This window comes from Telmatherina bonti (assembly GCF_933228915.1).
Source record: "Telmatherina bonti genome assembly, chromosome: 7".
NCBI classification, from domain to species: Eukaryota; Metazoa; Chordata; class Actinopteri; order Atheriniformes; family Telmatherinidae; genus Telmatherina; species Telmatherina bonti.
Window position 1 is genome coordinate 29,715,168 of NC_136625.1, and position 144,179 is coordinate 29,859,346.

At 39.6% G+C, this 144,179-nt stretch overlaps 1 protein-coding gene across 1 annotated transcript; it reads right to left on the bottom strand.

Moving 5' to 3' along the window:
- Nucleotides 1-7,778: 7,778 nt before the first annotated feature.
- On the bottom strand, nt 7,779-105,935 carry carmil3 (capping protein regulator and myosin 1 linker 3; the record flags this gene model as incomplete). The annotated part of the gene is made up of 40 exons (XM_079243146.1): nt 105,863-105,935; nt 100,960-101,054; nt 85,464-85,514; nt 82,288-82,347; nt 82,087-82,208; nt 80,037-80,131; nt 79,529-79,599; nt 79,321-79,394; nt 71,749-71,824; nt 69,442-69,530; nt 65,990-66,084; nt 64,765-64,851; nt 59,295-59,404; nt 56,355-56,432; nt 50,922-50,998; nt 47,614-47,718; nt 41,791-41,860; nt 41,602-41,683; nt 36,675-36,771; nt 36,543-36,597; nt 33,361-33,533; nt 32,486-32,554; nt 32,013-32,106; nt 29,799-29,897; nt 29,582-29,701; nt 26,114-26,227; nt 25,413-25,588; nt 25,235-25,322; nt 22,276-22,401; nt 20,337-20,403; nt 19,664-19,851; nt 18,880-18,959; nt 15,873-15,992; nt 15,060-15,228; nt 12,173-12,512; nt 10,998-11,101; nt 10,706-10,919; nt 10,405-10,482; nt 9,990-10,109; nt 7,779-7,819 (listed from the first exon to the last, which is right to left on the bottom strand). Exons 1-40 carry the CDS (start codon nt 105,918-105,920, stop codon nt 7,779-7,781), a joined length of 4,227 nt encoding a protein of 1,408 aa, XP_079099272.1. The 5' UTR covers nt 105,921-105,935.
- Between the last annotated feature and the right edge of the window lie 38,244 nt (nt 105,936-144,179).

Below are 144,179 nucleotides of genomic sequence, written 5' to 3' on the forward strand. Positions count from 1 at the left end.
TGTATATATATATATATTTTTTTTATATCTAAATATATTATAATAAACATTTCTAACATTTTCCACATTTCCAAAGTGCCTGTCAGACATATATAATGTATGCAAACCTGTTGATGCACCAAGCTACTGCCTAATAAAAATTAAGCCTATATGGAAGTGTCAGAAATTGCAGTTCCCCACTGATTCACTACAAGGGGCTGGCTGCAGATATGGGTATATCTACCTACACTACCATGTTAAAAAGCCTATGTTTTTGTGTGTTTAAAACCATTTGGGGTACGTTTTTGGATGTGGAGTAATAACTCATTGATTTAGATGCTATTTAATCTCAAAATTTGGCAAAATCAGGGTCCTTTTTTGTGTCCTTTTAATTCAATTGCCCAATTTCTGGTGGCAAGAAGGCAGAGTGTAGCACAACCATGCGCTAAAGCATATCTTAGCTTTAGCATGCTGACTTCCGTTAGCTGGCTAGCTCCTGTTAGCTCAGGGATAGCTTGCTTAAATCTTTTGGACATGCACACATTTTGTGAACTTAATCTCTGTGTAGAAGGACTCCAATTTATGTACAATTAAACAAGTACATTTTGTCAAAAAAGTAAGTTTAAAGTGGTGTGGTTAAAGTTACAGAAACTATTTTACCTTACTGGAATTTCAACATTGCTGTTGTCTAAAAAGGAAACAAATTTTTTTCATAAGTCTCTTTAGTAAAAATGGAATACAGAAAAAAGGTCAGAAATTTATTGAGATCCTGCAACTAAATATGACCACAACCTCCATGATCCACCTGTTACACAGTGATAATTTTAGAGTCATAGATGTCACCCAAGCTTTGCTTCCTGATACCCACAATTTAAAGGTAGGCCTGTTTTATATTATATGAACTAAATAAGAAACTAAAGTCTCCACCTTTTAAAGTTAACATTTCTGATTTTAAGAACTCTGGATGCAGTTCTATGAACACTGCTTGTCTTCATGCAGATAAGGAAATATGTGTTTCTAAGAGGATTTTTTGCACAATGTAGGGTTTAATACAACAGTACCCTGCTCCAAAAGCAACATTTTCCCTCTGACACTAAGCTGCAGTCTTTTGTTGGATATAATGCTGGTAAATACAGAAGCCCGCCAAGGCATAAAACCCCTTCTTGACATCATACATAGAGAGAAGCGCATCATTTGTCAGGCTGTGTAGCGTGTTTTTGTGCTGCTCCGTAGGTGCAGAGTAAAGCACGTTGGCTTGTATAAACTCATTAGTTACCTTCCAGTGTTGACGTACTGAGTTAAATGGCTTGCTGTTGACCCATCTGCTGGAGCTGCACATGTCCAATACACACCTCCCAACAAACACTCTGGACTTGAGGTTAAAGAAATGCAGTTAACCTAACACCGTCTAATGCCCATCAGTATGAATAAATTAGAACAGTCTTTCTCTCTCACACACAGACGCACATTTTTAACAGCGGATCATTATGTTTATTCACGTGTGGACTGTGTAGGTTTACATATACTGTGATGAAACACTCAGCTGAGCATATGGTATGTGGAACATGAACCATATGGGTGTGTGTGGAAAGATAAAGAGGGAATTAGCCAAGCTTATCTTAAGGCAGACACAGAGAATGTGAATGCAACACCCCTGGCTGCGATCTGGCCTGGCAATGTGGGAGATCAGGTGACTGCATGGAGGGAATTAAAAGCTCCTCATTGTCATGACACAAACAGGCTTGTCATTGTCTGGAAAAAGCTGACGAACTGTCTAAGCCTGGGTTCACTCATTTGCAACAAGAGCAGGCAACACATGCTAATCTGCAATTCACATGTCAAACAATAGAATATGATCATGTTTATGCCGGCTGTAATTGCTGATCCTGCTCAGTGGTGAGTCTCTATTAGACCTCTGTATCATCTCATCTGAAATATTCTGTATCATAATAAGTGCCAAAACCTCCTGTTTATTACACCCTCATTATAGCAGTGACTGTTCTGGTTAATTGAAATTATGGTGCATCAAGACTTGGCAGCAGCATTACAGTAGACGGATGAGTCTGTTTCGGTCCAGATGAGCTCGCGGTCTCTGCTGCCATCTACTGCAAAGATACTGAAACTGATTTAAAGTGTGCACACAGCCAGCCATACTGTAAATGTTCCTTTACCCATGCTTTCAATCCCTCAAACAGCTCTGACTAAGGATGCACCAATTGACCTTTTAGGAGTTCCGATACCATACCGATATCTGAAATTTTAATATCTGCCGATACCTATATTTGTCGATACCAAATTTATTAATGTGAACATTATTGTGACTATGGTTATTATTGCTGTTATAACTGTGTAAGATTTTATTAAGTTGTAATAAATTACCAATCCTTTCTTAAGTTACTTCACCAATACAAATATAATAACATTACAGATCTGACTATTTCAACAAGTTTTATTTTGACTTGGCACATTTTACCCAAATACAACTATAAATGTGTGATTTTGAAACAAAGATCTAGCTTTTAGTGTAACATAAAATGTCACATTTTAAAATTCAAGGCTTTTATTTCTTTTAAAACATGTCCGAAGCATGTCATCAAATACATCTGCGCTGGCTTGACTAGTGTGGTATCGGGTATCTGTTGTGGTATCGGTATACTTTTAGTAATACCAAGTATGAGTACACACACACTGCTTTCAACCCCTCAAACAGCTCTTCTTTAATGAGGAAAGAAGAGATATGGTGCTAGATCCAGAAGCACTCCAACCTGACAGTCCTAACAGACAAGTTCATCTTTCTACGATGGTTTTCTAGCATGCTAAACCAATGATGAAGATAATCTTTTCATTTCACATTAAAGGGTGGATCTGGTAACTTTAGTCTTCAAAACTGTCACCACAAGGGGGCAGAATTTCACCAGATGGCTTTCCATGCGATCAGTTTCTTCAGACTACCAGGTGACAATAGTTGCATTTGCATGACATTTTTCATTCATTCCATCTTTCATTTTCCTAACCGCTGAATCCAATTCAGGGTCGCGGGGGAGCTGGAGCCTATCCCAGCAAACTTTGGGTGAAAGGCAGGGTACACGCTGGACAGCTCGCCAGTCCATCGCAGGGCACATTACATTTTTCACTAAAAAAAAAATATTTTTATGTTTCAACAAACAATTTTGATTTGCAGGTGTTTCCACTGAACAGTGTTCAATGGAAACACCTCAGCCATTTGACGAGATTTTCCACGTTTTCCACGTGCCACGTGGTAATATTTTGGGGTTTTCTACCTGCTGCAGAGAATTTGCTTTGGCTTTTCAAAGCTTATTTCCTCATTTTCAGTTCTAAGACTCTGAAATTTGCTGCTGTTTGCTCCATACCGCACCATCTCTACCAGAAATGGACTGGTCACAAACCCTCACATCACGTCCGGGGACACGTAAATGTGTTTCCATTACACTTTTGCGATATATTTCAATACTGAAGCATCTGGAAAAAAAAACCACCTTATGAGAGTGTAAAAACTTTTTTAGCAGTATTTGATACTTTTTTCACAATGTAGGTGTTTCAATAGGCATTTTTTTTTATTGGATTATTTAGTTTTTGCGCAATTCTATGTGTAATTGGAAACTAAGCTAATGAAAAGCAGAAAAAAAACTTTATTACCCTTGTTTTTTTTAGGTTGAAAAATATACACAAGCATACCCAGCTATAGTTAAGTTAAGCTTGGGTGAGAAGCTAAAAGGTCCTGCCAAAGCCTGAGCAAAAGTATTGTATCCCGTTTTCCAAGCCAAAATGTCACTGGATAATAAGCAAAGGGGTTTTTTTGTGTGTCTGGCGAGTGTGTTCAGCCTTGGTAATCACATATGGTGATAAGCATCTGTAAAGTTAGAATCACTGCTTTAGAAAGAGAAAGTTGCATTTTTAGATCAGATCCTGTTATGTGGCCCTGCAATGGACTGGTGGCCTGTCCATTGTGTACCCTGCCTCTTCCCTGATGTTTGCTGGGACAGGCTTCCATATGACCCTTATTTGGACTAAGCGCTATGGAGAATGAATGAATGAATGAATGAATACTGTTATGTGTCATTGGATTTTGTCAAATTTTGAAAGCACAAGTGAAATAGTAAAATCTGCTGTGAGATTATAAAGGGATAAGGAACTCTTCACAAATTACCAATTGCAAAAGTCCAGAAATGAGGCTTTATTTACATAAATATATTTTCTTACACCAAAATTAACTGTAATATAACAAGGATTCATGGTTACTTGACAAATTGTCTCCTATTGTCTGTAATGAGCAGACAGAAACCAGTGTAACCCTTGAGTCACATGTTTTTTTGTTTTGAATGCTTTAACAGGTCAATCAGGTAAAACTGGGGTAGGTAATTTTGGGGAGCTAGCAAGATTTAAAAGTAGCATCCTGTCTTGGCTCCTCCCCCTCTGGTTTTGCTTCTTCTGTGTCTTTTTTATTCGCAGCTTTTTCTACTAACGATTTTCTCTTTCTCAGCTGATGAGCAGGAGGAGCCAAAAAAAACCAAGTCGGGAATCCTGAATTTTCTCAGCCATGTTTGCCTACCGAGTTTCTTCTTCCCTACTTTGTATTTTCATCCTAACATGCTATTTATACACTGCTCAAAAAAACAAAACAAAACAAAAAAAAAAAAAAGGGAACAGCCAAACAACACAATGTAACACTAAGTCAACCACACTTCTGTGAAATTGAACTGTCTGCTTAGGAAGCAACACTGATTGACAATCAATTTCACATGCTGTTGTGCAAATGGAATAGACAACAAGTGAAAATTATAGGAAATTGGCAAGACACACCCAATAAAGGAGTGATTCTGCAGGTGGTGACCACAGACCACTTCTCAGTTCCGATGCTTTCTGGCTGATGTTTTAGTCACTTTTGAACGCTGGCGGTACTTTCACCCTAGTGGTAGCATGAGATGGATGACTTTTTGCTTCTTTTCCACTTGTGCTCTGTTATGTACATGCTCACAATAGCAGTTAACACATTTTGCATGTATTGCAAGGAACACACAAAAAAAAAAGAAGCTAATACAAAGAGAACTTAGTCAGGGTACTAGCGCAGACTAGCAGCTGGTCCAGGAGCCAATAAAACTGGTAATTAATTATGGGACTAACCTGCCAGAACCAGGTTTCTGACAGGTTGTATCATGCTAAAAAAAAATAAATGGATGGATGGATTTGAAAGAAGAGAACTATTAACAATCACTGTGAAGGAGTCTGCCATTATTGCATATACAGAAATTAATCCCTATAAAGGGCAAAAAAATTACCTTAAATGCTCTTTGACTTCCTGTTATGATTTTTATCCATTTCCCTTTAGATTTTCTCATTTGACATGCTCATCTGTGGCTTACCTGCCATTGCATTGCAAGTTTGCCATATTCTCAAGGTTTCAATGAGAGCCTTTTTCACAAATGAATTTTTTTTTTTTTTTTTTTGTCTTGATCAGCATTTAAGCAGGCAAAATGGATTTTCTGGATGCTCTATTCTGCTGGGCAAATTTACTCTGCCAAGGGAAGCATCATAGATATAATGCTCCCCTTGATATTCTGGATTTTAATTTTTTATTTTTCTATTTATTTTGCATAATTGTTTGTATTACAAAGTTTGTATTGCTGGACCGGATCGGAGAGGACAGAAGAGGGACAGAAAGAGAATCGAAAAGAAGAGAAAACAGAAAACACCTTGTAGAGAGAAAAAGAGAGAAAGGAAAAAAAAGATTGAAAAAGAGAACAACCTACATACATTTGCGTGTATATAAGCACACCTACACACCCACTTATATATGCACACATCCATACACCTATACATACTGGAGTCATGTTCCCCCTGCGGGAGGACGAAGCCATCAACTATCAGGAAAACCCAGAGCTCACAAGCTAAGTTAGACACAGGAATAAAACCAGCTGTTGTTAGTAAATGAACCTGCAGGCGACTCAGTGACTGTGTCACATGCAGAACATACAGAGTGGAACGTGTTCAGAGAAGAGTGATCATGCCAATGTGGCCCCGCCCACACGCAGGCAAGAGGAAGGCCCGGAGAACTTCGAGGCTCGAGCAGCTGGCGGCCGTCCCCAAGCACAGATCCCAACCACCCCGCTGCGGAGCCAGCTACGCATCCACTCAGGAGGTGGCAGAGGGGGGGCCCAAGCAGAGCCCCCCACGGTCAGGGGGAACAGGGGGAACAGGCCCCAGCAGGCCCGGACCGGCAAAGCCCGGATCCGCCGCCCACTGGCCACCCAGGGCAGACAGAGTGCGGGCCCCAGGACCCCAAGAGCCCGAAGGCAACCTCCCCACCCCCGTAGGCAGAAGGTACAGCCCACGTCAGTGGAGAGCCAGGACACCCAGACCGCTACTGAATGGTAGCCAGGCCGCGCTTCCTGGGCACCAAGGCCCTTTCACCTCTCCCACACTCTCATACACACACACACACACTCACATATGTGCGCACACAGTCCCTTCCTACACACACACACACACACTATCTATCCTGTTGCTTACAGACACCCCATCTCGCACTCCCCCTCTCTTCTGCCCCCACCCCATTCACACGCACACCCCATAACATCCCGCCTCACACGCTCCCCTCGACACACCCTCACACTCATCACGCACCTCCTACTCAGTCCCCCATCCACACACACACTTCTGCTTTACACTCAACCCACCCCAGTTCCCCTTATACACTGTCCCCCTATACATGCCCATACTCTGACCCCATCCCTTCACCTCACTCCACCTCTATACACCCACACACACCCCATCACATACTCCACTCTACACACATTCATACCCCCTAACCCCCTTTCCATCCGGCCTCATATTCCTTATACACAAGCACACTACATCATACACGCATATATCTCATTGTGTCCTCCCTAACATACCCCTTCCCATACCCCAGCCATCCTCATCCGCGTCCCATTGCCCACCCACTTAACTGAATTATTTCCCCCCCCCACCCACCCACAAACACACACAACTTCACCCGTTCGCTCACAGTCACCCTCCTCTCTCCTTCCCAGCATGCCCCGAGTGCGAATGAATCATTCTAACTCTACAACATCTCAGGTAATAACATAATAAATCCCACTTTTGACAGGTTATTTCCTTCTGCAAAGTCCATTTTATTAATTCTGATTCATAGAAGCATCTTTAGAAAATATACTTATTTTGAGGCCAATAAAATCAGATTAAAACGACTTACTGATTTAAATACTCCTGACGAGATGGGAGAGCTAAGTTCATGGTAAGACATTTCTCAGTCATCACTGTCAGCATACACCAAAAGCATACTTACAAAGACAGTTATCAAATTAAGTATCACAAATAAAAACATGATTGTTTACTGGTTAAGTTACCACGATGGTTAGTGCAGTTTCATATTTATTATCTACATCTCACTAGAATAAATACAGTACAAACTCACTTTTAGTAGTCACAGATTGTCAATAAAAGATTGTTGGGGGATGAAAAGATGGATTTCATTATAAATGATCTGTTCATAAGCATACTGGAGAGAGAACTACTGTGTGTTTTTATGAAACCGTATGCATGAGAAAATCAGAGTAAGTGCAAGCAGTTAAAAAAGGGGAAAAAAATGTGTACAATACATGCATTTTCAGCAACAAATGGATTAAAAGAAGAAAAAAGAAGCTGTTGTTGAATCCCTTATCAGCTGAGTCCATACAGCTTTAAAAGCTTGTCTCGCTCCAGTCCTCTGTGTTCCAGTCTTTTCTTCCCAGCAGTCTCCTCCCGGTCCTCAGGTAACGTCATAATGCATCTCTGTTACCAAGCTGAGGGCTTTCGTAACCTACAGAAGGAAAAGTAATGTAAGCGCAGCACTGTCCTCATGAAATGATAATGTTAACACTGGATCCAATGTAAAAACTCAGGAGTCTAAAGGAATAAAACATATTGAATAAATACAGGTTTAAAGTTCAGTCTCTCAGCTTTAATATGCAACAATCTGTCTCTTCAGGGGCTCAAACTTAAACAGGTCAAATGAAACCATTAATAAGATGTACTGGGGCTTGAATACTCTCCAGGCAATGATGGCCCAACATCTGAATGAGTTTCTAACTTCCTGATGCTTCGCCAGGCTTTACGCTGCAGCTGCATTCACTTAGCCAAACGATTCTCAAATGAACCATCTGACCAGACAACTGGAGAATATTCAGCACCTTTAATTTTACTGTTTAGCTTCAATCTCCATCTGTATTGTGAAACGCTATCTCAACAATCCTACTTTGGTATAATGTCTAAATCTGAACAAAAAGTTTATCCTGTCATGTGAGGTTTGGGAGAAGCTGCTCTTGATTTCTGACAATGTCCTTCCTTGTTTGAAGCACTTCATCAAAACGTAGGCAGCATTTCTTTAAAGAGCCCCTTAGAGTAGCATGTCCTAATTTCCTGGACATCTTTCTGTTGGTCTCTAGTCGTCACTGACTTTCTGGAGTAAACTTGAGCTCTAAGTTCTAGCTGATCCGATCCTCATAAGCATAAGGTGGGTGGGGGGTTGAGTTGCACCAGGAAGAGAGGTGGAACCACAAAGTTGCGTTATAATTAAGGAAAGGAGAAATGCTCCCTTAGTACATTTCCACTGAAACATGAACTGTAAACTACATTAACAAGATTTTTTTAATAATATATCTCATTTACAATTAAGTTTATATAATATTATGAGATCATCAAGCTCCATCTTTGGCCATGGTTGTCCTGCTTCTACTTGTCTGAGTTTATCATGAAAAAGATGTGGTACATTATTCCATAGTTACACCGATGACACTCAGATTTACCTGCCTTCGTACCATGACACCTCAGTTTAAATAAAACCTCGCTAAGGGAGCTTCTTAGAAAGAAAAAAAGAAGTGAGATGGCCTGAAACTTTCTGAATTCTAACAAGGATAAAACTGAAAATAATAAGTCAGTGTTGGAATGGCAGGCTATGAACAAACATCCACGCATGTGAGAGCACACCACCCCTGTACATGCTTCCCTTCACTGGCTCTCTGAAAACTTTTGGAAACACTGTTTTTTTGTTTGCTTTATTATTGCTGACTAATAAGACACTTTCTGGCTTCTTATAACCACATTTACCTTCCAGATCAATCAGATCTGCGTATCAGCCGCTTTTACTTCTGGAATAGAAGTGGGATGAACCTGGACTAAGATAGTCAATTTGTTGATGCAGCTCCAAAATGACCTTAAATCCTAATTAGATGCCAATTATTTTGTCTTCATTTTTATTTATTTTGTAGTTTTGGTGAATAATTTTCATATTTTATTAAAGTTTTTGCTTTTTATGTCAATATTTCTGATGTCTTCATTGACTTTCAACATGCAGCATTTTGGTAAACAAGCAGTTATTCACAATAAAAGTGACTTGAATAAAAACCACTTTGTTTGGCGCTGTAGGCGTTAAACTTCCTCGTAGCAGATGTCCTAAATATGCAGCTCCATATTCCAGAAATAATTGCAAGTGTTTTTGCAGTGCCGTTCGTGCCTGTTGAATTCCATGTCTTTTGGGATTTCTCATTTACTAAACTCAGAGCAGAAAGTGATGATGAATCATCTCAAGCTGGTTGACAATTATCACAATAATGGAAACAAATAAGGAACCGGCTCCATTTAAAGCATAAATACGCATTTTAAAAATATTAAAAAAAAGGTCTCATCTAATTGCTCTTATTCAGGCAGTATTGGATCCAGGGAAATAGGCTAATTATGTCTTTGAATGACATCTTATGATCGCTTCTTTCATCATCCATTTATCAAATGGTTGCACATGCATGGCCTCAATATGTAGGGTATGACTCATCCATGAACAATATCATAAAAATGACTGTGCAAACATAAAAAAGCAAGAACTATTTCGAACATTTTGCACAGCCGTAATCAATACTTAAGAGCTTTTACCCACTTTTTCTGACTGCTCAGCCGTCATACCACACATATTAGGAGGAAGTGAAACAGATACATACTCCTGGTCCCTGCAGGGTAGTCCAGAGATCTGTTTCTGTACTGGGGGAAACAGGGCTTTTTCACAGGGAATCTGTGATCTGAAGACCTGTCCAGATCGTAGGGGATGTCCTGTTCCATGCCTGAGGGGAAATGGCACGAGACATACACAGGGTGGGGTGTGGAAACTCAAAAAGGGAATACAACAGTCATACGGTACACAGCCGGGGGAGAGCATCAAAGAACAGACTCCTGCTGATTTTACTTAGGGAAAAATAACAAGGCGTGATGCTATTGTTAGGAATTGTGAACAAATGCAGCAAGGTGAGCATTTGTTTCCATGGGTTACAGCACATGCCAGCTGTCTACTCTTTACTACAATAACACAAATGAAGAACAGCAGGGATGCAGAAACAAACAGCGTTAGATGTGCGGTACCTATGTCAAAGGAATTGGACTTCCTGGAGTGATGCAACGTGGCTGGAAGTCCGTTACGACCTCCCTCCTCATCTTCAGCTGGAATGGATGGAACATAATCATCATTCATCTTTGTCTGCCCTTCTCCATTCAATAACATCTCTAACACGGTTTGTTGGGTAGATATTTGGTCATTTATCTCAGATCTGAGCTCTGAACAGACTCTTTGAAAAGAGAGAAAATCCATCTGGAAGTTTGTTAGAATTAAATGATCTCGTACGTCACAATTTCCATCCACTATCAAATCAGATCATTAGAGTACCGGGAGACATGGGAGCTGGATCGGCTGCCTCTGATCCAGGCTTCACAGATGCTACTGGACTCCCTTCCTCAGTCTCGTTGTCTTCACGGATTGGCAGAGCAGGATGCAGACCCCTCTGGTCATTGGTTTGTACTTCTGCTGTGACAGATGAGGCTTTGGGAGAAGTCTTGGTCTTTTCCGGAGAGATCTTGTCTCTGGAGAGGTCTGTGCTGGGCTGACGAAGGAGCACAGTCGGTGGTTATGTGACATCAAAATAGATTTTCTTTTCTTTCATTACACCCAGTAAACACACCTTTTTGGGAATGAGGGGACGCTGCCCCTCCGGTCCTCGGCCTCTCTGCTTCTCCTCATGCATTCTTTCGCTTTGGTCTTCTGCCTCCAGCCTTCCTGCCTCCTCTGGTAACACGAAAAGCACAGTAAAACACGCTCAATCATTCATCAGAACTTTGTAGAGAATTTTAAAGTAAACAAGGCCTGAAGCAGGAATGCCAGCCGCGTGTAGGGGTGCACATTTTATGTGCACTTGGAAATATAAACCTAGGCAAAAAAATAAAAACATGGCTAAAAAGAATCAAAGTCTACTACAAAACACCAATAGTTGTACTTTGCAGTGCTGATGTATGTCTGGATTGTGTGCTATCTGCAGCTTTAAAGAGACAAACATGCATTGTTACCTAGTCACATGTTTACAAGTAAATACCTGATTTTCTTGTGTATCTATGTTTTAATTATCCGCTCAATGAAGAGATTTTTATATCAACTTTTAGACTCAAAACAGATAACTACTTTTGATATCTTGCTGCTGTGCACATCTCTTAATCCTCTCCGAGTCTGTCCACAGTCTGGACCACTGTGTTATGCCCATTAAAAAGTCCAGATTTTAAGCAAACAGTAACTCTTAACAACCTCCCTCTCTGAAGGCAAACTCCCAGCAGGGCCAGCATACCTTAGGGACTAAACCACCATTAAAGTTCTTATTAGATTAATTAAATCCTTTAAAGTTTTTAACAGGCTTTTAAAATAACTTTTAAGCAGGTTTACTGGACTTGATAAATAAAAACAAAACTTGGCTGTGATTCTGAATTTCTTTGCTTGGCAATTATTTTTAATGCACTGGCGTGTGTGGAAAGTTATTAACTGGATGAATATGGATTTGTTTTATTTGAATCACTTGAATTGGCTTTAATTAATTATATGTGTAAAATGTCTTGACATGACTGTTGTGAATTAGCACCATATTTATCCATACGGTTATAATAGAGCAGTTATCCTCATTAGGAACAGATGTCCTATGTTTACAGTCTAAAGAAATACTTGTAAATGCCTTTAGACGATCTAGAGCATCGCTGCTCCAGACCACTTTAAAAGGTACAAACAGGTCTGGCAGCTTGGAAGCAACATATAGAGAAATGAGGAATGGCTTTTAACACAAATGTGTCAAATGTCACAGAAGTGTAGTTGCAGTACCTAAACTCTCCTGCAGGTGTCTCTGCCTCATCGCAGCCAGACTGGGCTTGGTGCTCTGTGGAGGGGGCTCTGGCCTGCCGCTGCCACTACTTTGCATGTCCTCCTCCATCTCAGTCCGTGGGTCTGTCAGAGGAACGATCCTCTCTTGTCTGCCTGTCTCCATCTGCTGCTTTAAGGACGCCACATGGCCATTACTCCGGGTATCTGTTGGGGCATCTGAAATGCCCATCAGTTTGTCAGCGTCGTTGTCAGATGCTTTAACATCACTGGTGCTGCTGCCATCAGAGTCCTCTATTTCTGCCCCAATACAGCTGTACACCATGCTGACCAGATCTGTGGACTGGATAAACACAAAAGCCATACATGCAATTAATTAAAATGATTATTAGATGAAAGCTTCATCATAAAGTCAATTTCTGTTGTGGATTCAAATATACCATCCTATGAGAAACCTCATCTTGCATGGCATGTTGTTAAAAAATATCAGTCATCACTGAGGATCTGTGGAAACTACTTAGAAGAGACAAGATTCACCAAAACATACGTGGTTCCCAGAATGTGTGAGATTTAAAATTGATTATATAGTCCTATATGTCAGACAGGCTGTACCAATGCAAGACAGGAAAAGGCTGGGAGCAGCATGTGGTGGACTCAGCATGCAGCTCTCCTCCGTGTCATTTCATATGAGAACAGGAACTGAGAAAAAGATGCTCATAATTAGAAATCCAGAATCTGAAATAGACTGGAAGAAGATCACGACCTCTTTGAAATACTTCATTTTGCTTTTGTTTTCACAGGGCTTCGAGATGCGGATTCATGCTGTCAGATTTGTCTCATATCATGGTAATGAAACAGGTTATTTAACTCTGTTCCTGAAGCCTGTTGGTGCTCTATTGCATTGCACAATAATAAAATGCTTCACAAAGATATGTGTGAAATTGAGCACACAGTTTACGCTGTCAGCGTTAACCTTTTCTCAGTCTGCTGAAACTGTCCTCAGACAACCTCGTCAGGACACAGTCAGCTTTCTCCCTACTTGTTTCTGGCACTAATAGATACTTGAAGATATTGAAAGGAAGAATGTCACTCTTATGATTTTCATTCTAAAAACAGATGCCTCTTGATTGCTGCGATGGACTGGTGACCTGTCCAGGCTGTACCCTGCCTTGCACCCAGTGATTTCTCCAGCTTCCCCGCAACTCTTGATTGGACTATACGATTAAGAAAATGGATAGATGGATGCCTCTTGATTGTAAAAGTTGTGAATTATCGAATTAAAGAATGCAATCAGACCACATGCTAAGTTTAAATCTGACTAGTGTTTTTTATAAAGTTGTATCTGGATATGTGCGGATACTGTATGTCTTCCTCCAGACAACTCCATGTCTCTGTGGTGAGTTCTCAAAAAGCTTATTTGGATGTAACATGGAAGCTCCTATAATCTTACAGATGCTGGATGTACTTTAGAATCACCATATCAGAAATCAGGACTGCACCAACATGAACATTTTAGCTGATACTGATATTAACATTGTTGTAGTATTTATCAATATCTTTTTATTTTTTGGTAGTGTTAGCAGTGTCTAGATGGGGTTTTTTCAGAAGACACATCAGTCTGGTTGTGTTAAATGAGTTGAGCTGGCATCCTCCTCATATTATTTACACTTTGTATCCTGCTTTTCGAATGTCTTTGGGCACTGTGAAAAATAAGCACACTGCTTACGTTGCCTCTTCAGTTAAAAACCCCCACAGTGCTGCGCTGCATTACTATCATGGTTTTTGGTGCTAAAAGGGCAACAAACTGTCAGAACCCTGCTTCATGAAAATGGACAAAATCAGCAGAGAAAATATTCATCGATGAATCGTCAGCAAGCTTTCCAGGAGAGTCACTTCAACACTGCAATCATTTTCATTTTTGGTGGTCCTGAGGGAGCACAGGGTAACTTTGTTGTCAATGTATCCTAAAACTTGTTGCATTGACTCAGTAGTTTCCAAACTAGGGGGGCGGGCTCCCCAGCAAGGCTAAATAAAACTTGGGAGTTTTGGCACTGAACAAATTTGTAAAAGCACTAATGATGAGTGATGATAAATCAACATCATGCAGCATATCTGCTCCTGCTTGAACAGGTAATGGTCAAGTTAAAGTAATAATCAATGATGGGTAAGGAAGAGACCACTGTCTGTAGCATGTATCAAAATATTACATTCTAATATTATGAAGTATGAAGCAAAAACAAGTTACAATGGAAATAAACCATAACATAAACTATCATATCTAACAGAGTTGTGATACTAAAACAACATCCGTCTCAAACTCGGCTCACCTGAAGAAGTTTGAAGACATTCCTGGTTTAAAACGTTTCACACTAAAGCAGAAGAATGGATCATAACACTGACACTTTAACTAGTCACTAAACAAAGGATGCATTTCTTAGTATATTTCTTTGGTTCATGTGACGAGACGGAGGGGCGGGGCTTGACATTGTCGTCGTTGATGAAAGGGGGGCCCTGCCGAAAAAGTTTGGAAACACTGCATTAACTGAATCGCAACAATCTTGAACCCAATTTTTCTTTTAAATTATTCATTTTAAAGTCAGTCTTCTGAAGGCAGATGAATCTCCATGACAGGGATGTGTCACTAGATCTCAAAGAGCCACTGTCCTGCAGGTTGAAAAGGTTTCCCTGCCTCTGCTCACCTGATTTAAATTAAATGACTCCCTCTTATAGCTTATCAAGTTCTGCACAAGCCGGTCCATGATCCAGTCACTTCAAATGAGCTGTGTTGAAACAGCAAAACTTGCAAGACAGTGGCTGGAATGGGGAAATCCCTGATCTAGAGTGTCCGTGGCTTCATGTAATCACCGTGACAGTAAAAGACACACTGTACCTGTCTTTGGGTGAGACATGGGGGGCTAGCAGCCCTCGTCCCATGAACAGGTAAACCTGGAGTTAGCCTGGGTGATGGCATGGCCCCGTTGGACCCAGAAACGGAGCTCTCTGGCCTTACAATGTCTTTCGGATGCTGGATCATCGAGTAGACGTTCTCTGAGGCGCAGCTAGAAGAGATGGAAGAAAGACCTCAGAATTATCATGTCTGTCTAGAGAGAGAGGTGATCAGTCAGCTTGTGATCAAACTGACCTACATAATTTACATAGACTAAACATCAACAATCCCTTTTTCCTTTCAGTTTCAAAACGCTGCATTTAATGGAAAATGAAAAGTCAGATGTTGTCTCACTTCCCACACACTGCGCTGCTGTTACAAGAAGAAAAAAAAACAGAAAGAAGAGGGCAGCCAAGTAGAGGCAGCAAAGCAACAAAATCTCTTTGACAGAGAAGCATCAATCTGCAGGTGAAACATCAGAAAACCCAGTCAACTGTTTTTGAAAGGATAAATTCATCATGACTGGCCTTCAAATGTCATTTCTTTTTATTTTTGACTGCTGTAAAACTCGGCCTCGAGTAATGCGTTTTTCTGCACAGTGAGTTTTTCTGTGATTTTTTTTTTCCAAAGCTGTTGCTTCATGATCAAATTTTCCAAAGTGTTTTATGTTCTATCAGTGATTTTATTCAAAATATGTCTACCAATCAACAGTCTTACATTACTGATAATACTGTTGGTTAAAGAAAAAACAACCTATTAGCAACCTAAATATTACCTCTCCTCCCTTCACACAGATCCTTGTGCCGCTTCACTTACTCTGAGTCCTGATTAGAGATGGTGGAGTTTCGGTTCTTGCGGAAGCCGGAGAAAATCGACAACACGCTGCGCCTTTTCTTCCTCCTCAGTGACTGGGTCTGATGAAGGGATGACAACTGACTGAAAGGGAAGAAGAAGAGAAAGAAGGATGAGATTATGGAACAAGAACACAACTTTTTATTTATTTTTTGTGGGAGTGATTTTTTATGTTCTGCAAAAGCCATTATCAGCAGACTGGTCTGTGTTAGACCGCGCTGCATTTCCAAACATTTTATTCTCATCTGCTTGTTAAAAGGTTTCCTGCCTTGGTGATTTTTCTGTTCTTTTGTACTGCTGTGAGCAGGACACACACATTGTTATGGCACTTGCAGCCCTTGGAGGGTTGTCTAATGTTTTCAAGTAAAAAAAAAAAAAAAAAAGCACTGCTCAGGTCTGAGTAACAAATTTCTCAGCCATTTATTATGACCTTAAAACTGCAGTAATATCAATGCTGCTCATGTACTAAAGAACAATGGGAAGCAAAATGTCAAGACATCACATTACTATCGTGGCTATAAGGTGTTGGATGGACTGACAATTAATGCCAGTGATGTCATAGATACCAAATTGATCAGGGGTTTTCTAATCTGTTCAATTGTGAAATCTGCTTCTGACAAACTTGACTTTCCCTTATAGGGCGTTGCATTTAGGTTAAATACATGAGGCCTTTTTTTATGTTTCTGAATAGAAATCCCAGTTCAAGTTAAGGTAATTTACATCATGGATGGCAAACACTTCTGATACACATAACTAAAGTAGCTCAAATATAATGGTGATCAGGAATCTAACTTCCACCTTCCACCTGCATTTCCTAAAGGTACATAAAACAAAAGCTTCAATAAGACCATATTGATGCACGAATAACTTTGACAGCCTGAATAGTGATACAACACAAATACCTAAATTTCTTGTTCCATATTTGCTGAAAACCCTTGTTGAGCAGTTCAGTTGTTTCGCTTTAGGGCCTCAATGCTGCCATTTTTCCTAAGTTTCATAACAAATAGTTTTGTTATGAAAGAAATTTAGTTTTCATTTGCAATACAAAACAAATATGTAATCTCATTTTAATTTAATGACATCAAAAAACAAAACTCCAGCTGTTTACGGATAAAAAGATTAGCATTGGTATGGCTAGCAAGTTAAAAATGATAACATTTTACACATTTTGGAAGTGCAATGTTGATATCATCGTACACCTTTCTGATGAGTGTAAATTTCATTTGTATACACCATTAAACTGATACTTTGTCTCTTCAATCATATGAAAGGCCAAGTAAGACCTTAGCAACCAAATGTTCCACTATGGTTACTGGTCGGTTGCTAACTGTATCACTGGACTTGTAGTGTTCTGTGTATTTTGAAGGCAATGTCTTTGTTTATTAGCTTGTTTTAATATACAAAAACATTTCAAAATGAAACCTGTAAGAAAAATTCAAAGAACAAAGACTCAAAAACCAAGACAACATGCTAAAACATGCTACTCTGTCGAGCTAACAGGAAGTGCATTCATATATAATCTGTGATCGATTCATGATAATCTGTGGTGGTCCTGTTCCATCGTGACTATTTTGACTTAAAACTACGTGTACAATTTTGAGCTTTGGAAAACATAGTACAGTAAGTAACCAAAGACATTAATTTATCCATTGGACTTTAATTATATTTGAATTTTACCAAAAATAAATAATGTCGTGCTTTCTGAAAACTTGTCAAAATTAATTGTTTTGAATATTATAACATACATATTTTCATTACAAAAATATTAGCCAATTTCCTTTATGGTACACAGTATTTACATCTGGATTCAATGCTTCTGTTTTGCTACTGATAATGTGCCTTCATGACATGAAAATGACACTTTTTTCATAGCCACTGTGTAGCTTAATTTAGTTATAAATTTATATGCTGAACAGCAAGAGTAAAGATAATTTAATTGGTTAATTATATGCTGAAAATTGCAGTTAGTGAATAACAGAGCTGCAAATTATCCTTGCTTTCAGTGCAAATGGTACCCTGTTACTGATCTGCTGCCCATGCGCTTCAGGAGCATGCAGCTTATTCCTCTCAGATGAAACTTGACAGAGTACATTTTCAAAGTAAAATTGCAAAGACTTTAAAAGCCTCATCATACACAACTCATAATAGCATCAAAAGAGTCTAGAACTGTGGAGACATCCAAGTGTGCCTGTGATCTATAGGCCCTGAAGCAGCCCTGCATCAAAAACAGGCATGATCCTTTTATGGCTACCGCAGCGTGGTGGGCTCAGGAACACTTCAAGAAATCAATGTGAACACAGACAAACTGTTTCACCCACAGTTTCAAATTCAGGTGCTACTAAACGAAACAAGATATGGACTGTCCAGCCGGTTAGAAAGCTGCATCTCTGATGGTATGTGGTTACATTAGTACCTGTGGAACTGACTACACATCTAGAAAAAGGCACCATAAATGCTAAAGAGTGTTTCACAATATAGCTCCCAATCCAGATGATGTTTTTTCTCCAAGAAGATCTTGTGTTTTTTAGCAAATTACATATCGAATCCATTGCAACAGCATGATTTGGAGTAGAAGAGTCCGGGGGTCCAACTGTCCTGCCTGACGTGCAGACCTTTTGCCAACTGAACACACTGAAACACAAACATGGCAAGGACTCTGGCATGTTCAGAGGCTAGAATCCTAAATAACCAGTAGGCCAAATGGGACAAAATACCTCTCCCAAAAGGTCCCAAAGCTGGCCTCTTCATTTCACATTCATTTACAGCCTATCGTTGAAGAGGAGGGGATGCTACAAAGTATGCCTCTGTCCCAAAGGTAAGCAAAAATTTTCATAAAATGAAACTAATAAAAACATAAGTTTATACTGTGACTCCCAGCTCTCATGGTGCTGTGTAACTGGTCAGGGGTCGCTGCAGTGAAGAGATTTGATGTCACTGTAGTTGCACAAAACACCACTGATTGGGATTATACCTGTCGGGTAAAACTCTCTTGCTGTAGAAATCCGGCAGTCCATCCTCCAGCATACTGACTCCTCCGTTCTCAGAGCAATGCTGCACACACACAACAAAACAAACAAACAATAAATCTGCCACAAATATAAAAAGCTGCAAGGTTTACAAATGGGTAATTACATTTCAAATGACCAGCTGGTAAACCTGAAACCACTGCAAGCACAGTTTATATTATATATATATATATATATGTATATATATATATATATAAATTTTATAAATACACACACACACACTCACATACGTGCATACATACATATACATAAAAGCTTGTTATCGTGCTGCCACTAACTGAATTTGTTCTGATTCAGAGTATCTCTGAAAAACAAACCAAACAAAAAAACCTGCTGAGTGTGTTGATACCCTGCAGCCCTCTGGGACACGGCAGTACATTATTATCATCCGAGTCACAGAGACACATGTGACAGCTTCCTACTTTGAAAGAAACTTATTTTTGGAAAGAGCCTCTGGTAACGAACATCAGATGAAAAATGTCACACAAAACAGTCAGAGAGTTGCAAAAAAACAAACAAATAATTTTAAAAAAAGAAAAAAAAACCACTCCTAACTAAACAACCACTTTCTGAACACTTTAGTGGAAACAAATGGATTGAACTACCATGCTGTGGTTTGTGTTCAGTGACCGGTCAACATGTAAAAAATAAATAAAACAAAAAAACAAACCAAAAAGAAGCAGGCTTCTGCCCACCGGAGTTCAGACGGAGGACGCCGCCTGTACTTACAGTTTCAGGAGAAAGGTGTACAGCTCTGTGTCTTCGTGGTGGGCGTGGCCGGACGTGTGTCACATGACGTAAAGGCGAACCGTTCGTGGGCAGCGTGGACAGACACTCCCATGATGCCGAGTGAGTGAGAGAAGCGGAGTGGGGAGGGGCAGATGGTGTGGGGGAGGGACTGGGCTCGTCACCTAAACCTTGGAGAAGGAAATGAGTTGTGACAAAAATCTCATTATCTTTTGACCTGCAGCACGCTGCATATTAACCCGTTTTAAGTTCAATCTTCTTTGATAAATGATGAATATGAGGTCACACCAATGGTGAAATTACTTATGAAATTACACTCCTTTTTTTTTTTTCCAAGAAATACGAGGCTTTACATTTAGAAATTAAGAAAAAAAAAGTCACGCGCTCTTCTTAGCTTCACTCTGAACAATTTATCTAAGTAGTTATTCCTTCTCATTGAAAAACATTTAACAACACTATTAACATAAGCATTAGCACAGCCGGAGGACATTCACAGTGAGATTAAATATTAAACAACACGATCACTCATATCATCGTAGCACATCTTGCACCTCTGGTGGAGAAGGAATACTCTGTCATTAATTAAAAATGAAACATCAGCTGACCCTGCGCCTGCTGTGCTTGTATATCATTATATAGAAGGCAGAAAACTCACTCAGTTTAGTGGAGACGGGGCGAATTCTTCTCGTTCTGGAGCTCCGCTTCTTGATGGCCATGGTGTCCTTTTATTAGAGAAGATAATTGCAAACTGAGAAGACTTTTTAAACACTTGTGCTTTGTCCTTGATAAATTACTTTTGATATACAAAGGTAAAAAAAACAACAAAAAAAACTGTAAAGTCTGTGAATAAGAACTGCCAATTATTAAAGAAAAACTGAGTCAAACTAAACGCCACTTGATTCAATAAGTTATAGAAGAATTTTAAGCAAAAATTGTTTGATATTGTGAGTCATTTATATCCTTGTGGAGGAATTTTACTTCACATCTTTGCTTCAGTTTGAGATTTCTAGGTACTTTTTGATAATCAAATCTGTTAAATTACAGCATTTCAGTCAAGTTGAGCTCTGGGGCTTGGTAAGATGTGTTTGTGCTGATATGTCATTTATAAACAAACGTATCCAATTTAGTCTCATTTATCCAAAAGATGTTGCTGCAGAAATCTTTATCGACATCTAACTTTATACATCAAAGCCACATGTGGTTTTTTTTTTTTTAGATAAAAACAAAAAATGTAAAGCATATCATAAAAAATATCTTCAAATACTCAGTGATGTAAAGAAAGAGGATCTTAATAATACTAGAATTTTAATTGCAGCAAGCAAGAGAACGATCAAACATCGGCTGAGTATAAATAATCTAAATGAACGGTCATGAGGAATTATCCAAGATGTTATTATATTTCACACATATAAAATCTGAAATAAATATTTACAAAGAAAATGTCACCAATGATACAAAAGTCTGAACACAACATTCTCATTAACCAAAAGTCACCAGACAGCTATTGTTCTTTATATCAGTGGTTCTCAAACTGGGGGTCGGGACCCCCTCAGGTGTCACTAGATAATTTAAGGGTTGCAAGGCAGTCATGAAAAGAAAATAGCCTACATTTATCAAATAAATTTGGAATTTTTTAAATCAGGAATGTCAAAATATAACCATTAACGCATCAATAAATCTATGAAATTACAGACTTAATTAAATAACACATAAATGCATAAACAAAGTTTTGCTCATGTGATATTAAGGATCTGAATTTGGCATTATCTCCACCAGAGAAGCTAATTTTGTGCATGTAGGCACCTTGTCACAGCAATTAGCTGAATCCACCAAGAAACAGTTTATCCTCCTTTCCCACAGAACGGCTGCAGGACGACCCATTTGACATCACACAAATGATCACTCAGTTGTCACGTTGGGGTGGGTGCTGTGAAAACCAACATATGTTGTGTCTTGGGGGGTGTGGCTTAAAAAGTTTGAGAACCACAGAAAAAGTTTTCATGAAACCTTTCAAGGTCAAACTTTAAAAAAAAAAAAAAAGATGAAAAAAATGAATAAATTTAACATCAAACATGCAAAGTGACGCCTGTAGAGTCTGAGATGTAGCTCTTAGCTCTCTGATCATTATCTGTTCTGATCTTGGACATCCATTCATAGGAAGATTGGTATTAGTTTTCAATGTTTCGTACTTGTGAATAATTTTTCTTGCTCCAACTAGCTTGACGGGCTTCTCCAAGATCCCTGCAGATGTCTTTCCTTCTTAGCATGATGTTAGCATACCTGAATGCTGCCAAAACTGCCTTTATAGAAATCTTCAAAGCGATGATTATCAATAAATTGAATTCCTGCTACTTGCTCTCTTTATAAATGTTGAATGATTATGGACCAAATCAGACTTTTTTGATTGGTTTTTGTTAAATAAATAATTACTTTTTTTATATGGCTCTATTGGTACTACAGTGGGGAAAATCAGATCATCACAAATGAATGCCCTCAGTTCAGTTGATGTATCACAAGCAGTCCAACATATATGCAGAGTTGTAGTAAAACTTTATGATTCATATTTATACTTCCTGTAGTACTCGAACACTTACAATTCCCAAGGTGACCCCAAACTCCTCATCGGGGAATTCCAGAGACTCAACAAATCTGGACTGTCTGACCGTCCTCCTGCCAGTCCCGACATCATCCCACCGCTTGACTTGAGATACCTGCCGCAGCTGATGCAACACAAACACACACAATAAAAACCACTCAACACCACATACACACATCCTTACATCAGCCAGATCATTATTCTTAGCAGTAATCTCAGATGAGTGGCATGCTTTAGAAGTTCAAAAACACACTTTACTATCATTTTAGCAAAGCTCAAGAAGAATATAAATTAGAAGCAACTTCTTGATCATCAAAGCTGAGTGAGGCATGATGGAGGACGCGCTGGTACCGCAATAACACGAGCAAAAAAAGGAGAATGAGATGTATCTTTAGAGACAGTGAAAGGAATGCAAAACAGAGCAGGTCAGAGAGTGTTATTCCCAGAGAAGACCATTTCTGTCTGCCTTTTTACTGGCTTTGTTTAAACAATTGCACTTAGAGGAGACCCTGCCAGGTCAAATCCCAGCTTCCACTCATTTAAAGCAACTTCTGCTGTCTGTGAACACAAACATGAAAGCGGGTTGTTAAATAGAGCTCTGTTCTGATGATGGTAAATCCCGTGAAAACAACAAAGTCTACTTCTAGTAATTAAACACGACTGCTTTAAGCTTATTTTCCAGCACTGGAGGTCAATACCACCAAATGCAAACAGATTCCATTTTGATGGCTTAACAGACGAAGAGAGGAAGCACTGCAGAAATATTCTGGCTTCAGTTGATTGTCTTCACTCAAATGATAAAATCTGTATGATCTGACTGTAACCATATCTGTTACAATCAGATTAGAACATGCATACAGCCAGGTGGCGCACTGGTAAACTCAGAGCGTCTAGATTTGGGGACGTCAGTCATTCATTACATCTGTTTTATCTGGGCAGTACACGTTGATAAATTCTGCTGTTAATTCACCCTAAAACAGTGGCAAAACTAAGCTTTTCAGATACTAAGTAAAAAATGCTGTAATAGTTGGTTACATTTGTCCCCAAAGTGTCTGCAAAGGTTAACCTCCATGCTGCACATTTCCCACTCATGCATTCATTTCTGATCGTATTCGGAGCAAACGCTCCAGACAAAAGCAGGACAGGTGAGGTTAGGTCAGTGATTCTCACTGTTAATTCAACAGGAGCATTCAATATACTAAGACAAGAGGAGAGCCACCCCCCCCCCCAAAAAAAAGCATTCCCATGCTGCGTATCCTTGCTACGTTGCCAAATCAGTAACATTCAGCTTTTTTAGCAAGGCATTGTTATCCTAAGTATTACACAGAGTAATGGCATTCTTATGCAACATTCTTATGTTTTTTTTCCAATATATATACAAAGCTACCGACAGTGCAGCTCTATGGTGGAGTAAATCAGCCAAAACTGGCAACTTTGACAGGGTCAGTTAGGGTCGTTGGGACAGCAAAGTTTTTGTAAGCAACCTGCAGCTCTTGTTTGTGGAGAGAAATGCACTGTTGAGGATCATTATGACTCGTTTAAATAACATTTTCAGAAATCCAGTGGTTTTTTCACGAGCCGCAAGTAAAGAGTCAGCATGCCGCGTAATGAGTAAGACTGGGTTAGGTTGTAACAACCCAGCAAACACATGAAATTCCCAGCCTTTAACCACCATGTTTAGTTATTTATCCAGCTTACTATCTTGCACTAATTTAATAGTGTCTAATGATATAACTATTTTTAATCTGATTTTCTAATATTTTTATTAACTGCAATATGTCTGCAGATCATCATCACATTACAGGTTATTCTATCCTATGATGCTCTTTCCATCACCGTATGAAGCGCTGGTATATATAGTTTGAAATTCTTATAGTCGAATTCATCGTTGTGATCCGCTTATTTTCTCTGGGAAATACAAAAACAGGACATTTTGGAGATTTTTATTGGAATCAAAATCTTCAGAGAAGCAGGATGATGTGAGACAGGAAATGTTTTTCACTGGAGAAGACAGCTAAAGAGTTATCTGTTCTGTCCTGAGACATCATTCGAGTTCATGCCAAGGTTACCAGTGTATCAGACAGCATGGAAACAAAATAAGATGCGACTTGTGGAGGGAATTAAAGACATTCAGGTTGACTGATCAGTTCAACTCAGAATTCAACTCTATCCTGCTCATTTTGCTTTCTGGACCCAGCTGCTTCCCCTCACTGCTGTCATTGATGGATTCTCTCTATATTTAAGCCTTCAACATACTTTAATGTGCTCTACATGTTGCAGTTTCGTAAAGGCCCTTCTACATGTTATAGCTTATTGCTTCCAATAGAGGACAGTCTCTGAAATAGCTGAACAGTGCCCTGAAAGAGGCCCTGCGATGGACTGGCGACCTGTCCAGGGTGCATCCCGCTTCTCACCCACAGACTGCAGGGGTAGACTGGATTAAGCAGTTCAAATAATGAATGGATGCATGAATGCCCCGGAAGAAACCAAATTCAGCCTGGACAAAGACCGACTGGAGTCCAGTGGGAACATATGTAGATCGTCCAGTGCAATTGTCTTGGTTTTCATCAGCACTTTGTTACAGTTATATTATTTTCTTTTGGCATTCCTGGCTCTAACAAGCTCGAACTACAATTAAAGTAGTCAGCATTTGATCAACTCATATCTAGAGCTTTTGTGAAGAGGTCATATCTCTTGTGATTGTGTTAAAAATGTCTGTCTAAGGTCTGATAGAAACAGACAGGTGCATCTGAAGATATAAAACAGGTTTTAGGTCTTTGGGTTGACTTTTTTTGGCTTCACTATTCATTTTCTGACTTCCTTCCTTCTCTGACTTGTTACCTCACTGGGTAAACTGATCTAAAGGGATGAGTGCTACACAAAAATGTTAAACTACAACACGACACTTTCTTCTAAAATCTAAGTGAAGTCATGCATTAAAGTGGTATTACCAGTACCAGGGTTTTATGAGTGGTGTAGAGCTCCTGCAGAATCTGATCCACGATGGAGTTGGTCAGATAGGAGACCACAGACAGCTTCACCTCCCTGATACAACAAAGAAAAACAAATCAAGTCAGTATTCACACCTAAGTTCTGACACCGGTTTGAACATTTCGGACTGCTTTGTTTTCCTACTCCAAGGCTCGGTTGATATCCTCCGCGGCTCTCTCCATCAGGGCGTTGTGGATGGCAGAGCGAGGAATGGAAACTTGTTCAGAAATGGAGGACAAAGGAGGGCTGAGTCTCTCCGCGGCTGAGCAGGACATGGGGCACAGCTCGCGACATAAAGACACCATGGAGTCCACAACCACCTGGACAGACACGACCCAACGCTTGCATCACTTTCAGTGCTGCACATTTCATCAGCTGTTCAGTTGCATTTCATTATTCCGTCTCTTTGCTAGCCTGCTTAGATTTTCACTCCTGTATAGTCTCACTCATGCAGTGCAGCAGTTCATTCAGTTGCTACGGTAACATTTCTTATGGCACACTGCTGCAGATGTTTATCTTTATCAGTGGGACATTTTTGCATCTACAAAAAAATGTGCAAATAAATAATGCATCTAAATGCAAAACAACTAGCATCGGGCATGCAAACACCAAATTCAACACAATGCACCCCTGACTGCTCCTCGGGGTAAACGCCATTTCTTCCATGTGAATTTGAACGCCACCTTTCCTTTGAAGTCAGCATACCGGCCTCGCCCTCACACAGAGTCATGCAACATTAGTGGGCTATTTAAATGCAAGCAGTTCACTACGGTTGAAAATAAAAAATGCATCAGGAAATGAGTGTTTCTGCAAACACAGAGATGGTTCAGTCCTCTTGGCCTTACCTGCAGCTCTTTGTCAGCAGCCTTGGCCAGTTCTCCGGCCAGAATGTCCAGGCGTTGTTTGACTGGGCCGTCCACTGACAACACATGGGCCAACTCACACAGAGACGGATACAGCTGATAGGGAAAAAAAACAAAACAAAACACACCATTCACTCAGCATGAAACAAATCACAAGCAGAAGTCCTACTTTAAAAATTATACAAGTAAACCTAAAAATAACTAAATATACTGTAAATATTTAAATGGAAAACCAGTTATTTTAGGGTGGCTTCTCAAAGCGATGTCACTACATCTTTATTAGACTTTTTAAATCAACACAGAGGTATGAAGGTAGCATGCAGATGCTGCAGTCAGTCGAGATGAAGCGAATGTTGCTGGATTGTACAGGAAAACTGTAATCTCACACAATAATGAGGATAATCCATCATCATTTGCACAATTTCTTCATATCATAGCAATTTCACCTAATAATATTCAGTATACATCACATGGGCTTTTTCTAAAACATACCGTTTTAAGTAGAAAAGCTGCTGACAGATGCTGCATATGATTAAAACACTGATCATGCGATCGTTTTGCTAAATAATACAGAAGTATGTTAAATAGCACCAGTATGTCCTGCTTAGAAGTGCAAAATAGCAGGAAATTATGGAAAAGCAGGTCCAAACAGGGAGCGGTGCTCCAGCTTGGCTCTTCTTTGATCGTGAGTGTAATTAGGACCAGAATTGCCCACCTTTTTGTTGATGTAAGTGTGTGACAGCACAAAGGAGAATAGAAAAAGAAAGAGGAGGAATATTTTGTGTGCAACATAAACATTAAATTCAGCCAGAAGTGGATACAAAACGAGCTGATGGCAGAGGCTCAGCAGTGGGCAGGTTTTTACTAATCACAGATGAATGGAATTAAATGTCACATTGTTTAAAAGCTGAGAGCACATGTCCGATTTATCAGCATGTTGCTGCTGCCTCTCTGCTGTCTGAGAAAGAGGCGATGCGAGGCGTGTTTTGTGTGTTAGAGGTGCAGATGTGCATATTGATATTTGGGTTATTAATTCTTCACCAGTGTGATGCCAAAACAGAATTCTTTCCAGCTTCCATTAGATGAAGCCGCTCTGCAGTGTTTGTACCTTAAAGACACGTCTGGCTCCGGCTTGTTTGCAGAATCTCCATAATTCTCATCTCCTAACTCTGCTGTGTACCTAAACAAGCTACACCATATGACATTTTTCTGTTCTTTTTCTTTGGATTTCATTTGTGTCTCATTCCAAAAGGCGATACCAGCCTCCAGTCTGAGCTGGAAAAAAAAGCTAAAAACTTTGAGGTAATTTGCAGTTGTTGCTGCAAGCTTTTTTTTTAGATCTTCAGAAGGGTGATAATGATAACTGCTGGTCTGATGGCTCAGCAGGCTGAGATTTTTATCACAACTCGGAAAGCCAAATTCTTCTAAAATGCAGCTTATTGTTCATTTAATAAAGACATTGATCAATCCCACAGGACTAATTAAGCATTATTAGGATTATTGATTAGAATTGCAAGGTTCTGTAACAGAGAATGACCCAGTTCATTTCCTGTATAGAACATGTGACCACTAAACCTTTGCTTAATGGTTTAACTTCCAGAATATTTATTAAAACGTCTTTGTTGGGACTTAAAGACATTTATTCAGCTATTGCTTTACTGTTGCCCTTTCCAGTCCTTAGTTAACATGGAGGGTCCATTTCCCAGGCAGGATTTAGCCGTTTGAGGCCAGCGCCTCCGCTCCAAAGTTGCACATCCATAATAAAATGAGTATCTTTCTGCAGCCACAATATTCATATGAATACTTCTGAAGTCATAAAGGGAACACTTGTGAGATTTGTTAGGATGTATAAATATCAGATGATGCGGAATAATTTAAGATGTCGCACAGCATACATGGAAAAAACTTTTAAACTTAAGTAAAACCAAAAAACACTTTCAGAATTAATATTCCTTTTAGATAATGCAGCTGAAGCTCCAAACTTGTATTAAATCATAACACACCATGTGAAAATAATCTCGGCAAAGGTCGACTCTGATAAAGTGAAGCAGAACAAAATCATGGAGATTTTAATGCAGAAAGTTCAGGAAAGGTTTCTAAAATGGCCATTTTGGCAGAGTTTAGTAACTTCCGTTTGTAAAGTACCCCAACTCAGGTAGGAAGAGGTTAAATAGTCTAACCCAAAGCTTTAGTCTTGAACTAACCCCAACAGTTGTTAAAAAGAGGTTACTAACACCTGGACTATCTGATCGTCAATTTAAGTCCATGTATGCAACTCTTCACTTTCCACACTGTTCCATCACAGAGAGACGCTGGTGGTGGGGTTGCTTTCATGGATGAGATGGGTAATCTTCAACTACAAGATTTTCAGATTACTTTTAAAGCACTTAAAGTATTTTCTTAATTATCAGAACTAAAGTTTTTTTTATAAAACATGGAAATGAATCCAGAAAATTCTAAAAATTCAAGACTGCTGAAGCGAATCAAGGAAAACTAACTTCACAGAGAAAAAGACGGCCGTCATAAAACATTACTGAGTCTGAGAAAACTTCTTTTTTCTTCAAATAAGCTTCAAGACACCTGGTCATTAAAAGTACCAGCAAAAATCTTAGGAAAAAATAGTCTGATGAATCCAGATGAACGGTGCTCCTGAGAGATGACCGCATCGAGCTGAAGAGCGGCAGGCAGAGTCATGCCTTCTTCCAGCAGCGCAAAGCGGTGGTCTGGTGGTGCCTCCGTTTCTCAAGTCTCAGTTCACCAACATTATGCATCAATTAAATGAAATTAGATTGTAATTTAACTAAATACCTGAAACAGGATCCAAAATCCAACTCTGAGGAGAAATGAATGTGACATTGCACATCGACTTCTGTGATCAGTTGTCACCTCATGCCAAGCAGCCTCCCCACACACAGCGCTTCATTGTAGCTTTATTATATCAAACCAATACTAAATAACTATTAACAATGCTAATGAAGATTAGTGCTCTGCACTGCAATGCAATGGATACCATGAGAGAGCATGTTTAAAAAGATTGGCATTAAACACATAGAAGTCCTGCATGAATGAGTATCCAGGATGATCCTCTGCAGCTGAATCTAGTTGAATAACTTAAAAAAAATCCCCTAGTTTACGCTGCAGGGTCAGAAATCAAGCCAATGTGCAATGTCACGTTTTTGTCAGGAAAGTGAAGCCTGTAAAAAAGCGAAGTAACCTGCAGCGCTGCTGGTCAAACAAATGCAGTAGAACACAAACAATATTTTCCACTTAGGTGTGGTGAAGTGAACATAGAGTGAAAAGCTGAGTGAACATATCTAATTGTTTTCCACCACAGCATAAAGTATGCCAGGAAAACAACACCACATATGCAGTAACACACACTACTAATCTAATGCAGTCCATCTGTAGCAGTGTGCTTTGAATCGGAACAAGTGATGGGAGTCCACTCACAGCTCTGGAGTTCCTGGCTTCCTTGAGGATTTGTCTGGCCGTCTGGACCTCCTCTCCTTCCTCGCAGCCTTTCAGGACACAAACCTGCTGCTGCACCCGCACACACAGTCGTTCCATCACCTGCACACGCACAATAAACTAATGAATAATGCACACGAAAACAATTCAATCTACAATCAGAATTGTTGACCTTATCTCCACGAGCACACAGACACACCTGTTCTGCAGTACTGGTGACGAGGCCTTGGTGCAGCCTGAGAGCCTGTTTCTGGGAGAAACGCTGAGTCTGGTTGTTTCTAAGCAGGGCGCGCTGGATCTGTTGGATGTGCGCGCACACACACACACACACACACACAGAAAACAAAGCAACAGAGATGACAGGTGTTTGCGAAGTGCGGCGTGCAGGAGACAACAGACAAGTCCATTTGCATGGTAATAAGGAGACTGAAGAAAGACTTTAGATCCCCAGAAACAAGAAAAGGACGTCTTTAATTTATTTCCTTGACTCAGCAGGTGGAAAAAGGTTCCTGCATCATCATCTTATGTACAGAAAGATGGAATCAAGCTGTCCTCAAGGACTGATGAGGTTCAGATAATGCAGAGGCAAACAAAATCATCGTGTAATTAAAAGGTTTATGTACGACATGCAGACCCTAAAGGGATTCTGCTGGAGTGAAACAATCATTAAGACCAGCTCGCATCACATCTGATCTGCTTGAACAAGGACTTGCAGTCTGAGACTCTGCACACATCCACAGCTGATGTTAGGTTTCTGACAGGTAAACATGTCCTATAAAAACACTTGCCCTGTTAACAGCAGCTTACAGTTCAGGTGACATGTGGTGCGACTGAAGTACATTACTTATGTGTGAATGAAAACTTCAGATAACATTGTTTTTTTTTTTTTTTATACTTTTGTTCCTTTACATTTGGCTGTAAAAATAAATGTTTTTTACCAAATTGTTGAAATGACATAATACAGTTAAAATGGTAAAATGGTCTGAATCTCAAACATTTTTGGCATTGCATACACAGACCAAATGGTAGAGATTGCTAGAGCAGCTTTATTTATTTATTTATTTCCAAAATTTCTAATCAAATTCATCATAGACCTTTCAAGACGCATTACGTAACTTTCTGACCTTTAAACTCTGCAATCTGGATGTGTGGGATGACACAGTTACATCTGTCATGTGCGTTTCTGGAGCTGCTGCTGCCCAGCAGGATACTGAGGCTGAAAAACTGCATAATACAACATTTTCATCCGGGACGTTTAGTTTCACACGCAGGTTAGAAAATGGATGTAAACACACTGGTGTGTGTGTTGCACCGTCGCTGATTCAGCAAAGAAATGAAAGATTAAACAAGGGAAATAGACAAAACAAGAGTCACTGTATGATCATCTTTCGCTGACGGGAGACCGCGAACAGGTCAGGTGGGATGCAGGATGGATGCTGAATTAGCCAATAGGGACACATCACTTGGAAAATGGAAAACGTTTGGTAATGTGTCTTTAAAAATTTGTTCTGCAACTGAGGTTACTGAGTGAAAGTTGCTCCACATTTTCATGTAAAAAAACAACAACAACAAAAAAAATTGCTAATGAAAGAAATATGATTGAATGCGTCTAGTTGTACTCAGTTGGTCAGAACTTTCATTTACCAAATTATCTGAAATGAAGTCAGATTATAATCGACCAGTGAAGTGATCAGAAAGTTCACTTAGAGCCCTCTGAGGAAAAATTTAAAGCAAGCACATCCTAAATGGAAAGGCAACCATGAAGAAGTTTACAGTCTATTAAAAATCTACCATATAACACCAAACTGACAAAAAGAAGGACTGGACTCTGGGCTGCTGCATGTGACCATCATGCAGATACTAAAACAGAGACAGCACGACTGAAATCAGTTCATACTGAACAGATCAAGCTGAAGCGTGTCCTCTTATACCAACAATCAATAACTAATCAATTCTTACATAAAGAAAAAAACTTCTGTTGAACCCAAAATTCGCTGCATCCTGCTTTCAAGCCTTCTGCACATGAAACTAGGTGAAGAATAATCAGTCTTTTATTGCATTTATGGCTAGAACTGATTTTTTCTTTTTGAACAATCAGCTGCTCAAGGTTAATATTCTTATCAGGCTACAACAAAAGCATCATTTATTTAAAGAAACTCTCACACACCATCCAAACAGGACTGAAAGTCTGACACGCGCATCATGGGCTCATTCAGTTTACGGATTTTTACAAACCTTTAAAATCTGAAGGCAGACCCGTTTGACATGAAATATTTTACAAAAATCTAACCATGAATGAATCCTCCCATTTATCAAACCAATGAATCAGTCTGACCCTGAGTTAATGCTGTCGTTAACCAGGAGTGTGTTTTTAACATGATACAGCAGATGGAAGAGGAAAAGGCCTCCTCACCTTGGCCAGGGCCTGATCAGTCTTCTCTGGTGCGCTGCGGTACGCCTGACTGATGTCACTGAGAGGAAGAGGCATGTACTGCAGGGTGAAGTTGCTAATTATCGGAGAGAAAAGAGGAAATGGAGGAAGAGAAGAAAAGTAACTTTACTTTTGCAAAAAGACAAACAAACAGAAGGAATCACAGTAATTAGAACAAACAAAAACTGCTCGGGGCTCTTTGTAACAGTTGTCACCAATTCCCAAATGTGCAAGTACACACCCACACGGACATTTACACACAGACACAAAGAAGAAACTTCACACCCACACGCACTTTTGACTGACACACATGTCAGAAGACTGATGAAACGCTGTGAAATAGTAAACAGTGTACAGAGATGGTTATCTGCCTTTTATATAGCCGTGTGACTGATCTGTTTCATGTGTGTATCCCCTCTTCAAAACGACGCGTGTGTGTGTTGTGTTTGGCTTACTGCTCCAGAGCTCTCGCCACGTCTTGGAAGCCTGTTGCTGTGGTGTTGTTGCGGTCCCACGTCACACTTCTGAGGGGGATCAAACCAGCAGGAAATGGGGTGAGACAGACTCACAGATGAGGAAGAGGAGGATCAGTCTCCTTCCAAAGCTTCTCTTTCACACACACACACACACACACACACACACACACACACACACACACACACACACACACACACACACACACACACACACACACACACACACACACACACACACACACACACACACACACTCTCTTATACAGCACTTCAGTGGCCATGCAGCTGCAAAAAGATATCTCTGACATTTTAGGATACTTGTTTGGACATTCCTTGTTTGGGCAAAGTGGTTGTGTGTGTGTGTGTGTGTGTGTGTGTGTGTAACGGAGCATTTGGAAGGCAGAAATGTCTGCTGTGCAGCTAATGAGCTTGTGTAATTTTCACTGAATAAGTCATCCACCTACACTCAACTGTCCAACTCCAGTCACACAACCCTTCTTCCCTTTAATCTATATTCCAGTTATACCTATCCTTCTGCCCCCCCACCTTGCTTTGCCCTAGAAATGTAATCATCAAAATCTCTCTCCTTAGGAGGTCTTCCTCCCCCAGCCCTTCCCATCTCACATCCCACTCTCATTTCTGTCCTCTGCTGCTTTTCCAGTTCCTACAAACTCTTTCCCATAATTGTATGAAAAATAAATTTTTTTCAGTGTCATCTTTTCTCAGTCACAGCTGATGAACCGTTGCGTCATCACCCTGATTTACCTCCATATCACTTACAATTTGCCCGTCTTCCTCTCTCCTCTTCATTTTTTAATTCATCAAAAAGAAACATCACAGGTGGAAGCACAAACCTGAGGCTTGTGTTGATCTGCAGAGCTTTGCTGAGCATTTTGGCTCCAGAGTCCTCCAGGAGGTTGCCACTGAGGTCCACCTTCCGGAGGCAGGCGTTGGAGCCCAGGGCGTTGACCAGCACCGTGCCGCGCTGGCGAAGCCTCGAGTCGGCCAGGGAGAGCGACTGTAGAGCCTGAGGAGATCATGGAAAAGGCGCAGAGACAGATTGGGAAATTTGAGAACAGATTTGAATAGAATGAATTTGTCACGACACACATGTACAACTGGAGTTTTATAGGATTTTAATGAGTGTAAGGGGGGCTAGCAATGCAGAAATGAGGAGGGTACATGTCATCCATGCACCTGAGGCTGGTTAGAAGTCACGTCTCCCATCAGCTATTTTACAAAGAAAACCACAGTTTGTAGAAGATATAGTCGATTAGAAAAATATGTTAAAATTCTAAAAGATTTCAACTTAAATGCTAAAAGATCTTGAATAAAAATCTGGTTTTAAATCAAATCCAATTTGGAATTTAACTTTTTTTTTTTTATCTACAAGTAACTTTTTGCAGCTGTTAGATTTAACCACATGGAAATGCCCAGAGGCAAGTGATTTTAACCATAGACCGTTTATACAGTCTATGGTTAAAATCCAAGAACACAGGGATTTAATCTGCGTTCTGAATTTGCTACATGTGTTCAGTGTCTCAGCAACACAAGCATGATTTAAACAATAGTCAGACATATAAAAGCAGCTTTTAAAATCATCAAGAGACAAGCAGTGTTCTCTGATCAGAGACACTGTGGGTGTCTCTGCTGGGCTGATCTCAGATCAGATCATATGAACTGCACTAACACAACAAAGTTTGAAGCTAACCACACTGCTTCCAGGAAATATTACAAAAGACACTTTACGAATGCTAAATGCTACATTTTTTGGGCAACCTTCCAGCTGTGGATTAAGCTAGCAAAGATTTTTAGACATTTAGTGTTCAATTTCATGGCATTTTTATCTTCTGCCATTGGCCTCTACACTGTTGGTGTAGCTGAAGTTGTTGTGTATCATTAACCAAAGCTGTTGCAGTCTAGGTTTGTAAAATTTCCAGCAAATTAAGTCTGGTTTTGGTGATTCTTAACTCTTTATCAGCATTGCTTTGCATGAACTCAGAGGTCACCCTTTCGTTTATCCCTCTAACCCCTGAAACAGTAGTTTCAGCAAGTAGAAACACAAAACAGCAACTCTTCAATCCAAACAGCATAAATCTGATTATTTGAGCTGATGTGTAGCTCCTCACATCTTTTTAAACTAACTTTGTTTGTAGAGCACTTTGACACAACAACAGCTGAAACAAAGAGCTGAACACAAAAATAAATCAATTTTAAATTAATTTGCACCTGCAGTTTAAGTAGCTCAAATTCAGCTAATTCTGGCAATTGTAGGATACAACCATTAGCTAGCTGTCAGACACACACAGCTAGCTGATGTAGTAACATCTTATGACATCAGCGTTGGGGATGGGACATGGTTAGCCTTAAATCCTAGTCTGTTGCATCAAGGATTTCAGACTACCCCGAATAATATTAAAAAAATGTAATTAATTGCACCACCACAGTTGCTATTTAGCTTTTTTTTTTTTTTTTTTTGGTTGTTTTAAGAAACAATTTTCCACACCTTTGTTGTGGAAATTTTATGTTCTTAGATTTTCACATATTTCATAATCCTTAGCATATATTAATTTCTGATTATGGCTCTGTGGGCTTTCTGTAAAAGTCACGATGAACTTAAGAACTTAAGCTTAGCTACACAGTGTCTATTTATTCCCCTTACAGACATAGTTAATGTGTAGAGGCCCTGAGATGTCTGCATTCAGACGCCTGGGATCTGATTAATTAGAACACTCTTCCTTTGAAGAGTTTTACAGCTAAGGAGTCAGATACCACGGTGCCATTAGCGAGATTAGAACTTAGGGTTCAGTCTGACCTAACCTTTTAAGCAACAACAGACATTTCTTGTTTATAATAACAGGTTTATGACATGCGATTGACGTATTGTAGGCGAGGGCTTAAAAAGTAGTTTTGTGTAGAACTTTTCAGAGCATTTCAGACTTTCCACCCCATCGGACCTCTGAACTGTCTCTCCAAACTGCAGTTTGTATTATTTTGTTCATTCTTATTTTCTGTTCAATAAATTCGTAATCTTTTTCACTTCAGAACCAGACTCCTCGTGATTGACAACATTGTTTCCACAACACCTGATGACATTTCCATTCAAATATCCAATTTTATCTTTACTTAGGCTTCAAGTCTCTTAATAATCCAAGTTTTTAATTCACACTTCAATGACATCCTAAGCAATCCTCATTTCTTTGCATAACTTAAAGATCAATATTTTTCTTATCATGTCAAAGAAAAAAAAAAAAACAGCATTAAGATGCAGCAGAAGTTTGCTTTGAGCCCAAAAACATGGGAGAAATTTGCTTATAGACAACTACAGTCTATTTACTAGCTTACAAAGTACTGTGTATGCAGGCTAACAGTCTTCTAGCTGTAAAATCTTGCTTCCAGAAAGTTTTTGTGCAGTTTAAAAATATATTTCATTCCATTAAAATTGTGTTTTTCTTGTTGTCTTTCTTCACATGGAGCTCACAGCAATAAAAAAAAATGTCTTCAGGGTGCATTCAACTGATTTTGGAGTTTGCGTTGCCATCACTTACTGCACAAGATGACTAACCAAGATCTGACAAACTAGTTATGCACTTCCTTCAAGTGTGTGCTTCTGCACCCGTGCCTGTGTTTGTGCACATGCACAAAAGTATCAGTTTGCAGTCTGTGAAAGAGCTCCGTTGTGAGCCATCACCATCAACAGTGGTAAATAATTGAGTAAGCATCTTGTCACGCTGGATTTGCAGAGCGGAGAAAGCCTCGGGAGTCTCGCAAATAAACCGAGACCAAATGAATCATTCTTCATGCTTACAAATCTGACTTCTGTGCACGTTTGCACCTTGCATGTGGCAGGTGGAAGATTGAAACTGAACAAACATGAATGGGGACTAAGCATGCTTTTATATGTGTGTGTGTGTGTGTGTGTGTGTGTGTGTGTGTGTGTGGTGACAAATCTGTGAGGCTTGTGTAGGCGTGCATCTGTGCATAACACCACGGAGAGTACATGTGTGTCTACAATATGTTACATAATCAAACTCACACACTCTTCCTCTTGCACCAGATGAACTAGTTTCTGCAGGATTTCATCCAGCGCCCTGAGGAGGCAGAAACAGAAGGAAAACATTCATCATCTGCATCTTCAAAACCGTCTGGATCCAAGCCTGGTCCGTACCTGCCCTTGATGTTGAAGTTCTTCCCCAACATCAGGTGTTTGAGAGAGGGGTGCCGGGAGAGCGCTGGGATGACAGCCAGCAAGTCGGCATCCAAACCTAATCCCCACACAAACACACACACAAACACACACACACACACACGTTACTGGAGTACAAATGCAACGCCAGCAGTCTTATGCTCTGTGGATAAAATCCTGCATCAGAGTTGACCTTTAATTACATCATTCCGAACACAAATAAAATATGAGAGCAGGCATGAAACTGGGAGAGACTTGGTCTGAACTCCAAAAGCCCAGATATAGATGGCTACATGGAACAGAAAGTCATATTTTTCCCACTTAAAACTGACAGTTTCTGGGCTCCGTAGCGGTCCTGGGCGACGCACCCAGCGGTGACTCATCATTTACTCTGCCAGGTGTGAACGTTTCTTGCACACAAAGCGCTCTGTCTTCTTTCCCTTGTACTTCATTCTGGAAGAAAAATCTCACTTCCCACTGAAATTCCAAAACATTCCCAATGATCTCCCACTCTCACGCCCACTCACCTTTTCAAAAAAAAAAAAAAAAAATGCTAAAAAGAGAGGAAGCTGTAACCATGACGAGATACGTCTGCTTGTTTGGAGCACTAAAACGCCTCATTCAGAGAGAAAATATATCTGTGGAGAAATAAGCTCAAGTGCTTTTACAGAGATGCGAGGCAAGTTTATTCCCTGTAACAACAGATCAGGAAGAGCGAGACGGACTGCATGAATGGATAGTTCTGGGAAAAACACATTAATGCTACTGATAAAAAGCACATGAATTAACTGCTGTTCAGGGGGTACGATGGTCAGTTTGAACCCATTTGCTTGTTTTTTTTTAGTCAGGAAGTTAAAAGCTACAAAAGCCAAGCAGTTCTGAATGCTACAACCTCACTCAGTATGTTGCAGCTTCACAGTGGGGGGGCAATTCTTTACAACATTTCAGAATGAACGTAACAGTGGGGGGGGGGGGGGGGGGGGGGGGTTGCATCCAATATACCAGGAGTAGCAGTGTTTGACGAAATAGATAAAACACTGGACGTTTACTATACCAGGGGCTACAGGAGCCGGCACGACTCACTTTTTTTCCTTTGTTTTCTGGAAACTAACAGTAACGCATCACATGAAAGCTCTAAAACTGACAACAACAACTCAAACATAAAGAGATGCAATAAACCAGTTTGACCAGCTGACAGTGTACGCTTCGTGTCAACAGGAGGGGCAAAGTCAAGCAACGTCAGCAAAAATAGATTTTTAAGCACAAATTTGTGCTTGTCAGAAGCTGTGGGCCAACATGATCTGTAGGACACAATGTGATGAAACTGCTTCATGTTATTGTTGCTTTAAGGCTGATTTGTTTGATCTTATTGGCATAAATCTAATTTCATACGCGTCCTCTGGGATCTGGGGATGGTAGTAGTTACTGAATCTACTCTAAGTGATGCTTCCACTGGTGGTGAAAAATCATTTTAAAGGCTTGTTGTAGCAGGTGCATCTGCATTTACAAGCAAGAATCATCATTCTAGAGAGATTCAGGATGTTTCTTTTTACAGTTACGGTGCGCTAATTGTTTACACTGCTGAAGCAATTTGGAACAGATTACTCACATTTGGTGTTCAAAGCATAGAGTGGAGCAAAGGACTGTGATCCCAATTAAGCCTTGGCTGGCTACGATGATAATGATGTTAAATTAGTTACAAAAAAAACAAAAAAAACCAAAACAGCTCTAAAAATCATTTATGAAGAATTTGGGGAAATGAGGTCAACCAAAAAAAGACCAGCCTTTATATATATATATAGAGATGAATAAATATTTAGCTGTCTGTTCCAAGACGTCATCTCATATTTATACTACGTTTTAAAAAGAAGCTGGGGACACCCAATGATGATTTACAAACTTATAAACCAATATTTGATTCACAATTGAACATAGAAACCAAATGAAATGGTAGGAGTAGTATATTTTTACTATTTCTAAGTAAAACTGGAAAAATGTCTAAAAAAACAAAAAAAAAACAAAAAACAAAAAAAAAAACTAGGATATAAACTGCAATATGCTGGAATGGAAGTAGACAAAACAGGAAACCAGGTCAATGAAATGATTGGTTATTAAAAAAAACAGAGGTAGAGTCTCATGGGAGTAAAGCTGTGCAGCGATTTCACAATATACAAAAAAATCTAAACATTCTAAAACAACTTCAGAATAATATTCCCTTGAAGAAACATATAAAAGTGTTTGATGTTTCATTATATAAAGCGTAGAATATCATCAAAACATCCAGTGGATGTGGGAACATCTCTGTGTACAAGCTGCATGGTAAAAATCTGTATTAGATGCCTTTAATCTTCAGCTACTCTAGCAACTCTGTATTATATATAAATATAAAGATTATTTTGTCATGGAAATAACAACATGGGACACTTCCAGATATTATGTTTGTATAAACATGTTGCCATGCCACAAACAAATCCAGGCTAAAGCTCTGTCATGCAAAGAAGCCATATGTGAACATGATCCAGTGACGCTGTGAAACCCTCCGTGAGATGGACTGAGGCGGAGTGGAAAGAAGACTGATCATAACATCCTCTACATTACAGAGGTGATGGACCATACAGTTTGTTGTAAGTTCAAAAGCCAACATCTTTGATGGCACGATGGGGTGAAATGTAGCTTTGGAACTGGCAACTTGCAAATCTGAAAAGCCACTATGCAGATTTTAAAGATATTTCTTGTCCATTTCTGCAAGACAACACTAAACCACATATTGCTCCTGTTATCTGAACATGGCTTAGTAGTACAAAAGTCTGGAGGCTGGACTGATCATCCCCAAAATGTTCCTCATTTTATTTCTGAGATTTCCTGATAATTTAATTCAAATCTGTCTAAAACCTTGAGTTATGTTGCTAAGAGACAGACAAGCCAGCGCTGCCACATACAAGACCGCTGCCATGGCAGGGGTAATAAAACTTTCCTCTCCCAAAAGTATTCTATTTATCTTCTGTTTCCGTAGGTTTACACGTTGTTGGTAAAAGAAAGGATGCTTCCCAGTTAAAAAAAACAAACACCGTCAGTGTCACAGCTTTTTAAAGATGCGTTATTGCCAGGTAAGTCAAGATGAACTCTGTTGTTCCTAAAAAATGTAAATGTCTTGCAACATTTGATGTTTGCCTTTTATGAATAAAATTTTAGTATGAGATTTAAAAATAATTTCTTAATGCAAACATTTGTAAGAACAAAATTTTGAAACATAAATTTGCTGCAATTCCTGCAATAAATTGCTTATTTGAAAAAAACATGTTATGAGTTCTTTGGGGACTGAAAACCATAAATAATTCTGACTTACAGCCTGACATTCAATAATCATAACTACTATAGCAAGCTTCACATACATCTGTTAAAACAAAGTTATGGGGGCTTTCCGTTTGCAAAACAAAAGATGACAGAGAAAGTTCCGTTTAACACATTCAACACAAAAACCAATGTTACAAAAACATTCACTAATGTTACATAAACTGTTCACAAAGCAGCAGAACTCGTAAACAAGGAACAAGACATCTTGACCAATTTAAAAAAACAACAACAAAAAAAAAAAACACACCAAGGTAATCTCAACCAAAATTATATTGATCCGTAAAGCTCGAAGGATTACATCATACCCTGTTACTCTTGGCCAGTGGGAATTTCAAGCATAAGCAGCCATAACTGTAAGATGTGTGATTTTAAGCCCTCCGTGTAACATTTCACTGTTGCTGAAGGCTTCTGCACACCACTGATTCTTTTGTCTGAACAGATAAGTCGTCCCGGTTAGTAGTATGTTACAGCAGGTGTTTTCTGCACAGCCAATGAAACGGCATCAAATCATAAACAACATATGCATCACGTGTGTTTAATAACTGTGGTCTCAAGCTGTGATAAACATAAATCTGTCTTTATGACAGTCAAATGAATTTTATTGTTTTATTAAACCAGCAGATCCCTCAAACACCCCACATCTTCCCCTTTTTCACTTCTGTTGTACGTGATTTAACTAAAATGGTTGCATTTGATTGTTTGGGGAACATTTGCTCTCTCAACATAAACCCTGTTGTAAGTTTATTTTCCTGAAATGCAGATGACTTGATCTTTAAATTCATGCACATGATACAGGCTAAAGCCACCACTGTTCAATTGTATTACATATCTAACATTCTTGTGTCATAAATACACAATTTTTGTCCTCAAATAACTTCATGTGCATCTGTACGTCTGCATTATTATTTACTTTATGACAAAACGCAGGAATCAGCTAAATTTCTTTCCTTTGCTTCTGACTCCTGTAGACAATGTTAAGCTTAGCAAATAGCTTAAGAGTAGGTCCAGTAAATAAAAAAAAAAAAAAGAACAAGAATCTGTTCTCTCTCATTGTGTCTGTATTCCTCTGGTGAATCAGGGTTTTGCTGCAGGTCTGTTATCTCTGTCACGTTTCCTTTAAAAGAAAAAAATCCATCTTCACTTTCCACATCGCTGCTCTCATCCATTTTTCTTTTAGCATAATTTCTGGTCCAATTAACCCCTAACCTTGGTTCTGTGAATATAATAATGATTCTGTCTTTCTGCCTATTAGATCATCTTTCCTGCTCCTCAACGCTGCAGCCGTCTAAGTCATCTCCCAACTCTACCACTAAATCCCTGAAGGCGCTGGGGCTCCATTTCTCACAATGGCACTGCCCTCTAGAGTCTAATTTCCAAAATTTCATACATTACTGTGTTTTTAACATAAAAGACTTTCTCCAAATATTCTCTCACATATTGAAATATGTTTCATTTCAAAAGCTGCATGAGGAATCCAAACAGCTGTGGGTGTAAATCACGCAAACCGTCCATCGAAAGGAACCCTTGTGGGTTTGTGTACAGAAATGTTTCCTACCATTGTCAGAGATGTCTAAAGTCCCCACGCATGAAACTCGAGGAAACAGCTCCTGAATCACTCCAGCACCTGCTGACCTCAACTGTGGGAGGAAGACAGAGGCAGGAGGAACATGATGGGATAACCACAAGTGTTAATCTGCAGAGATGATGAGTGAATATACCTGCAGCCAAGACTTATGGAGCCTACCTCACAGCCGCTGATGTCCAGGTGTAAGTCAGAGATATGAGGGTTATTAGACAAACCCAGGAACAGAGCCCTGAAGGAACACACAAGCAGGTTAAGACTGGAAAGAGAGACTGCATGAAACACAAAGGCCACTGGGCAAAAAAAAAAAAAAGAAGTGCAATAACAGAAATAGGAAAAGAGAGAAAGGTTTTAGTTGGTTAAATGTGGATTAACAGTCAATTAGGGAAGACAGGCAAGTGAAAAGTAATCAAAGCAAAGTACCCACTCCCACTTAAATCCAGCAGTTTCTTTCATTCCTAAGGACCTAAATGGGATCAGCCAACCCAACCTGCCGTTTCATCCTGTTTTACATTCTCCTTGTGTACAACTAAAAGTTTTAGAGCCACAGTAAAAAAACCCAAAAAAAAACCAGATTAGTGAAAAGAAGCTTCTATGAAGATTCATCGCTCATTAAGTCCCCGACAGAAATCACCTGCAAAGCTTTCAATATCCATTCAGGAGAAGCTGCCAGGTGTTTTGTACTTAAACTCGTGTACACAAGCTCTGCTGGCAGGAAAAAAATTGGAGAAAAGTGCATTTGCACATCGTGGCCCTGCTGGGCATCACATCTAAGAGTTGAGCACCATGAGAAGGTAATGAGGAGAAGTAGTAAGGGGGGAGGCCACTCCATCCATTTTGGCTCGGATCCAACGTGCAGCTCGCAACATCGACTGCTAGGAAGTCTGTTTTCTCTGCTGCTGATTGTGTGTGTTTTTGGCTATAGGTAGTTAACAGCAGGCCATTCACCTTGCAGAGAAACTTTGAAATTGCAATGTTCCATTTATCCCTGCAGGGAAACAGGATTCTTTTTGCTTGGCTGTCTGTGAGCAGGCTGAAAGACAGATTTCCTGGAGCTGGTGAGAAAACAGAGACCTGCACAGAAACGAGTCAGCAGGATGGAAGATGGCTAACAGGGAGGCTTCAGTCTGTGTCTTCTGACTGAAGTCCGGCCTTTAAAGATGTTCGGTGACTGGCTAAACAAAAACATTTAAAGCCTAATGCGCACCTTGATGAGTCAGTCTCACTGGTGGTTTGGATGCAAGCGACACTCCATATGGCACAAACTATTTTAGTATTTAAACCCATGACAATGAGAGAGAAAAAAAACCCAACACCTCTGTTCTGTAAACAGAGTGGTTCTGCTCAAAGTGAGGGCGGATTACAACACTTTTCTCAAGGCTATTGTGTACCAGCTATGTGTACAAGCCAGAACAGCCAGGATATAAAAGTTAAAGGCCCTTAGCAGTGAAACTTTACCTGCTACACCCGTCAGCCACATGGGTGGATATATTTTTAACATGAGCAGCTTCAAGTTTGAAACATTAAACATTCTCTGTGGCAGTAATTCTTCCTGACACAAAGAGGAGGCATCACTCAAACCTGCTGCCAACAAAAGGGTGCTGGTTAAAAATAGGATTCACATGTTATTTTAGTGACTATTTATAAAGAACCGCACATCATTGTGAGTCTGAGTTTAACATTATTCTTCATGAATGCAAGTCAGGTTTATATGATCAGAAACCTGCTGGACCAAACAAATGCCAAAATGGAAATTAGCAATGAACCATTCAGATTGCTTTTGATGTCCAGGTGTGTTATATAAAAGCTATCTGGATGCAAGAGGGGAGAGTGTTGGGTGGTGGTGGTGGGTGGGTGTCTGGTTAAACAGTGTTTTACACAGGAACCTCCCTCACTGAACAAAATAACCCTGCAGTATCTGAGCAGGAGCAGTTCTACTTCGCTCAATGCTGATGACGATATGCTTTAGTCCTGATTTGATTTTTATTTTTTTGGGTGCTGATATGATTTCAATTGCGATTCTCACAATTTCTCAATATTGCTGATTTTGTAGACTAAAAACATGCAAAAAAAAAAAATGTACAAAACTTTTTTTTGCTTGTCATTTTTCTTGATTACAATGATGGAAAAACACCACAGCAGCCAGACCATCATTCTGCTGCTGCAATACCAAGGAAGACAAGTAAAAAGATCAATAAAAACAATAAAAATGAGAAAAATTTTATAAAAACAAATCAATTTAAAAATTGTGAAGCAAAAAATCCCAAATATTTGGGTTTGATTCGGTTTCCCACCCCCATTACTTAAGTTCTGCTTGAACACAGGATGCACTGGAGCATCCTGGATAAAAGAAAGGAGGCAAATCCATCCCACACTTTATGTAAAATATTTACTAAACATGTGCAAGTTTAGTGCTTGGTTGCTCCTCATTGGAGCACTGCCATCTTCGCCAACGTTCCTTCAAATTTCTGCCATTTTCCATTAACTGTAATATTCGTCAATGAGGCCACAGAAAAGAGGTAAGGAAAAGACGATGGGGGGGTTTCTATTTGACGACACCTCAGGGCTTGTGATTGGCTAACCCAGTCAAGGCTGTATGGAAATCTCAAAACCCAAGTTTAATGATAAAACAAAGTGCTTTCACACCCACTTCTTCATCGTTCGAACTTTTGGAGGAAATCCCAACAGTCTTTTTTTAAGCCAACACCACAAGAATTAAGATTGATTGCAATGCCTAAAGCGCCTTTCATGGAGTCTTTCTTGTTTTTAGCTGCTGTGTAGAACCTTTTCTGGCATGTGGGGAGCCTAAACTAAACAGATTACATGAAAATCTATGAAGTGTTGATCAGATATTAGCAGTTGTTAGCATTAGTCTCTACTAAATACAGATTAACAGTGTGAGAGAGAATCTCTGGGCTTGCTGAGCTGGTAGGCAACAGATTCATCCCAACATAAATTAGATTAAACCATCTGCTGCTGGATAGATGCTACACCACTTCAGTGATCTGTTTGTGGTCTAAATGCCACCTGAGAAAAAAAAACAAAAAAACAAAAAAACAAAAAAAACCAAAACATAAAAGTGTGTGAAACCAGGCTCATAATCCTTAGAGACCCCAAAGAACACTTATTAGGCTCTATTAAATTTAATTTCTTTACTGGATTACTTTACAGATATTATTACAGTCATTACAACATATTTGCAATAAATTTAATGCACAAAGTTATTCAAAACATTTATAGAAATAATTCAGAAATAATTCCAAGACGAATCCTAAGCCTCGCTGTTACGGTCTCACTACACTACAGCCAGATTTTGCTGATATTTAGTAGCAGTGGGTGACTATTCAATGATATTTTATGTGCTTCTCCATCCAATGATCTAAGCAGTACTTTGATTTAATTGCTCAACTACACTGTATACACCAAAAGGACAGAAAAATTAGAGAGTGGTTAAAACAGTTTATTCTACTAACTTTGTACGCAAGATTTCCCAAATGAAGGTTTTTTTGTTTGTTTTTTTTGGGTTTTTTTACCAACTGGTTTTGACAGATTTAAGACAAATTTGAATTAAACAATCGTCAGAACAACATAGTCAGCAGAATATTTATAATACAGCAACACTAGGAAGGCCTGACTCATCAGTATACAGTATATACACAACACAAACAGGATGCGCTTACACAACGAGGAAGTGCTGCTGGCTATCATCCACTGTACAGTCAGGAGTGATGGGTTCATTATTTTTGTCTTTAAATACTAATTATTACTTTAATTCACAGTGTCTGGCTCTTTTACTGTTATCCCTCCATTTTCTTGTTTGGCTTGTTACTACAGCAGCTGTGGATCTCACTTTAACACGAACCCAGACCATAAAAACACTTTATGGGCCGAAAACATTGTGATGGCATCATGATAAAGACACTTTCCAGTTTGGCACATCAGATCCAGACATCTCTAAAGGTCAGGTAAGTCTGCCCACCACAGAGACTCCCTCCATTATTGGGCCTCTTGTTACTGGGACCTAAAACGCAACTTCCCACGATGCTTTGGCACCTTCACTGCAGATGTGCTCTGCACTGATAATGAATTTATGTGTCACTTGATAGAAGACAAAATCCCCGCATCACTTTATTTGTTATAACTGGCCTTTGAAAAGATAAAAGCTTCTCACTGCCTCTACGAATGTTATTTTGACGTCTTACTTGGGGCTCGTAATGTATTTATAAGGATGCACATTTATATTTGCGGTTCAGCACGAGGACAAGTTGGAACGCAAGAATGAAACTGCCTTCAGAGCAGAGTATATTTGAGTCATACAACAAGATGTTGAATCTATTTTATGAGTCATGATGGGGACGGAAATTTGCTTTTCAGCCACTGTTGGATCGGCAAAATCAAAGCCAGTGATTGAACCCCTTAAGGCCTGTATCCAAAATATAATGGACAAAAAAGCAGAAAAGTTTTTATTTGACCCTTTAACAAACTGTAAAATTACTTTTGTGTGCGTATGTGTGTGGATTGTTACTGTTTGTTTTATTAGATCCCCATTAGCTGCTGACCTTTCACAGCAGTTATTCTTCCTGACTAAAATCAGCAGCTGATTTATAAATCTCAAATTAAAACACAAACATACAAGCTCACAACAGCCTATCAGAGAACAGACAAAATGACACCTGCTCAAAATCTAAAAATAATATTAACAATGGTTCTCCGGGCCTGCCTCTTGCCTGCGTGTGGGCGGGGCCACATTGGCATGATCACTCTTCTCTGAACACGTTCCACTCTGTATGTTCTGCATGTGACACAGTCACTGAGTCGCCTGCAGGGTCATTTACTAACAACGACTGGTTTTATTTCTGTGTGTCTAATTTAGCTTTTGAGCTCTGGGTTTTCTTGATAGTTGATGGGGGAACATGACTCCAGTGTGTATAGGTGTATGGATGTGTGTATATATAAGTGGGTGTTTATGTGTGCTTATATACAAGCAAATGTATGTAGGCTGTTCTCTTTTTCAATCTTTTTTTTTCTCCTTTCTCTCTCTCTTTTTCTCTGTACAAGGTGTTTTCTGCTTTCTCTTCTTTTTGATTCTCTTTCTGTCCCTCTTCTGTCCTCTCCAGTCCGGTCCAGCAATACAAAACTTTGTAATATAAACAATTATGCAAAATAAATAGAAAAATAAAATTAAAATCCAGAATATCAAGGGGAGCATTATATCTAGGTGCTTCCCTTGCCCAGCAGAATAGATCATCCAGAAAATCCATTTTGCCTGCTTAAATGCTGGACAAGACAAAAAAAATCTAAAAATAACATTAACAATGGTGCAACCAGCATAATGTACCTGCACATTCTCACGTTTAAGGAGCTACATCATCTCACCACTTGCAGCAGCCCACGTCTAAACAGGCATTGTAATTCTCACTAAAAGAGTAAAACTAAAACAAAAAGCTCGCCATATTATTATTCATTATCTAAAGCCAAGAAGTGTGTCTGGCGGTTAATTCCATGCCTCCATTACTTTGTAATTCACTGTTGTCTGTTTTAAATGGGTTCGACACAAGGACAACAGAAAACGACCTGCTGACGTCTGCCTCATGACGTGATTTTCTGTTTTCTAGTGCTAACGGTGGATACGGTTAGCACTACAACAAGGCGTAAAGCGGTTAAGGAAACTAAATGAACTGGTAGACACACACCCTTTACATTTATTAAACAGCACCATGTGTTCTGTCAGAGGATTCTTCAGCTTGAATCTACAATGAACAGTACAAGACTGTTAAAAATATATTTTCTAATGATGATTATTAGTTTATTTAAAATGCAGCTGCTGACTTCCATTCTGGGCTTAATAAAGTAAAATTTATTTATGTTCAGTTCAAATCATTTTGTAACACAAAAAAAGTCCTTTTCAGTTCAGACCATACAAGCGACTTGCACGTCGATATGTGATGGTATTTCTGTAAATCCTTTCCTGCGACTGTGACTCACCTCAGTGAATCAGGGGGGACCTTCATAGAGGCCAGGCTGACATGGGTCAGGCTGAATGCGGAGCTGAAGAACTGTCGGAAAGTTGGCAGAGAGTCTCTCGCTTTTCTGGAAAGAACAAAACAAAGAATAGAAAGTTGTTCAAAAAGGAGGTGGGGGGGAGGGGAGGAGCATTAAAGATGGATCGCATCCAGGCAGTTAGCATGTAAAAGGCAGTAAGAGAGTGATTAGAGCAGATAAAAGACTAAAGCAGAAAAGGATGATGGAAGGACATGATGAAGCGAGATGGAAAGTTTGCATCAGATGAGGACGAAAGTCACAAATGAAAAAGAACATAGAAGGGAGAATGAAGCGGACAGATGCTAGCTGTGACATTTAGGTCAGCATTACATTAAGTCACTACCATGAAGTGGTAAAGTTGGCATTTACTACAGCAGGATCAAGCATATCACTAATCATCCAAACATCTGTTTGGCAACTGGCATAAATTAGCCCATCATCAGGGAAAAGACAGTCAGCGCGGATGTTTGATGTGTCCTCTGAGTCAGACAAAGGACCATACTGCGATGAATGTTGTGATCTGTGTTTAGCAATTGTCAAGCAGCCAATCTGCCACTTCAGCCTCCTCTCTACAAATAATTCACCACCGGGATGATGACGAAGGGAGTCTGGAGAGAGGATGAAGTAATGAGTGGCAGGGACAAGAAAAAAAAAAGCACGAGGGAGGGATGAATTCATCCTTGCAGAACGATAAGGTTTGCTTCTTCAGGAAACGATTACCCGCTACCTGTCCCAGCAGTCCGTGATGTTTACTTGTGCAAGAAGGCTTTTTTTTTTTTTTTTTTCCCTTCCCTTTTACACTTCGCAGCTTTTCCATCCTCAGCCTGACAGACAATTTGTTTACAAATTATATTACAAATTATACAAAGGATAGAATAATCAGAATTAGTCTCTCCTGCCATATACCAAAAAAAAAAAAAAAAAAAAAAGGAGGTTTTTAGGGGCACGAGCAGAAACCGCTTGGATTAGCAGGGAAATGAAAAAAAAAAAAAAACTCATAAGAATTAGTCTCTTGCAATAAAAAAAAGAGGAAACCAGGTGGTATACACTAGATACTGAGCAAATAATGCAGGATCTGATACTACCCAAGGAGAAACCTGGTAATATATAGTACCAATCAAATGTTTGGACACACCTATGTATTCAAGTTTAAAGGGTGTGTCCATATCTTTGACTTGTACTACATGCTAAAAAGTGAAAACTAATGAAATGAAAGTAAAATTTCTAACCATGAACAGTGCAAATCAGATATTACTCCCTCAGTATATGCACTAAAGGATCAGGTACCAATCAAAGAAAACCTGACAATATATACAGAAGAAGTAATTAGCTGTTTGGAAGCTGGTGTTTTTCAAGGGCAGCAACAAAACACAGAAGAAATGCAGTTAAAATGGAAGGAAGTAAAATCAAGGTGCATCAGGTAAACTAATTTACTTGTCATAAAAGAAGAAAATATAAAACATATCCTGGATTCCTAAGTTATAACACTAAAACTAAGAAACAAAAACTCAACAGAAGCCCACTTAAAATTAGATGAATCCAAATGTGACTTTTCAGCCTGTAAGTTGGCCTGAACTGAAAATAAAACTGCAAACCCTGCATGCTCGTATGCAAACACACACACACACACACACACACACACACACACACACACACACACACACACACACACACACACACACACACACACACAGAAAGGAGAAAGTTTTTATATATCTTGTTAGGAATGCTGCACCATTTCTCCAACACAGAGAAAACCACATTAACTCGGCAGCGTGATAAAACCAAAGAAGGGAGTCTGTGAGATAAAGTTGAGAAAAAAAATAAGAGTAAATTAATTTATGTAGGAAAAAAAAATCAAGATAAAGAAATGTAAAAGGTCAAAAGTAAAAAGAAGATGAAGACATTAAGACGGCAGCGGAGGGAGAGCAGGCAGCTCGCTGCCAGAGCGATAACCTCCCAGTGTGTGGAACACCAGCTCTTCTTTGGCCCATTTGTAATGATTAGCATATAGCCTGTCGAGCCTCCGCAGCTACAGAACGGCTTCTGTCGCATAAGCAGATACGGTGTCAACGTCTCTCTCACATAACACTCTCTGGAGAGCTGTATCAGCAGCTTACAAGCACACGTGTGAGTAACAGTATCTACGTGGACTGCTCATTGTCTCTCCAAAGTGCAGACATCTGTACATGTACAGATGAGTGAGGAAGCAGGCGATTCTATATTCATGAGCAGTCGAGCTGTTCTTATCGGCTCCGTTCAGCTTTGTGACTCCATGTCGTCACCGTAACGCTGCAGCCGTCTGACAGGCAGCTCTGACCCAGCATGCATTTAATACCAGAGGACTGGTGGGAGGTGGGATGGACAGAGAGGTGGAGGGGGTGAAAAGAAAGAAGATGATGAAAGGTGAAGCAAGGAAAAAATGAAAGAGTGGTAAGGAGACAGAAAGGGGGAGAGAGGTGTGTAATAGAAGGGTGAGGGGAAAGGAATAGGGAATAGGAGGCATGGGAAGGACAAGAGGATGGACGCGCCAGGTGTCGCCAGACAAAAGCAAAGAATTAAAAGATGGATGGAGATATACTGTAGATACAAAGAAACAGACAGAGCTAGTACAATAATGCCGACATGGGAGCCTGGGGATTAGAACAATAATTCTCATCTAAAATTAGCCTTATTTTTCACTAACTTCTCTCTTTCTCTCTCTCTCTCTCTCTAATTCTGTAATGTAATATGCTGAGCAGGGAGGCTCCTGGGCTCCTGTGGGACATGACATGATGAGAGGCAGAACTCTGCCTTCTAGCTAGGTAAACCAAGACACACACATTCAGCCAATGCACACATGAAGAAATGAAGGGGAAAAAAAAAAAAAAAAAAGGGGACTTTTGGGCATGCAAACAAGCTCCTGACAGACAACTTGTTAGTAAACAGAGACGTGTACATGTACACACATATGCAGCAAGGCAGAACGAATGAGGGACACGAGGCGTGCGAGTAAGTACGGCAATCTGTGAGCGAGGTCCAGGGCTAAACGCTAAGCTACAGGAGAAAACAAACTGATGATGATGATGATGATGATGGTTGCTTCCCTCCATGCCTCCCAGCTGGAATTTCTCTAGAGCTGCTTGGCTGAGTCATAACAAGCAAACAAATGTGTTTGTGTACTTTTTTCTTTTTTATCTTTTTTTTTTCCTCCCATGAAAATCAAAAACAAAAAAAAGAAAGATGTATTTACTTCCGAGGTTTCTGCTCACCTGTGAGAGAAGCAATTCTTGGAGAGGTTCAGGTAGGAGAGGTCAGCACAGCAGCCTCGCAGCAAGGCCCCGAACAACTGGCAGGGACACACAAGACACACATTTTTGGGATTTTTGTCCTCAAAGCCAACATGATCACGTTGTGTTAACAGTTATTTTGGTTCCACACAAATTATTATGGGAGAAGATTAAAGCTGGCATGAATTAAAAATGAACAGACTAAAGAAAAATAACTATTTCCTGTTTCAGGCAAAAGCCTTTTAAATGAATATATTCCTTCGTGTATAATGCAGACATTATTGGAGAAGAATTTGAGACTTGGCAGGCTGTCTGAAAGACAGAAAACAGAATGAGACGCTACAGCTTGTCAAAACGGGAACAAAAACAGGGTTTTCCATCTATTCTAAGATTTATTTCACCATTTCTGTCTAACACAGCAGCTGCTTGTATAGAATAATAAAGAGTTTGAGTATTTTGGTTACTTTATTAGCTGTTGTCTGATTTCTAAGAAATATGAACGAGGGACAAATTCAATGAAAGTCTATAATACAGCGCTGTGCTGGCTGTAAACAAAGCAATACAATACATGTATGAACTAATTGATGAAGATTTGCTGTGACTCCAGAGAAACAGCCGTCTTTATTATAGGAGCAGGATTAATGCACAGGCAATAAGGTCTAAATATAAGGTGCTTAAGTTTAAGTGGGGAATGCCGACAGAGTTTCTGCTCTGGTAATAATTGTATTTTTGTCTACAGTCAGCTGCATGCAGCTGTGCGCTGCAGCAACATAATCACCATTCTCATGTATGGAGGTGCTTGATTGAATTTCTTTTAATACTTTGACCTATTTGACAGCTACAATTAAAATGTAAAAAGTATTCTCACTATGAAGATGGACTATTAAGAGGGACTGAATTGATTAGCCTGGAAGCTAAAACATCAATTTATAGAGAATTTTATTCTGAGTGATAAATAGCCAAAACACATTTCACTTCAACTGAAAGAAACTGAAAGTGCTGAGGTGAGTTTTATGCTCAGAAAAGTGGTTTTCTTCATTATAAGCATAAATAAGATCAATGTCCAAAACTGACAGATAATGGTCATATGCTTCTTGTGAGTAGCTAAGACTTATTTTCCTTAATTATTTCAACATTCCTGCCTATTGGAGGGTTAATGCCTCCGAGCTCCAGCAGCCAGTGTTACTACTAATCTCACAAAGTGTGTTCGGAAAGTGCTCATCTGTCAGAGAAGTCCTCTACTTCCCCACAGCAGGAGCGAATGGGCAATAAGAAGTGTAATTGCATTGCACTGAATCAAAGTCAAGCTGAAGCTTTAGCAAGGAAAAATAATTACTTACTGTTCTTCAATTTGTTATCGTGCATATTCATCAAGTTTCACATTAAAAATGGGAGAAGGGTTCAGAGGACATCACATCAAGTATGCACAGCCACATACACTTCCCCTGCTTATGTGATCAGTGTACCATCATGCAGACGTCCGCCATCCATCAATGCACATTTCAAACTGAACACTCATCTTGTGAAGACATGCCCAACTTTCAAATACATGAAGCTTTGAGGAGCATTAAACTGTACAGGGACCCAATTACTCTACATATAAAGTGATTTAAAAAAAAAACAAAAACAAACACATTTGTTGGACACGAGAAGAAAACATGACAGCGATGAAACCCTTTCAAGACTTTTTAAGTGTAGTCTCATCACCAGCAAGAGGTTACACTATCGGACACATCCATTTTTCCCTCCTCGACAGTGTGATCCATCTCGGATTGATCAAGTGTCGTGTGAACATCAGCATGGATTAAAAACAGAAACCTATTAATAATTCAGTGCAACAAGCCAACACGAAGAAAAGCCTCCCTTTGATCGTTCTGCTTTAAAAGGATAAATAACAATTAGAAAAACAACAATGTGCTTCTCACAGAGAGAACTCTTAGCCCTGTGAAGAAAATTTGACAAAGATAGAAAACAAAAACAGATGCTGTGTTTCTAATTCATGGTAATAATCCTGAACCAAGTTCTTGGCCCCCATTAAGAGAAAGTAAACAAACAGGCTCCTGCTTACACTGCTCAGGTGAGGTGGAGACCAGCAAACGGCTCAAAGAAACCAAAGACTCCTGAGGCAGAGGACGTATTAAGATGCTTCTCCTAAAAAGTAGAGAAATGGGGCGGCAGGTGGCTCCGCCGGTTGGGTGGGTGCTCGATTGGCCGGGACCGGGACTCCAGTCTCGAAACTAAAATAACCTACCATATAAAACATAATATTGTGGTGAATAAAATGGGGGGGGGAAAGGAGGAATGAATAAGATAACTGAAAAAAAATTCTTTATATAGCACAGGAAAGGAGAAGGCAGGCAAAATCTGCAGAATAATGTGGAATTATTTAAGATGTCACGATTATGTTATTTCTATCAGTCACAGTATCAAACGCCACAATTAATCATTGAGCTCCCTCATTGTTCCATAAAAGATCATGCCTGAACCACGTTGGCGGATCAGCGTAACTTCAACATGGAATAAAAAACTAAATCACACCATATCTGCTTGCTTTCACGCGAGTTGCAGTGGAGGTGCATATCTGTGGGACACCAGTAGAGGAAGAGTTATTACCTCCAAACAAACTGATTAAGTCATCCTTATGGTGTCTTGGTGGTTACAAAGGTGTCATTATGGACTCTTCAGCTTGTAAAGAGGTCATAAAAACGCTGCAGTGAAAGAGGAAATGCACTGAATAGGTTTCACCACCTGCAGGGTCATCAACCAAATTCTTTACCAAATGTAAAACTGAAATGAAACGTGTCATTTGCAACTTTCTTTTTATTATGACTGTTAGGCGGGAGCCAGACTCCCTCCACACCTTTAAGATCGAGCTGAAAACCTTCCTTTTTCATGATTCTTATAGTTAGGATATGAGTATCTCCTGAGTTGGAGTCTGCATGTACGGGACCCAACTGTCCAGGTTATGCTCATTGCTCTTAATAGTTATGGGTAGTCTAGCCATCCATTACTTATGTAGCAATGGGGATGTCACCTGATGTACTGAGAAGTACCTCGCTCTATTACTCTAATATATTAATGTATAAATATATACCAACATTGCCGTCTCTAACTTATTTCTCCTTTTTTCCGCAGGTCTTCCTGAATAAGTGCAATTGTACATGTTGATCTGTCTTTCTTGTCCTCTCCACCCCAACCAGTCGAGGCAGATGGCTGCCCTCCCTGAGCCGGGTTCTGCCGGAGGTTTTCTTCCTGTTAAAAGGGAGTTTTTTCCTTCCCACTGTCGCCTCGTGCAGCTCAGGATGGGGGATTGGATCGAAGTCATGATTCGGCTATGTATGAATTGGCTTGAAATGATGTTTATGTAAAGTGCCCTGTGACAACATTGTTGTTAAGTGGCGCTATATAAATAAAGCTGAATTGAATTGGACTTGGAGGAGGTTTGATGCTTCTTAGTCGTCTGTGTACACTGGTTTGTTTAATTTAAGAAGTTTTTTTTTTAAGTCTTTTTTTTTCCTTTTTCCCTGTTCTAGTATTACTTAAGTCTCAAGTGGCAGCTACTCTGCAAGCTAGGTGCTTCTGTTTCTCTGTTCAGTAAATAAATAAACATTTTTGCAATGTAATTTCCAGTAAGAAGGTTCCTAGGTCCAGAAAGAGGTCCTGCAGCCTTTTCCATCTGTACGATTTTCTTACCGTTTAGAGTCGAGATGTTCTTGTTGGAACAGGGCTTCTCGTTACTTTACTTTGCTGCAATGTACTTATTATATTGGCATCAAAATATATCAATAAAAAATACTTAAAACCTATAAGTCTATGTGATTTTATACTTTTATTGAGCACATATTAATCATAATAATCAGAACAATCAGATCCTTAATGGAAACCGTGCCATCTTGCCCCGTAACAAACTGATCTGGGAATAATTAGAGTCTGAATGATTCGACACACATAAGCCAGTAATTATAAATACTCAGTGGCAAGGTAACATGAAAAGAAACAACTCAAGCAGCTCACGGATGCACTTTCAATGAAGGCATCATACCTCACAGACACTTTCACTCAGTATAAGACCAGCAGGCTATGGAACCAAACAATGTTCAGGAGAAGGATGCTCTCCATCTGCAAACTGGGGTAGAGTTTGGTGGATGACCAGTTCCACTGCAGGTGAAACAGCCCATTCATCCAGTGTATAAACATCCTTCATGTGAAGTCACTACTTTTTTCAGATGTTTATTCAGGCTTTATTAAAGAAACCATGAGTGCTGGAGCTTGACATTTCTAGCCTCGAGGACGTGGAACACCTCAACTATTAAAATTAACTTTTTAAATCATTAATTATTCAGTTTCACAGTCATGTTTGGAGCACGTTCAAAAAGCTTTGTTATGAGAGGACACACTGGACAAACAATTTTGAGGCTGATTTTTCCCATTTTATTTACTTTTCTTTATTCAAGTTTTATTTACACTTTAGAAAATGTGGGAATGCTTTGCGAATATGCATGTCATTTTATTTAAGTGAAAGAAAAAGTGACTGGTTGTTCTGGAATACAGGGTAAATATATTGGAAAAATATTTTGAAATAAAATGCAAAAACTTGAACAAAGGCCTGACATCACATCAACAGTAAAGTGCAGCACAAAGACTGTCTTACTGAGAAATTGCTGAACAAGAGCCGAGTTCAGCGTAAATCTGTAGCTGACACTGATCTCTAACCTCACTGCAGAGGAGAGAACAATAAAAAGGACAGCTTTGATGGGCTTCAGGATCAGGCTCAATACCACAAAACAGAAGTAAAACAAAGCACTATAGTTGTAGTTTTACTGAGTCTCAAATACTCACAAAGTACCAACCAGTAAAGCCATCTAAGCAGTAACCTACAACAGGAGACACTCTACCTGCAGTCTCAACTCCTCTCAGGCGGCGTCCTCATAACTGTGAGCAAACCCACTAATGCAGCAAGAGGCTGAATTTTCATGTTGGCACATGACCTGCTAAATTTAGATGCAGTAAGACCACAACAGTGACTCTTTATAGCAATAATGCATTATACTAATACTTAATTCATCCATCTTTCTCTATTTGTCCTGCTGAGGGCTGCAGCTGGAGGTTGCAGCCGACTGCTGCTGACATTAGCTGAGAGGCGGGGTACACCCTGGACAGATATTTCTGTGTTTTTCATCAGAATTTCTCTATAGTTTTTATTTTAGTACTTCCTACGAGCTTTCAGCATCATTTGCATCCCTGCACACAAGAAGAGACCTGAGACAAAGTCAGCAGAGGCTTTGCATGATGAGCATTTTACATGCAGGACACAAGGCTCCTGTTTTTTTGGCCTGCATCCCGTCCTGGGGATGAAATCAGAAAGTGAAGGCTGGATAGGGATTGCAAATAAAAATCAAAAATAGGAGTACTAACCGAGTCCACAGTGCAGTCTGTCCCAGACAGGTCTAAATGGACCAGGCAGTTGGGCTGGGCCAGGAACAGGTACAGGTTCTGGATAAAAAACACAAAGACATTGTCTGTTATTAAGGAAAGGGTTATTATTTTCCCCTAAATTTATTTATTATATTATTGAACAATGTGAAAGAAGCAATGTTTTTATATTTAGGTGAACAATACAAAAGGCTGACTGATGTTACCATAGAAACAGTTGTCTTCAAGGAATATGAGCTCCACACAAACCTAATATAAGCAGTACATATTAGTACAAGTAATTACAACAGTTCCATTAATTCAAAACAACTAAATAACCTGAGCTACAGAAAAAAAAAAATCTGTTATATGTTTATTGTATTTAGACGAAGGGTGGGACTCAGTTTCAGAAAAAATGTATCTAATTATTTACAGGCTTTGTAACTAATTAATATTAATGTCACATTTTAAATCGCATAACAGTATTTGCCCAAGAAAGAAACATTTTCATTTAAATGGATTTTAGTTGATGACTAAACCAAATATTTGACAGACATTATAAACTACAGCTCTAGTATTGTCTGAAAAAAACTGCATTTAATTTTAAAACAGTAAATACAAGAAAAAGTTAAATAGTCATTTTAAGTACTTTAACACAACTTTAGCTGTTTTCTAAACATCTCTACAACATGTTACAGTTCTTTTCACTTTTTAAATATTTATGTCCACACTCTTCATTAATAGTTATTAAAATATGTCAGTAAACCAAGACAGGGTCAGTCAGTTTCATCTTCACTCTGGTCATGCGATGGAGGTGATCACCTCCTGTTCTGACTGCGGCTTGAAGCTGGATGCTGCGTGAGGACCAAGCTTCTTGTGTGTTCTTCTGGACGGGGGAGGGGCTCATGCAGCAGTCGCTTCTGCTCAGAGAGTAAACTATACGTGCTTTCATGTTACTCACCAAAAGAAAGTCTCCAATATTACATTGCTAGACTTATTAACAGTTGCTTTTTCTTCAAATAGAGTCGCTAGAGGGGTCTGAAAACTGTCCTAATTTAGCACAACTGTTGCTAAGTTATTAGCGGAAGTCTACATCAGTGTAACTGGTGTACCAGGAAATCATACACTGACAAACGTTCTGAGATCTGTGAGTAAATAATTTTTTAATCGTTTAATTTCACTGTAATTAATTCATTGTAATTAACACATTAAAGTCGCACGGTTAGTAAAGACATCCAATTTAAGTCAAATTTTTTCTTGTTAGCAGCGTAGAAATACTTCTCACAGCAGATCTACTAAAATGTGATTGAAAAAAATGAGGTGGTACATTTCCAAGTTAGTGGATCTTTGATAAAAATTTTAATCCAAGAATACAATGGCATCAAACCTTGGTGAGAGAGAGGTAGACAAGGTATGGAGACATTGGAGCGTGTTCAGGCAGCACTGAGCCTCCGAGGGTCAGCCTGAAGAGGCTGGCTGGTTGCGTCTCATTTTATTGTTATATGGGGTGTTCTTTAACACCCAGCTTTAGGTTTTTTAAAAGCCATGTGGAAAAGAAAAAAAAAAAAAAAGCTATAACATGTAACTAAAAGTGGAACTTCCGTGCTTCAAGTTGAAGTAAATTCATGCTGGAGGCAGAAAAGAGTAACCATAGTGATTAATGCAAGTTTGACGAGGGGGTGTAATCTGATTATTCAGCGCGAGAGGTAGTCGTCATAGCGCCAGACCAGTCAGAGTTCCCACGCTGTCCTGCATCCACAGTGGAAAGCATGAACGAGACGTTCATGAGCTTCAGAGCTGGACTTCAAAGTTATGAAAAATGGTGGTCTGGTCCAGTTAATTATGTTTTGTGGAGTCGGTCATAAAGTCCTAACTCATCAAGGGCAACATGATTGATGCGTTTAATGTTCTGCTGAAAAACCTGTCAGACATTTATTTGGGTTTTTCTCTAAGAACAAAGAACTGCACTTTATCAGATTTGGACACTGTTGTGTCCCCTTGCAACGGCTAATTCTGCTATCCATCTTGCATCCTGTCTCTGCTCTGAGCTCTACCCAGCCAGTAAAAGTCAGTCTAATGTTGATTCAACTCTTGCTGGCCCTTCTTTCTCTTTCACTTCCTCCAAGAATGGCCTCTTTTTTTTTTTTTTTTTGCCAAATCAGTCATGGTGGACATTCAACACAACTAAATGGGTAATAGTTGCTGGTGTGCAACATGGTGTAGTGAAGAATTGTGGTGTGTCAGTCTCCAGATGCTGCAGGAATCTACATGATCATTCTCAGTATGACATCAAACCAAGTCAGAAGCACAGAGTTTTAAGGTTGGAAAGGTATGATGGGATGCTATGACCCATAAAACCCATTAATCACCACCTGATGGCTTCTTTCAGCAAGATAATGTGCCCCTGCGACACCACAGAAATGGTTCAGGAATGTTTTGAAGTACATGAGCTTCAGAGGTTAACTTGGCATCCCAAATTGGCAGATTTCAATCCAATCACGCGTTTACAAGAACTCAAACTCATGAAGGTCTCATTTTAGTGTAGCTCCATATCTTCAGAGGTCTAGTCGAGTCCCTGCCGGAACAAGTCAGGTCTGATTTGGCAGCAAAAAGAGGGACTAATCCTCCTGCCAGTTGCCATTACGCCTTTGTAGAGAGAGGGTACAAGCAATTTATGTGATCAGAAGACCACCGATCAAACACCAAACACATGAGAAAAACATGGTGTTTAGACCTTGAAGGTTCATCTACTACTCCGAGCAAATATCAGCTTTAAAGTCAGATTACTTCATGATTTATTCAGCAAATCTGCTCCGTCTGTTACAGTGCAAATTTTCTTCATTTCCATGCACCAACTATACAGCCTCAGCCGAGTGCAAAATGGCTTTTTCAGGAGTTTTTCTTGAAACCCTCTCCTTATTATACGTGCTACATGTCACTTACCGTGGCATCCTCTCCAGACAGAACTCCAGGGTTTTTGCTGAGGTCCAGGTGCAACAGAGAATTGGAGTAGTCATCACTTGAACACAAAGCCTGAGACAAAGAGACAACACCTAACGGAGGGAAGGAAGAGGTGATCATCAGAAAAGCAGAAGAGGTGCATCATTATGTAATTTTACCATCTGACAGTCACAGACACTTTTCTGTGGGCTAATTAGGTGCTGCTGATGGGACTTAATAGTAACTATTGAACATGGGACTGTATAATGATGGACTATGAGAGAACTTTGGAGGAGAATAAAATAATTGAGCTGAAACTTGTGAGCTCAGGTGGCAGGCTTGCATAAAAAAAAAGCCCAAGAAGCCAGCCATCTCCGTTTCCAAGTGAACTGTGAAACCCAAACAAAAAAACGCTTCTCTCAAATCAGATCATACCACAATTACACCCACAGGCCTGATGGAACCCCTCATTAAAATCCTCCACTCTGCAACACTGATGCAAAACACAGCACATCATAGCAGGTGGAGGATTGAATTTAAATACTGGAGCAAAACAGCAGAGATTTCTAGTAGTGGAAGAACATATAAAATGTACAACCGTTATTAGTTTGTGTCCTGCTCAGGGAACATAAATCAGCGACTGCAGGAAATGCATTCTGCTCTGCTGCTATGGAGAACTAGCATAGTGCTAATCTCTTCATCCCTAATTTGTAGCGATTAAGAAGGAAATGAGGGTAAGAGGGGACAGGGTGTCTAATCCTCCCTCTCTCCATTGTTTCCATTAGCTGCTTTTGGAAATCATCCAGTCAGTGTGACATTGTGATATGTGTGTGTGTGTAAGACAGTAAAGGATGACCGGTGCATTTATGTTTATAGCAAACCTGTGACTGTGAGGGCACACATGGAAGTGTTTGAGACAGAAGGAAGGGAGCAGGAAAAAAGGAGAAATCTATAAATATTCAACAAGTGTCCAGTCCCTGCAAAGTCACACCAACACCCACCACTCAAGGTCAGAACCATCGTAGCGTTCCTGCTGAGCAATTGTGTCATCTCAATGCCTTTTAAAATGATACCTATTCCCAATCAAAACACACACACTAACACGGTATGAAGGTCATTGTCTGTGACATATGCTGCATTACACTTTTGGCATTATGTGTTGTCAACATGTCCTCATCCAAACTGCCACGCAGAGACACAAGGAAGTGAAGAAAAAAAGTAAATCATATTCAAGCGTTGTTTCTTCCTTTTCTTCCATCTGTCATCTAAAAATGCATCAATACATTACAATCTTTAAATTAATCTTTCAGAACGTCAAGATAATCTAATTTAGTTTTCTTCTTGACTGCTGTAATGGAGTTTTTACAGGTCTGGAAAAAAAAAAGTCACAAAGATAACAGCAACTAATCTGATCTTTGCAATTGGCTTCCTCTGTGCCAAACAATGGATGTTCAAATGTTGCTTCTGGTGCACAAGGCACTCAAAACGTCTGCCCCATAAACCTGGAGATACTTGCTTGATGTCAGAATTAAGCTAAAATGCATTTTATGTGAATCACTTCAATGTTCTGGTTCAAAAACAACTCATCGAAACCATCCTCTTCATTATACCAAACACACACAAGTTACTGAAATATGTACTGTGAAAAATCACTGCCACTGTCAGCTTTTGTTTCGATAAGCGGTTTGAATTAAGTAATTAACACACTTTTATTTTACCAAAAAGTTCCACACTGATACGTCAGTGTAGCATTGAAATTTACATAAAGTTTAAAATGCCAACCGAAAGTTCCTAAATATTTGTGAGTGGGATATACGTGATCTGCCAACGCTACAAGCCAGAGCGAGCTCAGATCCACCCCGACAGGGAGCCCATCACAGGACTAACTGCTTGGGAGAATTCAGAGTTGGGGTATCCAACATCGGTCATCGAGGGTTGCTGTCCTGCAGGTTTTCAATGTATTCCTGCTTCAACACACCCGATTCAAAATATATGGACCCAACAGCCTATGAACTTCAGCACAATGCCTCATTGATTTGAGTCAGGTGTGTTTGAGCAGGGAAACATTGAAAATCTGCAGCAGGATTGTGGCCCTTGAGGAGCTGAACACCTCTGATTCAGAGTGACCAGACAAACCCACACATGCTTGTTTTCAGACTGTGGGAGGATGTTGGAGCACCGGGAGAGAAAGCATGTGTACATGGAGAGAACATGCAAACTCCACACAGAAAGGCCCGACTTGAACCGGGAACCTTGTGGCTGGGAGGCATCATCGCTAACCATCATATCACCGAGCAGCATCATGAAAAATCAAAATCACTAAAGCTTCAATCCCTAGTTCATTAAACATAGGGTTCTTAAACTACATAAGACATTTTCTTTAATAAAGCTTGACTTCATTTTCCTGAATGTGACTTCATTCGTTTCCGTGTGTGACTCGCGGTTCTTCGGTCTGAATGTCTCTTGATTATGTAAAGCAAACTGGGTTGCCTTAAGCATGAAAACAGCTTTGAATAATGCATTTATCTCGACTTGTGTGAAAAGTTTGGGGAAACAAAATCTAAATTGACATTTTTACAACATATTAAAGCAACACTCAGCTACACTCTTGTATCAAGTGGTAGTAATTACTATCTGGTTATCTTCAACCATATTTCTACAAACACTGGAACACTAAAGTATAAAAGCATGATGCAAATCTCAAATTTTTGTTTTTGCTTTAAAATGGGGCATAAAAAACATGTATCAATGAAAAGTTTGGACACATCTTCTCATGCAAAATGAATTGGTGGATATCTACAACCTTTTGATTCATTAGGCATACATTAATTTTGAATATATCATCTTGAATACATCTCAAACAAGCCAAGACAAGACAAAAAGGAAAAATAAATAGTTTTTAGACAGCTGGAGGACCATATTGCAACTGATCAGGTTAATTGACAGCAGGCCAGAAAAAGACCTTAGACAGGCAGAGTCTTTTAAAAATGAATGATAAACTTTGGTTCAGAAATTTACCAACAAACTTGTCAAGTAATTCAGAATATGTTTGTCAAAGCCATAATGCTAAAACACGCAACATTCTACTATCTAGAGTACAATTTATCTCATAGTGGAAGCAACAAAGCCAAAAATCAATATCGGATGCCCGTGATCTTCAGCCCTCAGATTATTTTACCTTCATGAATAAATGACATATTCTTTACATACGACTGCCTCGGGCGCCACGCTGCAAGGGGCACCACTGTGACATGTAAACAAAAACAAAAAGCAGTCCGACTGGTGCCTTTTCCACATGCACTATCTTGAAAAGAAAAGTGAAAAGTATTAACAATCAAAGTATTAAAACAAACAAAGTATTAAAAATCTGTTTTTACGATGACAATTAATTGAACAGACCTTTTAACATCTCTAAAACCATTATCTCGCCTTGAGCACTAGCATGGCTAGGACCTGCTCGGATTGCATATATTACATATTCCTCGTCTGATATATTTGTGTCAATTCATTTAAATAGTTATATAAGTGATGTGATCTATTAACTTCCCAGAAGGAGTGGTGCTGAGATGTATTTGAGAGGATATTTGTCGATAAAGTTGCACAACATAGTCACACCCAAATAATAATAATTCTGGGGCTTAGAATGACTTTAAACAATGAAATGCATAATTTAACTACAACCATTTCTGGTGCATTTAAATGTTTTTAATCATTACTACACCTGTAAAAATTGCTTTTTATATGAATTATTAGAGTAGTTATTTTCCATTTGCATGGATGCAGCTAAAAGCAACTTGGTGAAAAGTGAAATAAGCTTGCAGAAGGTGGTGAAACTGAATAATCTTTTTACTTTTAGAAAGAGGATCAGGCTTTTACCAGTGGTAAAAAAAAAAAAAAACATCTTAACAGCTGTGATGGACTCAGCCTGAGGACAGCTGCTGTGTAACTAATGATTTAGATATAACCAATGAAGCGTGACTGTGTGACAGCTCACCTGTCTGAGGCGAGGAAAAGTACACAGTGTCATCGGCCATTATATCCAGCTTAGATCTAGTCTTCAGGCTGGAAAAGTTCCTAATTTGAAGTAGTTAATTGGGTTACTGCTGTTGTACCACATGCAGAGACTCAGCTCCATCAGGGAAACACAGAGGAAAAAACTAAAACAGCTGCTTTCTACGACTTAGATGTTAAAATTCTTCTCAATGATTGATACCAACTTTAAGTTAAATAAAGACACAATTCATTCAGATGGGCAGTTCCAGATATGTTGCTCTCCTACTGCTTTATTATAAAGAATTATTAAGTTTGATCAGGAAAGCAGATGGTTGCATCCAGCTAAACATCCCTTCTCTCATCCTCCTCTGCCAAGCAGAACAAACAGAGCTGTGATAAAGGCTTTCTCTGAAGCCAGAGGTTGTTTTGTTCACCCTGGACTACGCTACAAACATAGAATATGTCATATGGTAAGAAAATCTGCACAATTTATCACTCGTTTAAAAAGTAAAAAGTTAAAAAGAAAGCATTATTTTCATGTGATTGCATAGAAATTTGAAGACAGTAATCAGTACAAGTTGCATTTCAGTTTTAAGACCAACCAAACTGTTCGACGCTGCAGCTTTAAGACAAGAAGGGCACCAAAAGTCTAGGTTTTATTTGTCTATTTTTATACTAGATCCATAAAACCCTGCGGAGTTGTCAGAAAACTGATTTCTTGTATTTTATCTGAGTTGTCTAAAGTGAGATTAAATAATTCTGATTTCCTAAGTGCACCTGAAGTGAGCACCAACAGAAGTATTTTCTGCTTTAAGTGTCTTCATTCAGCTGGTACAATCCTACACACTCGTTTACAAAACCTTTTTCCATCAAGGGTGGGAATTTATTTCTCACATTGTAAGTGACAATCAGAACTCAGGCTGCTGTTCACAAACGCAGTTACTATAGTTTGTTGTAGCAGCAAAATAGCTCAGTTTTTGCAACCAGGCAACTAAAATTCACTCCTGCTTAATCTCAACCTTGCTAATAAAGCTGAAATATGGTTTTGTTTATTTTATTTTTTTTGGAAAGAGGCTATAAATATAAGGATTGGCATCTGTATCAGTCAAATCCCTCTTCTAACGAAATATGAGCGAATGGCTGTGATTTTTAACTGGGACGCTGCACTAATGCGTGTATAGGATTTTAGGGAAAAACCGATCAACTACTTATGGTTCTGACCCGATTATCATGTGGCAGATGGATCATATTCATTGGTTTGAGCAAATGCAGCTGCATTTAGGGCAGAAATGTTTGAGACTGTGCATGGCACAAACCAAGCTGATTTCAAATCTTGAGATTCCCTTCAGTGTTTTTGATCAAATGTAGTTTTGCAATTATTCTGCACAGAAATCTTTACCATTTAATTAACTATAAATTGTCTCTCTGTGGAAAAAGGTCAACCACCAGTGGTTACTGTGCCTCAGAGGAGCTTGCCTACCCTTGGAGGAGAGGGAGGTCTTGGAGAGATTGAGGAGACGCAGACCCTTGTTGAGCCGGCAGATCTGTTGAATCAGGTTGGAGACCCCTGCAAAAGGAAAGAGGAGCAGAGGAGGAAATAAAACCTTAGTTTAACTACATAAATAAGACAATTAAATGATATTTTGTATCAATTTTTAAAAAGAAAATTCCACTTTTTTTTTTTTTTTTTTACTCTCAAATACAGAATCGTTCAGCACTTTAAAGATTATTCCAGGAGACCGCAACCTGAAGTTCTGATGGTCATAATTCTGTTCAAAAGGATCTCTCCAGTTAGGAAAAAGGTTGTGTCCAACAAGAGAAACCTGTTAAAAGTTGAGGAAAATGCAACTTTTTTTTCCAATACAAACCAACAAAAATTGCTGTGGTCACATGTGTTCTACAGCTAAAAAAAAAACCCAAAACACACTTTACACTCTCCCTCTCCCACACACAGTGTAAATACAAACGTATACGAGCACTTTATGTCAAGAAAGATTACATAAAGTTTTCAGTTCAGCGGTTTTATTAGAAACGCTGCAGTCACCATGATAACAAAAGACTCTGCTTTATTAAAAACAGGATTCATTGCACTGTAATGTCTACCCCCCCGTTTCCTGCATCACCTTGGCTTTCTCATTTTTTCATAATGTATGCAAACACAACTCACCTATCGCTGCAAATGTTAAGGCTGCAGCCATTTTACTGACTGTAATAACACAAGCGTTGACACACTGTTAATACAGGCAAACACACATGCAAGCAAGTCAGCAGGAAAGAGAACCGAGTCAAGTCGAAGTGACAAGTGTTAGACAGGAAGACACACATTAGCTAATGAGAAATTGGTGCTGGCGCGGCTACAAAGCCCGGCTTACATAATACACACACACATGGCATGAAATGGTTAAAACATGCTGTAACACAACTCAAATGCAGATTTGGGAAGTCAGAAGGCGTAAAACCGTTTAGAGGAGGGACAAGAGGAATGAAGCCTTCACCCCACGGATCACTTACACAGCTTGAAAAACACATTAATGGCAAAAGGAAAGCAAAGAAAAGCAGGAAATAAAGATGCATCAAGGACAGAGACTGACTTTGAATTCTTTGAAGAAAACAAAAGCTGCATGAGTCAATAGCAAAGAAACAAATCGGAGGTGCACAGAAAGAGAGAAAGTGGTGGGATGAAGGAAAGAGTTCAGAGCTGCTACCTTGGTTGTCAAGTGTGTTATGAGCCAGGTTGAGGGAGTGAATTACAGAGGCTGGATTCTCTGACAGCGCCGACGCCATCTTCTGAGGGAAATCTCTGGAGGTGACATGAGGAAAAAAAAAAAAAAAATTTGTTTTATAGCGTTACAGAAGACTTATGGGGAAACTTGTGCCTTGATTTCCCCTTGTTTCACCCAAAAGTGTCAAAACAACTTGTTGATTTGGTAAAATTCATCTAACACAATCTGTAACCAAGCGGTTTATTTCTACGGCATCTTCCAACAATGTTCAAGTTGCTTTACATTGTAAAGTCAAATACAAAACACATTAAAAACAGAGAAAGTAAAGAAAAAGTTCTAAAAGTATTAAACTAATAAAAACCAGGAGGTTTGGGAGAAAAAGCACTAAAAGGAACAGGATGCATTTAAACAAAGTACTTGAAAGCAAAAGCTCTAAATGGGTCTTGAGTTTTGCTTTGAATGGAGTCTGGTCGGTAACAGGGGAAGGATATTTCAGAATCCTGGACCTGCCACCAAAGAAAAGACAGATTTAAACTGAGTGGAGAGTTTGGGAATCTGCATTTAACAATGAAATCAATGTATTTTTCAAACACTTTAATCTGCAGCAAACTGAGCTGCTGGTGCTGAATTCTCTGTTCATTTGCTTCTTCAAATAAATTTCTTGCAAACCAATTCACATATTCTGCTGTTTGTACTGACACACCTGCAGAGAATTATTACCCAACTTATTTGCAATTTCCCTCACTTCGGCAAACACCGAACACACAGTGTGTTTACTGTGGCTAACAGGCTTGTTCACACTTTCTGCTCTCATAAATCCATTTCCAGCTCGAGTGGGAACTGAAAAAGGAAAAAACGGACACACTCAAATGTACAAACAGTCAAAGCTATGGAGAGCTCACAGCAGCTTAAGAAGCAAAGGTTCCTGAGTTAAAAGGAGTCAGAATATTTACTTATTGTCTGCTGTCCAAAGGAGAGACTCCGAATGAATTCTAATACAGATCGCTCATCAACAAGTGGCAGAACAAATCAATAATATAAAAACTGCTTTAAAGATCCCCCACAGGCATGCTGAAATATATATTCGTCTTTGAACATTTGTGTCCGTTACCTTTTTCTTATTTAAAAAGTCAGTCCATGAATATGTTAATGATTCTTCATTTCAGAAGCTTAACATGATAAGTTCTCCATCAATAAAATCAATTCTCAATGTTGTTTGCAGTACAGGCTTAAAAGAGGCATATTACAAAGAAATAAATCAGAACTTGACAGTATTTATTTGGATGTCTGATGTGATTAGGGAAAAAAACGCTCTGGGAAAAGTATTGTACCACCCTCCACTGCTAGAAACACAAATAATACCAATCATTCCACAAACATTATTTGCAGTAAATTCCCAACTCAACTAAAAGCTGGGGATGATCACATGTTGAAACCTGCGATTAACTGCATGATTATTCTTTGATTAATCACATTGTTATGTGAAAAATACAATTTTTAAATCAAAAAAAGCTTTTTGCACATTTCAGTGTGTTCAATAACCTGCCACTCAGCAGAAGCTCTCCTTCCACACTGCAGCCATTAAAATATTTTTCAAATCTCAACTTCAGCATTAAAGACATAAAATCAAATATTTGAGTAAGACGGGTGAAAATTTCAGGATTTCTTAAGACAGAGGTGTGATTTTCAAAACTGGAGGAAGTTGTGTCCTTTCTAAACACAAAGGGAACAAAAACTGGATTGACATATCAGCACTTCAGGATTAGGAGGGTGGAAATAAGGTTTTAACAGAAAATTAAGATGACAATTCACCATTCTCTTAAAAGTCTGGTTATTTAACAACAAAGGGTGAACAAGTGAAATCAGTAACAAGGAGTTTAGTAAAATAAAAACAAACAAAAAAAAAAAATCATTTTCTGAATTCAAAGTGAAAATTAAAAATAAACCTTGAGGAACTTTCAGCATTTGTTGTTAAAGGCAAATGTTTGAAGAAAATATGGAACAACTTTGTAAAATGTAAAACATTAAAATAAAGAGAAAACTGTAAAACAAATACATTTATGCTGTTTTTATTTTCCATTTTAACTCTGTGAAAGGAGCGCAGTATTTTAGGAACAAGTTTTCCGCACATGCATGCTTCTTTCTGTCCGTCGGTGTGCTCAGACTGAGTGGCGTGCAAAGAAATAATCTGTTAATTAATCAATTATTGTATCAATACAACAACACATTCGCCAGCCATACTAACTGATCCTAAGGCTCAGATCCTAACTTAAGTTGGGAAATGGTGAAACAAAACAGGGATGAACGGTATGAACCAAGTTTTCTGAACCGGAATGAGGAATTAAGATGCAGTTTCTGGATGAAGTACTTGCAGCGTCACATAGAAAATGACTTTGGTCTGTATTTATTAAACAGGTAGATTTTAATAAATAAAAATGTTTTTTTGGTTTGGTTTTTGTCCTAACCAGCTTAAAGTTGTACAAAAAGACTTTACCCCTAAAGTAACAATCGCCTCTACAACTAAAACTAAATTAAAAGAAAAAAAAAAAAAAGGGTCCATCTACACAATAACTCATCAACATCCACTCCCAACAAGGAAGCGACCATTTTAAGATGGTTGAAAACGTAGGATCTCTCTTTTAAAAGGAATATTCTGCTTCTTTATAGAACAAGAACTGCCTAATACAAGAATTTAAGGTAAAGTTTAGGTCTGTCTCTGCTCTCCTTAATGCAATGTTTGGAAATAAACACAAAAAAAGGATCAAGGCAGACCCTTTGGCTCTTTGAAAAATATTTTTTAAAATGTCTTTATACCTTTGAAATGACAACTAATGTTCCATTCAAGACGAATATTTCAGTGGGCATCCTTTTAAGTCGTATAAATTGCCCTCTCCGTAGAAAGTGTTTCACCACCAGGAAATAGTAAGAAGTTCACCATTATGCAGCGGTAACTCATCCTGCCCTGAGGCAGCAAATTCTCCTCGGCTAACGCTAAATGAGGAAAATGTGTTGCTAAATGATACTAGCCGTGCAATGACGATGAAGTCTTGTCAGGTGAAGCTCACAGTTTCATGAGCGTTTCAGTGGATTCAAACCACACTTGCTGTCAACATTCAGAATGTCCTGCTGGAGCTTTTCGAGATGGGGAAGTGGAGAGTAAGAGGCGAGAAAAAGGAAGGGAAAAAAAAAAAAGAGACAGGTTGGAAAGGTCAAGGCATGAGAGGATGGGTGAAAAGTGGAGAGGTGTGGAAAAAGTGCAGAAGAGAGGTGAGGAGGTGAGACAAGAGTGGAAGTGATAAACAAGAGAAAGACTTGAGGGAAAGGACAAGAGAGGAGAGGTGAGGGTGTCTGAGAGGTGAAGGTGTGGGGAGGAAATAAAAAAGTTGAGGAAATGAGATCCAACTGGGAGGGGGTAACTGGGAGGAAAAACCTACGATTTTAGTCCTGCGTTCTCCAACGTAAGCTCCTCCAGACTGTTGGACTTGCTGATTGTGTGCAGAACCTGGTCAATCACCTCTGACCCCTGATGGGAAACACACAACACACACACTCAAGATTGAATATTTTCTATTTAAAAAAGAGGAGAAATGGTCAGTTTTCCCTGAAGTCCTACTTGCACAGAAAATTAGATTATTATGAAAAAGTTCAAAATTTTTAGTCACTCATTACAGAATGTGAAATCCACATATTTTATAGATTCAATTTACAGAGTGAAATATTTCAAACATTCATTCCTTGAAATCTTGATAATTGTGGCTTACAGGTAATGAATACCTAAAACGCAGTGTCTCAGAAAATTAGAATATTGTGAAAACCTTCAATCTTAGAAAGTCATGATGTCACACCCGAATTAACTAATTAACTAGAAACACCTGTAAAGGTATCCTGAGTATTTAAATGGTCTCTCAGTCTGGGTCAGATGGTTACACAATCATGGGGAAGACTGCTGACCTGACAGATGTCCAGAAGACGATCATTGACCCTCCACATGGAGGGAAAGCCATAAAATCTCATTTCTAAAGAAGCTGCTTGTTCACAGAGTGCTGGATCCAAGCATATTAGTGGAAAGTTGAGTGAAAGGAAAAGGTGCACCAGCAGAAGGCAGAATTATCAAGCAACATCCATTCAAGAATTTAAGGAGCTTCATAAGGAGTGGACTGAAGCTGGACTCAGCGCATCAAGAGCCGCTACGCACAGACGAATCCTAGACATGGGCTACAAATGTCACATTCCTCGTGTCAAAGCCACTCCTGAACCAGAGACAACATCAGAAGCATCTCACCTGGGCTAAGGACAAAAAGGACTGGACTGTTTCTCAGATTAAAGCAAATTTTGCATTTCATTTGGAAATCCAGGTCCCAGAGTCTGGAGGAAAAGTGGAGAGGCACAGAATCCATGTTGCTGGAAGTCCAGTGTGAAGTTTCCACAGTCAGTGAGGATTTGGGGAGCCGTGTCATCTGCTGGTGTTGCTCCACTGTGTTTTCTGAAGTGCAACAGTCAACACAGCATCTACCAGGAAACTTTAGAGCACTTCATGCTTCCTTCTGCTGACAAGCTTTATGGAGAAGCCGATTTCCTGTTCCAGCAGGACTTGGCACCTGCCTACACTGCCAAAGGTTCCAAAAGCTGCTTCAATGCCCATGGTGTTATTAAAACTCACCTGATCTGAACCCCCATAGAGAATCTGTGGGGTATTGTCAAGAGGAAGATGAGAGATACCAGACCCAACCCCTGTAGATGACCTGAAGGCTGCTATCAAAGCAACCTGGATTTCCATTACATCCGAGCAGCGCCACGAGCAGAGCGCTTCCATACCACGCCGCACTGATGCAGTAATTCATGCAAAAGGAGGCCCAACCAACTATTAAATTCATGGAAATTAACACACTTTTCAGAAACCTGATATTTCTGTTTAAAATATCCTTTTTATCCCCCCCCCCATTGATCTTATGTAATATTCTAATTTTCTGAGACACTGCATTTTGGGTTTTCATTATCTAAAAGCCACAATCACCAAAATTTCAAGAATTAAATGTATTAAATGTTTCTGTAATAATTCTACATAATATACGGGTTTCACATTCTGAAATGAGAGAATACTGAACTTTTCATATTATTCTAATTTTCTGAGATGTACCTGTATTTAATACAGATGTAGTGGAATATTAATCAGATGCATAAAACTGGACTGAGGATGGACCTTGACTGACCAGCCTCCTGCTTTGCTTTGTCAGTCTGTTTTCTAGTCTCCTATTTTAGCTTAAATGCTTTATGCACATGATGCGTAGATCCATGATGACCCAGAAAATGGGAACACACATGAAAAATAGGTCAAAAATTGATCTGATCTAGTAACTTTTGGATTATACACACCCACACTAGAATGCATTTTGCCTTATTGGACTACAGAACAATAAAAATGTTGAGAAAATGAGCTGAAATATAGACTTTAAGCTTCTTGCTAAAAATAGCATGTGAAAAGATTTAACTTTGATGTGTAACCCACAGTTATGTAACACAGTCTGCTTCTGCAATCACATGGAGGCATGATTCAGTGTCAACTATCACAACACAAACATAAATGAGGTATACTTGATGACATGATTATGAATTTTCTGAACAAGTCCAAACGTTAAAGTGGCTTAACGTTTGGATGATACATGTACAAGTAGAACAGACCAGACTGGTAGCCTACTTCTGGCAACAGCAGTTATAAATAAAGGAAAATAGAAAGATATTACGATGCGCATGTCTTTGCAGTACAGCTTGGTGAACCAGGTGTTGTAGGCAATGGATGCCACGATCACTGCCAAGTCCCTGCAATGAAGAAATACACACATATATGCACACATATTAGATATGAATTAGATTTAAATGAGCAAACTCCATCTGCTGGAAAATATTTGATGCCATTGATGTATTAATTTACATTCTCCTGGGCTCGCTTTTTCTTTGCTATTTGTGATGTAAAAAACAGTTTATCATTGTGACAGGGAGAACACCACGAGCAAGGCTGTTCCCCAAAAGATGACTGATGCTGCAGCTCCTTGGGATAAGCACAGAATGAAAGAAGAAAAAAAAAAAAAAAGATGTAGAGATCGATGGCCGGGTCAGTGGATTATTCAATAAAGCTGCACTTTGATTCCAGCAACAGACCTCAAACACGGCTATATCCAGCACTGTAGACACAGACAGAGCTCCCAGATTTTTGTGCTTGGGAGGGAGACTGTTTCAGAATCCCTGAAGGTCCAACTAAAGCCTTACTGCGGCTACACCTGCTATACATCATCTGACAAACAAGAAGCAAGAGAGTAAGGGGAGGGGGGGGGGGGGGGGGGGGGGGGGGGGGGGGGGGGGATCCAGAGGGAGACAAGAAGAAAAGATGATACAAGGGGAGTGAATGACAGAAAAACGAGAGACATAGTCTAATTTAGCCACAGAGGGTCCTTTTGCCAGTTTTGCCATTACTGACAGCAGCCTGCAGACCAGTCTGCTGTGACTAATACAGCTGAGCTCTTGTATGTGTGTTAGCAGATGATGCACATGTCAAGATTCATCATCAACACTGATTCATATTTTGACAGCAGAACATGTAATTGACCTCTGTGCTGTCTCACACAGTCATGGAGTGTGACCAAGTTTGTGTCAACTTGTACTTGTGCAGTTCGTACTGACAGAGATCACACCGTCTCTTAGGGCATGATGACGAGTGGATGGTTTTAAACAACTACATTATGATTAATACCTGTAAATACCCGTACAGTAGGGGCAGCATTGTGTAGTATAGTTCACGTGCAACATGCGAAGGGACCAAAGTAATTATGATGTATTTTATGGCCACGGCGACAATGTTCTGCCTCTTTTTAGCATCTCTTCCTCTGCCGCCATGTTTGGTATGGTATATTACCTGAAAGTGAAGTTGGAACTAAGAAAATAATTGAACACTTCACTGCCCTCTAGTGGATGTCTTACCCAACAACACCAACGTAACACACAGAAGTAGGTGGGCAGGGCGTTTGCTAACATTTATGTACAAAAAAACCAAAACAGAAGAATAAACAAGCTCTTGCCCTGTGTTTGCTTCTTGCCCTTCTCAATATGTTGTACTAAAAATCTCATCTTGAAATTTTGAAAAAAATGTTCAATTTCTAAATGCAAGAAAACATGGCTTTAAGTAACATTTCAGTAAATAGACATTTTTAGCAGGTTCTAAAAGGAGAATGTTTACCTGGTGTAAATTCCTGCTTTTAACATATTCAAAGAGTTTACAAAAAGAGGAACTTGTTTAAAGAGATGCTGACTCACCTTTAACAGATACAAGCTAGGTTATTAGCAACTCCTTAAACTTTTCTTTTTCGGCCATTTTATTAAACTATGAGGTACAAATACACTTATCTCTCCATGAATCATCTCAATGACCAAATAGAGTTTCTCTGTTGCAAATTAAAGAATGCGTCTAAAATATTGGGCAATGGCTTATCAGTTTTTTATAGTAAGTTGAGCTTTCCTAAACTAGCTTAGTGGCCTGACTAGAGGGAAACATTAGCATGGTTCAGAGTCATAATCATTACATCTCTTACATGTGACACATTTTAAGAGATGTTTACCAGAAACAATTCAAAGTACTTTTAAGCAGCTTCAAGCTGCATTTTTCTGCATGCTAAGCTAAGTGGACGCAAGTTCTTCATATTTCCTGTAAAAAGTCTATTCAGTCAAGCTCAAATTAAACTGTTTGCATTCATGTAGCTTGAAGGTTCAGGCTGCTAAAACTTTAAACATCTGTGCACACATCTGCATTTTGACTGAAATTAATAAACAAGCCGCTTATGTGCCAATTAGTGTCTGTTTTAATGGAGAGAGAATGTGCTGCTAACAACTTCTTCCAGTGTCGCCTTCAACGTGCAATTAATCATTAATAGCTAAACCTAACTTCATTTTGTTATCCTGAGGTGCTGCTGGAGGAAAGGTCCTGAGTGTGGTACAAATCAAACACACCCTGAAACATTTCACGGCAACAAGCCAAGATAATTAATTACAACACAGCAGACAATATTGAAGGACTATAATAAAGTGAAAGCAGCAGATATGTTATATTCTCTGTAGAGCACAAATGCGCCTGTTAAATGTCATCGCAATCTGTCTATTACATTGCATTTGGAGAGATGGATAAAAAGTCAACTGGTGTCACTTAAAACATTTTACATAATAACCCAATCGCTCTCTCTAGGTGGAATCTGACTAGATTCGAAACGTAAATATCTCTTAAAATTGCAATAAATCAATGCAGTCTCATGCTAAACAGGACTTCCAGGCAGCAACAGATGAGGTGAATGACAGCACCGTGGTGCAGCTTTCATGAACAAACAAGAAAAAGAAACAAAAACTGAAAAACAGTTGGACCCCTCATGGAGACTTCCATATCAGTATGTGTGCTTGCACACAGTGGATCTCCTGTCATGCCAGGAAGTGCCAAAACAAGTTCCTGAGGCAGAAAGCCGTAACCATCCTCACAAACACGCATGGAGCGCAAACAAACATACGAAAGACTAAAACTCAACTTGAACTGACACACTTTTCCCTTCTGCAACGTCAACCTGCAGGAGCCAGACAGAAAAACACACGCTGTCCGTGAGTGACTCAGCTGAGCAAAAGTAATGAGGAGAAAATTCAAAAAGTGGATGACAAGATATGAGAGACAGGCCAGCAGAAAGAGGTGTCCGCTTGCAGTCAACGGGAATAAGTAGAGAAGGAGTTTGGACGGACAGTAGTAAGCAGAAAAAGCATCACCCTGTCGCTTGTGGTAACAGCAGATGAGCTCGATCAGGACAGATGGAGGGAATGGGAAATGTGAAAAGACAGGAGAGGCAGGAAGGCTGAAATAGACCCTCCAACAACCTCCAGCAAGTGATCAAAGAAAAACTCATCCTTATGGTTCCTTTCTCTGGACTTTCCACTTTCTTCAGTTTGTTTTTGTGTTTTTGGTTTTTCTTTTGAAAGGTAAGAGCATCACTGGGAAGTAGATCATGTCCTCAAGGCAATAATATCTTTAAAGAAAATCTTAAAACAACACGGAATGCTCTCAGTAGCAACAACAAAGGCTAGGAAGAGGTTTATGGCTTTTAATATGAGACACATTAATATATTTATGACTCACTGCTGAATCACATTTCTAGGAGCTTCATCGTTTCACAGCACAGCGAGGTTTCACTCTTATGAGATGTGCTTTTTTTTTTTTATTTAGCATGGATCCCTCCTTTTCTGTAGCAAGAGCTGCTGCAACGCATGAAAAAGGAAAGAATTCATAGTCTTGTGTGTTTTTAAAGACAAAACATCAACCTTTCTTCAAAAAAAAAGAAAAAAAAAATAGAAAGAAGCCCACATGGCATCTTACAGCAGTTTTTGAGCCCTTGATCCCACCACTGACAACCATATCAATTCTCTTTTGTAAAATAACCAAGCAGCTATCAAAACCCAACAAAAGCCCAAGACAGAAAGTCAACAGCAGACTGACACACTCAACATTTCACCAAGGGAGGGTCTTCTGAAACAGAGAAATCCTCTACGGTCATGAGGACTGACAGCTGATGAGATGCACAATACCGTCTGGGAAGCATTTTGCAGAATATCATAATGCAAAGTGAAAACGGAAAGTCTTCTAAAACTTCAGTGCCGTCAGAAAGTATTTCGACAAACTTGGTTTATTATTTTGGGTTTGTGTTCCAGAGTAATAGTTATAGTTTCCTGAAATTTAGATTTAGTTACATTCACTGAGACTCCAAGCCTGGTTTACTTGGTGACACATGATAAATTAGATGTGTGTTGAACATTTAATTACACAACACTGATTAAAACAAGCGGATGATCAATACAAACTGGCATGTTTTGTTGGCTGCCTCTCACCTACGTTGTTCGCTCTGTGTGTGTGTGTGTGTGTGTGTGTGTGTGTGTGTGTGTGTGTGTGTGTGTGTGTCTGTTCCACTGGGAGAAAATTTATTTTCATGACAGATTCTTATCTTTTACCATTTATTATCAATTCCCAGAATCTTAACAAAGAGCTCCAACATATTTTTTTTTGTTACCGTGTTTCCATTCTGTGCTGGAAATGTATCCAACTGCAAGAACAGGTCGCAACTTTTTACACACAGCAATCAGCAGTTAAACATTGTCAATTTCATTACAAACTATGTGGGGGAAAAAAAGTCAGCATTTTGTGGTTTCTACAGACTCAAAGGGCCATTTCACCTGTCATTGCCCAGAGACCAAACACAGCTGAACTCTAGTCGTAAAAACTTTACAAGCTGCAAACCGGATCAAATGCAGTGGATGATCCGTTCAGTTTTACTAGACTTGTGATAATGCAATATGGATGAAGATGGGCTGCCTTGCTATGAGCTGTAGCAAAGAGGGAATTCGCCACAGCTTTGAACAATATATTAATAATGCAGTGGAGAGCCTTTATTCCAATGCATGCGCTGTAGGATCTGTTCCTGCAAATGAACTTCAACACTGAACGGCTAGTGCTTAACGCAGCAGGCTGAAGATGCTGCATCAGCGTTTATTGAACCTCAATATAACTGGATGACTTTGCCCATAATTGAGAATCCTAAAAACTCAATTAAACTCCTGTTTTTTCTTTTATTAATACACACATATACACATACAATTTGATATGGTTGATGTGTTTTAAAAGTTACAAAGCATCCGGACAATGCTTCCCCTTCCCCACCACAAACATTATTTATTGCAGTATTAGTTCTGCTACAGCACTGATGACGGTACGGTTTTTGGAGTTTTAATCGACTTATTTAAATAGTTTTTGCAATTTTCATCACACTACATTATCTTGTTGCAGACGGTATAAAAAGCGCAGCATTTCAACAATAGATAATAGTTAGGTTCTCTTTTTGAATGCGGTCTGTGCAGGAGAACAGGCAGATTTTCACTTTGGCTATAAGGAACCAAACAACTATTTGTGGTAGTAATTTTAATACAACAGGAATTAATCCGGATGTTTGGAATACCAGAAGCGAAGCAAAAGATAGTCTGAGCAGCACAGTATGTGCCAAATATCATCACAATGCTGGGATAAAAGTAAACAGTTTTCCCCCGGATGAAGGAGAAAAATACTGACTGAGCGCTAAGTTTACACCTGGACAAAGTTGTGAACTGCTAGTCAGTCTTCTTTTCTAATAGAAAGGTTTCAGCTTTGGTTTCTCCAGATTTCCTTCTCCTGTAGCCTTCTGATGTCTGCGGCAGAATCTGGAAAACAGTTTTGCTTTTTCAGACAAAGTCACACAGCTAATGTTTGGACACGCTAGGCTTTACCAATGTTGCCAACTTAGCGTGCTATATTTAGAGTTTCAGACCCCTCCAGTGACTTTTTTCACTAAAGGGGCGACAAGCAATAAAGCTAGATTTGTCTTCTACATCTTCTAAATAAGCAGCAATGATGCGCAGGACCCTCCCCCATCCAAAAGCCATTACAGGAGCTTGGTCCTCATGCAGCAGTAGCTCCCAGATGCATTCAGAACGGGAGGGGATCACCTCTGCTCTGTGACCAGACACGCAAAGCTGCCACTGGCAGATCCCTCCGGGCTTACTGTTAGATATCAATGTCTAATAACGAAGGGTGTGAACAAAAACACTAAACACCAAAAAAACACACACATATATATATATATATATATATATATATATATATATATATATATATATATATATATATATATATATATATATATATATATATATATATATATATATTTTTTTTTTTTTTTTTTTTTTTTTTTTTTTTTTTTTTTTTTCCCCCTCTCTCTGCAGGATCATTTATTACAAGTATACTACCAGGTCAATTAAATGCAAATTACACAATATTGTTTGGCAACTTCTACTGACTTTCAGGACAGCTAACAGCTACTTTCCTCATGTTTAATACTAAATCTAAAGAACACTAACTTAGTTCTGAGTTTCTACAAAATAATTTATCTTTGATAAAAAATATTCCTCTTCATCCAACACTTTTCTTGTCCGTGAACATTTATAATCTGGTCAGAGTGAAAACTCCTGTGTGGATCCATGTTTCTTATTGTTAAACTTGTAGCTTTACAGTTTTCTCCCAATGCCACGTCACCAAATTGCTTTGTTGTTTTTTGTTTCTTTTTACAATACATGGAACTCTGATTCTCAAAAACTATTTTACTTGTTATAGGAGGGCATATGCAGACATTTCCTGTCCAAAAATCTTGCTCTTTGTTCATATGGAGTCACTGGGGTTGCTGGATTTGAAACATATTGCAATAATAAACTCTGCAGTGCTCTGGTGCTGAGGTGATTTGGAAGGACTATTAAGCAAAGAGGAGAAATCTTAAGTGAACAGTTTAATTAAGCATATTTGAAAATCCTTTATCATCATGAACATCATAGTTAATCGCCTTGACATTAAGCTATCCAGCTGACTGGTCATGACCGGCAGTCGTGCAGCCGAGTCACTGTTTCTTACTATGAGACCAAAGAGGAGAGAAAATGGAAAACTGAAGCTGGCTGCAGCTCATTTTGGCAGACCATAACAAAAGATGATGCCAAATGTCTGGCTGATGTGTGTATCTGACAGACACCAGCCAGATATCAATTTTACATAATTGAAATGTATCAAATACGTCCTCGTACTATTTGCTCAGTTAACTCCTGTCCCTCTAAGTGATGAGAGTGTAAACGCCCACAAATCAACCCTTTGATGCATCGTTTCCACTACACTGGACACCTATTTAAAGGCTGTTTTCTAGTATATTCATAAGTGAGGATGGATTATTTACAATTTTGCCACTTCAGTGGACATTACAAGTCACCCAACACACTGCCGCTCACTGAAGAATAAACAAATATAGTCTAAAATTTATATATTCATGTATGTGTAATTACTAACTTTACCTCAGTGATAAACGGGACAAGAAAATGATACTAGTCAATTTTTAGAGAATATTTCTATTATATAAATATGACATTTTATAAATGTTTCTATTGAATAGATAAATAAAAGTCAAATAATATTAAACAAAGAAAACTGTTTGAAATATGGCATGTAAAAAAAAAAAGTAGCACTGATTTTAATAAATCCTGAAGTGGTAAATGAGCTTTTTAGCCGAATTTCCAAACTTCATGTTAAAATCCAGTAAGTTAACATACGGAGCTCACACTGGCTGCCCTCCCTACTGCTGATGTCCAAGTTTGGCATGAATTAGTTGTGGCTTTTGAGTCAGCGTAAGCTTGCTCCCTGTAATGAGCCCGGGTGCTAAGATGTCAGTAAACTGTGTCACCTGCTGTCAAGATGGCTGAAATCCAGCAAGTTGAACTCCCGGTTGTCCTGAGAGTGGTAAATCGTGTCCACATCCTTGAAAAGAGACAAAAAAAAAAAAAAAAAAAAGAAACAAAGCATTTGAAAACAACTATAAATGGAGGCCAACATCCTTTAAGCAAACAATAAAAGCAAACGCTGCTTTTGGAAAGTGGGTATGGCCTTCTCACCCACTGCACTTCTTCTTTGCATCCAATTCCATTGTAGTCACAAAGAGCAGCGTATGTCTCAGAAAAACCACCTTAAAACGTGGAGAAGAAAAAGATACTAATTAATCCAAACAACATCATAACAGATCAGAAATGGCAATGATGGAAGAAAAAGGGGCAGAAAAGAGCAAGAGAGAGAGAGAAGAGGGTGCAGGCCACAGATGAAAGAGACTGTGATAGTCTGCAGAAAGATTAGCTGTAAACACTGAAGAGAGATAAAAGCACAGAACAATGCCATCAAAGAGTTCTTGTAGATTAAGAGGATTACCAGCAGAAAGTGAGATCATCCCGTAACTTTAGTCTTTTGACCCAGTTAAGGACAAGTCCAAAAAATGACTGGGTGTGTGTCCTGGGGTCACTGAAGTGGTGTGTGTGTGTGTGTGTGTGTGTGTGTGTGTGTGTGTGGGTGGGTGGATGTCCCTCCACATGTCTGCACATGGTGAGGGAGACTGAATAGTAAGGGACTAACCGCAGGTTTTTGGAGGCTCCAATGATGATTCTGAACTTGGAGAAAACTTGTGACTTCCATCGGGCATGTCTTCCTCCGCTCGACATATCGGTGGACTGAAAAAGGACAAAAACAAGAAGGTAATAAACAAGACTTGGAATCAACATGGAAGCTATAAACAAGACTTGGAATCAACATGGTTCATCCAGCAAATTCTTCAGAGATCTGTGCAAGACTTAATTGAATGCGATGAAGCATTCAAGGCATTTCACTCAAAACCAAAGACACCTATGGTCTTCATCCTGGCCTCTGGGGTCACTGACAAGTGCTGCTCCGCTTTGAAGGCCTCTGATCGCCGTTGCAAGTTGTATGAAAGAAGCAGATTATTCTGTAGTTATTATCTTTCTTCCCTAAACTGTGAATGAGGTGCCCTCAAGCAAGGCATTTAAACTTCCTGCTTAAGTAGTGCCCTGAAATGCCCATTAGACTGACACAAAGCTGCTCCCAGGCTTGAATGATTTACCAAAAGCAACCTCCCATTCTGTGCGGGCGCTCCTCCTGCAAGACATCAGCATCATAATGATCCTCCGAAAAGTCCATTAATAGACAGTTAAATGGTGAGCTACTCCTCCTGTCCCCTAACACATAAAGCCCTGAAACTCATCTATTTCTATAAAATAAAAACACAAATGAATAATGTTTTTCAGATTATATGGATTTATTTGCCTTGGAAAAGTCTTATTTATGGTTGAGCAGAGGAGGATGACATAATAACTTCAATGTCAAAACTGCTTATGACATCGCTTTGGCCATAAATAAATAACAAGTAAAGTGTATGAGTGGATCTCAGAGATGCTATTTGAAGTTCTCTCCCGCAAACAAATGAAAAGGACCATATCTCTGTACAGTTCTCTAAAAACTGTCTTTTATATGTATTCTTCTTCTAAAAGGAAAAAAGGCATCCAATATCCAGTAAATTAAAGGAATGGACTCACAAACCTTAGTAAATACTGTTGTCGTGCATAATTCTGTGCTGTTTTCAAGTGTGTGAATGTGTTTTCTATTCTGGGTAGAAGAACTGAGACCATAAGATAAATGTCTAAAAATGTAACCATGCGCACATCATGCTGCGCTATACCTATTCTGCAGTTTTTGAAAGGATTACAATATCATACTTCTGAATTTAACACACATCATCCTTAATCCATTTGTCAACAAATCACATGCAATACCTGACCACATCCATGACCTTAATCCCTACCTTACCACCATCCTCATGTTATTTTTACACTACATTCATTCTGCAGTTCCACTCAGCGGCACCAATCAGTTACACGGCTGCACGATCAAACCGACAACTGCACCCCCCCTGCTCCGTTCTCTCCACTCTTTATTCTCTTTAAATGATCTCACTAGAAGCAATCATCCGCCGTCGTCCTGATGGAAAATAGCCATTCAAAAGGAGAGTACAGGGCGGAGATAGCATTGTGCAGATCAATATCAAGAGTAAAGTCAATCCCATTGCTTTTAAAATAGTGGATGAGACCCAGGAGAGGGCACGTCCTCTCTATTCTGCTCCCTACTTACACAGTTATATGATTTTAGGAGAGGAAAAAATTCCATGAGTTGAACACAATTGTATCCAGGCTTTTCTGTGATGTGTCTACCGTGCTTTGGAAGTGCAGAGGAATTCAGCGCCTAATTTAGCATTATGCAAAAAAAAAAACAAAAAAAAACAGATTCATGGCTGGAGGGTTTGAGTCAACAGCAGACATGACTATGTCTTCTGATATTCACTGCTTTTACAGAGAGTAACAGCCAACTCTTTATCAGCTGGGCAATTTAATTCAACCAATACTGGTTTTTAATGTGTCCTGTGACACAGAAATGGATTGGATGCAAAATGCAGCAAGACAAGAATCAATGTGACTGTTGTGGATGAAAACTGGTGCTACCAGCCAGCCAACGCATGGAACAGTGCCGTTATTATTAATGCTGGCCCACTTGTCTTTGTAAGTTAGCACATAAAACACAAAAGCACAAAGACTTGTTTAATTTCCAGACGGCTTACGCGTATATGGAGTTGTTGAAGACTCTGGAGAGGGCATAGTTGATGTGGCTGACCATGTGATCCAGCTGGTCCTGAGTCTGTACTCTCAGCGTGTAGGTAGTCTTGTCTGTATCGATGATGACCTGCAAATAAACAAAGAAATTATTACAACAGAAATAAAGTTATACTTTGGTCCACAAATACAGGAAGTGCGTCTCTCACCTGGTGTTCTGGGTAGGTGTTCATTGCTCTGATTTCCAAAAAGTTGAAAGTGACTTCCACCTGACAAAAGTAAAAACATTGCTTTGGTTCACTGTGACACAGACATATTCCAGCATAACATAATCCACTTCGCTCATATTTTCTTGACTTTACTTCTTTTTGGTTTTGCCAATATATGTTTGTATGCAAATGTAACCCAGGTTACTCGCGAAGTAATAAAAATTCAGATTTTTCCGGTGGTCAGTGAATGCACCACAGAGATGCAGCGTGTTCAGCGAGGTGCTGCGCCAGAACTTTCCTTTCCCTCCTGCAAAGCGGATGAGAAACGCATAGCTCCCGAGCTCTAAAACATTTTGGAACTTGGTATGTTGAGATGCATTACTGTAGACAAGTGATAAGAAACTTAAATGCTGTTATAATCAAAGTAAATGTTTAATGTGTTGTTAGAGTAAGAAGCCACGTAGCTGTGTGCTCGTGAAGCTGTGTGGAGTCCGACAGGTTGTCGCCATTACACAGACTCCTCTGGTGAGTTAGTTTCAATTGTGCATTTCTTTTGAATGTTACATGTTCATTGTGCTACAGTAGTAAGTTTAATCTACTCCTGCAATGTTTGTTTGTTCGTAGGAAACCAAATTTGTGCAGTATGTGTGGGTGTAATGTCATTAGCAAGACGACTGCCTGATTAGTAGGCCCGGTTGTCGTTAAAATGGCGGCATATGCAAATTTGACCACAGAATGTGCGTTGGTATGGTCTCTTTTGTTTTTTTTTTTCCCTCTCTCTTTTTCTTTCTCTTAAATTGTATTAATGTCCTGTTTACATTCCATGAGCAGTATTGATCTTGTAAAATTTCTGTGAATTTCTTTGTTTTATATGGATTTTCTTGTGATTGAGCAACTGAATTTGTTTAATAGGGAGTTGTGAAGTTATTTAACTCCTCTGCACACTTGTGTGCAGGTTGGTTTTTCCTTCCCCCCTTTTGCTCTTGAGTACCCGGTTCCGTGAGAAGAATTTCTACAAGACAGTCCTCATCAGATACCGCCACTGAGCCATTCTGCTCTGCGTGAAGTAATCGCCACAAGTGAATTCTACAGCTCGCTGGATGTTGTTGCTCTATGGCATCGCACTACGCTGGATGTTGTTGCTCTAAAGCATCGCACTGTTCCAAGGGAGTGGTAGGAAAAACTTAAGGGCCCCAACATTGCACTTTTATTTTTCCTGAGCTCAGATATTTTTTTGTTTTGGGGAAAAATAAAAAAAAAAAGGGATCAAGGACAATTTTTTTATTCTCAAATGGAAGATTCCTTTTATTGTTTTTTATTTAAATAAATGTTGTTGTCTAAATTGAGTGAGGTGTTCATTGTAGACTGGAAGTTCAAAGCTCTTTGTGGAGCAGCTAATACCAATCTCCTTTCGAGACCTAGTTCTGATAGTAAAGCATAATTGAATTCTTTGTAGCTCCATTAAAAAAAACTGACTGGCTTGGGTCTGAACATTGTATCGATTTTGATTTTTATAGATAGAGATTGAGTTACCCAACGTCAAGAGTTTGTTTTTAAGGTGCCTAAGCTATGGTACGGGGATAGATGCGTTACACAAACTAAGTGAGAAACTGCATAAAATGAGTAGAGAACTGAAACGTAAGTTATTGGTTGGTTTAACATACAACCACACCAAGTTAAGTTGGGACATTTGTAGCAGATAAAACGCACAACTACAGCTACTACGTAATGTGTTCATTTAAATTTGAAGTTGCCCACCATTTAAGTTACTATCGTTTATGAGGTAACTTCCAGTTTAGCAAGCGGTGAGATAATAAACTGTGCTAAAAATTCAGACATGTAATCGTACATATGAGCAGATTACAAGAACCTCTGTAGGACAACACTAGCTAACCTTCAGCTTGGTCAGCGCTGACCATGTCACCAGTTCACTGGTTTCCCTCCCACATATGGATATAAAAGTACACTACTAACAGTCTAATATGTCAGTCTGTTCAGCTTATTGTCTGAGATTTTTTTACAGACCAGAACATTTAACTTGAACAGTGTAGTTGAAGTTTTCACAAGTTGAAACAAATGGCTGACTTTAAAATAAAAATAGTGACCATGTTAAGCGTTTACTAGCTGCTAGCAGACTGTTAGCTAACAGTTAGCTGCCAACATTGATGCAACTCATGTTTTCAACAGTATTTCAAATATTTATGCTCTCTTAGGCAACAGATATATGGAGGGAAATGGCTAATATATGTTAGCTTACATGGAACAAAGTAAACTTATCTAGACCTCAACAATTTAAAGGTTGTTTTTGTTATCTTGGTTTTCTTATGACCAAAAAACAGAAATTACCAACGTTAACCATCTTCTAGGTATAGCTGTGTATTGAAATTGAAAGAGCAAGTAAAACAGCCCCTGTTTCTATATTTTTAAACAATTTTTTCCTGATTAGGTTTGGATTGTTTTTACTAAAACTCTTTCCATCCTTTGAAAACCAGTAGAAGTCTATTATATTATCAGTATTAAGAGGAGAAATAGTGAGACCAAAAGACCCAACAGTTTGAAAAGATGGCACATGGGGCTATGAAAAAAATTAAACTGCTGCCATTTTTATAACCAAAAACCAATTAAAAATTACAAAAACGCTTTTCACTTATTACAAAATTAGATCACACCTCATGCAGAATGAGTCATCAATATCCCTTTATCATTTATCCAGGAAGAGGGCGAACAACAATATTACAAAGAATACATTCAAATTTTTTTGTCCTTAGTTGTCCGGATACCAGTATAAAGGTAATGAATAATGCTGGACATGTCATATAAAAGCCTTTTAACATCAAATTTTATTTAATCTAAAATTCAAAGTGTTAAAGTGCAATTGCTTCTACCCAACTCTTGCCAAGATAGGTAATACACATATTTCACAAAATGTTTCCTGCTTCCTTAGGCTTATGAAACTTCCCACTTGTCATCTTTATAGTCATCATCATTCATTGCTGCAATTCTCCTGCAGCATTATCACAGTCATCAAGGTTACCTTCTTTCTCTCCTGTCCTGACAAATCTACATTTTTCCTTCTCCGTCTCAGCTATATCGAATTACCTCAAGATCAAGGCAGGCAAGTGAAAGCCATAAAAAGCGTCTGAGATAGTGGGGGGGGGGGGGGGGGGGGCATTTACCTTGGTGGGCACTTTGACAGCAAAGAGATACAGTCTCCATGTTGCCAGGACCTGAGGGGAGAACACATTTATTTTTCTGTCATTGAGCAGGAAATGCAAAATGCAAATCATAGCAAAAAATAGCACAGCACACACATCCCATAAAGAGAACACATCATTGCAGTTCATCCAAACGGTTTGCAAGTCATACAAGGCATTAGCAAGCAAACGACTGCGTTTGAGCATTTTTGTGGAAGAAATATGACGTTGAGATTGCAGGTCATGAGTTGTGTTGCTAAAGCTATGTAGCACATATTGAACAGATGTCTCAGGGCTAGCGAGGACAGAGATAAGAAAAAAGACAAAGAACTTGTCCCAAAAAAAAAAAAAAAAAAAAAAGAGGTGTGCTTTTTGTCAGAAAAAAAAATGCATTACCATTTTTAAGTGTCTAGGGTGAAGTCAGAGAAGCAAAATTGTGAATACATTCACATTCTGCCAATGAAATTAATCTCATTCATAATTCAGAAATCCACAATTAGTATACCCTATGCACACACTGTGCTTCTTTACCCCTCCCAGTTTGTTCTGCAACTCTTGGCCACACTTTCACTCTGCTCTTTTTCAGCCAGCTTCCAAATCCCCATCCTGCCTCATCATAATTCTCTGCCTTGCATCCTGCCATCCCTCTAAATGGTCTCATCTTCTTGGAAATGTGTTCATTTTTCCACATCTTCATCCTTAATCCCAAATCCCTCCATCTCTTTTTGCAACGCTGTCTCCTGTCTGGCTTGTTTCACTCCTTCCCCTCTTGCCCTCACACCCTCCTCCCATCTCCCTAACTCCCCTGTCTCCTTTTCCAATTCAGTTTTGCTATTCTTTTTCTGCTCTGTCGCTTTTAATTCCTCAAGGCCTCTCTGTGCTGAATGGCTAATGGCGCCCTGCTGAGAGACGGTGAGCGGAAGAAAGAAAATGAAACGTACAAAGAAGTAGCGAAGGAGAGATTGGAGGCGATAGAAAGACAGAGACGCTAGAATTCCCTCCTGATAATAGAGTCTTCAGATTCTCATCCACAGCTCCTAGAAGTTGGCCTCACAGATCAGCCTAGTGTCCCAACTATATAGACATCCAAAACAGACTCCCACAGAGCAGAGGAGCCGAATCTGACTGAAAAGATAGAGACAAAATAACTCCCACTCAGAAAAAAAAATCCTACCATTAGTTTGGGGAGGTGCCTTTGCAGAAGATTGTTACTTCTAGCCAAAGTTCATTGGTGAGTTTGAAAACAGTTATAAATCCATATGGGAGTAGAGGTGCTTGTGGAGCCCACACAGGCAGATGCACTCAAAAGCCCTGCTACCTGACAAAGGGTAGCATCGCGTAAACAAAGGCATTAATAATGCAAACCCTCCGATCTCGGGCCAGTTTGATCTTCCAATTCCGAGACGATTTAATGAGAAGACGTTCTCCTTTTCTCAATGTATCATTTGCAGTCTGTGGATGTTTCACTGACAGTCAAAAATCCTCTGCAGCTGTTTAAAAAAAAATAAAAATAAAAAAAATGAGTGGCATCAATTTATAAAAACAAAAATACATGCAGCAGAAACATGTTTAGTCATGCTACAATTCTCCTCTTTTAAATCTTTATTCTAATCTCATAGCAGCAAACAGTCCTCCATTTGAAATCAAGGCAAGAATAATGCTTTTCGCAGGTCTTTCTTCTTCTATACTTTATAATTGATCAAAAACGACTTAATAGCCGGGACCTTTTAATGACAAAGTTGTTTTTGAGTCGCATTTCAGAAATCGTAAGGCAGTAAGTGATGGTCAAAATCACGGTCCAACACTTAAACTACACATCAATATTTAAGACCGTTTCATCCAGACCTCCAACTCAGGGCTGAACATCAACTTTTTAGGACTGAATTGGAATAAATGTTCGCCCGATTTAACAGACATGAGATGACTAAATGTGATAAAATTATAAGACCATGGTTCCTCACCTGGGGAACAGTTTTTAACAACTGCACATGTTGTATTAAATGAATAAATAAGACAACTGCTGTCAAACAAAGAAACTGCATGGCGCTTATCACTTGTGTGTCTTATGAGAGTATATTAAGATCAGCTGACTGGTTAAGGATTTTTCTTTTTTTTTTTTTAAAGAAATAGACCTGGCAGACAAATTCACTCTCAAACACCTGAATTACTTTGCAGCAATTCAAGTATTTGAGCAATTTTTCCAATGAGATATGTTTGAAAATATGTTGTAGAATTAGTTTAGCACAAATTATTTTTTTTTTTTTAAAAATCAGAACTTCCTTCATCATGAAGGCATTTAATTAACCAGGTTTGTCCCATTGAGATCAAAGATCTCTTTTCCAAGGCTCCATAGGTCTTCCAGAGGTCATGGAGGATGTTCAGACAAGTTCCTTTTAAATAAGCTGCTCCCTTTATTTGTTCTCCGATACATTTCTATCAAGTAAAGATGTCTGGCTGAAGAACAAGCCTTGTACAAGAAGAAAACATCCTGCGTCTCTTGTATTTGACTCATTATTTGATGAGTTATTCTTACTGATCAGCAAACTTGGGCAGAGCTTGACATCAAACGCTACACAAGTCTGATAATTACCCACTGATTTGAGTCTGGTATGTTGCAGCAAACTTGTAGGACTGCAGACACAGAGAACCACAATTGGCCCCCTGTTCTTCTCACCATAATATACTAACCACTGGCTGCAACTTCAGATTAGCTTGTTAAAATATTTTTTAAAAAACTGAAAGGATACAAGACTCAGACATGACACTGCTTGTATTTTTTTTTTTTTTTTTTAAACAAGTCCAAATTTCAAGGTAGGAAGCCAAAATCTGTTGATGTGAGTTGTATTGACAACCGGAGGAAGCATTACAGTTAAAACTTTCAATGTGACAGCCGAGTATTACCAAGACTGTCCATAAATCCTTGCATTGTTTGGTTGCATGATTATACTGTAACACAGTAATATCCCACTTTATCTTTTGTAAAATATTGCCTCAGGCTGAAGGAAGAGATTAGGACAAGCTCAGCACTTGTTCTGCATGGTTTTCTGTGTCACACTGACGTTTTCAGACAATTGTAGAAGCTCACAGTACACACTTGTACACAGATATCAGTTCACAGAAAGTGGAAATTTGGTAACTAGTAGCCAATATAGATTTGAGGGCAGGAAACAGACAAACTAAGGTAGCAATGCAGCAAAATTAAATACTTTCATTCAGGCTTTAGGTTGTACTGTTGTAGTGTAAGCAAGCAGGATAAGTAGAGGGATTAGGGCTGCGCAATAAATCACAATAAATACATAAATGTATCATTATTTCAATATCAACATCCATATGGCCCTTGTTTTTCTCCTGCCTTGCATCAGGAGAGTCAGTATTAATTAGGGCCACATTCCAGCTAAAATAAGCTCTGATTGTTTGCATTTTATATAACCAAGTGGCACCTACAGCTGCAGAATTGGGTGCAGCACTCATTAACAACAGATTAGCAGCATACAAGCATTTGTTTAGGATTCACAAGTAACGTCACAGTGATCAGCAGGTAAACAGCTGCAGTCATTACATTCTTTTTTTACAGCACTCATCTATGTCTCTGTATTAATCATGGCTGCCACAGGGCCCTAGCATACTTTAGCTATGTGAGCAATGTGAGGCCGCTCGTGTTGACAAGGTAACATGTTGCATGCTGCACAATATGCAACATGTACAAAACAAGAACATGGGGCCAGAGGTAAACACAATGGTCGATAGTTTTAAAGAGCACCTCTCAGAATTTCTTCCCAACAATCAGCGTGTTTCTGATTTTTCACAGCAACAAACAGTGTGTCTTAACAGTTGGCAACAGGTTGGTAAACTGTTGTTCACAGAAATGCCCCAGAAACATAATATGCCTGGCAGATTGGCTTTTTCTCCATTTCAGAGTCCAGAGCTGGTTATTGCAGCAAGCAGGTTAATATCCATATACGGTACAGAATGTTAAATTGGAACTATTATGTGCATTTCAGGCTAATTTATTTTTATTTCTGAGACCAGAAGGGATGGGATTGATCGAATTATTGTCACAAATTGCTTTATTTACTTCAGACCAACCCTCTCCGTAGGCTGTCAGATCAGCCTGTGGGCAAAACGAGTGGATTGAGACTCTTCCGCATTAAGCCCCGCCTCCCGCCACTGCACTACATCGGGAGCGTGCGCCGCAACTGCTTTCGTCGTCATTGTAACATCTCATCAACAGAAGGATTAAGCCAATATGAACTCAATAAAAAAAAAAAAAAAAAATACAATGTCAACACATTGCATACAGCCCTACATGTTGGAACCTGAATCAGACCCTGAAAACGAAGTGGAAAACAGCAACCCACAGCAATGAATGCAGCAGGATGTCTCTCTTTGGTAAACTCACCAGCCATCGTTGGAAATAACTTTATCCGACGTTTTCCACCCAACTGATGTATTTGTACATGCCCTTGTTAACCAGTAGAAGGTAACCAATCACCGAACCTTATCCCCCGGGACGTCACAAGGATTTCGAAGTAGAAAAAAACTCTCTAAAACGACGCGTTTTTCGTCGCCATGGAAACCAAATGGAGAGAGTGCTGGAACTCAAACTCAAACATGCGTTTAGGTGATAAAAAACTGTCGTTTACATGTCTGATGAGGATTCAACACTGTAACACTGTAGAAAGCTCAGAAAACTCCGAATACCATAATAGGACCCCTTTAAAGTTCATGTTTATGTACACAGTAAGCATTTCACAGCACTAAAGCTACAAATAAAAAGTTAAATCTGAGTCACTTTTGCCTGAATTGTGAATGTAGCTTTATATCCATAAAGACTGTATGCTGTGTGGGATGTCACATCTTATGCTCATGTAGGTCACTTCAGGAAGGCTGAATACCCACACTGGAGATTGTTTACATCCTAATTTTAATGTGACCATCAAACACGTACAAAAAAAAAAAAAAAAAAAAATCAAAATAAGCAAGACCTCCAGTGTAAATGTTGCCTTTACCATAAGCAGTTATAGTAAAGCACCAAATGGGAACAGAAGAAAACTGCTGTGGAAAGAAAAACATTTTCAGTCATTTAAATATGGCTTCCACTTTGATATTTGTCAGTTCTACTAAAATAATTTTCCTTTTCCTTTCTTTCCTTTAAAGGTTTTTTTTTTTTTTTAAAATGTTAAAATATTAATTGAAAAATAATGTGAAATCTGAAACAATTGATACTGATAGAACATCTTATAGGACAAATATAATTTTAAATGGATTAACAAGGAAACTACTGCTGGTGCTTTAAACACACAAAGAAATAAGCAGTCATCAGTACAAAAACAGCAAGTTAAAAAAAAAAAATGATAAAGCTATTAATATTAATTAGCAGAAACAAGTGCTTTCCTCAGGAGATAATTCAAAAATCCTCGCTGGAAAATTCCCAGAGAAGGTCGACTTTCTTTATCCGGTCTGCCAAGAAACCAGCAGGTGACCATCTGAAAAAGCCAAGAGGAAGATGCAAGAAAGCGAAGAAGTGGAATGTGATGCTGATGGGATGAGGGGTACAGAGGTGCCCTTGCAGTGATGGCACAGTGTCAGAAGCTCGAGTTCAAAGAGCCAACCAGCCAGCCGGCCCCTGGAGCAAGACTTCGAGCACAGGGTGGGAGTTGTGTGCCACTCAGAGGGAGTGCATGTAGAGTGCACGCACAAAAACAACAAATTCATCATCGTCTTGTTGTGTGTGTTGCCGTGCACATGCAGCAGAGAGAGGGCAGAGGGTGGGGGCTTAAATTAATCATAAGCTCAGGCTCTGGGTCTTGCACTTCAAAAGAGATGGTGCAAATCAAAGTGTGTCTCTGGGTCGTGTGTGTGTGTGTGTGGGTGGGTGTGTGCATGCTGCTGCGTTGCCTCAGAGGGAACAAGAAGAGGATCGGTGCCAGATTTTGTCACCCAGGGTATTTTTGGCGCGGCCACAATGGCATTCTGAAGCGCACATAAAAACGAAAAGTCCATCACAAAATCAGAGACGTTTCAATACGGACTATTGGTTAAAGCCCACGCGCTGATGCTGCACACACTTTTGTGCACGTGTAAGAATGCACAGTAGCTGCTAAGCTGGCTTTGCACTACACTTGACTGTCACACGTGTGCGCACACACACGCACACGCACACGCACACACACACACACACACACACACACCAGTCAAGTGAACTTGGCTTCATAAGAAAAGCCTTCCACCAGTCAATCTGTCAGCTTTGAGTATGTGTGTGTGTGTGTGTGTGTGTGTGTATGTATGTGTAACTGACATGGGGAACTGAAAGTACAGATGCCCCAAGTTCTGCTTCATAACTGGACACTGAAGGAGGAGATCAAGAGAGAGAGAAATGAAGCCAAATGAGAGGACGGGAATGCAAAGCTCCAAAAAAAAAAAAAAAAAAAAAAAAAAAAGACAAAGTGTTCCACATTCTCCCATAAATACCAAGTCCTAAAGAGATGCCAGACAAGCACTCTGAAACCCAGCTTCTGAAACTGTGATAAAAAGGGAGGGGGGGATAAGAAATAATGAAGTTGTGTGGGATCTACTATAAAGGAGACTTAAAAAAAATGTGGAAGAAGAAATACACCTTCCTCAAGGTTTTAGGCATCCGAGAAAGAAAAAAAAAAAAAAAAGGAGCAGTGTGTGAAAAAACTCACCATATTATATTTACTTCCATATGAATGAGGGAAGGCAAGTAGAAACCATGCTGATCAAATTCTATTCTATTCTACAGTCATTTGGCAGATGCTTTTATCTGAAGCGACTCACATGTGACACGTAACAAATGCAGTTGTTTAACTGATCTTTATCAGTTAGACAACCTCTAGAAAGACTCAACTTTTAGCAGTTTGTTGGTTTGCAGCATTCAGTTGTGTTCAGTTGTCAAGGATGAAAGACATCAGCAAAGATCTTAGCCGCTTAACTGATGCTTATCAGTCCGGGAAAGGTTGTAAAGTCATTTGCAACATATTTGGAGCCAAATATTTTTAGAGAAGTAAAAATTATGCACAAGTGGAAAATATTCGAGACAATCTTGCAAATGAGTTCACCTCAAGCTCCTACTGTCCACAGTGCAGAGGAACAAAGAAAACCAAGCGCTACATCTCCGACTCTCACAGCCCTCAGTTAGCATGTTAACATTTATGACAATACAATTCAATGGAATCAAACACACTAAAGAAGTGGTTTGTTTGGAAAGGTTGCAGGAGAAAGTGTCTTTTCTCTTAAAAAAATAAAAATAAAAAAATGGGCACATTCACATCAGCCTTTTTGATTTGAATCTTAGTCCGTTTGCTTGGAAAGACCACTTCGTTTGGAGAGCTGTGAATATGCCAAACAAATTCTGATACGGACCAAAGAAGTGGACTTGGTCCGCCTACAAGCACAGGTCTCAGTCCGTTTTAAGCGGACCAAATACAGGAAGCGGACTCCAAACAAAAAAAGTCACTTTTTGCATTTGGCGTAGCATTGCATTGTGGGTAAGTACATAGCGATCGTGCCAAGAGTCCTCTGCCCCGTCTGTTAATACTGCGTCCATTGTTGCAGTGCATTCCTGCAGTATACTAGCAGAAGACAAAATATAAAACCCAAAACAGCTGAAGTTTCATGCTCTATGTGCCCCATGAGTTTTCTTCTTCATGCAGGTCTCGTCTTCTCTTTTGCTAAATACTAGTGCAGTGCCACCTTTGGTGGGAATAGGAATATATTATTGTCAAGTTTTGGAACATTTGACCAAAGTGCAGCATGAATGCAATCTTGGTCTGAACGGATACACCCCCCCTACAACTGGTCCCCAATTGGACTGAGTCTAGCTGTCTATCCTGATGTGAAAGCACCTCATGGAAACATGGAAGCATATCTTAGCTGAGAGTCCTCTGACATGATGTTTGGGCAGGTGAGGCAGAAATATTTGGTAATAAACACATAGCAGCAATATGTGTAAAATCAAACCAAAAAAATCCCCAAAACAAATTAGATATTAGCACAAAAAACACCTCATACCAATTACATAGTGAGCTCATCTTTGCAGCTACAGAACCAGGGCATGTTGAAGTCATTGTAAAATTCTTCCATGTAATTTTAAGTCTTACACCTCAGTGATAAGTCCATCTGTCTAACAGCTGCCTGACATGGTTCCAACAAAAGGGTGATCCCAAATATTGCTGCAAACTTACAGCTGGATGGCTGGAAAACAGAAAAACAAGGTGCTGCAACGACCCAAAATCCAGACTCAAAGCAGTTTAAATGCTGTGGGACATGGAGATTTACAGTACAAGTTCATGCACAGTGCTCACAAACACCTGAAGTAACAACAACAAAAAGCAAGCGACTGATAACATCTTTACAGAAAATGACTAGCTTGAGTCATTGCTGCTAAATGTTCCACAAGCTTTCGAATCGTGGAGTATACTTAATTTCCCACTGACATCTGCAGTTTTTTCAACTTTCAGAATAAATAACATGGTGTAAATGGATGGTAAATGGACTGGTGCTTATGTAACGCTCTTCCAGTCATGTCAACCACTCAAAGCACTTTACACTACATGATGCATTCACCTATTCACACACACACACACACTCATACACACACACACACACACACACACACACACACACACACACACACACCCTGATAGGCACACTAGTGTCTTGCCCAAGGATATTTAGTCAGAGGAAGCCTGGAATCGATCTCCAAACCTGCCAGCTGAGCTACATCTGCCCTGCAGCATATAATACGTCATATATTGTTGCTCAACTTGTCTGAATTTGACATGTTAGGTAAATGGATATGAACTCCTGATGTGTAAAATCTTAGAATTCTAACATGGTGTACTCCATCTGTTACATACAGCAGCTGTACCTCCTCTTGTAGAATGTCTTACTTCCATTTACAGTAAAAACAAGATTCTATAGGATTAAGCCCAGAGGGAAATAAATGGGAAGAGACAATGAAAAATCTGAGTAAATGTGACAACGTGGTATGAGATAAAGACACAGTAAGTGGAAGTGGATGAGGTCCAACAGATGAAGGCAGACACGATGGAAAGAGAGCAGTGGACAGAAGAGGATCGGGACTATAAAAGTTAAAGTGCGAGAAAGAGATGAGGATGGAAGAAAAGGGGCTATGATACTCCAAGTTGCCTTTCAGGCCTGACATACACACTCAGTTTCTCTCTCACAGGAGAAGAGAGAAGGTCAGCAGTCACACTTCACAGCCTCCCTGCCATAGGCTACCAACATGTTATGATAATCACAAGAAAGCTCGGTCCTAATTGCAGCACAGAGCCCCTTCGCCACGCATCATCACATGGTAAATCTAGATACTTACTGAGAAAATGACTATACCGACAATCTTACAGGGTAAAAGACGTAAAAGGAAATTCATGGATGTTGCTGTGGTAATGTTGGCCATTACACAAGCAAATTATGTGTTGGTGAGAGGGCGGAATGATTGCCAAGACTAAGCCACAAGCTCTGCTTTCCCTCTTTGTGCTCAGCTTTTCATCAGGGTTTGATTCTGAGCAACCAAGCCGTCTACAAGGCCCAGTTTCACCATTATAAAGTGTGTAATGCACCCAACATCTTTTTCTTTTGGCTTCGCTTACGATCACAGTTCATTTATGAGTCATCAAAAACAAGCACTCCAGCACCTGTTCACTGTTCTCTGATGACAAAAAAAACAAAAAAAAAAACAAAAAAAAACAAACAAACCATAAATTCAATAAAATCATGGGTTTGAATCAGGATTGGTCTGGTTAAACTGTATAAAGGTCATCCCAGTGGCAGCGTACATTCTGGACAGGTCACCAGTCCATGGCAGGGCCTGTTCCTCGATAAATCAGCAATTTGAAATAACTAAGATCATGCCCCAAGGGAAGGAGATCAAGTATTGGCATCAGCAGTGCACTGCATCGGTGTTTAGTGGTGAAGAAAGAGCAGAACCGAAAGGCAAACTCTTGATTTACCAGTTGATCTACCTTCCTACCTTTGCCTGTAGTCACTGGCTGTGGGTGGTGACCAGAAGAACAAGGTTATGAATGCAAGTGGTTAAAATGGGTTTCCCATGCAGAGTGGTTGGGCTCATCCTTAAGGGAAAGGGTGATAAGCCCCAGTCACCTGTGAGGGGACTCGCTGCTCCTCCACATTCAGAGGAGCCATATAAGGTGGCCTCAGGCATCTGGGGAGGATGCCTCACTGAGGAGGTTTACCCAGGTAGGTTCCACCAGGAAGAGGCCCCAGGGAAGACCCAGGATATGCTGATGGGATATGTCTCACGGCAAGAAAGTGGCTGGGGAGAGGGAATTCTGGGTTTTTCAGCTTCCTTGCTCGTAGCGACCCAACTCCAAACAATCAGAGAACGGATGGATAAAATAAAAATATGGAATAAGTTTAATTAAAAGCAAATTAACGCTCCTCAAATGAACTAAAGTTAAATTAATCTGTCACTAGAAAAGCAAGATGGTGGTACATTTGCGCAGGATGACATGAACTTGACACTGGGTGGAGTGTTAGGGCCCACATCCCAGTAAAGACCAACCTTTATAGGAGCTGTTCTAAACCCACAAGAATTGTGAAGCAGTGATTTATTTTTGTACTTGAAAGTTTTTATTTTGAGTATCCTGAGTCACAGGAAAAAAAAAAATGAGGGAAGGAACGAGCTATATGCTCTCATATAAAGACTTCCAGCACTGGTACATTAAGTTTACAGCAAAGCGGCCATTCTTGTGATGAACCTGGCTACACCATCTTGCCTCATGTGCTTCTATTTCATGACACCTAGAAAGTTGTAACGTGCTGTGAGCATTAAGAGCAGCAAAATAGCTAAGCATGCTAATGTTACACAAGCTTAAAGATTGAAAAAAAAAAAAAAAAAAAAACTGTTTACCACTTTGTGTGTTGACATTTTAACTAGTTGGCAGCTAACTTTAAAGTTTCAGTTCTTTCCTTTCTTCCAGAGTTGTGGTCTGTACTTGAGCACACATCATCCAGACTAGCTCTGCTGATACAACTTAACCAAATTCATGTCTGATTAAAATCAATAACATTTGGCTTATTTGGTTTCCTTCTGCAATATTCATGTTTGATTTGGTTTTCAGGCTGTGACATGTCAACCAATGCTTGACTCAATGCTACACTGTGAGGGATCATACATTAGAAGCAGCACACTGTAAGACTCTCATGCTACATTTCAGACACAATCAGGAATTAGCCTCTGGATACCAAGTCTGAGGCAACAGCAGTCTTTGAACCTCTCACTGTACAGTGTAGGATATCATTTTCAGCATTGATCAAAGATAACCCCACAAATTTTTCCATACTGGTTGTCTTTTATCTGAGGCACCCATTAAAACAACAAGTGGGCTAAATAGAGCTGGTATTATTTGAACTGAATCAAACAGATGTAAATTCACTGTAGCTTGAAGCTAGCTTTGGATACTTTGCAGTTATGGATAGATTTACAGACAGAACTAACCTAAATGTACATGGAGAGTTTTACATGGTGGATCACATATCCTGCTGAAGATTATGATGAACTCTAGCTTCTGAAAATCCAGAGAATGTCAATGACAGTTTTTTGTAAACAGCACAGCTAGCTAGGTAGGCTATATCAGGATAGCTAGTTAGTTTAGGTAGCTAGTATGCTTCAGTATTTATTGTGTTCAAGTTTTTTTTTGTTTGTTTTTTTTTTTGGATACATCAGAATAATTTTGCCAGTATATCTTTAAACATAATCATGAATGCACAAAATATTTTTTATGTGTAACAATCTACCTCAACAGCTCAATACAGCAAAGTTCATCTTTTCATTTTTTCTTGCTTTCTACTTTTAAAGCACGTAGAAAATGAATGCATCTTAGTCTGATGGATTGAGCTCAATTTTTTTTCTTAGTACTCCTGCTTAAAAAGCCAGTCAGTTATCCAAAATCATTCCTGTATCATATGTGATGATCTTGTCGATGTTTGGACAGCCACAGGAGGATCAGTGGCGTACCACTTTAATATTCAACAGACTTGAATTTAACACCACTGAAATATTTTGTGGTCTTGAAAATGAGTCAGCAGCATTAAAACATGATAGGAAAGAAACAGCAGCTTCACAGAATAATAATAAAATTCACTTATTTAGAAGACATGGCAGCAATACATAAAATTGCAATATTTGAAGTTAATACTGAAATAAACATAAAAATAAAACTCGGTTAAGGAAAATGAGTTATGAAGCTGACTGCAAGGCAAAATGAAGAAAATATTAAAGTTTCAAACAAATGTTGATAAATCAGCTGAACAAGCATGAGGATGTTTTACAGCACAAAAATGAAAATAAAAAGTTTGTTTCAATACTTGTAGCTTTCTTCAAAGCACATTATACTTTGTGGTGATGCTTAAGCAATTTGTTAAGTTGTCAGATTTTTGTTTTTTAATTTATAATATGCAAAATATTTTTGAATATAAAGCATTGTGTTGCTTTGTGCATGAAAAGTTCATCAATAAAATTAGATTTTTTTAACCCATTTCATTTTTATTCAGACAAATTTCTGTTCATTTTGTACAATATTTATAAAATTATATTTTAACAAATCATTAGAAATGTTGAAACCAGATTTGCAACTGTATAAAAGTGAAGATTTCACAAAAAAAGATCTACCACTTTTCATTTGATACAGAACTTCACTATTTATTTTACATAAAATAATGTGTCAACACACATGAAAGGGTGAAATACAAGTAGTTTATTTCACTTTAATGGATAAACATGATAAAAGTATAATTTCACTACAAATAAGCATTTTAATTGATTAGATCTAGTTGGTTCCATAAAAAGTGGATCAGTTTCACCTATGAATGATTTATGTGCAAGAAGGGGGGGCTTTAAAAGTGATTAAAGATCATAAATCATCATTTGACAATCACTCACCACCAATTTAATAAATCACAGCTCTGCTGTAAACACAACTCACATCTACACAGTCACCGCACACGGAGGCACGGAGGTAGGCCACATCTTCAGATAGAGTGGCAGTAACTCGACCTCACTTCTACTCCAGCCTCATTCGCGGGTCCTCCTTACAACTGCAGATCTTAAGCAGGAATGAGCATCCAAGCGTGACCATGACTGTCAAACAGTGGCACTCGCGGCCAGTAATAGGACCATTATTGGTAAGAGCACAGAAACCGCAGAGTCAACAGCGGATGAGACTGAGCAACCAATCAAGATAAATAAGTGGTGGAAGAGGCAAATCAGCAACTGGAGCATCACAACACATCAGAGGTTTCCTTCTCCCCCTAACCCTCCACTCTTCTCTCTCTCTCTCTCACGCTCCCACCATCTTTCATTCCTTTTTTTCCTCTAGTGAGATGCCCTCCCTTCTTCTCCCATCAAATTCACCCATTTTTCTCTCTCTCCCTCCTTCCATGTCTCTCTCCCCCCCTCTTGGCCTTTGAAGATGCTTTGTTTTCAGAGTTGCCTCTAATCTTCAAATAGGGTGATCTAATAATGGCTGCTGGAGTGAGTGTGCAACCAAGACTTGATGCACCAAGCAATGTGTGTCTGCGTATATGCCTCCTGCACATGTCAAACTGCTCGTGTCTGAGTTTGAATGAGCATGGGTGTGTTTGAGCGTGATAGAAACATCCATGTTGATGCACCCCAACTCGTAGCCCTGGGTGTTGTTTGGATGTCATGCTGAGCCTTCCCAGTATCTGTCTGAGATGGGTGTGGGGGAGACAGCCATGTGCCGTGTGTGTGTGTGTGTGTGTGTGTGTGTGTGTGTGTGTGTATGTATGTTCATCCCTGTATGATGGCTGGTACAGTCAACACACGCAGACAGTTGAAAATAAGCCATCTCCGGAGGGAAACAGAGGCCAAAATAAGGCGGAAAATGCAGAACAAAGACATAACGGTAAATAGAAAGTTAATGCTTTAACAACCCGTTCGCTCCATAAACTAAACACACCAGACAAATCAAGATAAAAGCTGGGAAATTATGCATTTCAGAAAGAGAGATCTGCATAAAAAGGGGAAGATAAAGGCAAGACAGCCTCGTCTAATCCTTCAGGCTTAGAAATTATTTTGAGAGCAAGAAACTCTCCGTCGAAGATAGCCATCAAAACAGTACTTTGCTTCCTCCAACGTCCTCCGCGTGCGACATTTCCAAGCCTGTGCAATATTTGTGCGCAGGCCAGACTGACAAAAACAATCCTTTTACAAAGCCAGCTTTTCACCCTTCATGCATCCCATCTAATCCATTCATTAGGAGTGAAAAGGTTACCTTTAAGAAGGGGAAGACCTTGACAACCAACTAGAAAGAATGCAGATGCATCTACATCTAGTCCCCTGCAGCCCCTTTTACTTGGAAATATAAAGCAGTTGCAGCAGAAGCAGCAAAAGCCCATTTGGATAGTTAAAAAAAAAAATCTTGTAAGGTAAAGACCTAATTGAATTGCTTCTGGTGGAAAGAGGAGCTCAATACCCTTTTACAGGTTTGAGGGAAGAAGGGGGGGGGAGAGGGGAAGGGCATGAAGGGGAGTGAAAGTAAGAGGCAACTGGCGTGGTGGTGGTAGGGGGAGAAGTGGGGGTGGGTATGTGTGTGAGGGTGATGACGAGGGAGGAGACTAATCGAGATGGACAGATAAGAAGGGAGGGAGAGCGAAAACAAAGAGGAGATGACAAAGGGAGGTGGTAACGATGGAGATAGATGGAGGAGAAATAATAGCAGAGGCTGAAAACCGAGAAGAGCTCTGATTAACAGTTTTGATGCGCTTATCAGGCGCATCTTTCTCACCATCTTCCAAGTCGGGGGGGTTAGATGAGCTTACTGTTGTGCATAGCAACGCCACGCGAGCAACTGATCAGTCGCTAACGTGGCTGACTAACTGACAATTTCTCTCCAACAGTGGTGGCCTTGGCTCGCATGAAATCCTTCCACACATCGCAGGCTGCCCACACACCCTCTGGCATGCACTCCCACACACACACACACACACAAGTTTAGTCTCCAGTTAACAAACAATACATGACCTGTATGTACACAATGTCAGCGCTCACACACACACACACACACACACACACACACACACTCCCACACATACCACAGTGTTGCCTGTGGCATTAAGGGCATCCTGCCACATCTAATAAAGTCTGAGGATGGACTCAGTAGGCCATGGCATGGTGTCCACTTTGCTCTGCTTAGACAGCATCTGTCCTAAGCCTGATCTACAACACGTCTGTTGTGTGCCTCACAAAGCTATAACCTCTAATGACTCTCCTGCTTGATTCCCTCGAGTTGCACCAACTCATTCCGTACTTTACGTCTTCAGTGTGAGGCCGTATTCACTTCAGGTATCGGTGTTGCTTTCAGGTGGCATGAGGTGACAGCACCGTAATGGGAGAGAAAAAAAAAAAGAGGGGGGGGGTGTTCTGTAGAGACAAAGCATCAGCTGCTCTCACCAGGATTCTGTCCTCAGATTTGCCGCTTCTGGTTTCTTGCTTGATGGCACGCACAAACTTAATGGCCTGTTTATCCAGCACCTTCCGGATGCTCTCTGAGGAGGGAAAACAAGGAAAGGAAAAGAAAAAGCAAAACAAGGGAGAGTTAATTACAAAGTGTAAACACATCACATTTAGGACGCTGCCTTGAGATGCAACAGAAACGGCGAGAAGCTTCCAAGGGGGAAACCTTATTTTCAGATATGCAGCCTGGTGATGAATGAGAGGAAAAGGCTGAATAAATGAGAAGAAACAAAGAGGATTCTTCAGTGTTCACGCTAGATTCTAATATCTAGAAACGCCAAATCGTGACCAGGGCTGTTATTTATTGGCTAATTTGCCCGTAATGGCAGCTCCACACATAATATTACTACACATTACCATATATCAAGAAAGGATAATTAAATTAATGTGCATTTCCAACAATAGCAGTATGAATTCAGTCTTCAGAGTGAACTGTATATTGGATGTTGATACAGCAACACTGCACACAGGAGACTTGTGTACTACTCAAAATTATGTCAAACCTGCACGAGGTGAAAAGAAGGTGATTTAAAAAAAAAAAAAAAACTTGCTGCTTGGCAGCATGTATTTGGGTGTCTGAAATAACCAACGGAAAAACTCCCAAAACACTAAAAACAGAAAAATAAATCAAACTGGTGTGGAGCTCCCTTGGCCTGAAAATATCACTCAGTGAGGTCTTTACATTCAAAAGGTGTTCCTGTTTTCCAATCCTCACTCCGGGTAAAAGTATTGCTCTTCCACTTCATTACTGAATGCAACACTCACTTTTCTGCCATTTCAAAACTCCGATGCTTCTCATTTATGCCAAGTTTGCTTCTGCTTTGGAGCCACTGACCACATGACCTGATAAAATCTTCAAACCTTTACCGATTTTTGACGCAGCGTGCAGATTAATAAACACTGTTTCTGATTAGTGAAATTTTTATTCTGCTTGTAAAAATGCTAATTCAACTAATTTTCCTGGTTTATTTATTTACTTATAATTTTTTTGACATCCAGACCACATTTGACCATGTCATGCCCAAAAACTTGCAATACTTAAACTCTTAGAATCTGTACTGAATTATTCTGCACAGCACAAAGATTTAATTAAAGGAAAATCAGCCTTTTATTTGTGAAATCATATTTCTATTTGTGAAAATGCATATAAGCCTGAGAATGACAGTTTATAGATGGCAAAATAAAAAAATCCATATAACAACTCTATATTAATTTTCACAAATCAGACACTGTATGTTAATTTAGCATTTTAAGTATTGTTGTTTTTTCTTAGTAACAGGACGTGGTCCAACGGGGTCAATGACCCCCAAAAAATTCTATTACTACATCTAACAAATCAGGCACTAACCTTAGTGTCATTTCAAAACTAAACTTTGGTTTAAAACAGCAAAATAAAAGCAACTATTTTCAGCATTGGCTCCTAAAAACAAGCAAGACAAAGAAATGAACGTTGAAGCTCAGGGTTTATGGAGTCGATATGAGGCGGAGGAATTATATGACCCAATTTTGACAGCTGATTTAACCTGCCAGCCATCTGCATGCGACCACTGCCTTTCTCTCTGCAATGCCATGATTAGCATGAGTCAGTTCAGAATATGAATCATGATCACTTTGAGCCTATAAAATGGACTGGTATCAACTATCTGTAATCAAACTACAGAATAAAACTGCGAGCCAAGTGTTTCCCCCCCCCCCCCATCAGTTGGTGTGTGGTAGTCTGAGCTCAGTTTGCTGTGGGTGCTAGCATGAGCTCTCAGGCTATTACTTTGCATTCTCTTATGAAATAAAAAGTTTCATTTTTTGCAACCTTGAAGCTTTAAAACTAACTGCAATGAAAAGATCTGTGAATTTAAGAAAAGTTTGTAGTGAATTTCAGAACAGTATAGACATTTTAAACCCCTGTTAACTTGCTAAAAATTTGCAAAATGTCTCCTTTAAAAAAAAAAAAAAAAAAAAAAAAAACCTTCACCATAGGTCTACTATTATGCTTTGTTTTGGAGCTTCAAGGCCTTCTCATGCAGATCAAGCTTGCACCATGTAAAGATTTAATTGCCCAAGAAAAGGCTGACAATGACCTGTAATACAGTAAAATGTGGACATGAAACACTTGGAGAGCCAACTGATGTAAAGTGTTGGTATTTTCTGGCTTCTCAGCTTTGTGTGATGTTAAAGGGAATATGTTTGGGTGGAGTTGAGTTAATCAGGCAAGCTGCTGCAGCTTAGGAGGTCGAGTCGTCATCCCTCGTTGAAAGATGGTTGATTTGATCTCCAATTTCTCCAAGCTACATATGAAAGTTTCCCTGGTGTACAGCAGCATTTACTGAACCTGACACTACCTCCCATTGTGCCTCTTGTAAGTCGCTTTTCTATTATAGTGACTGTTAATAGTAGCATAAGCTGAACATCAGGGAATTAAGACTTGGATTTAGGACACCAGCAGGTGACACTTTTTGGAAACAATCCTATGAAGACAAATCAGGGAATCTGCCACTGTGGAGTGTTCTTGGAACTATTCCATGAAAAAGTCTCATTTAAATGTGGATGTCACTTAATAAATATGTGCATATTCCATTAAAACTGCCATGTCCTCTATGATTTGTCTCTGATCTGAAGCGAAGAAAGAGACGGATGGATTATTCTGTTAAGGATAAACAGTCACAAGCAGACAAGTCAGAACTGGACTATTTTTGGCTTCTTATAAATGAGACAAAGAAGCAGCTCAGTGGAACCAAACACACAAAACTGCAACCTTCAGGGACCTGCTCTCCACCATGCTGGGTGACCCTGCAAAAACTCACTGAACCAAAAGAGAGGCCTCTTCCATTTACATCCTCTCCACAGCAACCAACATAACGCAGCTCGCCATTCACAAACACAAAGTCAACCTATACGGCACACAGACTGCAAACAGGCTCATATGCCTGCAAGCTGTGTGATATTCGCAGCACATATTTCAAAACGGGCCCACCACACTAAATATGCCTCACAGAGCCCAGCAGATGGAGAAGCACCCAGTCATGCTGTGTCACGACACTATTGTGTCACAATTCTCTCACTGTTATTGCACTCTCCCCATCCGGCAACATCCATGAAGTTGGCAGTCGCACTTGACTGAGCAGCGGCAGATGCAGGCAGGATGAGGGGAGGATGGGGTGGGTGGGCTGGTGGATTGAAAGCAGGATCAGCTGAAGGCAAACACGGAGTTATTGACGTTAAGCTGGGTAAGACCCAATCACTTAAACCTTTTAACTTACTATGAAGCACCCCAAGCCCTGCTGATGTGACCTCAGCATCTGCTCCCAAAAGCAAAAAGAAGGGTAGAAGGAGGAGAAAGGGAATATGAAAGAGACCCCATATTTTCCCCCTACACTCTCACTGACTTTATGACACTTTAAAGGTGGAGTATGTAAGATTTTCAATATTTTCAAAATAAATTAAACTAAAAAAATAACTACAATCATAATTAGATAGTTTTTAAAAGCATGTAGGTTCCAGTGTGTCCATATTTGATGTTATTAAATTACAAGTTTAATTAATGACAAAGACCCCTCTTAAATGTTCGCCTACCAGTAAAAAAAAAAAAAGTGCTTTTTGTCATTTGTTATTAATGAAACTTGTTATTTAATAACGCATCAAATAAGGACAGACTGAAACCTACATGTTAAAAAAAAAAACTATCTAATTATGATTGTAATTATTTTATTAGTTCATTTATTTTGAAAATATTGAAAATCTTACATACTCCACCTTTAATATAAGCTCTATCTACCCCCCCCACCACCACCACCACCACCCCCCCCCCCCCCCTCCCTCTCCGCATCCTATCCTCAACTGGCAGCAAGGCTGGATTATCCAATGGGCAATATGGGCACAGGCTCAGGGACCCATGTCCACTTGGGGCCCACGTAGGGCAAACACCAGCAGTTTGGACATGAAACAAAATGTACAAAAAAGCCAGATAGTTACACCACAGTATTTAGTATATTGCTGTTGATATCATTGGCTGAGAGATGTTAGAAATGTCGTTTTACACTGTATCATTCACAAGGGGAAGGGGGCCCATGGAACACTCCGGGCCCAGGGGCCTGTGCACTTTTAATCCGGCCCTGACTGGCAGGTGTGTTAATGAGCCTAACACCGCCTGGTGCTTCTCAGTAGAGCAGACAGAAGGGGCTTGACAAGGTTGAGCTGGTAAACAGCGGGACTTAACTCGTCGCATCAGGATAATTAACAGTGAGAGACGCACGTTCCGTTGACATCTTACGGTCCAAAACACCGTGATGCGTTTGTGTGCACCGCGCCTGTGTTGCAGCTCAACCCCACGCTGCCTTTTCCGCACGCGAAGCGCTCCCGGGCACATCAAAACTCCCACGCACACACGCGCAGGGAGAAAAAGAAAAGGGGACGAAAACTCCTAATGAATGCGCGCGCGCGCGCACACACACACACACATGCATCGCGCAAACTGTTAAAAAATAACTCAACAGGACCCATGTGCGCTCGTGGTTTAGACGGCGGACCTCGGTGGTAAAAAAAAAAAAAAAAAAATCATAGAGTTGAACGTTCCGGCTCAGAGATCGATTGGATTACAAATCCTCACGAGCGTCAGGAGTGTTTTCATTTCAAGGGGTCTTTTTTGTGTGTGTGTGTGTGTGTGTTGGGGAGGCATTACCCGACTGAGCAGCTGTTTAAAGAACAGCTGAGTGGAGAAAAAAAATCTAAACATGCGCATCTTGCTGTCCCACCACTCATTTCACCCCACCTGAAAGGAATTGGCAAGAAAAACACTTAACCCCCACTTAAAAAAAAAAGAGAGAGAAAAAAGTCATGTAGAACTCACCTGTGATTTCCCTGCTGACGTTGACGAAACCTGCCGATGTGGTCTCCTTGGAGGCCATGGTGCGCTCCTCCCGCCCTTCCGACCGCTTCTTCTTCCTCTCCTCTCTTTTAAATGTCCCCCTCAGACCTGCGCTGTGTGTTCACTTCTTCACGGCGCTTCTTCTCTCCTCTAAACGCCCCGTGCCGGCAAGTTGACGCTCCGGACGTAGCAGCAGTCCGTATGGTGAGGCGTGAAGCGACGCCGCGGTGCGCACTGGCTAAATCCAACAAGCGCCTCCGACTTGAGCACTCAGGCAAAGAGGGGAAGAGAGGGAGGGAGGGAGAGAGGGAGAGGGATGGAGGGGTTGCTGGGAGCGTGGATGGGTTTGAGCTCGTGTTTAAACGGTCAGTTGATATGATAGAAGTACCAACACGTGAAGCAACGAGTCATGGTGGATGTTTAAGTTTCTGTTACAAACTTGAAAATTGTCTCGAGCCTTTTTTCGAGGGGGACACTGTCGCTTCAGTAGTTTTATATGTGCTCCTATCCAGTGGCGCATCTGGGAAAAATATAATAGGGTGGCCAAGAAGACAGAAGGGGGGGCGGCCACATTAATAATTGTCACTAACTGAGATTTCTCATACTCCAGACCTTGAGGGAGTTTCCCTGCTGCAACTCACCTGACTCAAATAAACAGGTCCTGTCCAAGTCTGCTAATTACGTCTGATGTGGATCAGTTGTGTTTCAGCAGGGAAACACCCAACACCTGCCGGACTGCTGCCCTCCAGTTTCTCCCACTCCTGATCAAGTAGGATCATTATTTAGTTTGGTTAGGACAGTGTTTCTTGATTCCGGTCCTCAAACCTCCCTGCCCTGCCTGTTTTAGACATGATCCTCCTCCAAAGCACCTGAGTCAGAATATTGAACATCAAGTTTTTTGCAGCCTGTTAAGGAGCCCTTTATTTCATTTAGGTGTGTCAAAGTAGGGTTGCCTATAAAACATGCAGGACAGGAGGGAGTTAGGACTGGATTTGAGAACAACTAGGTTAGGATTAGTGTGTGAAATATGGGAATTCTTGAACATCTGAAAGTCTTTTAATTAAGTCCTTGTCAGTAGCAAAAGCAAACCCCTGATTTCAAAGTTTTTGTTTTGTTTTGTTTTTTATTCAGATCATAGTTATATACAAACAATATGGCAACATTTTTTGTTTCTTTCAAAGCATTTTCAGGAGCAGAAAAGCATAGAACAATACAGAACAATACAGAATGTTAAATGTGCAGCCAGTCATATATCAGTCTGCAGAGCCTCAGAGAAAAGTACAGTTATAAAATAGGTCAGCTAACTGTACCCTCTGCTTAAGCATGATGATGAAATCTATTATAACAGAATGGCAGATGAACTAAGGAAAGGAGCAAAGGGTGAGACATGGAAGAAAATAAAACAACAACAAAGCAATGACAACGATCTGGCAGAGAACAAAAGAAACTGAGGAGTATACGTGCACTGAGGCTGTGTCCACACGTAGCAGGTTTCTCACAAAAGACAAATATTTTTTCTCCGATTAGGTCTGTCATCCACACAATCAAGCTGATTCATGCAATCAAAAGAGATTCTTTTACAAAGCTCAGATCAAAGTGAAGATTTGTGAATACTCCATTTGCTGGTCTGCATGTGGACATATATAACCGGAGCTTTACGTTTTGAGACGTCACCGTCTTTGACAGAAAATACCACAATGTCACATGTGGGATCTTTGTTTCCAACAGCATAGACACCCTCCGAACTGTGATGGTGTTATCTGTTGTAGGTACTTTGTTTTTGTTTGTTTTTACAAGCTCAAATACCATTTCACATAAACGGCTAACAGCGAAAGACAACATGAAGGACGATTCTGTTCCACCACCAACGTATATTACGTTAGGCATATTTTGTGGACGTGACGTTGTGATATTAAAGATTATTCTGATTGTATAGGATTAGTGGCGCTACTGCTACCTATAGGTTTGATATGTTTATGAATGAGTGCTTAACAACATGGTTGTATTGATAGTTTTGGATGGATTTGTTTTTGAAAAATGAGGTTCTGTGGACTTTTTTTTTAATTTTATTTTATTTTTTTTTCACTGGCCGGAGGTGGGAAAATTTTTTGTTATAGACTGTTTATACTTAGACACAGCAAACCTTCTTGCCACAGCTTGCACTGTTGTGCCATCCTGGATGAGCTGCACTACCTGAGCCACTTGTGTGGGTTGTAGACTCCGTCTCACGCGACCACTAGCATGTACTCATGTGTGCACATGGTCTGAAGAGAACTAACCAAACAAAGTGCAGGTGGAGAAATTGGCAAATTCAGAGCAGGTGTGAAGTGAGCTGGAAGCAAAGAAAAGAGAACAGTAGAAAGGTTTAGAATCTAGAAAATAAAATACAAGACAAGAGAACAACCCAGAACAGAAACTTGAGAAGCACTCAGAGAGTCCAACCTTCACCAAGGGCCACAGTTACACAATTACTGGATCCAAACAATGATCCGGATCACCACCAAAATTAAACTGTTCCAACAACTCCTGAAAATTTCATGAAGAGTTATCTTGAACACAAACAGATAAACAAATAAACGCTGGTAAAAACATAACCTCCTTGGTGGAGGTAACTAAGGAACAGACGAGGATGGATATGAAGCAACTGAGGCAAAAACACAAGCAATGAAAATATGATACTAGAAATACACTGCTTGGTGTTCCAAACACAAAAAGCCATTTATCTCACAGGAAAAAAAGCTTTGAAATAAAAACCCATACTGGAGAGTAAACACAATCAGACCAATGATCAACCAATCAACACAGCTTTTGTACCTGCTGGAATCCACTGGTTGGAATGTGGATTAGTTTTTAAGGATAACAGCTGGTCACCAGTGAATCCCTCAGTCCTCCCAACCCCAGTCTCATGTCCCACATTTCACACACTTCTTAGCTGTGTGATGCTGTGTCTATTGAACATATCCAACCGTGACATTTGCTGTCACCTTGTGTCATTAATTCAGAAAAACATATTTGTTGACAGTTTTCAACTCAGCTTTCTTTATACAAAACTTTATGAAAAGCAACAAACAAAACCATACTTGCTTCCATTCCCCGTCTTTTCTTATCATCTAAAGTTTCAAGTGTCATCCCAGACTGATCCTTTCACCTCTCATAGAGTCTGAAGAGTGAGTCACAACACTTAGACTGCTGTCTTTTTTCAAGGTGACAAGGCTCCATATTTCACAGCATTGATGAAAGATCAACAAAGACACTATTAGAAAAAAAAAAAGAAAATAAGAAGCCACTCCTTTCTTCCTCTGTTACACTGACTTTAAGTCACCAGGGACACTTCACTTATTTATTTGGCATGTGGTGCTCTGAAAAAAAAAAACATCAGATGTCTCACGTTCTTTTCTCTGACCTAACTTACAAACAAATATACACATGTACACACAGACACTATAACACATTATATTGATTTAAAGAGGAAGCCACTAAATTCCATTCAGTTTTCCTGATACAGCCGATTCATTTCAGTGTTAACATGTAAAAGTTCAGAACAATGTGAAACCAACAAGAAGCTAATGCTTCTATTGTAGTTTGTAAGGATGGTGTCTCTATAATGAAGTGTTTATATGCAAATCTAAAACCTATTGAAAATATGTCCAGTAGAAAGCTACCACACAGTACAAAAAAAGCTTACAATATGTTTGCCTATTTGTTTAGTTGTTATTTGGATCTACTCTTCCTCGGCTCTGCACACATTAAAACATTACAAGAAAAAAAAGATTTAAAAAAAATAAAAATAAAAAATTTAAATAAATAAATAAATATATATATATATATATATATATATATATATATATATATATACACATATATATATATATATATATATATATATATATATATATATATATATATATATATATATTTATATATATATATATATATAATACATACACACACAAAAGCTACTTATATGTAAACCATTAATTCATCCATTTTGCTTATTTGCTTTTGAGGCTCATGGGGAAGCTGGAGCCTATCCCAGGAACCATTGGGCTAGAGGCAGGGTACACCCTGGACAGGTCGCCAGTCCATCACAAATATGTGAATATATCAATAAATATGCAATACATGACAATCACCTCAAATAGATACGACTCCTACTTCAAAGAGCCAAATTATAATATTTTATTTCTATTTTTAAGGTTTTTTTTTAAAAAAAGAAAAAACAAAACTTTTGCAAACTTCAGAGAAGTACATTTTCTTTGTTGTGATATAGATATTTGTGGAAATTATATTTTAAAAAATGTATAACTTACAACTGAAAGAGAAGAAAGTTAATAAAAAAATACGGCAACTTTGAGTGTCGTAATGTGAAAATTCAATGCAAATATGCCATCAGAATGAACAACTATAAAACCTACATTTGTCCTTTGTCTAACTACATTAAAACTGCTTCTTTATCATTTTTAGGCAATGATGTTAAGAGGCTGCATGGTGGCGTAGTATTTAGTACTATGGCCTCACAGCAAGAGGCTTGTTGGTTTGATCCTCGGCTGGGGGAAGGCTCAAACAGAGGCCTTTGTTCTCTCTGTGTATGTGTGGGTTCTCCAAAGACATACATGTTAGGTTAATTGGTTACTCTAACTTGCAGTAAGTCTGAGTGTGAATGGTTGTTTGTCTTTCTGTGTTGCCCTGCAATGGACTGGAGATCTGTCCAGGGTATACCCTACCTCTCTCCCAGTGGTTGCTGGGATGGACTCCTGCTTCCTCTTGACCCTTAATCGGACTAAGTGGTTCAGAAATTGAAGATCCAAATGTGCATCTCCAGGGCTGCAGGTTGCAAACTCCTCTTCTAGATTACAGTTTTTATAAATAAATGAACAAATTAAAAAAAAACATTAAGCTTAAAAATTGGTTGAAAATGGATAGTTATAAAAATAGTTCTTTATACTGTATTAAATCTGTAGGGACACATGCAGACAGGCTGCATCAGCCACGGCAGTCTGATGCACAAGAATAAATTGTAAATTAATGGAGCAGAAATAGCAGCTGGTAACAATACTAAACTTGTTGCTCTCAAATTAAAGAATAACGTTAACACATCTATTCTTATCGCCTTATCAAAGTAATTACAACTGGAAATCCAGTGCATTGGACAGCAAAGGAGAGCTGTCACATATTTGACGCACGAAGGAGGATTTATAGAAGTTGCTTTAAGACACGCATTCCATGTCACAATTTAAGCTTAAATTGTCAGGCCTCTTGAACTTGACTGTTTTGAATGACAATTTGATTATTCATCACTTGGTGATGTTTGATGATGCTTAAAAAAACTTAATGAAAAAAAGCTAATTCTTTCCAATAGTTCAAGTTAATGTTTATAAATATATATATATATATATATATATATATATATATATATATATATATATATATATATATATATATATATATATATATATATATATATATTTCAGGAAAATAGGAATAAATTTTTTTATCAGCCTTGAAGTCACTCAGCCACTTGCTAAGGTATTGGCCATTGAATGTTGATTGATTTACTACTCAACAGGGGCCAATTAATGAATCTATGTTTCCACAAAGGAGTTTCAGCATGACAGTAATCGTTCAATAAGTAATCAGCACATGGAAGGGAAGCTCTTTAAGGAACTTCATCAGTTTATCCCAGAGTATACTCTAATTTAGTAAATCTTTCAGAACTGACAATGTCTAAACTTTGCACCAGATTTATTTTTACATTTTGAATTTTTGCAGTATAATTTTTGTAATGGATGTTTTTATCATTGTTTAAGCTGCCATGACAGGCCCTCTCACCTCCAACCATTTCTGACTGTTGCAGTCACAATAAGAGCAGCTAAGTACTCCTTGTGTGGACAGCATGAAACTCCATTTTAGAAATAACTCATTTGTCCACATCTAACTTGTATAGCACACTGTAAATTTAATTTAAGTTGGATGCATGGCTAATACAAAGAACTTTCTGTAACCACTAGGAGGTATAGTATGAATTATGGTGGACACCTGAGACACCAAAAAAGAGCTCTAATATGCTCTCAGTTTATGTGTGTATCATTTTGGGGGCTTATAACATCAGTAAAGATATGTAGGATTTCACATTTTAAGTAGGATTTATAACAATTTTCTCCTTTATAGCACAACCCAAAAAATTGCCAAGCTTCAACAAACATAGCCAAGCAACCTAAAGCAAAGCTCTGCAATTTAGCATCCACCCAAGTTAAAGCTTAAAAATATGTTGATCTGATCTTAACTGTCTATGCTTATTCAAATACAGCATTTGAAAGTTCATTCAAAATATTCAGGGCATGCATTATCCTCCCCCCCCTCTGAAGGAGGTGTACAGCATGAAAATCTACATGTGATACCTCCTTTTTATAAGAACAGGCTGATGACCCCCATTAATAGTCAGCAGCTTTACTAATACACACAATTTACTACTGGTTAGGAGGGAACAATAGACTATTTTCTGACACACTGAATGTTAGCAGCTTTAGCAAGTTTCAGCTAGTTAGCTCTGCAGTACAGTGGCTGTACAGACTCATATACATTATGTAGTTATGAAGTAGCTATATTTAAAACCACAGATTATTCACTTAAAAAAAAAAAACATTTTTTTTTATTTACTTAGAGCAGTACTTGGAAGTTTTTGAGTTTTTTTAGTTCCTGACTAGATTACTATAATAGCAATAAGTTAGCCCTCTATCTGAAGTACTTCTAGTTAGCGTGTCACCGCATGCATGCTCAGGATGGGGGATTGGATCAAAGTCATGACTTGATGCAATCAGTTGGTTTCTAATATTGGATATGTATGAATTGGCTTGAAATGATGCATATGTTGATTCGTGTATGTAAAGTGCCCTGTGATAACATTGTTGTGAAGTGGCGCTATACAAATAAAATTGAATTGAATTGAAATTGAATAGATGTGCAAGAATTGCTGACTGAATACTGAATTTAAAAGGTTAAAAGTGCTGTGGCAGTGGGAGGGTAATACTACATAAACTGACCCACCAAAGCTGGAGACGAAACAATACTGAAAAGGCATTTGGGAGAAGGAGGCATCACATAACAGTGAAGCACAGTGATTAAAAGACCTCAGAGAAGACCACAGCTCCCTCCCTGAACAAGGTCCAGTTACCGTTACGGTGGCAGATATCCAGCATAAACTCTCAGGTATGAAGAACCAGATATGATCCATGCCTACTGGCTAAAGAAGCTGACTTCACTCCATGAACGCCTGGCAGCACAAATGAATGGCTGACCAAGGGACGAACAGTCCTGATACTGAAAGACCACCACAAGGGATCATTCCCATCCAACTACCGGCTAATAACCTCCCTCTCCACAACATGGAAGCTCCTGTCAGGCATCATAGCGGCTAAGGTAAGCGGGCATATGGATCAATACATGGCTGAGACACAGAAAGGAAGCAGAGGAGCCAAACACCAGCTGCTGATCAACAGAACAGTCGCCCGAGACTGCAAAACCAGACAAACAAACCTGTGCACCACCTGGATTGACTACCGGAAAGCCTACGACTCAATGCCACACACATGGATTCTGGAATGTCTGAAGCTGTACAAGATCAATGGCAGCATAAGAACCTTTGTTGCAAACTCAATGAGGCTGTGACAGACCACCCTGGAGGCCAACTTCGAGCCAATTGCACAAGTCTCCATCAAATGTGACATCAAGGAGATGCCCTGTCCCCACTGCTGTTCTGTATAGGCTTGAACCCCCCTCAGCCAACTAATCAACAAGACTGGATATGGATACCGACTCAGGAATGGGGCCACCATCAGCCACCTCCTGTCCATGGATGATATCAAGCTGTACGCTAAGAGTGAGTGGGAAATTGACTCACTGATCCACACCACCAGGATCTAAAGCAGGGACATGGAATTTGGACTGGAGAAATGTGGGTGAATGATAACAAAGAGAGGGAAGGTAATCCAAACGGAGGGCATTGCACTCCCAGAGAGCAGGATAACAGATGTAGAGGAAAGCTACAAGTACCTGGGCATACCACAGGTGAATGGCAACCATGAAGAAGCCACAAGGAAAGCTGCCACAGCTAAATACCTGCAACCAGTGAGGCAAGTACTGAGAAGTCAGCTTAATGGCAAGGACAAGATCCGGGCAATTAACAGCTACGCCCTGTCAGTGATCCGATACCCTGCTGGGATAATGAGCTGGCCAAGAGGAAGCTCAGACCATGGATGTCAAAACACAGAAGCTGCTCACCAAGCATGGAAGGTTCCACCCCAACTCCAGTGTCCAGCGACTATACACTAAGTGCAAAGAAGGGGACTGGGGACCAGTGAGCATCAAGGCCACAATCCAAGATGAAACATCCAAGCTCCACAAATACATCAGGAAGAGGGCACCAAATGAAGCACTTAGTGAATGTCTCAGACAATGGAATCTGGAGGAACACAAGATGGAAAAACCATCATGGGAGGAAAAGGCCCTACATGGGATGTACCACCGGCAGATCACCAAAGTAGCCGATAGTCCTATCAATGGGTGGAGAGGGCTGGACTGAAGGACACCACTAATCATGGCAGCACAGGAACAGGCCCTAAACACCAGAGTGATCAAGGCCCAGATCTACCATACCAAGCAGGATCCTAGGTGCAGACTATGCAAAGGAGCCCCTGGAACAATCTAGCACCTCACAGCAGGGTGCAAGATACTGGCAGGCAAAGAAAACCTGGAGCCCCATAACCAAGCAGCAGGCATAGTGTACAGGAACATCTGTGCAGAATATGGACTGGAGACCCCTAAGTCCCAGTGGGAAACTCCCCCCAAGGTGGGGGAGAATGAGAGGGCTAAGATCCTCTGGGACTTCCAGATCCAGACAGATAAAATGGTGGTGGCCAACCAACTGGACATACTGATCATGGATAAGCACCAGTGGAAAGCCGAAGTGATCGAAGCACCCACCCTACCCTGGGGCGATTGGGGGGGGGTGGGTGTGGGAGGGATTTTTATATATATAATATTCTGGAAGAATTGTAGTTAAGGTAAGTAATTCTGTGTAATAACATTTTATTTAAACAAACAGTTTTTGTTAACAAACAATCATTCAAACGCAAAATGGAAATTTTCAAACAAACTAAATAAAACTCCGGGAACATAAACAATGTTATCATAGGTTGTTTTGTTATAAAGCTTCTTTAATCCCCAAACTTCCAGACCTTATAATATTCTTCTGGGTGTGTTCATTCATTATCCTTTCATTTATTATCCTAACCGCTCGGTATGGTAATGTATTTAAGAAAATGATCTGGTCAAGACTAAAATGAAAATTTTCTGTCAGTGTCAGAGCTTCCTTTTTTTTCATTGGTTTGTTGGACAGAAAATAAGTAAATATTTGACAAATGCATTAGTTTTCCTCAGAGTAATGGTTTTATTATTTCAGAGCAGAAAGCTGCTTTGTTTCTTCTGATAAATGTGTTTTCATAGTAACGTTTCGGTACTGATGTGAGGACATTGAGGAAATAGAGCCATACATCAAACAGTTTCATTCAGTGGCTTTTTCTCAGAGTTGTGAGATCACCACTCATAGCTGTGATATGATTTAGGATGGAGAACTGGGGGGGTAAGGTTGAAGCTCAAGCTGAAAGTAACAATGATATATGATTCACCCACTCATCTGAATGACTGCTACTTGTCAATGTCATTGCTTATGCAACACAGTTAAGCTGTATTTCTTAGTTGCATTCAAAATTAGACCTGGATTTTAACTCTTTTAGTCCCATTTATCACTCTTTAAGATGACAAATGTGTTCACAGAGACATGATGAATGGGTGCAGCTGCCTCTAGAGTTCCAAAAATTGGCCCCACGGGGCCATAAAACAAAAGTCCACAGTCTGCTCTATCCATGCCTGCTTCTATGTAGATTTTGCACTGTGTATGAGAGACCTTTGTGTTTCCATCTCACTGATACTTCGCTCTGATGAAAGAATAGCCAGTGGGGGGCATTATTGGAGCGAGGGAGAGGGAGTAGGGGCATTGAAAGAGAAAAGCTGAGCGTGTGAGACTTGAATAAGAGGTTTATAGTCTGGGGGACCGCAACTGTCTCCAGGTTTCATCGGGTTAAAACTTCAGCTCTGTTCAAAGGTGTACTTGAAAGGATGGGCTATTATTCACCAATGCTGTATCTCATAGATACGTAGGAGTAGAGATACCCAATGTGATCTCAATTACATATCTGTCTACTGTATGCGTACAAACCTACTTACATAAAGCAGTGCTGGGATAAAAGAAGACCCTGCTAGTTAGGCAGCAAAGCAAATATAAAAAGAGAATTGATGTTAAGTCTTTGCTTGCTCTCCTGCAGAGTGTGGTTGTCATTTGCAGACAGGAATTACACTCGAAAAACAGTTCAGGTATCACATTTGCACATAATGAGTAAAAGGAGGAGAGGATAAGCAGGTGTAAGAGCATTTGAGGAGGACAATCACATCCATTTGTCCCAGAATTTTCCTAAAATGTCTCCCCAATTCTGCTGTCTTTAAGTGTTCTTCAGTGGAGTCTGAGCACTACCACTTTTAGACCATGGGCCCTGTCAAAGAAAGAAACACAAAAACAACTGAAGACCGACTGGGAAATGGCTTAGAAACTGCATTTAGTCTGTTACAGCCAGTGGAAATAAACTCCAGCATCATTCATCTCTCCATTCTTCCTGATGTTAGTAGTAATTCAAGATGATGCTTGAAAGCAGGCTTTCGATCCATTTCCAGTGTTCCCCTCAGGCGGGGCTGTCCTCAGTATGAAGGATGTGCTACAGTTGCACATGCTCTCAGGCTTTGCAGTGAGAGCTGTAGAGCTGTAGTGCACTGCCCTCATCTGGATGAACTGAGTAAACAGTCAGCCTCTGGCTTTAAACGCCGAGAAACACGTTTACGCACGACAATATATGAGGGTTACTTATTCCAGTCCTGCGAGAGCCACTATCTAGATTTTCCATATTTTTCTGCTCCAACACACTTGGCTCAAATTAATGAGTGTGCAGATCTTGATATGTTGGATCCATTTAATTTGAATTAGGAATGCTGGAATACATTGAGAACCCGCAGGACTGAGGCTCTTGTCGGACTGGAAAAGGTTAAGAAGCAGTGTAAATCACATGCTTTAAATCTGATTGGATGCCCAAAATGGGCTCCAATTATGCTACTGTATTAAGCTATTAAAAGATTGAGGTAATTGAGAAATCTTTGTGCATGAAATTCAGTAATGATAATAAAAAATCCTGGAAATGTCGATGGGAAAACCATCTCTTTTTAGATTTGTGAGTCTTTGGGCAGCACTGCATTAGAGAGTGCAATGCTACCATGATCAGTGTAGTCATACAGGCTGGGGGAACTTTGGAAAACTGTTTTAATTCCACACTGTCTGCTGCTGCATAAAGACATGACACCTGAAATTGTGTTTGGTTCTCCAAGCGCAAGGTAATACCAGATGGCTAGACAGCGAGCATGTGTTCCGTTGTCAGATAAGTCCACGTCTCAGCTGATTTAGTGAAAACCTGAAATATGTTTCTATGCAACAAATATGAGAAAACATCATCCAGTCTGGTATCAGCATGTTGAAAAGTCAGTGCTAAGAGATGATGTGAGAGGGCATCAGCATGGACAACATAAATTACTAGCATTTCTGTGAACCTTTAAGATGCAGTGGTGTTTATTGGAATTCTGGAGAGACATATGCTACCATAAAGGTGACTTCCTTTGCTGTGAGGTAATTGGTTATTTTAGCAGGGCAGGGTCAGACCTCATTTTGCACAATTTACAACAGTACATCATCATAAACACAGGGTGTGTGTGTGTCCTCCTCTGTGTCTTAGTGAAAATACACAGAGCAATCATGAAGAGGAGCATCAGACAATAACCATCAACTGTTGTGTGTGGTTAAAGAGTATCATAAAAAGCTGATGTAACACATAGTAAAAACACATTTTCCATCGTGTTTCTGGCATCAAATTTGACATTTGTTTGTATTTTCTGAATACAGTGAAGTGAAAATTAAACTCATACATTCACATAACTAGTAAAATATTGAATGATTGTGTTGGTTTACAGAATCAAAACACATGCAAACATATTAAAATCAAAGCTCTCTAGATCTTACTGACATGATCAAATTATTGCTGTATGTGTTTGCTGAACTAGACTCCATTGGTCTTAGGCAGCAAATGCTCCTCAGCTTCTTGTCTACTGGCTTAACATGTCAGAAAGTGTAACGGAAAGCAAACCAATTAAGACTGTGTCAACTCATGGTCACATGAAACCTTTCCAGGCTGTCACTTTGATCTGATAAAATCTTGACTTCATAAATGCAGAGTCTTCAGGTGAAATCACTATTCAAGTAAAATAATGATAGTATCTTTGCAGTGACTTTGGCAACTCTTAAAAATATGATGAGAGAAAGTTCGAAGTGTCAGAAAGTTTTGGATGTTATTGAATCTGTATGAAGTTGTACAGACTTGAGTGAAAAACTATATTTCCCTCCCATGCACTCAAACGGAGACAAGGATGTTGGTCCAATGAAAAAATAAAAAAGAATTACCCCTTTATTGCCATTTTCTGACACACAAACGTCTGTTCAGCTGTAAAGTGCAGTTTATCTTCCTGTGGCTCTAAGTGATGCACCAGCTGTGCCTATAGTAAATGGCTAGAGGAAGACGTAATTGTACAGCTCTGCTCTGGGTTGCCAGCAACAAACCATAGCGGGATATACACATGGCTCCCAAGTACAGAACATGTCAAACTTTGAAGACATTTGTTTTCTACTTCTTTTTCCCCTCTTTAGTTTCGCTTCCTTTAATACACTACTTTGTTTTCATTACTCATTCAGCCCTTCATTTTATGCCATTTAGGTTGCCATTGAAATACCGAGTTAAGTTAAAACCATCATCTGAAAGTCTAAAATTGCCACTTTATGTTTATCCTGCTCTTAGAAAAACCATGTGATGAATCACCAGTGTAAACAGATTTTTAAATCCTTAAAGGTCCCATTTGATGTAGAATTCACTTGCTAAAGGTTTTCTAGCAGTCATGTGTGTATGATGCCCAAATGTTCTATCTCTTACTCATGTGCTTCACTTTCTAGCGACTGTGTGCTCAGATCAGTCACTGAGATCTTTCCCTTTCTGACCTCAAGAAGGGAAATAATCACTTCCTACAGTAGTAGATACTACCATTGACCGGCCCGCCAGCTAGCTGAGTCTGCCCTCAAAAATCACAGAGCATGTGGCAGTGAAAGCCACTTCTTCTCCTTGTGAAGGGAGAAGAAGTGGGTGTGAACAGGCACCACTTCGGGGCCATTTAAAGGTTCGGACAGCCAGTTATAACTAGAAACAGCTATTATTGAAACAAAAGCAACTGTGAATGCCCATTTATTGAACAATGCTGAATGACTGAAATGAAATTGCACAAGTGTAAGAATTTTGGAAAAAATAACACAAACTAACATGAGTTCTCAATGTGTCACACTAGGATTGAACCCATGCACTTCTGTATTGAAGTACTCTCACATACTTATTATGCCACCATTGCTCTTGTTTGCACCTTGGAAAAAGCATTATAATTTTTTCCAATTGGGATGGAAATGCTTTTTTTTTTCACTTCCAGCAGTGTGTAATCAGCAGGATTGCAAAAAAATGTGCAAGGTTGAATTAAACTCCAGTGAAGATCTGAAAGCTTTTATTGTTCATTGTAAAAAAAATTTAATGTTCAAGTTTAATCCAAGTGTTGAAATGTTGCAAGGAACATTGCAGAAACTAGAGATGGGACATTTGAAACGGAAGCACCAAATCCTGTTTCCTTAAAATGAGATGGACTTGGTTGAAATGCCGCTTCTGCAAAAGCTCGACCGTCGTGACCGATGACGTGTGACTCTTCGTACGCCCCAACGAGACACCGGAAATGACGTAACTGATTCAAAACATTGGTGGTACTGGTGCTGCATCATCTATCGGAACGAGAAACGCCCAGCGTTCCCTCCTGCTCACTGCTTTAAAGGCTAAGAGAGCATTAAGATTAAGAGAGAAAACTTTCAGTATGGCGACTTAGTGGAAGAAAACAATCAGGTGTATGGGAAAAAGTCCACCTTCTGTCACCCACAAAGGAAGAAGGATAATAATATGGCAAAAGCTTAAATAGTATTAGATTACATAGTACTTAGTATAATTGTTAATGTAGTATTGTATTTAGTATTATATGGTATTGCTAAATATTGCTCTGTGACATTGGCTAGGATAACTGACAACAGAAGATTAGTTAATAAAATATAAAATTTCATGATGTTCAGGGTGTTGCTGATCAAATCAAATCAAATCAAATCAAACTTTATTTGTATAGCCCTTTTTGTGCTTAAAAACAATACAAAGTGTGTTACATTATAAAACAATTTACATCAAAATAGATAAAACACTAACACACATACACATCCCCTTTCACCCACCCACAACCACCCTCACCCATGCCCTATTAACCCTGTAACAGTTAAAAGAAGATGAATGGCCAGGTGCATTTGTACCAGATGTGCACCAGATAAGGAAACGATATTTTCAGGGAGCCTCTACACAAAGGGCTACCCCCAACCAAGACCACCCAGGCCATCACCATGGGGGCCACCCGGGTCCGGGCAGACAGGACCCACGCCACAACTGTAAGGCTGCAGCGCCGGATCCCGACCCACCAGACAGGGACAGCCCCCACAGCAACACCCATGCAGTCAAAGCAGGGGCAGCCCTTGGTGAAGAGGACCCCAACGAGGAGAGAGCTGGAGTGATAACTAAACAAAAATAAAATCCATTTAAAAAAAATAATAAAATAATAAAATCTATACTAATATGTAAATAAATATATATATAATAAATAAATCAAATTAACTAAAACGATGTAAATCAATATATAAAATATATAAATAAATAAAATTAACTAAAAAGAAGAATAAATATGGGTTAATATAAGAATGTTAAAACTTAGTTAAAAGCTAAACTAAAAAGGTAGGTCTTGAGCGTTTTTTTTAAAAACATCAATAGTCTCTGCAGCCCTGAGGCCCTCAGGCAGGCTGTTCCATAGGCGAGGCCCGTAATACTGAAATGTGGCCTCGCCATATGTGTTGGTACGAACTTTAGGAAGAACTAAAAGGCCGGTACCTGAGGACCTCAGGGTCCGCGAGGGCTCATACTTTAAAAACAGGTCAGATAAATAAGAAGGCCCAAGACCATTAAGACATTTATAAACCACTAAAAGAACCTCAGAATCAATGCTGAAAAGCACGGGGAGCCAATGTAGCGACTTTTAATGTGCTCCCTGGCGATGTTTTTAAGATGATAAAATCCTGTCTTTGTAACATTTCTGATATGTGGAATAAAGTTCAGCTCAGAGTCAAAAATAACACCCAGATTTCGTACACACTGGGAGGATTTAAAACTCTGCAGTTTGCATGAAATGATCTCTCTCTTGTCTTCAGGACCGATGATTAAAACTTCAGTCTTGTCCTGGTTGAGCTGTAAGAAGTTCTCTGCCATCCATGACATTATATCTAAAATACAGTTTAAAGGGGTGTTAACTGGCTCCAGGTCATCAGGAGACACGGCGATGTAAAGCTGTGTATCATCAGCATAGCTGTGAAAATCAATGCCGTGTCTCCTGATGACATCCCCAAGTGGCAACATATACAGGTTAAAAAGTAATGGGCCTAAAATTAATCCTTGGGGAACCCCACATTTTATTTTATGGGTCTTTGAGGAGCATGTGTCCATACTTATAAAAAACTGTCGATCTGTGAGATAGGAGTAAAACCATTTTAAAACAGTACCTGAGAGGCCCACCAGACATCTGAGTCTATTTAATAAAATCTGGTGGTCTACTGTATCGAAAGCAGCACTGAGATCCAGCAGCACCAGGACAGAAAGTTTTTGTGCATCCAGATTGCCTCTTAGATCATTCACAATCTTTAAAAGGGCCGAGTTAAAAAAACTCATTTAGCTGAATAAAAACAACTTTTTCTATCATTTTACTAAGAAACGGCGAGTTGGATACAGGTCTGTAGTTATCAAGAATGTTGGGATCCAGATTACTCTTCTTCAGAAGAGGCTTCACCACCACTGTTTTAAAGGCGGTGGGGAAGACACCCGTCTGAAGAGAGGAATTTCTTCATAAAATTTCTTGAACAGTGATGTGGGAATGGGGTCTAAAAGGCAGGTTGTTGGGTTCAGCTGGGAGAAAACTCGACCAAGCATCTTTGTATCAACCAGGACAAAACTCTCCAGCTTCTCCTCGGGTAAAAACAATGCTTCAGATCTGTTAAAATCAACACTGCATTTAGATAAAAGACTGGATCTGATAGCATTGATCTTACTTCTGAAGTGGTCTGCAAAGTCCTCACATGCTGTTTGTGATGGTTGCATGGAGGACTTATTAAAACCAGTGTTTATTAAAATATCAATGGTTTTAAAAAGGAACTTTGGATTACTTTTGTTGACAGTTATGAGTTTTGAGAAGTGATCAGTTCTTGCCTGTTTTATTGTGTTATTATAGATTCTGAGGTGATCACGCAGGATTTCATAGTGTACTACAAGTTTAGTTTTTCTCCATCGTCTTTCTGCTCTCCTGCAGTTTTGTTTCAGCTTTTTTATTTCTTCAGTTCTCCATGGTGGCTTGAATTTGGTTTTTACGGTTTTTAATACAAGTGGAGCTGCTGTATCAATTGCTGATTTTAATCTATTATTAAACTGATTAACAACTGAACCGCAGGAAGCAGGTAAGATCTCAGAAGGTGTTTGGTATAAAATTTCAATAAAATTCTCAGCCACTTCAGAAGTAATATATCGTTTCCTCACAGTTCTCACTAGGGGCCCCTGCTGGTTAAAACTGGTGACGTTAAAAAACACACAGTAGTGGTCCGATATGGCTAAATCCACGATAGAGGACACACTAACTGACAAGCCATAACTAATAATTAAATCTAATGTATGTCCTCGGTTGTGAGTCGGTTGTTTACTATGTTGTGTAAAGTTAAAACAATCTAATAGACTTAAAAACCCTTTTCCCATTGAATCAGAGGGGTTGTCCATGTGTACGTTAAAATCACCAGATATGATGATAAAATTGTGGGCGGCATGTATTGCTGATAAAAGTTTGGAAAATTCACTGATAAAAGCAGCATCATGTTTGGGTGGTCTGTAAACAGTGATGCAGAGGATTGGGGCACTGTTAAAAACAAAAGCATGATGCTCAAAGGTGGTGTACTGATCTAAAAGTATTTGTCTAGTATTTAGGAGACTATTTGTTATTGATGCACCACCACCTTTCTTGTGACTTCTAAAGGAGAATAAAAAATTCAAATTTGGTGGTGAGGCCTCAGTGAGAATAACTGGTGCATCTGTACCCAGCCATGTTTCAGTTAGAAATAAACAATCAACTTTATTATCTAAAATCAGGTCATTGATAATAAAAGACTTGTTAAAAAGGGAACGTACATTTAAAAGTGCCATGTTTACAGTGACAGGTGATTTATGGACTGTAGGGTTGAATTGTTGATGCTTTGGAAGAGTTCTGAGATTATTAAGGTTAGCAGAAGAACTATGATGGAATCTGGTTTTATATCTTTGAGTAAAGATTACAGGGATTGGATGATTAAGAATAAGAACAGAAGATCCAAGTCCAGTATTATATGTGCCAGAGGTGGAACTAAAAACATAGGAACAGGGACCTGGGGGACATCAATCGGTGGGGGACGGGCTAGTTGGTGCAGGTGTGAGAAGGTGCGTGGAACATGCATGCTGTAATCCATAGGCCAGGTTGGCAGACAAAACGCCAGCTCGGTTCAGGTGGAGACCATCTGCACCAAAAAGATGTCTCCTTTCCCAGAAAACGTCGAAGTTGTCTATAAAGTTGACGTTGTGGGCACTGCAGGCAGAGGAGAGCCAGGTGTTCAGGCCTTCGGTGGGTTGAGGGACGGGAGGATGGTGGAGGGCGACCCGGCACCGGACCCCCGTCCGTGGGGGCAGCAGCAAGCGGGGGAAAGGCAGCAGTGACCGACACAATGTTCGTCTGGGGAAAAGTTGGGGAAATCCCCTGATCCGACGGTTGGACCTGCGTCTCCACATTCCCGGCAAGAACCGAGAATTTGTTGTTCAGGAGAATGGCGGAGGACGATGACACCGGGCATGGTGATGACACTGTTCTATCTATCATTCAGAAATCAGGAAAAAATATGAACTAAACTTAAGATTGTTCTAATAAATTTCCACTGAGATGCATAAGCACATCCCCCAAACGTCATATATCCCAAAAAACTAATTCTGAAATTGTCATCTTGTTTCACATCTAAATCATGTTAGAAAATCTAATGAACAACAGGACAACACGTTGAGCTATAACTAACACATTGAGAATATAGAATTTTACAACACTTATAGAGATGGCGACCCCTCAGAATGAAGACAGCTGCAAGACTGACTGAACTGTTTATGTTGGAGGTTACATCAAGAAATTGTTAGAAGATCTGTGCCTGTAATACCCACAGCTGACCACCAGGTGTCACTGCTATGGTCTATTTTATAAGGGTTTGAAGCTTTTACTCTTTTTTTCAGTACAATCAAATAGAAGCCTCAAAAGCTTCACAAGGGTTTATTGACTATAGTAGAAACTAAATCTTAACATTGAACTGTGGCATTTTTAAATAAATTCCTTTGCTCCTTGAATTGCGCAGCTTAAACCAATAGTTCACAGGGAGCAGCTTACAACACTTCATGCTATCACACAAGCAACAGCCGCCAAATGACAATGCTGCATGTTAAATGCTGCATTTGAACCCGTGCCTTGTATATGTGTACCTGTGCACCGGTGCACAAAATGGACCAATCGCTGAGCTGACGATTTGTCCAATCACTGGAAAGGATTTGCAAATTCAACAAAAACCTGAATAACTTGAAAAGTTTAAATATTAGAAAGACCAAAAGTCGTAGCACATTTCTCCTGAATGGGCTGAAGAGTTATATACTTGAATGGCTGAAGTGAGACAAAAGGTGTAGGAGTAGAGTTCCAAACATTTTGCAGGAAAGACAATGGAGACTGGGAAACTTGATGAACTGGACACTGCAAACCAGTGCAGATCTCCGAAACCCTGTCGAAGCAGTTCACAGCGCATTATGCAAAAACTGACCAATCGCAGAGCTGAATTTTTTCAACATCCATTCTGAATTTGGTTTGAAGGACTTTCATCCAATCACAAGGCTGAATTTATTTTTACAAAATGCTAAATATCTCAAAAACTACAAAGATTTGAAATAACAAAAGTTGTAGCACACATGTCCTGAAGGAGCTGCACAGTTTACGATCTGAATGATTGAAGTGACCTGAACGGCACAGGAGAAGTAGCGCGCCAAAGTTTGGCAGAATAATAATAAGAATGTGCCCACCGGGGCATTCACATTAACTAGAGCTTGCATATGGCTCCTTTTGTAATGACTGAAATGTAGGACCAAGGCCCAGGACCATGGCCCACTACCCAGATAGCACACATATTTGGGACAAATTCAGGATACCTTTTATTGAGGATGTCTCATTTATGGCACTGGCATGTGTTGTGTGGGCCAGGGGTGGACTGGATATTAGTTGCCAGCCTGGATTGGATAAAGACAGGTCTCCTTATATTCAGCTGCTGGTATACATACCCAAGCTGTTACATAACACAGCTGTACTGCACATTTTCAGTGTATTTTTCTATATGCTGAAAGATTGGTTTTAAAGGTGGTTATTGTTGTGTCGACTGAGGACTGTTAAACTGAGATATCCCAGATGAATAAAGTTGTTTTTGACTTTTTACAGTTATCTTTATAAACTGAATTCTTTTGACCCAGTTATAATAAAGTGGACTAATTGTGATCATTTACCAGATGTTTTAATTGGATTATACTTAGACCATGATGAAGTGGACTAAATTGGGCTGTATCTGTAAAACTGCCTTCAAAGACTTTTGCCACTATGCAAATAAAGCTGAATTAAATTTAGTTGAATTAATTAGCTGAATAAAATTTAATTAGTCAAATTTGAAAATTTAAAATAACTAACAACTTTTCTTCTTTGAGGAGTCAGAAAATCAAAGATTTATTAATTTTGCAATGATTAAAAGGAAAAGTTCACTTGTAGTAGCCGTGTTTTCTGTTATAATTCCCCCCAACCACTAGGGGGCTGTATTGTGTTTTTGTGTGATGCCTGAAGCAGGAGCAAGCTGCATGGGAAAGAGGCAAAGAGTTTATCTACTGCACTTTGAGCAGGCATCTGTGAAACCTTTTCTGGACTTTGTTGTGCTTTGTGTTATGGAAGCAGAAACAAACAGACAACAGAGAGAAAATAAGTTTAAAGTTGATTTTACAACAGAGGACAAGAATGATGATTAGCTCAAAGAAGTACATGAAGTAAATAGAACCAAGCTATTGGCATCCAGTAGCACCACTGTGGATGTTAATCGCTACATTACTAAAACATTACAAAGAAGGCATATAGCTTGACTAAAAATTCTTCTTATTTTTGCAATTTTTATTGCAAACAGCTTATAATGCCTTAACTCTGCATTATTTACCATATCACACCTCAGTCAGTGCATGACTATGATGACATTCCAGCCTGTCAAATTTTCCTCGTTGTCCTCCAACACTTTAAAACTCACTATGGTAGCTCGAAATCATGATCAGGTTTGCTTTTATCTGTCACTGGCCATCAGACTCCTGAGCTTTATATAGGGGGTGAAGGGGGGGGGATTCATTGACTTTCTACTCAAGATAGCTAAACAATCAACCAGACAGTGAGCAACAAGGGAGCTGCTTGTGGTCACTTCACTCTCTGCTGTGTGGGAAGTGTGGCACAGTGTGCAGCCACCTTCCTGAAAAAAAAATTTTTTTTTCAGGGATTTTTTTTCCCTCCAGCATCATGATCTGTGGACATGGACCAGACATGGAACAGAAAGCATCTTTCAGAAAAGAATATGTGGAATACTCTCATTGTTAATCGTAATCTTAGTGGCAAACCAAGTTGTTGTTGGGTTAGATTTAAAAATGGTGGAGAGAGCTGTCTCTCCTCAGGGAACAAGATGGAGAAACATCAGTCACGCAGCCTGAGCTAATTCAGGGTAGAGTAAGATAATGAGAAAATCCTTTCTGTGCCAGGTAATGAGAAAATCCTTTCTGTGATTTGACAGTTTAATACTTAAGATTGCTTTTAAAATATCAGGGATGTGTCTTTCATGATCATTTCTCGAGTCATTATCTTGCTTATTAGTTAATAAGCAGCCAGTTTAGAAGAGCATCCATTATGTGCTTCAGTGTGAGTACACAAGGCTGTATCCACTTAGAAATCTGGGAACAACAGATAAATGGTAAATGGACTTGTGTCCATATATATATACACATATATATATATATTGTGGGTTTTCTAGTCATACAGACCACTCAAAGTGCTTTACACTACTTGTCACATTCACCCATTCACACACACACTCACTCAACACACTCATACCCTGATGGGCACATTGGGGGGCAGTGTCTTGCCCTAGGACACTTTGGCATTTCAGGGGAAGCCTGGAATTGATCCCCCAACTTAACCAATTGAAGGACAACTGCTCTTCCTCCTGAGCTACAGCCGCCCCCAATAAGTATTGTAGAAACAAGTATTTTATGTTCAGATTTTTAGTTTGACTGAGAGCACCTTGCTGATTTCAGCAAAACAATACCAAAACACATTTGAGATGCACTTTATGGCCACAGCATCTGTAGCTGGAGTTAGTCTCTACTGTGAAGCACTGTATCCCACTGAAAACATTGGGTGCATTATGGCAAAAAAAAAAAGGGCTACAGAAGACGATTTAAACCGTTTATCAGCTTAAATTCTTTCATAAAGCAAGTGTTGAAAATTACATCACTTGATTTCCTCAGAAACAACAGCACCGGTTAAAAGAGCTGATGCAACACCATAGTAATGGTCCTGTTTTCTATGACACGGTGCTGGAGTCCAACGCAAAACAAGCATTTTAATAAAGAAAAACAAAACTATGCATAGCATGCTAAGTTATGATGGGTCACAGCTAAGGCGGGGGGACTAGCAGGCTTCACTGAACTCAGTAAACCTCCCCAACACCGCAGATGTCTCTCTGAATTGTGGCCCTGATCGTTTTTCCTGCTTTCACACCAACACTTTCACAGATGCACTATGTGATTTTTCAACTATATTTAGGGCCTCCCGGGAGCGTAAATTTTAGTTGACCTCTGCAGAAATGACTCTGCTTGAGAAAAGTGAACCCACAGCAGCCAGTTGCTAAATGAGCCTCCATGCAGATTAAGAGGGAATGTGGAACAGCTGGCTACATAAAGACAGCCTGACCGCCTGCACGTTCTGCTCTCCACCAGAGGCTACCCACTCCACTTTGTAAGGGTTCCTGCTGTTATTACAAATTATTTTCTCTGATTTATCTCTTCCTTACACTTTTGCCTTAGGAAGAAATAAAAAGTATGACCAGTAAGTCAGTGAGTTATTAGACGTAACTGGGGATCACTTTTAAGACCATGGAGTGGATAACAGCATGAGCTGAACTCCCTAGCTGCCTGTATCATGGCTCCACTGATCTGTTAATGTCACACACCAAAAAGCAGAAAAGAGTATTGATTGGACACAATGCCTAAAGGCCTTCACTGTTCTTCTGCAGACACCTTTGAGGTCTAAGATGTAACATAACAGGCTAGATTTAACCTCATGCCAGAATAGGAGAGAATGAGACCTCCATGTGATGGAATTTAAGTTTGTGGTTGATATTACGCTTCATTTGCAAACTTAAAGGCTGGCTGAGTCTTTGGTATCAAATATTTGGATAAAAATGAAGTTACAGAGGGAAAATGTGCAAATCAGAACACTAATGTTGGCACAGATCTTATTCAGGAGATGCGTAAACTTGACTTCCTGTGTGGCTGTTCTGCTAATTTCACACGTGTAAAAAACTGAGAAGTGGACACCAGCCAATCAAATTGCCTGACATGTGTCTGATCATGTGACGAATCATGATCATGGTCGCTACAATTCCAAGCATCACACTCAAACATTGTTGATTTTATATTGCCTTATGTCCTTAGTTACACCATACACCTGCAGCGCTTAGCCCTTCCTGTGGTTAGCCCATTCACAAGTAAAGTTTCATCCTGCCCTGAGCAGGCAAAACACTAACTTAGCCAGGTTAGTGTGTAGTGTTGCTTAATGCTGTTTAACTTATATAGCTTGACTCCACTGTTAGCCACAAGTAGCACAAAGTGTTGCGCAGAATGCTACACATATTTTAGCATTCACCACAGAATGCTAAAATATTTAGACTAGTTGTCTCATTGTGTGTATGATTCAGTGATACATCACACACAAATTCACACTCTCACACCATAATGCCGGGTTAAGGCAGGAAAGCTAACATGAGGTGGGCCTTTTCTGCCTGTTCGTCGCCGTCATTCCAGGTCAGAGGCTAATCATAGGTGGGCCTCTTCTGACCCCTCCATTATCTTTTACAAATCACATCAACTAACAAAGAAGATTGATCAGTCCCGGGTGGAAAAGATTTGTAAAAGAATGCTCTTGTAAATCCCACCTAAGCTTAACTTAGTACTGAGCTTATGTAGGATTTAAAGCTTAATTATGTCCTTGTTCTGCATCTATCACCCTAACCCAACAGCAAAAATATTTAATTAAACCAAAGATCAATACATTTGTAAAAAGGCCATTCCACACTGAAGTCGTGTAATGCCAGCTGCTTCATCTCAAACTATAGAAACACACGCGAAAAGATGTGGCTAGTAAGTCAAGTCAGCTTAAAACATTAAAACATTAATTTCTCAATAACTTGTCATGTGATAGGTGTCATCCTGATCTGATGATGTCAAAGTGTGACCCTGTCCATGAAGACGACTATTTAAATATAAGTTGTCATAGAAACAGAAAGTTCAGACACTGCTTTTGGTGGTTTATCTGCTTGTTGGAGAACAACATGTGCAACATTAAACAGTTGTCCATTAAAAAGTTTTGAGAAGGTTTAATTAAATCCAAATGTAAAGGCTACACTACAGGTTAGATGCATTCTGACATCATAAATAATTCATTTCTGTGAGTAGTGCATGTTTTTATCAATATTACATGCCTTCTTGTTATGAGGTGAGAATGCCTGCAGCCACGACACACAACTGAATAACCAGCCAGTTTGAATCCTGGTATGTGTGAAGTTTGCATGTTTGCTGTGTGCATGCATGAGATTTCTCCTGGTAGTCCAGATTCTTCCCATCATCTAATAAACAGCTGAGCAAGCATGTCCTTTTTTGTCTCATTTGTGTCTATGTTGGCACCGTATTGAACTGTCTCCCTGCGGTCTAACCTACAAATAAGCATTAACTCACTAAAAACAGCTCCAGTATTTCCTAAATTAGCAAATGTATGTCTTGTTGCAGTAACAAAGACTCCCTTTGAGTCTTTATTTCAGAAAAAGGGCTTAATGACATATCTATTGATTTCTGGGCGAACATTAACTGCTTTTTCTCAAAGCGAGTCGATAAAACTTCCAAGGAAATCTGCAACCCAAGCACTTCATCTTGGCAGCCAAGCTGTTGCACAGAATCCACAGCATGAGTGAGCAGTGATCAGACAACCACATCCAGACAGATGCATTCGCCCTCTTGCAAAATTTCACACACTTTTTCATGCTCACACATAAATCAAATGCTGTTCCAGATTGAATGATTCCATTAATACAGACAAGCAGCACAATGAGGCACCCACATATGTCTGTGCACTGACACTTTATGACACTTTATCATTTTTGAGCTTCTGTGTTACTTATATATATATATATATATATATATATATATATATATATATATATATATATATATACACACATATATATATATATAAGTTAGGGATATTCAGCTTTTGGGTGAAATTTCACAACAAGCCTAAAATGCATTCAAACCTGTACAGGTGAACTTAATGTGATCTTCTCTAAGCTTTTAAATGCACATGTCCAACTGTTAAATGTTTCAAGAAATTTTGCGCAAGTTGCTGTTCTCTAACAAGGAGCTTAACGGCAAAAATCACGGCAGGTGTGTGATCCTTGAATTGACCAATAAATGTGCTGGTTCAATTAGAGCTGGTGTTTAAACAGTTGTCCTCATCATGCTGTTCACATTTTGACATCATGAGACCAAGACGACACCTAACAATGGAACAACAGTCCCTTGCCATTGCGATGCTTCAAACAGGACGTTCTCAGACAGAAGTGGCCACTGAGCTTGGAGTGTCACAGAGTGTCATCAGCAGGTTGCAACAGAGATATGGAGAGACTGGAAGAGTCACAGAAAGGCCTAGAAGTGGACGTCCTTTGGCCACATCCCGTGCTGATGACCGTTACATTGTGAACACTGCCCTGAGAAACCGGATGATGAATGCCACTCAACTCCAGGCACGTTTAAGAGAGGTGAGAGGCACCCAAGTGTCACGTCAGACCATTCGAAACCGTTTCCATCAGCGTGGTCTGCGTGCTAGACGACCTGCACGGGTACCTGACCACACCACCAGGCACAGGCATCATTGTCTTGCATGGGCCAGGGAGCATTTACGCTGGACGAGGAACCAGTGGGCCTCAGTGCTGTTCTCTGATGAAAGTCGATTCACACTGAGCAGAAATGATGGCCGGCAACGATGTTGGAGACGTCAGGGAGAACGCTATGCATCAGCCACTGTTGTCACCAGGCGAGCTTTTGGTGGTGGCGGTGTTACAGTGTGGGCAGGGGTGTCCACTTGGTACAGAACTGCCCTACACTTTGTGAATGGTACAGTGACAAGCCCATACTACCTGAATAACATCATTAATCCAGTGATTGTGCCCCTACATGAACAGCACAGGCCTAATTTCATCTTCATGGACGACAATGCTCCTGCTCATCGAGGCCACATCATCAGGGAACGGCTGTTGGAGACTGGTGTACCTCAGATGGAATGGCCTGCACTCTCTCCAGACCAGAATCCCATTGAAAACCTGTGGGATCAGCTGAGCCGTCGTGTAGAGGCTCGAAACCCTGCACCCCAGAACCTCAATGACCTGAGGGCTGCCCTTCAAGAAGAGTGGGATGCCATGCCTCAGCAGGCAATAAGTTGCCTTGTGAACAGCATGAGACGTCGTTGTCAAGCTGTAATTGATGCTCAAGGGCACATGACGAGATATTGAGACGTTCAAATTTTTTGTTGTGGTGTAACTACCATTGTTGTTACCTTTTGTGTTGAATGAATTTTTTGAGATGAGGAAATCAGTAGTGCCTCCTTCTACTTAAATGTCTTACTTTTATGATATTATATCACTGTAGCATGAACATATTGCATTTTCCATAAATTTCACCTGAAAGCCAAATATCCCTAACTTTTTGTGAGTAGTGTATATATATATATATATATATATATATGTATATATATATATGTATATATGTATATATATATATATATATATACATATATATATATGAATGAGTGAATCAAATTCTGATTAATGTGGGAAACATCAGATGACTCTTGTACTTTATTTGATGTGTTATCGTCAGTTTGCATCATTAGTTAGTTAGAATGGATGCAACGCAGACTTGTTTACTGATATAAAAGAAGAAATCCAAATGAATTAGCATGCAAATTAAATCAAATAACCAAGAATTATCAGGCTGATTTAAATATCAGCTAACAGGGCGGTCTACCTCGCTGCAGAAAGGAGGGTTTTGCGATGAAATGTGGATAAAGCAAAAAAACAAGTGATGCTAATTGTTTTAAAAAGTCAAATGCTGCTTTCAAGCAGCTACTTTTTGCAAGTGAGCTGCATTTGCATGCAGGCATTAATCGAGGCTAAGAGTCTGAGGGTACCACAGTTAAGCACACGCCATTTAATTCAACAGCATGGTTTTAAAATAGCTGAAGTGGAAGAGTGGGCAAATGTTGGTGGATTTAAATTCATGGCTGAACTATGGTCTTCTTTAAACACGCTATTAGCATCTCAACTTTACAGGAGCTTTAGAGAAAATAACCATTTTCTGAGCCATTTCTGCCTGGTGTGCTTGTTCTTGACTTTCTTTGTTGCAAATAAATACAGTTTTAATGGCAGATCATCCTGGGCTTTAGCAAACCTTTTACAAACTGAAGCAAAAACATGTCGTTGTTTAAATAATACATATAAATGATAATTCAATAACTGAAAAAAATAACATTTATTTGAAAATGAATTCAAAATGATGATATAGTCTAGATGATATCAGGTAATAACCTAAGTGGAAGAAACTAAAGGAAAACAAGCTTCCCTCTAAAGAATCTGTTATAAGAGTATGCGATGCATGCAGCACCCGCAGATCTTTATTCACCCAGACATTAATTTTCTTTGCCCATCTGCTCCTGCTCTGAAGCACTGAGCTGGGAACCCTCCCCTCCCTGACACACGCTTGTGCCAGGAGGAAAGCATGACTCGAGAAATGAGTCATGTTTAGCTGGAAATGATGTGTGAGAAAGCAAGAGAGAGCATAATTTGCTACTCATTCACAGAAACTCGCACAGCTCTGAAGTGGGCAGAAAACAGCGTTGATGCAATTTGACTCTCTGAGGACCTGATTGTGCATTCTGGGCCTGAAAAATGACCCGGTGCAGAAATGAAAAGTTAATTTGGTGTGCAAATGCCAAACCAAAACAACTGGCTGTTCCCGCTTAAAAGAGCTGCTCCAGTGTGTCTCTTGACACTGGAAGACTTTTGATCTGGACTGCAGCTTGAGCAGAAAGGCTGACATTTGCAACTGTTAATCATTTACAGTGTGAAAACAGAGAAAGGTGGATTGTGTAAGTGTGGAAATACAGCTTGTGTAATTATTCTAATTAAATATACTCTCCATCTTCTCACTCTACAGTTTCTCTATGTAGAGGCTGTGTTCAGCCTTCTCCATTTTTTAATTAAAATGGTAACACAAATCCACTTAAAATGCCAACAAGGTTAATAAATACAGTGTTACATTACAAATTAGGAATAAGACTTAAAAAGCAGTTAATAATGATGACTAAATGAATAAATTAAGTATTCAGTGTCAGGTTGGACCCATTTTTATTCATTCAGAACTGCCTTCATTCTTGTTGTTATATATTGAAAAATGTGTCAAAAACATTTCTTACAGTTTTTGCTCAGTAATGACATGATAGCATCATACAGTTGCTGCACCTGGACATCCCTGACAAGAAACTCTCCACATCCCAAAGCTGTTCTGCTGCAGTGATTCCTCAGGACCCACTGCCCTGCATGTTTCAGAGATGACACTACTTTAAACACATTGCAGTGAAATAAAGTGCTCGTTAACAGGTAACATCATTAGAAAGTTCTGTACTCTGACTCAGGTGTTGTAGAACATGTCTAAAATATGCAGGGTAGAGGGTCCTGAGAACCTTGATTGAAAAGACTTCTTTATTAGACTGAGATCCGGTGATTGTTCAATTCAATTCATTTCAACTTCATTTTTTTATGGCGCCACTTCACAACAACGTTGTCACAGGACACTTTACATTCACGAATCAACATACACATAATTTCGAGCCAATTCATTCATATCCTATAATAGAAACCAACTGATTGCATCAAGTCATGACTTCGATCCAATTCCCCATCCTGAGCATGCATGCGGCGACAGTGGGAAGGAAAAAACAATAATCAGGTAGGTTGTGGTGGTTGAACCACGCCATGTTGATACAAAGGGTCCCAAAGTGGGCCAAGAACACATCCCCATACCATTACACCAACAGCCTGAACCATCAATACAAACAAAGATGGAACCATGCATTCTTGTTCATTCATTCATGTTCTCAAGTGCTTAAAAAAAAGCACTTGTTCTCAGTGGAGAACAGAAGAAATAAAAAAGCTGAAACAAAACTGCAGGAGAGCAGAAAGACGATGGAGAAAAACTAAACTTGTAGTGCACTATGAAATCCTGCGTGATCACCTAAGAATTTATAATAACACAATAAAACAGGCAAGAACTGATCACTTCTCAAAACTCATAACTGTCAACAAAAGTAATCCAAAGTTCATTTTTAAAACCATTGATATTTTAATAAACACTGGTTTTAATAAGTCCTCCATGCAACCATCACAAACAGCATGTGAGGACTTTGCAGACCACTTCAGAAGTAAGATCAATGCTATCAGATCCAGTCTTTTATCTAAATGCAGTGTTGATTTTAACAGATCTGAAGCATTGTTTTTACCCGAGGAGAAGCTGGAGAGTTTTGTCCTGGTTGATACAAAGATGCTTGGTCGAGTTTTCTCCCAGCTGAACCCAACAACCTGCCTTTTAGACCCTATTCCCACATCACTGTTCAAGAAATTTTATGGCTTCTTTGAGTCTGAGTTTTTACTTATAATAAATTCCTCTCTTCAGACGGGTGTCTTCCCCACCGCCTTTAAAACAGTGGTGGTGAAGCCCCTTCTGAAGAAGAGTAATCTGGATCCCAACATTCTTGATAACTACAGACCTGTATCCAACTTGCCGTTTCTTAGTAAAATGATAGAAAAAGTTGTTTTTATTCAGCTAAATGAGTTTTTAAACAGGAATAATATCTTAGAAAAATGTCAGTCTGGTTTTAGGACAAACCACAGTACTGAGACGGCCCTTTTAAAAATTGTGAATGATCTAAGAGGCAATCTGGATGCACAAAAACTTTCTGTCCTGGTGCTGCTGGATCTCAGTGCCGCTTTCGATACAGTAGACCACCAGAGTTTATTAAACAGACTCAGATGTCTGGTGGGCCTCTCAGGTACTGTTTTAAAATGGTTTTACTCCTATCTCACAGATCGACAGTTTTTTATAAGTATGGATACATGCGCCTCAAAGACCCATAAAATAAAATGTGGGGTTCCCCAAGGATCAATTTTAGGCCCATTACTTTTTAACCTGTATATGTTGCCACTTGGGGATGTCATCAGGAGACACGGCATTGATTTTCACAGCTATGCTGATGATACACAGCTTTACATCGCCGTGTCTCCTGATGAACTGGAGCCAGTTAACACCCTTTTAAACTGTATTTTAGATATAAAGTTATGGATGGCAGAGAACTTCTTACAGCTCAACCAGGACAAGACTGAAGTTTTAATCATCGGTCCTGAAGACAAGAGAGAGATCATTTCATGCAAACTGCAGAGTTTTAAATCCTCCCAGTGTGTACGAAATCTGGGTGTTAATTTTGACTCTGAGCTGAATTTTATTCAACATATCAGAAATGTTACGAAGACAGGATTTTATCATCTTAAAAACATCGCCAGAGTCCGCCCTTTTCTCTCTCTTGCCAGCACGGAGGTACTAATGCATGCTTTTATTCATAGTAGACTAGACTACTGTAATGCCCTGCTCTCTGGTCTTCCCAAAAAGAGTATTTCTAGTTTACAACTACTGCAGAACTCGGCGGCACGAGTTCTGACAAGGACCAGGGGGCGGGAACACATTACACCTGTTTTAAAGTCGCTGCATTGGCTGCCTGTGCATTTCAGGATTGATTTTAAGGTTCTTTTAGTGGTTTATAAATGTCTTAATGGTCTTGGGCCTTCTTATTTATCTGATCTGTTTTTAAGGTATGAACCCTCGCGGACCCTGAGGTCCTCAGGTACCGGCCTTTTAGTTCTTCCTAAAGTTCGTACCAAAACATATGGCGAGGCCACATTTCAGTATTACGGGCCTCGCCTATGGAACAGCCTGCCTGAGGGCCTCAGGGCTGCAGAGACTGTTGATGTTTTTAAAAAAAATGCTCAAAACCTACCTTTTTAGTTTAGCTTATAACTAAGTTTTAACATTCTTATATTAACCCATATTTATTCTTCTTTTTAGTTAATTTTATTTATTTATATATTTTATATATTGATTTACATCTTTTTAGTTAATTTGATTTATTTATATATTTATTTACATATTAGTATAGATTTTATTATTTTATTATTTTTTTAAATGGATTTTATTTTTGTTTAGTTATCACTCCAGCTCTCTCCTCGTTGGGGTCCTCTTCACCAAGGGCTGCCCCTGCTCTGACTGCATGGGTGTTGCTGTGGGGGCTGTCCCTGTCTGGTGGGTTGGGATCCAGCGCTGCAGCCTTACGGTTGTGGCGTGGGTCCTGTCTGCCCGGACCCGGGTGGCCCCCATGGTGATGGCCTGGGTGGGCTTGGTTGGGGGTAGCCCTTTGTGTAGAGGCTCCCTGAAAATATCGTTTCCTTATCTGGTGCACATCTGGTGCAAATGCACCTGGCCATTCAACTTCTTTTAACTGTTACAGGGTTAATAGGGCATGGGTGAGGGTGGTTGTGGGTGGGTGAAAGGGGATGTGTATGTGTGTTAGTATTTTATCTATTTTTATCTATTTTGATGTAAATTGTTTTATAATGTAAAGCACTTTGTATTGTTTTTAAGCACGAAAAGTGCTATACAAATAAAGTTTAATTTGATTTGATTTGATTAATCCAATTAAGAGTCTCTGGAAGCTGGAGCCTATCCCAGTAATCATTGGGTGAGAGGCAGGGTATACCCTGGACAGCCCACCAGTCCACTTCAGGGCCAACACAGATAAACAAACAACCTTTCACATCCAGTCACTCCTTGGGACAATATAGAGTAACCAGTTAACCTAATATGCATGTCTTTGGATGGTGGGAGGAATCCCTTCTTGTTATTTATGCCAAATTCTGGTCCTGTCATCTGAATGTGGGGCTGAAATGGAGACTCATCAGACCAGGCAACATTTTACATATCCTATTGTCCAGTTTTTGGCTCATCTGTGTGAAGTGTAGCCTCAGTTTCCTGTTCTTTGCTGACAGGAGCGGCACCCAGTGTGGTCTTCTGATGTTGTTGCCCATCTTCTCAAAGGTTGGACGTGTTGTTTGTTCAGATGTGGTGTTCTGCCAACCGTGGTTGGAACCAGTACTCAGAGTTTCTGTTGCCATTCCATCATCTCCAACCAGTCTGTCTGTTCTTCTCTGACATCAACAAGACATTTTGGTCCAGACAGCTGCTACTCACTGGATATTTTCCCTTTTTCAGACCATTCTCTTTAAACCTGATGGCTGTGTGTGAAAATTCCTGTAGATCAGCAGTTTCTGAAATACTCAGACCAGCCTGCCTGACAGTTGTGTTATGCGACAGTCAGACAAGCAATCATGTTTTTTGTTACATCTGCTCCAAAATGTCTCACAATTTGAATTGTTGACAGTGCTTGTCAATAAATAAACACTAACTGTTTATTTATTGCTTTGCACGACATGAAATTCCTTCATTTAAACAGGCAATGAAAAATGTCTGTCCACCAACTGCTGTTCCAATAGCATGGACCAATGTCCTTTTGGACATTTGAACAAACGTACCTGTGATGTGCTTTTCTGTGAGACTGGGCTGTGTGTCGCGGTCAGAGACCGGGGTGGGGAGGTGGACCCAAAAGCAGAACTCAAAGGGTGGAGGAAAGAATGAATAATGTTTATTTTACAACACAGATCTTGGCTTGGTCCTTGGCCAGAAAGACTATAGGATACTCAGGAGTCCAATGGTGAAGAGGGGTTGCTGAGGGGAGATCTCCGATTATGGTAACAGAATTCTGGTGGGAGGCAGGATGAACAGACAGGCATACACAGCAGGTGTAGTGGGTAGAGGTAGAGTTCCCAATTCAGAATGACTCCACGAGTTGTCCAGAAGCACAAGCGGCAAAGTGAGACAATCTGGCGAAGACTGGAGCTCCTGCTTGTCCTTAAATAGCAGGGTGTAGCACAGGATAATCACGCAGGATGATATGCTGCAGGTGGTGGAGATTGAAGCTCCAGACTCCACCCTGAGTTGCCACGGCAACCTGCTCATCCCTACCTGAAACTCACACACACACACACACACACACACACACACACACATATACACCATGACACTGTGGTGAAAATGTTTCTTACTTTGCCATAAGAAGACATGGAGTGGCTACATCAGGGGTGCCAAAAGTCGGTCCTCAAGGCCTGCTGTCCTGCAGGTGTTCCATGTATCCCTGCTCCAACATGCCTGGATTTAATCTTACATTAAATGGATCCAAAGGCCAATGAAGTGTTAAATAATGTCTAATTAATTTGAATCAGGTGTGGTGGAACAAAGAGACATGAAAAACCTGCAGGATTTTGGTCCTCGCGGACTGGAACTGGACACCCCTGAGCTACATCTTTGTGCTACCTGAGTCCTGACCAGTCACTCAGTCTTCCATAAAATCTGATTAAAGATTTAAAAAACATTGTTAAGGTTCAAGAAAGCTGAGAAATTGACAACTTAGAACTGCAAGGGTTTTCTTTAATACAACACGAAATTTTTTACAGGGATAAAATTCATAAATCTAAATCTTCAGTTTGAAAAGAAAAAAAACCCTGCAAGAGCGTTTGTTGACATGACGACATTTTCATAATGAATGAGCTGCTCTTTTCGTGGATCCTCGTGCGACCTTTGGTGAGGACTTTGTCAGATTTCTTCTGTTACAGAAAGGGTCATCTGTACATCTTGAAAAACACCAGACCTATGATAAAATACTCCTACAAGTTCTTTGTAACCTCATGGAAAAAATGTCAGCACAAATTTAACTTGCAACGTCAAGTTTAAGGTTTAATGCTTGTTGTGGCTGTTACAGCTGCACAGAAACCAACTTGGTTACTGAAGTTTCACAAAAGTTATTTTCATTTTACAAAGTCTGAAACATCATCCTTCACTCAAAAACGTATACTTGTATCAAACATACACAGAAAAGAGGAAGATGTACAGCATCTTCAAGCTCAACATCTTTTTTACCTCAATTTATTCCTGTCCAGTAGGATGATGGACTTCAGGGATTATGGTAGAACTCTCCAAGTGAGTGTGTATAAAAGGTGGAGGTTTTCTTTTTGCCATGGAACCCTGTAATGATCTGTCCTGCAGGCCTGCCTGTTTCTAACAAAGAGCAGGGAACACTGTGGTTTCATCAGACTGGTCAAGCTGAAAGAGAACAAGCCAGAGAGTGTAACAGGGCTGTCAGTCTCGTTCAGAACTACATGTCACTTTATCTACGATTCAGTCTGAAAAAAGATCTTTCCACTAGTTCAAAAGTCCACTAGTCAAGTTCAACTGGAGCCCATTGTGTTGGAAATAATGTCCGTCAGATTGAAAAAAAAAAAAAAAAAAAAAAGGTCTTGAAACAAATCTCACTGCTCTGACAGTGAGATTTTCTCAGCACATTTCTCTCGAGTGTTTCAGACTTTGTACAGGATTAATGATTTATGAAGGCAGAGATTTATATGCGGTACAGGCTTTTCCACTTATCAGAGCATCAAAGTGAAAATGTTCGAAGAAAGATTGGTAGCCTGCTAGAAGATCTATTGCTGCTTTTTCAAGATTTCTAGAATATACTGTATATAGTCCACACAGATGTTCTGAAGCAGCCGTACCTTTTGATGTCTCTCAGTGGGAGCAGGGGACGAGTCGCTCATCAATCACAGGCTCCAAATTTAATTACTTTTCAATAACCAGTATAGCAACAAAACAATAAGAAGAGGAATTGTTCTCCTTTTGTTTTGTACAAGTGACAAATGCCTTTACTTTTTTTTTTTTTTATTATTATTATTATTTGAAGCTTTTGAGGTTCAGGAACAGAACAGGGGAAATGTAAAGAAAACCACAAGCTTCCTTCAATCATACTCTGAATGAAGGAAGCTTTTCTAAGGACTAACTTACAGCTTTTTGCATTTAATGAATATCTTCTTTCAGTACACACTTTTAAAAATATCTATAATACATTAAAGAATTACTAGTATCTTTAAAACCTAGATTATAAACCAGTCCATTCTTACAATACTGCAAGGTATGTGTTGGTGTTACTGTCTACTCCCCTAATTCCAGTCATATCAGACCAGGTGGGTATTATTTAATAAAAGGAGTGGATACATTATATCCAGAGTTAAGCAGCCCGTTGTTATCGTCCTCAAATGTAGACAACATTAGATGTGCAATAAACCTGAAGTCTCTGTTGACAGTCTGCTAAGGGGTGCTTCAGTGCTACTGTGCCGGATGTAATAAATACCATACTAAAGAATTAAATGCTTTCTATTTCAGAGCCTCTTGTACAACTAAAAAAAAAAAAAAGAACAAAGTTTTATATTTGTTGGAGCTCTAGCTCAGAGAAGAAAAGGTCTTATTGTCTGTAAATTATGAGCAAAAAAATGCTTGAGGGTGGTGCTGTAGGGTTCACTAAAGATGTTTATCATGATTTATGTCCTGGGAGTACGAATGTGCTCAGCAACTCTTTAATAGGAAAGTCTCAAAAATGATCCTGTGGGTTCTTTGTTCCAGCTCACGGTAATGACCTCCAATTATGTTCAAAGACTATACATCCGCTAATGGTCTTGAGAATAACTACGGTGTTTATGATGCCAAAATGGTGCCAGCAGTGTTATATGGAGGATGAATTTTATAACCTGATCCATGATGTTTTTATGTCAAGTTTAAACACAAACAAGGCATTTTATTTCTTGTATTCACATGATATCGCTTCTGCCTTGTTAGTTTTATTCTACATTTTTATGGTGGTCAACAGAGCTCTCTATAGACCAGAATGTGGAGGATACTTTAGGTTTGTCCCATTTTTACTTGTTCCAACTAAGTAAAAATGGTAAAAGTAAAAACTGACTGAAGTTACTTCAGGTCTCCTCAGGAAGTCATCAAAAAGGAAAACCTGCTGAAGATTTTAGGAAAAGGTGTTGGAAAGAAAGTAGCTTGCAAACTTTTTGTTAGGATCAAATGGAGCTGAGTCAAATCTTGCCAGTTTATACTGATCACTTTGTTAAAAGTTTGTTTGTCACTATTTATCGGTTGGTTTGAGTCCTTCTTTGTTAACTTCTGCTATTTTTTGGGTAAATTAAAGTTCATAACAATGCAGCTGCAGAAATTGTGGCTGCTAATCAAGAAGCTGACCAAATATATAAGTTGTTCGCATTTGAATGTGGTAATCTTTTTGATGAATGTTGCATAGACTGGTTCCTACAACATAGACTGGGTCCTACGGTTCTGCCGGAGGTTTCCTTCCTGTTAAAAAGTGTTTTTTCCTTCCCACTGTCGCCAGTGTGCTTGCTCAGGATGGGAGATTGAGTTGGAGCCTCCAAGTCAATCTGTTGGCTTCCTTATATAGGCTATTATGAATTCGCTTTCATTATGTTTTTTTTTTCCTGTCTGTAAATCTTCTTGAGATAGCATTGCTGTGATTTGACATAGAAGGGGTCCTACAGCATAAACTGGATCCTACGGCATCGACTGGGTCTTACAAGACTGACTGGGTCACAAGGCATAGACTGGGTCATACAGCATAGACTGGGTCATACAACATAGACTGGGTCATACAACATAGACGGGGTCCTACGGCATTGACTGGTCTCAATCTTGGTCTTGACAGCTGGTGTCCTGCACGGTTTAAAGGTTTCCCTGATGCAACACACATAATCCTTACACACTTGTGCAGATTGATGTCAAACTGTTAATTTGAGTCAGTTGTGTTGCAGCAGGGAAACTTTGAAAACCTGCAGGACACCAGCCGTTATGGACCAGGATGAGGATCTTTTAGAACCAGAGGTGGAACACCTGTCCTTCATGAATGGCCACAATCCTGCAGGTTTTCAATGTAACCCCGCTTCAACACACCTGAATTAAATTACTGAGTTATTAAACTTCACAGGCTGCTGAATCCATCTCATTGAAGTCGGGTATGTTAAAGGGGGGAATCACTGAAAACCTGCAGGACTGTGACCCTCAAGTACGGACTTTAGACACTCTAATATCGGCCATGACAGCGAAACAGTCTGAGTTTGGTTCTTTACACCAAACATGTAACTTTGATGCTATTAAAACAGTGAAACACATGTTTTCATGACCAGAAACAAGGCAGGATTTTTCATAAAGGTCTTAATCCTAAATGCTTTCACTCATCCACACGCTAAGAAATCAGACATCTAAGCTTCAACATGTTTTCTTCAGCTTCACTGCCGTCTACAAAGCAGATGGTTTGAGATAGCTACAGATTAACTGATTGTTGTGTTCAATTTTAAACCAAAAACATTTCTGAGATGACATATAAAGATCTGTGCCATTGCATAGCTCAACTGTTTTAAGGTGCTTGGTGCAGATACTTTGCTTGTTAACTTTGGAAATGCTTAGACAATGTCTTACATCTTCCTTGCACATTGGGCACTTTGGTTTGTTTGTGTTTATTCCACAGAAACGTGAACATATGAGCAAAAGTCTTGTGACTGATCACCAGTGATTGCCTAAAGTCAACCAGGAGCCTTTACTACTATGCAAATTCAACATAGGGTAACTAAAGGATCTGTCTCCACTAAAACAACCTTTTTTTTTTTTTTTTTTTTTTTTAAAAACTAAAACTGTTAATAGAAGATCTCACTGAACGGTGCAACTTACGTTGGTTGATGGTCAGTCCATCAGCCCAGACTTTTGTTGTGACTCTAGAAACGCAGGCAGAGTTGACATCGGATGACTTATCATGCTCATATTCCAGCTGGCTGAAGTGCAACACAGCTGCTGCAGCCAAAGCAGGAAAGCTTACAAACAAGATAAAGAATGCTGACAGTGTAAACGCAAAAATTAAGCTGATCAATAACATCATTAAAGCACAATCATTTTCAGATGATGATGTACAAGCTGAGGTGATCTCAGGCAAAATACTGAGCCTCAAGCTGCCTTTGATGTATTCATCTGTGTAATTGTGTGAGATATATAGAAAAGTACTACATGGATGACCACTCAGAAATTCTGCACAAGCACAAATTGATAAATGTAGTTTATAGAGTGTAAGACTTGAAATACTCTATATTAGTACCGAGGATTTTACAATTCATTTTATTGAATGAATAAGCTGCCGGTTGCTTTTTGAAGAACTGAATGAAGGTCAGTGCAGCTGACTGTTGTGACTGCATTTTGCACCACATAAAGAACAAACAAAAAAAGCCATGAAAAGCAGTCAGTACAATAAGACCTAAGTTCATAACCACGATTCAGACAATATTCAAGCATATTTAATGGGTGAAATACCAGGACATTAAGTCAGAATCGTGTCAGATTAATAAAAAATACTATCAATTGCTCCAAACTTCATAACTATTCCATGTGTCACAAAAACCTCAACTTGTAGT